The 121896-nt window shown below is 40.4% G+C and overlaps 5 protein-coding genes across 5 annotated transcripts; 2 read left to right on the plus strand and 3 right to left on the minus strand.

Moving 5' to 3' along the window:
- Positions 1 to 28323: 28323 nt before the first annotated feature.
- Positions 28324 to 42168, minus strand: CPO (carboxypeptidase O; the record flags this gene model as incomplete). Its single annotated transcript, XM_084264564.1, has 11 exons — positions 28324 to 28592; positions 29775 to 29859; positions 31182 to 31384; positions 31958 to 32048; positions 33220 to 33330; positions 33831 to 33935; positions 34696 to 34797; positions 35794 to 35908; positions 38332 to 38456; positions 38806 to 38881; positions 42089 to 42168. 11 exons carry the CDS (start codon positions 42166 to 42168, stop codon positions 28324 to 28326), a joined length of 1362 nt encoding a protein of 453 aa, XP_084120690.1.
- An 11512-nt stretch (positions 42169 to 53680) lies between these two features.
- FASTKD2 (FAST kinase domains 2) lies at positions 53681 to 64715 on the minus strand. The gene is made up of 12 exons (XM_084265100.1): positions 64696 to 64715; positions 63264 to 64051; positions 62758 to 62861; positions 61186 to 61294; positions 59521 to 59644; positions 58522 to 58661; positions 58057 to 58229; positions 57532 to 57695; positions 56447 to 56668; positions 55488 to 55572; positions 54331 to 54445; positions 53681 to 53933 (listed from the first exon to the last, which is right to left on the minus strand). The coding sequence occupies exons 2-12, from the start codon at positions 63954 to 63956 to the stop codon at positions 53814 to 53816; spliced, it is 2049 nt and encodes a 682-aa protein (XP_084121226.1). The 5' UTR covers positions 63957 to 64051; positions 64696 to 64715; the 3' UTR covers positions 53681 to 53813.
- On the plus strand, positions 64189 to 72168 carry MDH1B (malate dehydrogenase 1B; the record flags this gene model as incomplete). Its single annotated transcript, XM_084264565.1, has 9 exons — positions 64189 to 64873; positions 65294 to 65427; positions 66359 to 66493; positions 66652 to 66794; positions 67459 to 67961; positions 68980 to 69121; positions 69949 to 70112; positions 71220 to 71359; positions 72067 to 72168. The coding sequence occupies 9 exons, from the start codon at positions 64189 to 64191 to the stop codon at positions 72166 to 72168; spliced, it is 2148 nt and encodes a 715-aa protein (XP_084120691.1).
- Positions 72169 to 80884: 8716 nt separating this feature from the next.
- On the plus strand, positions 80885 to 100700 carry DYTN (dystrotelin). Its single transcript, XM_084265466.1, has 14 exons — positions 80885 to 80945; positions 82987 to 83061; positions 84607 to 84808; positions 86780 to 86865; positions 87736 to 87824; positions 88483 to 88554; positions 88885 to 89048; positions 89925 to 90036; positions 92600 to 92745; positions 94265 to 94433; positions 96100 to 96170; positions 98471 to 98630; positions 99864 to 100335; positions 100590 to 100700. The coding sequence occupies exons 1-14, from the start codon at positions 80900 to 80902 to the stop codon at positions 100691 to 100693; spliced, it is 1968 nt and encodes a 655-aa protein (XP_084121592.1). The 5' UTR covers positions 80885 to 80899; the 3' UTR covers positions 100694 to 100700.
- Positions 100701 to 105331: 4631 nt separating this feature from the next.
- Positions 105332 to 109468, minus strand: FAM237A (family with sequence similarity 237 member A; the record flags this gene model as incomplete). Its single annotated transcript, XM_084264566.1, has 2 exons — positions 105332 to 105474; positions 109060 to 109468. The coding sequence occupies 2 exons, from the start codon at positions 109466 to 109468 to the stop codon at positions 105332 to 105334; spliced, it is 552 nt and encodes a 183-aa protein (XP_084120692.1).
- Positions 109469 to 121896: the final 12428 nt, after the last annotated feature.

Consider the following 121896-nt stretch of genomic DNA (forward strand, 5'->3'; position numbering starts at 1 on the left):
CTGCATCTAGAAGCCAGCTGACCATTCTAACCTGCTCATTTATAATCCCTCTGTAGTTAATGAAGAGAGACATATCCAGAAGTGGCTCTCTCCAAGGGATGAGTTGAATGCAAAAGATGCTGAGGTGGTATCAGGCATTTCTGGGGAACAGTAAGTTGGAAGACAAAACTTCCAGTGATGTCCATGGCTGCTCCGGTCATTCAGGTCGTAGCAGATGTGTGATGAGGGATATAATTCATAGTGTGTGGGTGTATGTTAGTGAACAGCTTTTGAACACTGGAAAAGGGCTCAGAATGGGTCAAAGTTTTGGGCTTGTGCTCTGAATGTTCAAAGCTGCACAGTGTCACGATGACATCTTGACACAGTTTTTGGCATTCTACCATGAAAATACAATGCTGAGACAAATGGTCTCTTTGTTGTAGACAAGTATTTGTGCGATGTAGGTATGAATAGAGTTATGTACAACACTGAATTCTTTCTGCAAATAGAATTTTGACTGCATTTTTTTTTTTCTTGTAAAGACAAGGTCCAGGTTCCTTCACTTTCTCTCTTCCTTGAAAACCTCTGGAAGCTTTTAGCATCTCACCTATCTTGAGGTTTCTGATAGTTATAATGTCCGTATGTCCGGACAAAGATACTTCTAGTGTTAATTAGTCCTCTGCTTTCCAACTGTGAGAGGGACTTCCAGAAAGCTCTGGAGCAACATTATTGAAGGAAACTTTGGGGCACCACAGCCCAGGTTCTTCATCCTGTATTCAACTGGCATGAACTAGAGGGATGATTATCACTTACATGTAAATATGTAACTGATTTGTTTCACAGAAACTTTAAGAAAATACAGTGCTTTTCTATCATGTGCTTCCTCTTAGAAGCAAGTATGAGATATTGGGAAAGAACTCCTTCCCTCAGAAATTTTTCAGGTAAAATTGTTCAGGTAGCTGAGTCACATACCTTGGGCAACTCCCACTGTAGGGGTGCAGAGTTCTCAAAGGAAAGAAAAGAATTTATTCACTTCTTGGGTTAAACTATGTATGACTATCCTGTGGAACTCACCTGCTGCACAACTCACTGTGCACAAACTTTGCAGGACTTTACAGGCATGGCTCCTCTCCTTCAAATGCATCTCAGCTGAAAGACAGAGGGGCTGAAGAGTCCTTACGCCTTTCTCAGGCTGAAGGAGGCTGAGCAAGCTCAGCACTGCCTAGGCATGACTGTGCAATGTATGTCTGTCTGGCGGGCAGCTTAGCCTAGCAGAGCTGCCCGCCAGATGCATTTGGTTTCTCAAGTATCTTTTCCAAGCTTCTTGAGATGAAAAAAGAAAAAAAACACTTCCTGTGAAACCTAAAAATGTAGAGTTTTCTCCAACTCGACCCCTTGTAAAAAAATTTTTGGCTTTACCTCACCTTTTCCTGGTGAGAGTCAATAATTGACAGCAGAATTAAAAGGGAATGAAAGTGAGGGTTTGCCACCAGAAATGACGCAGTTTTAGTGTTTTTTAATTAATATTTGTAATAATCTAGGTTTAATTGTTTTTTACATATGTCAGTTTGTTTTTATATGAAATAAACAGGTTTTCATCAACAACTTCCAACTCCCTGGCTGGAAGTCTTTCCAGAAGCCAATTTGCAAGCTATGTCTGCTGAGTGATGCTCGTGTGCATCCTCACATACTTCTGTAGCGCTGAGAGCTGACAACAGCTATGGGAACTAATGTTTCTAGGGGCATTCTGTATCCTTTTCTTGTCCATTGACTTCAGTTTTCTGGAGATCTTTTGTCTGAAACCATAAGGGACACATCCTGTCTTCAGAAACCCTTCCTCATGGGTCCCTGCACATGGTTTCAGATTCATTGTCTGCTTATGTTCTGGCTGGTAAATGGTCAGAGATGGAGTGGCAATAAAACTGAGCAAGATGAAGCTGTGCTGTACCTAGTTAGTTTTAAATTCCTCAGGGCTTTGGAGGCTTTTCCAAACAGTCAAATTTACCTCTATTTGCTAGATGTAGATGTAGACTGAACAGAAGCATCTCAAACAGGTGAAATGGGATAGGTGTACCTCAAACTCAACTTGAATTCCCCAAAGAATGTGGAATGCGGACTAGAAGCCAGAGTCCTAATCCAGGCTAACACCACCTACTTCAAGGTCCCTATCTACTATTTTTAATTTACTGAGGTAAGCAGAAGGCAGTCCCCCCTCAGGATCCAATCTACTTGATGTTTGCAAAACTAGGACCAATACTAATCCCTTAAGTAAAAAGAAGTGTGCTTGATTGATTTTGAGATATTCAGGATGGATTTTTGAGAAACAGGAACTTTTTTAACCTTTCAACAGAAAGCTGCAAAATAAATACAATGACTCTGGGTCACTGTGCACCTCAGATAATATAACTATGTAGTCAAGAGTCAATGGTATGACACCAGAGGAGTATATGTACTTGTGAAGCATGATCTCCCCTTGCTCAGAGACATTATTCCTAAAAAGTTGTCTAGGAGCTTTGCCTGGCCTCCTCAGCACAGCACAGCCCCGGCCAGCTGTGCCTGAGGACTCAGGAGAGGGGTACAACAGGCTGTTCCCCACCTGCCAGAGGCCAGTCTACCGCCCTTCAGAGCAACAGGTACAGAGGTGTGGGGGCCTCTTGGGCTGCCACACAGTCTAGACCCTGAGGAGATGGGTGGGCGCCTCAAAATGGCGCTTCTCTCCCCTCAGGTCTCCCAGCAGCAGCCGGCCTGTCCCTTCAGGCAGCTTTTGGCATTGCCTGTAAATGGCAGCCCTGCTCAGCCCACACTGTCCAGCCATGGAGGAGCAAGGCAAGGGAAGTTAGGTATGTCTCTGAGCAACTGGAAATGGCGGCAGCAGAAGCTTTAAGGCTGAAGAGAAGTATAGAAGGAAATGTTCTTCTCCCATCAGGTAGGTCCTTTCCTGCAGGTGGAATCCATGCTGCCCTCTCTTTATACAGCAATTCTTTCACACAGTTTTGGGGTCTCTTTCACCTGAAAATCTGGCCAGGCTTTCTGCTGAGCCATTTTAAATGTTGGTCATGGTGGGGATTGCTATTAACCCCTTGTCTGCGCTTCTCTCAGCATTTCTGATGCTGGATGCTTGCCCTCCCAGGCCAGGGAACAGGTAAAAAACAGCCATCCAGGCATCCCCAGGTCTTATTTTCGCTAGTAAACCCAACAAGGCCATAGCCCAGTTGTCTGTATAGTTACATTTCTGGTACGGCCATGTTAGAGGCCTTCACAACACTGCCTGAGTGTGGCTTAGGGCTAGGACATGCCCAAGGGCAGCCCAGACATGGGCGCTATTTTGGGAGATCACGTAAGGAAAGGTAAGAGATTTTGGTGGTGTAAAACATGAGCCAGGCAGCCTCAGGGCCAGAGAAGGCCCCAGGTGCATTCACTTGTCCATATGAATGCTGCCAACACTCCCACACAGTGCTACTCCCTCCAGCAGCTGCAGCTAGGCTCTTTTGATAACCACAGCTGTGTGTGAGGGCTCATGGGAGCTGGGTTACCATGATTAGCAACACAGCTCCCAACACAGATCAACTGCTTGGTCTGTGGGGTGAGAAAGTAGCTGTGCCATTCTCAGAACACAAACCTCAGGCTGCTCTGGCTTGGTGCCTCAGATGTCCGCCATGGTGCAGAAGTTTCAAGATGTTGGCTGTGCCAGCAGTAGCCAGGATAGGTCCTGAGCTGGGCTAGTCTCCTCCTGCCATGGCATGTTCCTGATGGTACTGGGTAATAGAAGGTAAGGACATGCTCCAGAGGGAAGCTGGCCCACCACAGTGGGCAGAAGAAAACACCCATAGGCTTGAGCAATCTTGTTCAGCCCCTGAACAAAAGACCAGCCTCTGGGTAATTTCTCCCTGAAAAACTTAAATAGGGGAATTTTCCCTTTAATGTTAGTGGGGATTACACTGTGAGTGTATCAAGAGGAGAATGGGCTCCTAATTAATCGGAAGTAACTGGCAGCAAGTCACTATGTCAAAAGGGTTTTTGGCCACTCATCCCTCACTCCTCAGAAGGGTCCCGATTTCCACACAGGGAAGGACTTGTTTAGAAGTAGCTTGAACAGATGAAAACCAGTTAACAACTCCGAGCAAAATTGCCAGTATGTTTCTGTCAATTTAATAAATATATGCTCATATTTAAGTGCCTTCCTGACTTATTTTTTTACAGAAAAGGACGAAGAGGACACTGAAGGCAAAACATGCAAAGAAAATCTCAACTCAGAGGTTGGTTTTAAATAGACTGAGATGTTAGTGGAGTTGTATGGTGAGGAGCTGTACCATGATTTGGAACTGCCAGATTGTGCCACAGCAGACATTTTAGGTAAATTTAACTAAATATACTTACCTTGTATTGACTCAGTTTTAGTGATGTGCACCCCTTTTTGCTCTATTTGTTCCTATGTAGCACAAGTATAGCATGCCTGTGGAATTCACTTGGTCCATGGCTCAAGCAGACATAGAGACTCTGTGTAAGACACATGCCACTTACCTCACACCTGACCCAGAAGAACTATTTGAAATAGAGGACTAAAACACTCTCCACTGCTTAAATTCAAGGCTTATTGGTTCTAACTGCCTTCAGCTGTGCCAGCTGTGAAGGTGGACTTACATCTCTTAAGAACCAGGTTAACATCTATCTTGTGTGCTGTCAAGTGTCAGAGTGAGCAGGAAACCACCATCAGCATGACTTTGTGTGTTGCCCCCCCACATGTCTGTGTATTTATACATGTGTATACACACATGATATTCAAGGTCTTGTGTTCCCTTCTGACCTTTCTGTTCACAGTCCTTAGAAACATTCTCCTCGCCCTATTCTTTGGCCATGTTAGAGGAGGAGAGGGACAAAGCTTTTCTAAGTGTAACATTTGTATGGTGTTAAAAGGCCTTGTGTGCCAAACCAGATGCTCCTCTGGCACTACAAACCTGCTGCTTTGGTCCAGATTAACAGGTAGAATCCCGTGGCTAGATATCTTGATTGAATGATAGCATTCCTCTGCCAGACAGGAGTACCTGCATTCATGAGATTATAAAATCCCGAAGAGACAAAGGCCCCTGACTGACTTCTTGGTCTCGCCTGTCTGCTAATTTGTTTATAACACCATGATTTTCCTGGTTAATATTGCCTTCAGTCAAGTTGTAACCTGTTAAGCACCAACTTCTCCTTAGCTGGCTGCCAAACCATGGAGTGATAGCTTCAGTGGCAATACCATGATACTCAAATACAGTTCATGAAAGTCCTGTGTTACTGTGGTTCTCCTGCTTCCCTGCTTTGTGCTCTCTATTGTCCTCTTCATTGTATTTGTGTGGTGTTTCACACAGTGGCTGTGTGTAATCTGGGAAGGGCCAAGCACGTACTGGATGAGTTCTTCATCTCAGTAGGACATGTTTCTTCTCACACAAAGACATGTAAATCTAAGGGAGCATATGTACTGGGTCTTGGCTGAGGCCATACTGATGTATGCTGTGTGATACTGATAGGTATTTTCTGATGCCAGTACACCTTTACTCTCTCATCTGGAAACTGGAAACAATACTAAGAATTCCTTGTCCAAGGTGACTTGTGAGGATCAAATGGGTTTTTTGGGGGGGAGGAAGTAACTGCTAAGAAAATGATTTGTTTGGTAGTAAGCAGGTTGGTTGTGTGCAATACTAATTCCTTGTCAAAGATGACTGTGAGGATCAAATGGGGTTTTTGGGGGGAGGAAGTAACTGCTAAGAAAATAATTTGTTTGGTAGTAAGCAGGTTGGTTGTGTGCTGTTTGTTTGGTTGGGGTTTTTTGTTTTGCTGTATCCCTGAATCTCTACTGCCATAAAAGACAAAAATGTACCAGGGTTCTGTGAGAAACTCTGAGACCAGTGCTAATTCATCGTGACCTGCTTAGGGGGGGGAAAAATAGCTGTCAATGGAGGAGGTTGCGTACTATATATCCTTGGGAGTGCTTGAGAACATCATGCATATGCCAGTTTCTTCCTTTCTTAGAGAATTGTAGGGTGCAGGTGCTAAAGTTCATGTCAATAGATATATAGGAGAGGAAAAAGGAAATTAGTTTATTTAGGTAGCAATTATTCAAAATAATTGTTTTGCAAGTGAAATCATCTCCAAAGAGAGAAAGGCATTAAGTTCCAATGTGTCTGAGCTGGTAGCTATTCACAGATCACTCTTCAGGGCTGAATACAGAAAAAAATTCCTTTTTCAGAAAAGCTAACCCTAGCCTGATATCTGATCTAAAGGCAATTAAAGCTACTAGGCAGTTTTTTAACTTAAACAGAATTTCACTTTCACTCTTGGTCCTGTGTATTGAGATTTTTTGGATTCATGCCAATTATTTTTTTTAATTTAATAAATAGATTTTAAAACACACACCAGCAGAAGCGCTAAAAAGACAGCCAATCTAATTATAATACTTCTTTTGGCCCCAAAAGGAGCAGACCCCTACCATGGTTCTGCTCTTCCACATAGTTCTGATTTTAATAATAACAGGAGGAGGCGTATAGAGAGCGTAACACTTTCTGCAGGAGACCAGCCTGTGCCCCAGCATTCATAATGCAGCACGTTAGCAGCCTTCTCTAGGAGCTGCTCCTTTGTAAGATGACAGGCTGGCATACTGTGTTTCCTGCAAAACCCTACTTGGTGACAAATACACTGGTCAGATGTTACACATACATTTGTGTCGCAGACCATCAAATGGTGGCAACGATTGAGATATTTTCCAAGCTTTACACAGACATTTCCTTTCCATTTCTCTTTAAAAATAAAAAGTTAATTATCAGTCCACCTCAAGCACTTCTTTTTTTCTCATCTAACCACCCTCAGCCCCCTACCCACCCATCAAGCTGTGAGAAATCTTTCCAGCAAGACCTAAAACCATGTGATATCCTCTTGGATTCATGTTTCATGTGGGATCTCAAGCTGAGAGAGGCCTCAGGATAGTGCACTAACTGACAGGGGAACGGCAAGGCAGTCGGGATTGTGTAGGCGTGCAGAGCTGAGGAACCAGCTCTGCTCAATATGTTTTTAATGAAACCAATAAATACAGCCATTGAATGAATAGAGCTGATTGACATGGGGAGTTCCTAGTTCCCCCCTTCCATCTGCAGCCTTTTCAGTAGCAGAACAGAATAAAGAAATTTAAAAGGAAACTGGGACATATATTTTCAAAGAAATGTTAGACAAAATTGCAAGCAAAATGCAGGATAAAAGAAAAATTGTTCTTTTCCTACAAAAAGCCTAACAAGGTTTTCCCATGTTCTTTTCACAGAAAAGAATCAAACCCTCTCTCACAATTTCCAGCGAGCCAATGGAAAGATCAGTAATGAAACAGCTGGAAAAAAAAATGAAAGCAGAAATTGTATTTCATTATCATTTTCGTGACAGGGAAAAAATTGCTAGGAAAAATCAGCTGTCCCACTGCTTAAAAAAATAGAAAAGAAAAAATAAAGGGAGCTCTGAAATGGCTTGATGATAAAGAGGAAGCATTTCCAAGGGAAAATGCAGCCCTGATCTAATTACGGAAAGGGGTTTGCAGCCACACAGCACTGACCTCATCACACCATGCAGGATCAAGCTGTGCATTGTCTGTGCTGGGTAGGATGTGGGTAGTCGAGTCTTTGAGTAAAAGAGTGCCTGCATTCCTGTATACCTTATTGTTCCTCTATCAGCAGGTTGACTGTGTACCCACTTCCCAAAGATGGGAACAGTGATGAAGGATGACATTGAGGATAACTAACCTGAACTCCTGTTGGTGTATTCTGAAGTAGGGGGCTGGGCAGGGGAGTTGTTTAAAAATAGGTAGATCACCGAAATTAAATGCTATCAATGTCTACATACCACAAGCTTAAAAATAATAACAGGTGAAAGCAGAATGTATGACAGTGGAAGGAGAACTTGACGTAATAGGTATTTCTGAAGAATGAGGGAGTGTCAAAAATCAATGGGATATTGTAATACTTACTATAATCTCTAGAGCAAGGACAGGTTAGGTCACAGAGCAAGGGGGGGAAGGGGGCTCTGCAGTTGCAAAACACTTTTGTATCTATATGCATAAGAGTTTATTAGGTGAAGAAAAATAGTAAAATATGTATCTATTAATGGTTGACAAGAAGCAACTATATTTTGGAAGTAAATGAAAGGGACCACAGCATAACTGAGCAACCTCCTCTGGATAAGAAGCACACCGAAGAGTAGCTTGCCAATGTTAACATTTGGAAAGGATGAATTTTCTTATTAAAAATACAGAATCAAACAGAGAAGCTAGTGAACAAGACATAGAGCTGCGAGTAAGGATATTCAGAGCCACAGGCCAAGCAAGTAGCTTTTTCAGAGTAACTCACTGTGATTACAAAGCACATACTGTAGATTTTAAAGACTAGATCATCTAATGCCTGCTTCTCTGCCTTCCCACATCACATCCTCACATTACACTGAAATATTTTCCAAGATACTCTTCCTTCTGCTGTCCCCCCTTGTATCTCCTTCCCACAAAACTGTTACAGCAATAGTGCAGCTGTTTTCTTGATGCTCTGGATATATGCAGAAGACTCCCATGCCATTGTACAGATGATAGATCAGAATGACTCAAAGTATCCCTGAGCTGCTTAAACTTAAACCTTGCACATGCTGAAATCAAGGAATCTAATTAAAATTGGGGCATGGGAGGAAGGGGGTCAGCTATTCCACAGAGGTTTAGGTCACACCTATGCATAAATCTTTGTACAGACAGAGCCTGTGAATTTCACAGAAACCTAGGGAAAAAAAACCAAACCCAGAACCCAACCAAACTTGTATATTCATAGTTAGAACAAAGATTATGTGTATTTGAAAAATAATTTGTCCAGATCCTGAGTTGCAATGGCTAATATTCTTATTCTGTAACTAGGTTAGTCTTGCTGGTGCTCTACTGATCCCACAAATACGCAAATTAAAGTGAGTTCAGAACAGTTTTTGTGTAACTCTCACATCTCATGCTGGGTCCTCAATAAATAGGTGCTTGGTGTGCTCACACCAAGTGGGCAGCAAGGTTGACCTCTGACAAAGCAACTACAAATGCATATTTCTGGGTCAAATTCATTAGTATCAATGGAAGTCTTGTCTTAGCAGTGGAAGTGGATCAGAGCCCTCTCTGAGCTAATCTGTTGTGAATGCTTGTGCTATTGAGCCTGGGAGGCTGAGTGTTTTGGTTTTTTTTTTTTAAAGTACAGAAAAAGGAGTCAGGAAGAAAAGAAATAGTAGTAGCATGAAAAAATAATTAATTAACCCCTCCCCCCCCATTTTTCTTCTCTTTGTTCTAGGGAACACTTTATTTAATCAGGGAGTTTTAATAAGATGAGTCGATTTTGCAGATATGGGCAATTAGTACACTGCCTGTCACAAATTTGGCTATGAAGTGATATTATTCAAGATTTATGCCTCCTATGCATTATCAAGCTGGAAACCTTGTGATAGAATGAACCTTCGTGAATAACCCTTATAAACATATGAGATTATCTTTAAGGAAGTCATTAGACTCCTTTCAAGTATTTCAAGTGAAATAGACCCAAACTGACATGCTCCCATTCATGACTCATACCTCTAGAATTTAGTTCTCTGGAGCTCAGACACAAAATCATGACTGCAGCCAACCCTACGGCTTGGTCTTATTTCTGTGAAAATCAGAATTGTTACATTGGCTTTACAGGCTACAAATGCAGGCTCTGAAGTGCTCGATTAAAACAAGAGATCTCATTATTAAGGTATTTTAAAAGTTTTGGCGACATTTTCCCGCATTTGCAAGAGGTGGGAACCTTTTTGCCGTGGTCACAAGCACATAAAATTAGATGGGTATTCAAAAGATGTCCTGGAGATTTAGGAAGGATAAAGTTTTGCATGGCAGATTTATTTCTTCCTCTCTTCTTTTGTTTTACTTGCTATTTTTAAGGCCCCATGGTCCTATTTTATGGTTTTCAAAAACATAGTTATGTAGTTAATTTATAGAAGATAAACATCAATTAAAAAATCCAGGTTCAGCCTTATGTATACTCAGTCCTGAGGCTTTCAGAGAAATTGAAATTATTAAGTACAAACTCCTGTTAAAATGTTGGGAATGTACTACTATTTTTAGAACCTATCCCCCCACTTTATTATTTAAATAATTGCCTCCAACAGTCCTTCCCTCACCATATTTAGGATAGAGAACTCTGCAGTTTTATTATATATGGGGGGGGGGGGGGGGGGAGGGGGAAGCAGGGTTAATAGATTAAAAAAGGAAATAGGAGAAAGTGGAAGGGAAGGGAGTGGAGGGAAGAGAGAAGAAAGAAAACCAGAAAAAAAGGATGTTCTTCTACAGAGTTGCCTCCAGTTCAGGAAAGACTTCCTGTTCCCAAAGAGGTTATTAATGGTGTGCTTGAAGTGTGCCATTAGGTGCCTTGCAAAAGTGGCATACAGGAGGAAATTGTGTGCTGAGCAGAACATCCTGATTTTATTTCCCTAAATGTCGTCTTGTCTTTAAGATCTTGTCTGTTCTGTCTGGCTGATGAATTGATAATCACGGGTCAGAAATCAATGTAGGTTCTGGAGCAACTGGTTGCCAGCAGGTCAGCTGAAGCATATCCTGCACTGGGGACTGACTAATCGGTGGAGTTCTCCAGTTGTTAAGGAATCTGTTGGGGAAGACTGAAACCCAGCGTAGGCATTTCTGATTTTGCAGTACAGGGAGAGAAATTGGGAACAGATCTTCATTCTTTACATTCATCCTCACTTGCAAGTATCTGGGTGCTAGGAGAAGGCAAAAAAAAAAAAAAAAAAGAAAAGAAAAAAGATACATTCTTATTTATATTCTAGTACCTTTGTATAGCTGGGTAGAAGGGCCTTCATGTTAGAATATAAAAAAAAATAAATTGGACCCAATTACAAAGTGGTATAAATAGCTTTTCTATGAATGTGAATCTGACCTCGAGTATGAAGAGATCCAGAGTGAAAGAAGAGCATTGTTAAAAAATAAAGGGGCAGAGAGGCTTAAGTTCAGGCATGTAATTGCTTTGCAGACATTCATCATGCAAAAAGAGAAGGCAAAAACTCATTAGGAAAAGTATGGCTGTGGGATACATTAAGACATTTACCCCTAGGTAAATCAGAAGTAGTTCTCCTGAAATCAACAGATTGGTTTAAATTGGGCCTGGAGCAAGATAAGATAACATTTTGCTCAAGTTACCTCCGTTACTGGAAGGACTGTGTGCTGCAGCCAGGTCTATTTGGAGCTGCAGCACAAGAGGATAAAGGGAGAATGCTTGAGAACTAATTAACAAGCTGAGTGGATCTCATTATTTTGAAATGTAAATGCTTTTGTTGATTAAAGCTGGACCATTAGGTCTGCTTTGTGATAGAGGAAGTGAAAGAGGAAGCAAGGAGCTTTGTGGCAATAGTTGATTCATTGGGGAATGTCCCAAGAATGTACAGAGAGCTGGAAACACAGGTTCTTGTATTTGAACTTCTCCCCTGCAGCTGGAGCTGTGAGAGGCTCTTACTTTCTTCAGGTTATGCAGAAAGGAAAAACATGATTTACACTGACCAGCAGTTACCAAACAGTCAGATTAATGATAATTCCCTGTTCAGCAGGGTCTTGGCAATGTTTCATATAAATGTAAATTCTGGTGCAGAACAGGCAAAAGTTTCTTCTCAGATCCTTACTGTAGGTTTTTATCTACTCCAGATGCTTGGAGTCCTCTATTTATGAAACCAAATTTCTGCACATGTAGAAAGACACATGTAGAAAGACACACATAGTGGATTTAAACACCTTCCCAATTGACGTGCACAGAAATAATCTTCTAGTTTAAACACCCACTGAAAGGCACATTTTTTATATACAAGGTCAAAGTCTGTCCTGATTATAGAGTAGGATGAAGGAAAAACATTGAAGTTGGCAGAACAACCATGAGTAACAAAGCTGCCCTTTCAAAACTTCTGGTCCTGTGGTGTGGATTCCTAGATCTGAAATACGTAGTCAGCCTCCAACCAACCTCTTCTTAACCTGTGTCAGGCAGTCAAGACTATAGCATTTTGGTTTTGCAGGCCAGTTCTCTCTGCTTTCCAAACGTAGCAGGAAACTCCCCAAGCGTTTCATTACCCAAAATATTAGTGATCTTCCATCTACCTTGGGACAGTGTTGTATGAAATGCAGTTACCTATATATTGAATGACTGAAGGCTCAGTAGGATCATCTGCAGTATTACACCACAGCTGTGCGTCTCAGCCACCCTGTCAGAAGCAGCCTACTCTGTGTCCTGCGACTTTCATGGAAATGGTCAGCAGTATTTTTCACAAAGTCTGTGGGGAAGGCTTTGGCTAAGATGGCCAAATTTGCAATGATGTGGTTATCTCCACCTCCACTATGCTGATTATTGCTCAAGTTCTTGGGATACAGAAAAAAATCTATGCGATAGTTGAAGAGATGAGTCCTCATTATATATTGGTTAGAGGAGAAAAATAATTCCTCCTGCTCATTTAGCATGAAACCACCATCTACATTTCTCCTCATTCCATCAGATATGCAGTCAGACTTTATTTTACCCATTCAAGAAGTAGAACCTTCTCCTCTAACATGCAGACATAGCTTTGTCTCATGGTAGCACCAAGAACTAATAAGGAGCAGGGTGTTATTATGCTAGGTGCTGCACGAGTTTCTGAAGGAAGCTATCTGTGATGGATGTTGGCTTCTATTTTAAGGCACCAAGGGCAGAAGGAGGGTGGGGAGTTAAGGGATAGCATGGCTGTAGAGACCAGCTTTGAGAATGTAAAATGGGTAAAGATTTTGAATTCTCAACCATCTTGAACATAAGGCCCTAGTAATGGGATATCAGTAAGATGGGTAAAATTGTGTTCCTTGTCTTTTCTGGCTTTATCAACCGACCAGCAGTTGTTTTCCCTGCAACGTAAAACAAAAAGTGGAAAAAAAACCCCAAACCCAGAGTGGGGTTACCAGATTATTTTCATGTGTGTTTAATACAGCACTAGTAGAGCATTATCCCAAATGACTTATAGCCTCTCAAACAGTGATAGCTCTAGGAAAAAGCAAATATTGACACTCCAATAATGTTTGCCCAGCAATCAGTGAGCAATAGAGCACTCAGGGCATCCTTGTTACAGGAATCAATTAGGAAAATGGAGAATTGAGGTCTTCCAATTAAAAGTATATAATAAATGCTGATATTTTTAAAATGTCCAGTCTGTGAAACTTTTTGAAGCTATGCATTTATCTCCTCCTTGGTTGTTACCACTTGAAACTCCCACTCCAGTTGACTACCTCTCAGTATCCATACCTTCTGTTTTAATGTTACCTCCAATGTGTGAAAATAGATGTTTGTCACCCCTAGATCCACATAGCATCCACCTGTTCTGCCTCCAAAAATGACCAGTACCAGCTTTATCAGAGGACTTAATCCTGCTGCTGAGGGGATATTGAACAATACACTCCCAGGGAATGTATCCCATCAACTGCACGGTGTCCTAACATAGACTTACATGCTTTGATTCTATGACATCCCTTGTCTTCCTGTAAAGACTTGTTTCCTCCTCTCAGCTTGACTGCTGCTAAGGTTCCAAAACATTCAGATCTGAAAATAAAGACCTGGGATCTTGAGTAAGGTCCCCTTCACCACCACTGAGGCAAGGGAGTCAGTTGTCCCTCTTCACACAGCGAGGACTGGAGCTCCAGCTCTTCTGTGTTATCAGGGCACTCAAAGCTGCTAGGGGAGATCAGTGATGCACCCAAAAACAGTGAATGAAAGCTGGTTCCGTTTCTGTCTGTACCACATGGGACAGTACTTCTTACAGGAAGTAAGAAATACTCCAGCGGGGACAGATCGTTAGTCTGTTTCCTGTATGTGATGTTCTGATTCTGTTAGCAATCACAAATGTCTCAACATCTAGTGTTTTCCCATTACAGTCTGTATAATTTGTCACTGCATCTCCCAGGACAAATATTTGCTGTGGAGAGATGAATCTGATTTGCTTGGTTTTAGACTGTAACTTTTTCTTTTCCTTCTTTTCTGATAGCTTCATTATTGTTTGTGGCAGCTGAGTCACAAGAAGATGTTACACAAAGGGTATTTACAGTATAATGAGGTTCAATGGAGTTGAAAGCTAAAGTTCATTAGCCTCACATTTAAGACTATTAGAGCAGAGAGGCTGCAGTGAAGCATTGTGTTTGTCATTTGCACAGTGTTTCTGAAAGGCAAACAGCATAGATTCTCCAGACACTGGCTTCCTTTCTAGCCTCCCAGCTGATTTTCATTTGCAACAGAGTCCAATATTGCAAAATGGAGATTGATGGAACCATTCAGCACAGTGTCAGCAAGAGTACGTAACCTCTGCTCTGACCATCACCAAAGTTACCAGGAGAATGAATCAGAAAGGATTTGAGAAAAAGATGGTGTTGGTACCATAGTGACCATGCAGTTGCTAAGGATGTGATTAGCACTCGGATTGCAGGAACTGGAGAGTTAATTGCTATGTCCTCATTCCATTTCTCTAGGGGAAGACCTGTTTGCCAGTTCTACAAGACAAAAAAATCAAAACAACCCACCTCTTGATTTTACAGCTTCTGAAGCCAGCACCTGTTTGACCCTGACCATCTCTATTATGAAACTAGAATACATAACTTTTAACCACTAAGTGTAGCACATGCAATGCTAACAAATGCCTTTTTTTTTTTTCCCCTTTTTGTTATATTCCTCCTCCCATGCACAGCACACACTCATTTCACTCTGGAAGTTTGAGAACCTTTTTTTTTTCTTTTTTTTTTTCCTTCCTGTAAGTCTGAAATTCAGCTATTAAGTTGAAGAAGGCTCAGGGAAATGAACTGAAATGTCTAGTGAGAAGAAAAATGGCACTGTAAGGATGGGATAAAAAAAAAGCTCAGGGTAATAGAGATTGATCACTCAATCTGTCCATGGCCTCAAATAAAACTGAGTGAATTTAACACATTAGGTTACAGTTAAGAAGCTGAATTGTTTCTGTGGATCTAATACAGTTTCAGATTATCAGTGGGATCCATTTATTTATTTTTGCATTTGTGAGTCATTTAGGCAGTCCCTTTATGTGAGTGAAAATACGTTTATTTTCCCACTCCCTGCTGTTGTGTGTTCTATTAATATCACAGTAGTTGAAATAGATGGGCACACTAGAAACTATTTGGTGTTGAATTTGTTTTTCAGATTTCTTCTTCTCTTCTTTCTCCTCTTCAGGCAGCTATTTTTGTAAACCAGTTCAAAAGCCCCCAGGCACTTTTAATACAAGTTTTCATCCATTTTTTAAACACAGGGCTTATCCCTGAAGTAACAATCCACAGGCATGTAGGAGCTGCTGTAAGGTCTGTGATACCTTTTATCCCTTTCAGACAAGATGGAGGTGACAGTGTATTCCTCTCGCTTTCCAAAACAAAGCATCAGGCACTCAGAAGTTGTTTCCATTCTGATTACTTCTATTTGATTAAAGTACAAGGGGAAAAGCTAGAAGCTGGCAAAAGTGACTAGAAATGGAATGTTGCTGTGAGATGTATTGTTCCTGGTAGGTTACCAACAACCATAATTAACCATCTCCCCTCCCTCACTAAAGACATTCCTGGTAGCTGCTGCCACAGATGCACTTGCCCCTTTCCTCATGGCAGAAGTTAATGGGACACTGGTAAATTTTTTATGCTCCATTTTTATTCTCCCCATAGCCTTTTGGAGTTGTTTCTCTTTGCTCTGCCCTTCCTATGGTTCCATTTAGGTTTTAGTGAAGTATGGACACTCCAAGCAAGGTTCTGGTGCCATGTCATGCTTAGATGAAGTGTAACAGGTTTACAAAGGAAATCAGTGAAGAAAATGAATGTGAGGTGTTCGCAGCTGAGCTGAGCAGCTCCCAACTGAGAGACGTGACAGGCAAGACCTCAAAGTCCAGGAGCTGGACCCAGAAGACTAGACTTTCAAATCTTACTCAGGTGTTCTCACTCATGTTGAAATGATGGGGGATTAAAGCGCCCATATTTGATGGAGGGCGGGGATTGTGCTGGGGTCTGCAGAGTTTGTCTGCAAGCTCCCAAACTCAGATGGGCTGAACTGCACTATTACCACTGTCTGCAGCGGAAGCAGGATGGCACTGCCAATTAGCTCCTCTTTGCACCCTCAGCCAACGTGACCCAGTTAGCTTGCAGCAGCCATCAATCAGGGTGTTTGCCTCTGCCTGGGACTGAGCAGCAAACTGGCTCTAGTGCCTCTGGCTCGGCTCCTGCTTTGCCCCCCATTTGTCTTCCCATTATGTGTCACAGCTTTCTTGTGCTGTGTACTGCCTAGGTAGCAAGGTACGTGCGCTGTAAAAGAAGTGCTGTCTTTGTTTTAAATGTCACTATCATACCTTATCCAGCATGGCCCTGACCTCTTGGTATTGGTCTTAAGAGCTACAGAAATAGAAATTAATACATAAATCCTCCCACCTTAACAATAAAAGAAGGGTGGTCTGGTCATGAACTTGTGATGCATATTCCAACCCTTGCTAGGAATCTTCAAGCCTAGGTTGTCATCCCATGATGAAAACACGCATTGGCATCTTTTGAATGTAACCTGACCAGTTTTCTTCTTGTGGTAAAGTGCCTCTTTCTCTTTCTTCCTTCTTGATCATATATTTTGGTCCACATACAAGCCATCTCATTTCCATGCCTCTGCCAGTGTTAGGGCAGTAATTTTGAAAGGCATTAATGGTCTATCATTTTGTACATGCTTCAGATAGATCAATGAAAGTGCCAGCTCTTCCAACTATACTGCTGGACAGTAAGCAAATGTTGTGTAAAGGTGAAGAGTGACATAGACTGCTCCGCTGCCTTAGGCAAACAGATAAGAAGACTTAAAAAAGCTTTCTGGAGAGACACTCTACAAAGACCAGACACAGGGAACAAGGGATAGGAACAACAGATCAGAGGAGAAAGCAGAAATTAAGGACAGATGTATTGGTGTCAGTCCTACTTTCCTTGAAGTCCAAAGGAGATGTGTCAGTATCTACAAATAACAGGAAGATCAAGACATGAGAATTTAGCCTCTCCTTGTCTACCACTTGCATTGAATAGGCTGATATTATCCACTTTCTCAGTCACTGTGTTCAGTTGAGGAAACAAGCCTGTTAAACATGTAGTATGTCTACCTCAAGAACAAATCTGCAACATCTGAATGTTTTTGATCTAGGACATAATTTTCGTCTGGTGTTACTAGCAAAATTGGTGGTATCATCTTATGAGTCATCTTGTACAGCAGCAGTTTTTGAAGGTGTCCTGCTTTCTAATACCGCATATCTTTTAATAAGTCTTTTTCACAGGCCTTAGGAAGCCAATTTATATCACATCTCTTTTTAAATACGTGTGCCAGAAGCCCACACATTCAGCATGTCAGGCACAGGAGCCTGACATTAAGCTCTTAAACCTGTGGCTGAGATCCTAAAATAAGCACCAGAAATTCAAGAGGGATTAAATCTAAAGAACTTCAACCTCACATCAAGAAATGATGTATATGGTCCTTTTGAAAAGCCAGAAAATAACAAGAGACAAGGTCTGTAATGCAGGACTCATTTTCTAGCCTGTGTGAAGTGTTTTACAGCATTGTACACTGGTTTCTCTTTAGAGTCATGTCTCATCTATTAGCAGACCAGACCAGGAATTTTCAGTACTTCTTTTATTGACCTGTTCTTTTGGCTGCAGTTTCACCCTCCATACAATGAAAAGTGGGGAGGGAGGATAAAATTGTAAGGGGAAAAGAGGAAATTATGATGACCAGATTTATGAAGCAGATTGACATCTCCTGATGAAAGCAGGACAGAAGAGCCAGCAGTTATTATGGAGCACCATATTCATACTGGACTGCAGTGTGTACAATGGTCTTGGCAGAGCCTCCCTAGGAAAAGGAGTCCCTGAATCTGTTCCTACACAGGGATGTATGTATAATTATTGTACGACTGCACAGTCTTGATGTAATGAAAGGGAAATTCCTGCTCTGTTCTATGACACCGCCATGTAACCAACCTTCTGCCCCATAAATCACTGCCCAGTTACATTGTTCTGCTGGAGAAACTTCTTTTACTGCTCCAAAAACATAAAACCCAAGTCATTCTACAGCGGCTGTGCCACTCTTTATACCAAAAACGTATGTTCCTTCTGTGCGGGCAGATCCCAGGAGGCAAGATCAGTTAGCATTCCGTAACTTGGAATCACAGTGGCAGGGCTGAACCTTGGGTTTTTTTTTTGTTTTGTTTTGTTTGTGTGCGTTTTTTTCATGACTAGCAGTCTCCTAAGCAACAAAGTGGGTAGGAGGAAAAACAGCAACTAGGCTAATAACAAAACTAGGGGAAGCCCCAGCCTGAGTCATTGTAGGAAAGGGAATTAGCAGTCCCCCTGAGCCTTGTGACACTTACTCAACAGAAAGTGTTGTTCAAAATTATCATCCTGTCACCTGATGAAGATGTGGGGTATATGCTTAACGGGTCTTCCTAATTGTAGAGCAAAACTCCCACCTTGCCTTGCCTTTTGCTTGCTGTTAAACAGCAGGATTTTAACAATTGAAGAATGAGCTAGTCCTCTTTTCAGCAGGAGCTAAATTCACACAGAAAACAGATTTTGTTCCCAGATTGGCTTTAAAGGGGAAAATAACATGACATTTCTACAGGCTTGCTCTTGCTTTTCAAGCCACAAATGGGAGCAGAATCTGTCTCTTCAGTCACTTCCATAAAGGCAGCTCCTATATAGCTTGTAGCTTCCTCAGTTCTCTACGCAGGCCTCCTCTGAGATCTCTTCTATCTGAAAGATGTGGTTTTTTAAGGGCTGACATTTATGCTGATGCTCTAAGCATTTTCCTGCAAAGCAGAATGTTGTTCAGGTGTGGTTCTAGTGCAGTGGTCAGTTCTGAGTTAACGCTTCCACAGGAAGCTGCAGTGCAATAATTAGGTGGTTTGGTTTGTCCAGCTTCTCAAAGGATTAAAGAACTTTCAGAACAGCCTTTGGCTGAACTCAGGTATGTCTAAAAATACACACCAATTTATGTAGGTGCCAGCCTTGTTCTAAATGCCCTGCAGGTTCTTTCCTATTTTCAAGGGCTTTCAGCATGTACATTAAGTAATGTGCAGTCTAAGTCATATGTTGCTACTGGCTCTTATTGTCTATGACTATATATTACATGGCCTGTCAGCATTCAAGCGTCTGTTGTCATCATCCTCTTGTGGTTTGGTTCAGGCCTTTTCATGTTGGTAATGCAATTGAGTCAGCTACATCTAATAATTCTCATAATTTTCACAGAAAACAATAATACAACCAAGCAGCAGAATTAACGAAGTCTAGTTTCCTCTGAAATTATGTTCCCACCCACACACAGTCTGTAACCCACTTCTCAATTCCCATCATAAGTGTGCCAAGAAACACCCTCAATTTCCTCTGCTCTCTTGGAGAGCCCCCCCCTGCAGCTCTTTTCAAACAAGACCTAGCATCCCACTCCCCTTTCCCTCTTAAAAGCACTGATGTTAAAGGGTCTGTATTCCCCTGTATTCCACGCAGCCACTTCTTTACAGAGCTTGTAGGAACTTCTTACTGTCCTGACCTCTTTCACATTGCCAGTTTGGGGGAAGGCAGCCAGCTGGTTCATGAGTTATTAAGGACAGTCTGAGATACAGACATCGTGATCTCTCAGGCCTTGTTTCTTCAGGGAAAGAGGATAAAACCCACAAGGTGATTAGAGCCCAGGTCTTTATGTTTATGGAGTTGGGCTTTTAGAGGCGCCTTTATCCCAGAGATCTGGTGATTATATGGAGGAGTTACTGTGTATATTCCCGCATATTATCTAATCATTACATTTTACCATCATCCACTGAGGACAATAGAAATTTTTTAGTATAATGGTTGATTTGCCTAGTTGCCTATGAGAAACTGGGAACTGCATTTAACCAAGGCAACAATTCCCTTCTCTTTTAAACAGCTTGGAAGCTTCTAGGGACATTGTCTGATGCCTGTTTCACCTCATTTACTGTTCCCTGCCTTCTGAATTGGCACATGTTGCCAAAAGTGCCTGTTGTCCAAGGAGTGGATGGCATGGCTTCCTGTCGGGCTGTCAACATAGTTCTTCAAATCAGTCAGGGATTTGTTGCTGAATAAAAGAAATCCCCAGACATTTTTCAAGTGAATGGTCTCCACAGAATTCCCAACCCAAGTTGCCGTGGGAAACTGGGTAAAAAGGTTTTAGAAATCAAGCTCTGGTCTGAAGCATGTTAGGATTTACAGGGTCAGATCTAGCATTGCTAAAGCCAGGAGAAGTTTGACTATGGACTCAGTGAGTGCAGGATTAAGCCCATTGCCATTTAGCTACCATGGTGACAGAAACCTTAGAAATTTCTGAGGCATTGCTGGTGTGCTGGACTAATTTCAAGCTTCAATTTAGAATAATCTGTACAGCAAGTTTAACATTGCCATTTCAATTATAGTTAACTATATTTTATCCTAAAATGTGTTAATTAATGTGTGTGTATATATATATTTACATCTTGTGGTTTTGCAAATTCTTTTCATCTAGAAAAAAAAAACCAAAAAACAGCTCAACAAAGAGGATGATTTCCCTTTAAGCAGCTTCTGTTTCCACTGTTGTGTTTGGAAAACACTGCTGCTCTTTAGTGAAGAGCCCTCTGAGACACTGGCTTTCTGTGAGGTCAGAACTCCTCACCCACTCACTGCAGCCTGCTCCTGACACATTATCCTACTAATGTTCCTGGTGGGTTTCTCCAAAGTGTCTGTGTGTTTTGAAGCTGAGGAAGAGGTGGAGTCAGTAATTTCACAGAGTACTATAGCACCATGTCAACCTTTGGTTTTAGTCCTCTAAGTAAACCTGCTGCATCTCATGTAGAAATCTAAGGTGTCTCTCTCTCAAAAAAGTCACCTTTAAGCAGGTTGTATTTCACTTGAATACCTGTTAAACATGCTATGAAATGTTTATTGTAGCTTTTCTGTAGAAGAGCAAAAGGAGAATTTTGCACTAAATTATTAAAAATGCCACATAAGAGAAATGTGGTAAGTGAAAAATACTGATTAGCTCTAGGATGCTGTGTGTTTTTAAAGTGGACCTGTGCTTAGAAACAGTTTATTTTCTTTGCAGCCATTTTTCATTTTGAAGCCTTATGGCTCAGTTGGAGTGCTAGAGAGTCATGAGTGGGTCACTGACTGAGACTCCAAAGATCTGGGTCAAAAATGTAGAAGTCCAAAATAGTTCTGCAGTAGGTGTCATTGTATTTGATTGTACAAGAGGGTGAAATTAGTGTCTTTCCCTGAAAGTTTACAGCGTGGGAATGTGCCATTTTAGCCTTTTCAGAAAATAAGTAGCTTATTCTTTCCTGGTCAACATATCCCCTCTGAGAGGACCTTCACTGGGCAGAGAACTGAAGGATAACATAGGTCAGTGGAACTGTCCGTCAGCCTGATTTGGGTGATCCTGAGCACGGAGCAGATGTAGGTCTACAACAGGCTTTGTCTCAATGGCTATCTTAGGCTGGAGAACTCAGCTGGGGTTCCTCATTTCCCTTCAAACATAGCCAGAGAACCCAACCTTACAAAAAGAATATAGTAAATACAACATCAGATTCCTGGTAATCTGGACAAAACCCACATGTTAACAGCTCAAAAAAAGCTTCCTGATCATCTTATCCCTAGAGTGTAAAGGAAATGACAATTTCTGGAACTTACTCTTTTTCAGTCCCTGGGACATTATGGGTCACAAGATCTTCCATCACATCCACAGAAGTAACAAATAGGACTTGCTAAACAAAACAAATATATATATATAAATACATATATTTTGAATGCACATCTTTGACTATATATATTATATATATATGAAATATTTCCTATGCTGAATAGAGTCATGCATGTTGGCAAAGTCTGCAAAAGTACAACTTTACAGTGTGAAGGGAGACACAAAAGAGGAGAGCTTGAGACTTTAATGACTCAACTAGATAAGCACCCCCAGAAACGTACCCCTGAGAGCAATCCAAGGAGATAGATAGTCTTTTATTGGCCTTTTTTGTCATTTCTAACTCCTTTGTTTCTGCGCATTTCCATGCCCTTTAAATAGAACAAGGCTCCTATCAATCTCTTGATCTGTTCTTCTGGCACACACAATGACAGTCCTATGTGCATATGGAGCCAGGGGAGTTTTACTGCCTTTTTTTCTAAAAACCATGTCCAAACTGCTTTTGGATTCGCTACTTCTCCACCCCCATCATTCTGCTACCTCTTCCTATTTCTTTGCTGCTTACACTGCATGACTTTTCTCCCACTTGTAAGATATGCACTTTATTTTATAATGTTTCTCATGCACTAAAAAAAGTGCTAAGTCAAGCAGTTACCAGAGCTGGAAGAGCTAACTTTCCTCCAATAGGCACAGCTGTCATGTAATAGCCATCATGTTAACTTTAAGTATAGATTATTATTATTGAGCTTGTATTACCTTGGCTGTTTGCCCAGCATGTCCTTGATAACTCAGGGTCACAAAAAATGAGTAATACTCTGGTCCCACTCAATAAGACACAGGATAAGCATGATGAAAATGGCCTTAGCATTCAAGAATCCTTTAAATTTGACACTCCAAATTAAATTAAAAAATGGTTTAGATTGCTTTCCATGAATAATTGCTATTAACCCTTATTCCCTTTCTTGCCCCTTCCCAACACTATTATTGATTCCCAGTTGCTTGGTAGTTAAGAATATCCTTGGATAATGTTTTGGGGATTTAAAGCACTAAGAAGTTTATGAAATTAATGGAATTGTATAGGTAGCAGACAAAAGACAGTTGGATAGATTTCTCCTTGCACAGGTAGCTTGATACCTGCCTTGGAGATGGAAGCAATGCCAGGCAATGTATTTTAGCTGTGAAATTCTTGTGCAATGATTTCACCAATAGAATTGCATTCTCCTGGTGTGGGATGGTTTGTCACCCCTGAGAATGACCCTTTTATAATAATTCTTAGTCAGATGTTTGACACAGAGCTGCCTTTCCCAGATTTCTACCTCCGGGTAACGATCCCTTTAAGTGTTTTCAGAATCTCACTGCAATTGGTTCACACTAGTGTCATAGGTAACTGAAGCAAACAAAAGCAAATGCAGAGACAGTTACACCAGAAGTGTTCCACCACAAGGGACACTGCTTATCCCAAAGAAGAGTCATTTTTCAAATAGAAGCTAAAGCATAAGCCCCCCTCAAACAAACAAAAACCCCCTTAATTTGTATCTAGCTAGGTAGCTTAGGGGAAAAAAAGTACAACATGCAAACCTAAAGAATATGAAGAAACAATGACTGAAGAGAGAATTTGGAGTAAAGTGGCCTTTCTCATAGATTCACTGTGTTTCTCTTTTGTGTTTAGAAAGCAGGAACAGATATCAAATGCAGACTTCCTTTTTTGCACTAGGTGATGGCAGTGGGTAGGGGAACCTTGCTACCATCAGTTCAGTGACCTGCCCCGGGCACTAGTAGTAAATGATGTAAAAGCCAGTTCTGCAGTCTCAGGGTGGAAACTTTTGTTATGTGACTCTGACAAACAAAATTTTACACCTAATTATCACAGAGTGTGCTGCCTACTTGCGTATTCCTTGCTGCCTGGTTATGCTTGTGTTTGGTATCTCCCTCATTAGTTTTAGTCTTTCTTCCGCCCCATGCCTCGCTAATCATGGCTCAGTAACGTTTATTAGTAATCCTTTTCTTCCTCAGTCCTCTCCCAGGTAAAGCTGTATGGGTGTTTGGGAACAGGAAGAGCTTGTATTTTCAAAACAAGAGCTCTCTCTCAGACATGCCTGTAGAATAAGCTAAAGCTAGGAAAAATGGCATTATTAGTCCATCTGTAGCCTACCCATTTCCTCTTTCCCACTGCTAAAACCAGTATTACTTACATCTTTGTCAGCACAATATATTTCCATCATTTTTGCAAATGGTCTCCCTCCTCTAGGGATTTTCTGCTGCAGTTAGTACTGTGCAGGCCTAACTACCTCCTCCCAAACTACATTGCTGCCATTTGAGGCATCCCCACATCACAGAGCGCCGCTGTGATGGGATGTACCTTGGGTCAGTGTACCAAGTTGGATTAAAAGGTGTGAGTGTGATGCTGCATTTGCTCCTTCTGCTTCCCGTTGGCTGCCTTGTGAGTAGCACGCTCCTATTGTTTGCAAACCTGCAGGAGAGAAGCGGTTTTCTGAATGCCTACCGTGCACGTGAACAGACATGGTGAGATTTGGCAAACCAGAGCAAGTGATGGCAGGTTGTTGCCAAATTATTCCTTTATATTTTATACCCACAAAGATCATCTGGGTTTGTTGGAAGAGCTCAGGAAATATATAATGCACGTTAGACTAGATTTTCAGACTACCCAAAGTTGCTTATTCTAATGTCCAGTCATAACATCTGTTTATTTTTTCTTATTATTGGTTCCCCTCTCACTTGGTAATGAAAACAAGGCAGCCTTGGCCAGCCATTTATGTGGAAGGAAATTGTGAACACAGCATGTCTCCTCAAAGCAATGGGCTCTGCTGTGTTTTTTGTGTATTGTGGAACTGGACTTCCCATCTAGTCAAGAAAACTCAGCTCTGGTTGAAGCCAAAAGAAGATGGGGATTGAGATAAATCTTAACAGGATTATGAATACTTATAGGTTGTAGGCTGAAAGAACCCAAGACCAGCTCAAGATACTTTGATTTCCATTTAGACCCCGACCCTTCTATCTGAAGTAGGCCCCAAGCTATTTTGGAAAAAGGGGAGTTTTGCTGAGAGGGATTTGGAACACAAATGGCTAGGTCTTCTGCTGTCATAACCCAATACATTTCCATCTACAATAATGTCTTGAACACACTGAGAACATCTGTCTGTGTTTCTGAACAAGTTGAGACTGCATCATATTTTCATACATGGTGTAAGATGTTCAAGTCTCAGAGTTTTTTGCTTGGAAACGAACCTGCACAAAAGAATGTTTGAATGGATTTCTGGAACATAAGCAGTTTGTCAGGAAGTAACAACTTGCATTGCAAGTGTTTCCCAGAAAGGTCAACTGACAGGTATTTTCCACACTCCCCTCAAAATGTAGGTTTTTGCTCTTCCATCATGTGATGCTCTAAGAAATGAGGCTACACACATTCATTTAATATTATAGCTCCCTTGTGATATCTTCACTTTCCTTAATGAGGGCAGTGTTGCTAACTTGTTAGGAGCCTGAGGACTGTATCAAATTAACATAGCATGGAGGAGAAATTAGCAGAGAGGAGCTCCTTGCCTGAAATTGAATGAGATCACTGAGGGCTCTTTCTTCAATCTTTATTTTTCCATTACAGACAGAAAGTTAACCAGGATACTATAGAACACTGTTACGCAGAACTGGGATACCCTTGTTTTTACTCAATAATATGAATGACCCAAAATAATTAATCCCTCACGAAACTAATTATATAATAAAGCAATTATGATTTAGGTGTTTATGTGAGAAAGAAAGGGAAGGGGCGTGGATCTTGGTAAAATTACTGAGGCAAAACAACAATGAATAAAAGAATCTGGTAGTTTTGCATGATAACGTGTAGTTTCACGTGTGTTTGCACATGAATAATTGAAAGTCATAGTGCTGTATCAGTAAGAGAATGCTGTGCTTCTGCTGACATGCAAGAAATCAGAATGTGGCTCTTTCCATACCTCATCATAAAGGAAAACCAGGCAAGGGTCAGAGAAAACAACAAATGAGTACAGGAGAGAGAAACTCGGGCATGGGTTCATGAGGTAGTTTCAATAGAGACATCAATGCTGTGTTTTTCTTCAAAATTTTCCTTTGCAAAACACGGTTGATAAAATACACCCTCTCTGCAGTGATTTTTGTCATCCATACACATCACTTGCCTGCAAGCACAAAAGGTACAGAGAAAAGTCAGCAAACTGGCAGGGTGTGTGAAATATGGAGCCCGTATAATGTTTGTAAAGATCAATTCACTGCAGCCTTGGCCTTTTAGTGGTTGTGGTTTGCTTGTTCAATGATAGCTCCTAAGAGGGGCTGTAAGCATTCATTGCAGGACATCTGTTCTGCAGCAGCAGTGGGGGCAAGGTGCTGCTTCCACACAACCTTCATTTGTGGTTTCACTATGCAAAGTGAGTGAGTCATTGCTGACAGATCCAAGGGGCTGTAAGCTCAGGCACGATCAGTGTGCTGACAGCAGCAGACATTCTTCTAGATAATGATTATTGCAAAACATCTAACTTTTTTTTTGTGGTGAAGTGTTCCTCTCTGCTTCTATGATTCTTGAATGCTGGTAATGCTAGAGGCAAAATCTCCCCACACCCCCCTGCCTAGGTGCCATGTGCAGGGGCATTGTCCTCTGTTTGATGGTGGTTATTACAACAAGAGAAGCAAAGGAGGGACAGACCCAGTACCTCACAGACACCTTCTAATTAACTTTGGGACACTCCTGGTTGTATCTTGTACTGGTAAAATATTTTATCAGCAGATACTAGAGACCAGCAAAGCCAGCTCCCTCCTTTGGCTCTAGGCATTCAGGCTGTGTGATGTCTCAGGCCAGTAAAGGAGTCCTGGCTGGAAGCATTTTTGTACCATTGTAGTCATAGGTTAGTTTTGGATGGCGCTTGCCCAAGCATGTTTTGCTTTTGGCTAGGTGTGGGAGTGGGCATCGGTCCCCAGAGGGTACTGCCATCTGCTGCTGGTGGCACTGGGGAGCTTCACTGCTGTTTGCCAGCAAATGGCTGTGAAACACTTGTGGTCAAACCCCACTTGCTTAAAGAAACTCACAGTCATGGGCCAGACAGACTCGTTTTGTTTCTTACAGTTCCAATGACACAATATACAGGTACAAATGTAAAGACTTGTAAGTCACATATTGAACTAAACATAAGTTTGGGGAGTGATGCTCCTGTTGGGAGAAGTGCTAATTAGTGACACCTTCTGCTACAGAACCCAGCAACAGACGGGTCTTACTGTAAATGAGTGGTTGGTCTAGAAGGACTATGCTCTGGGGAACCTGCAGGAGTTAGACAGATTTAGCTACGCCCATTGGTAATAATCCGTGGACAATGAACACAAGAGCTATGATTTGTCAAGTGATGGTACAGACAAAATGGCAGTAGGATGCGTTTATGTGCTTCGGAAAAATGACTGCAAGGTGGCTTCTTTGTGGGTTTGGTTTTTAGTGAGGTTTCTGGCAGAAGCTCTTGCTCTGCGTTTGCCATCACTAGCCCTCTGGCAGTTGGGGGGGCGGGTAAAAAACACGGTCTCTTCCCTGACGTTGACAATATTTCGTTGGAAATCTCCAGTTAGAACACAATTTTCAAGTGGAATCTTGAAGTTTGCTAAGAAAATCAGACATTTCATATAAAATCTATTTTTTTCTCTCTTTCTTTCATTTTCTATCAGAAAAAAAATTAATCTATCTGTAATAGTCAAGACTGGTGGATGTATTTTTGGGATGTAGAGCTCCTGAATTCAAAAGCACGGAGTACAGGTTAAAATAGGTCCTCTGTATTTCAGTGATTGCCCTGCACCCTCTGGTGTTGGCTATAACAATACCAAAACTCTTTCTTTGGTGTTTCCTTTTGAGTCGCTAAGGCAGACGGTGTTTGCTCAATGGGCTGAAATGTTTCCTTTCCTTTGGCACTTCACTGACCTTCCATCTTTTCCCTTTCCATTTACATTTTTTAAGGATTTGGGCAGTTTCTATCTTCACCAATCCAACTGCATCTAAGTGGTGAGGTCACATCTCTTGTCTGTCCCCACACACTTGTACCACCTCGACTCTTGTTTCAGGCTGCTGTTGATGGTTGCCTGATCTTGACCTTCCACCAGAACCTTTTAAGGTTTTGTATTTTCTGGTAAATCCTGATGTACCAGTTTAAGGAAGGAAGGTGGATGTGTAATGGGAACTAGGGAATGGTCACAGGCATCCTGCTAATGCCAGCAAGACCCAGGAGTCAGGTGGCAGTGAGAATTGTGGTGGGACAGGACTGTGGTTGACAGAGTGGGTACAGAGGCCCAGATGGGCTCCTGAAAACATGCTCAAGAACCAGGGAGTACTAGTTCTCTGTACCTGTGTGTACTCAAACTGGCTTCTTGCAGAGCCAGCAAGTGAAGCTTGGGAAATCACCACAGTTCTTTATCCTTTCCTCCTTCCCTAAAACACAGATATCAAAACCACAAGTGGATGCTTGTATTTTGTTGGATGAGTCTTTATTGAAATATTTGACGTGTAGTTCTTCTGCTCATGTAATTTTGTCTTTTCAAAGTGACGTTATGCTTTGCATTGGAGTCTTGGTTCTTTTTAAGAAAGAGTCCATATAAGCACAACACTAAGGCAAAGGCTCAGGCCCAGGCTGCTGAAGGTCGGCATCACAGCCCCATTAGGGAAATACTTCTGGTCAACGTAGTCTATGATAGTTGTCACAGCCAACATAGTCTCCTCACATGTAGGTTGGATCTGCTCAGGGGGTAGAATAAATCCATGAGTACCCTGGTCTCGCAGTTCAAATGTGTAGGAGAAAGGAATGCCAATCATGTGAGCCCAGTCCCGTGAGGAGCCTGAGTTACTGTCTGTGAATTTAAAAAGAAAGGGAGATACATGTATTAGGCACAGTTCTTTGAAATATACTTCTTGCTATAGTTAGTGCAAGGCTCTGTGAGAATCCCTGAACTAAGCAATAACCATAGATCACTGTGACATGGAGAGCAGAATTTCTAAGTGCTGCAATTCAAAGTCTTCCATGGAGTTTCTTAAGTGAAACAATCCTCCATGAGATGGTATTGTACCATAGCAGGAGATGAGTTCTATGGATTCTGTTTTTAGCATTTTACTGTGATTAGTGTGGGGTAGAAGATGGATTGGCTGTTTGTCTGTCCTGGTATTTCATTTTCTATGTTGACACTGCCAGGAATTACTTTGTATATTTGGTTTAAAGCATAATTTTGGTGAAGTCTGAGAAAATTCAGGTTGGTCGCTATATCACTGTTCATCTGTCTTATGGATCTTTTTTCTTACCTATTCAGTATATGTACAAACCCTGGCAAAATGAAGTCTTAGGCATGGACAAGCTACCTTATATCTACACCTCATTGCTTATGTAGTAGGTGACTTGTGTGATTCAGGGAGATCAGATGCTGTGAATAATGCAAAACTGTGTGGGTACTGGAGCTAACTACTTACTGTTCTGAATGACTAGTGTTTTTCTGCATACTGGGAAAAGTTTGGGTTTACCTGACAGACTCCAGGTCCTTTGGTCCTCTACGTAAAGGCTGTCATTGTGGTGTGTTCATGATGTAGCTATCCAGTCTCTTAGGAATGAGGCTGAAAGCAACATATTTCACACCGAGCTGCAAGCAGCTGCCATGTGATGGTGTCTGATGGAGTAACTATAGACCTGATTGGGATTTTAATTTTTGCTTGATTCCGGTGAAGACAAATAGGAGTTTTGCTGCTGACTTCAGCTGGGTCAGGATGATCTATTAGCAGTCTCCTTCTGTCCCCTGTGATGTATCTGTGAGGAATTCATGTAGGAGCTAGCTTCTGAAAAATGTTTCCTTCCTTCCCACAGCCAGCTGTATAATGTGCTGTGTTACCTTGTATTCAAATGACTGCTACAGATGTTACACCGAACCAGCCCGTTAAATAGTGCTCAAAGAGGAATCTCAGCAAAACAGTACTTACTGATGTCTGTGACACAAGAATGACACTCTTTGAAAAACAGAGCAATCAAAGGGAAACATGAAGAAACTTACATAAAATTAAGGAGGTTGATCCTACTTTGTAACTGGTCCCATACTTTCCCTGTAGGGCAGCAGCTGCTTTCTTTGCAACATCCATCTGTAAGTTTAAAATAGGAACACTATTGTCACCCAGACCAATACGTTTGGCAATTGAGTGGACCAAGCCTTTTGTCTCTTTCAGCTTTGCATTTATATGTATGATCAGCTTTGAGCTTTGATATGATTACTCCAGGACTTTCAGGAAACCCATTAAAAACATTTGGGCAAATTGTTCTTGATTTTTAAATAAAAAGTCTGTTAAAATTTTTAAAACTACTCTGCCTATAGGTAGAGAAGGTGTTTGCTTTGCTGTAAAGCTAGAAGGCTGTGATTTGGAGAATTTGAGTCTGTGCTGTATAGCACACTGGTACTTACTGCAGCAGTGACTGATCTCTTACACTTGTTATGTTGCCATAGACTCTACATTCCACCATCTTTAGAAACTGAGCCATAGACAGACTAAATGACATCTCCAAAGATGCAAACGAAGCCTGAACCCAAGTCCCTCATGCTCTTTACAAGCTCTCCAGCTACTGGAATGTTCATAAGTACACATGTTGATAAGCTCAAATTAGAACACTCAGAAACTGCGGGGAGAAATAACCAAGAAGTAGGTGCCTACTTTTCTCCTGCTCTCCTAGTGAACACATTTGGAACACCCTTTCTGGACACAGCCGTGACAACCATGTGTGTATAACGCGCCGGCATCTCGAGGTGCAAATGCACTCTCGTATGCAGCAAGAATGGCGGTCTTGGTGCTCTTCTCCACTTCACCTTGCGTTGCAGTAACCCTGTTCAATTTTCTTCATTTAAGATGAAGGTTTACGATTAGTTCTGAGGCAAATAAACCTTGCTGATACTGTGTACATACAACAGGCAACCAAGAAAGACACCACAGCCTTACATTAGGGAAACGAGCAGCTAAAGCCCTGGAAACCTTCCTGAAAGGAAGCTTTCTTTAACAAAAAGTTACCAGCAACTTGTTTTCTTTGTTATAATTCAACTTTCCTCCATAGAAACACTAAATCACTGTCACAAAAGGTTCTGTTTGGAGGACAGGAAAGCAATGTCTTGAACATATTATTACATAGACGTGAGAATAACTGTAAACCCACAGAAGATATTTTACATAGCTAATGCAGGTATTGAACTCTGCACAGGATGGTTCCAGTTCCCTTGGCTGAGCAGGGGAGGGAGCCAATGTCAGCCCATAACTTGTCCTCACTGTGTGGGCAATGTGAGGAGCAGCAGTTACTCTGGGAGCCAAGCCCAGTTTTTCTGAAGGACAGGCAAGAGGGCAAATAGAGAAATAGAGTTATGCCACATACTACTGTATGTACTTGCTCCCTACAAGTGTAGGAGATTAATGTTTTGCCCTACCAGTTCTTCACTGTTACTTGGCGGTTCAGTTGTGGAACCATATGGAGTGAGGATGTACTGTCCATAGGAGTGAATTGTTAAGTAGCACAAAATGTCACTCTTCTTCTTTTCAATAAGCTGAACCACAGCTCTTGTCTCAGGCTCTGATTCTGGTCCAGATCCACAGAAGATTTCACTGCTGCAGTCATAAGAAACACCGATACCTAGAGAGGGATACAAAAAGTGAACCAAAGGAGAGACATAGAAACACCAGTTCAGAGGGAACAGGGAAATTCACCTTGTAGTGTTAAGGCATGTCTTTGTGTGGGAAGGGAGACCAGACAGCTCAGTGGGACTTTAGCATTTTACTCTCCAACTAAAATTTGCTATAAGACTGAAATATTTAACACGCGTTTACAGGCTGGCTACAACAAAAACACTCTGACATCACCACAGTGTACCACCTGGCAGGGAAGTTATGGAGGCTCCTTGAAATTCATGGCAGATGCAAATACTGGCTGTTAAGTGACTAACTCCTAACATTGCTGTCTAGAGCTGGTGCGTGCTCCTGCAGTGAATGAGAGGTATAGTTATATAGGCAGCAACTTTCTGCTTGCAAAAGTAAACACCAGTTGAAAGTCAATGACTATTTTTACAAACCTGGGGTTTATTTTTACATATGTCTTGATGACAACAATATGAGTATTCCTTTCTTATAGGACTTTATTTTATTCCAGAAATTAATTATTATTCTTGCACCACATTTGTGTTGCTGAACTGAAGTACTTGGAACTTACTGCCCCAGGAGGAATTGAAGTTTCGGTTCAGATCTGTCCCGTAGCAGGTGCCATTCATATGTGGAGAACGGTTTTTCCTCCACAAACGATCCTAAACAAAAGTAACTTCAGTTACATAATGACAACTCAATGATCTGTAGGGGTCTTGTGATAATACAATGTAAAGACTCCTTTATTTTAGACCTCTGCATCTTGAGCAACTCTTGCATTGTGAGAGGGAAACTCTGCAAGGGTGGCAAAGCTTAGTGATTGAACATTTTATCCAGTAGAGCCAGGCTGTTATCTTCCAGAAGCCTGGATGCATCTAGAAATCACCTTCCTGAGTTGTTTTTTTTTTTTTAAGTATGCCATTTCTGTAGTACTCAACTGCTTCCATGCAGTGTTGCACTCCTAAGAAAGCTTTGGCATTGTGAGGGATAAGTCTGTGTCCAAGAGATGATAGCTGAACTTATGTTTGTTTCAAATTCAAGATGAAGAATGCTTTTTTTTTTTTCAGATAATCTTGCTGTTGCTGCTTGGCTCCTTGTTATACCCACTGCTATACTTGATTATCTGCAGGCCTCACTGCAGTCTGTATGACTTTCCTGGCTGAATTAACTGTGTATCCAGCTACAATGGGTAGTATGCCCCAGACCTGCTGGGGAGCAAGCTGGGACGCAGCAGGATCCACATGGCAGTAGACTGAACCTGTTGAGGCTGTGCTGAGGTCCTGCATTTAAAGGTGTTTCTACTGGGCTCAGGAGCCTAGAAGCGTGGTGAGAGTTGCTGAAGACCAACATTTTTCATTATCCTTCATATCAGAAGAGGAAGACAACTTGGGAGGGCAAACCTCTTTCAAAAACAAATAGCCTAATACTTGTCCAGTTCCTGTCTTGTGCTGCAAAGGTGCTTACTCATCTGCTAGTTAAGATCTCTTGCAAAGAATGACTGATTCCTCCAGTGCTTAATTCCATCAACCACACCTTGAGCTGTTAGCTGGAAGTAAGTCCATCCCCAGAAACCCAAAGGCAAGTGATTGTGTGGTTTTGTCCTTCTCTCTTCCCGCCTCATGACATTTGCTAGGAATTTTTAGCCCTGTAATCTCAAGCGACTGCTGATTTACCAGAAGAAACAAAACCTCTCTGCTATGAGCAGATTTATGTGAGTAATGATTCTGTCACTATTCCCTGTTTAAATATAATTGCTATGACTGTATCTAAAATTAACAAAACATGCTGCGCACATCTAATTTTCAATCCAGTTCCTGAATATTCACTACGTACATTTTCCCAGGAATAGATGTAGCCATCAATATTGAGGACTGGCAAGACATAGAGGTCCAAATTCTGCAGAAATCTGCTTATCTTTGGGTCAGATTTGTAATTTTGAAGAATCTGAAAAGAAAAAATATGGAGAACTGAGCAGAGTATCTAATGGTAATCTCTGGAAGGAGCTAGTTTGGAACTCACTTCTGGATACTACCATGTTATCCAAGACCTACTTATCTCAGATATGTTAACTGCCTTTTGCCATTAACAAGGTGACAGTGTATCCTGTTATAATTTACTTCATGTCGATGCAGTCTTCCAGATATGAAAGCTGCATGATGGTGAACAGGTGCGCCAAGTGGAACGTTTCTATACCATATTTTAGGGTTTCTTTATTCCAGGGGGACTGGTTTTGGCAGAGATGCTTGATCCAAATGCCACTGTGGGAAATGGTGAGATTGCTGTGAAGTTCAGTGGCTTTGGAATCAGTTCAGGTGGAGGAAGCAAGTATTGTCCCATATTTTATCAGAAATATTGTAATGTGTGGTACCACAACAGAGAGGAGAATTGAAGTACCCAAAGTGATAAGGGTTTTTTATTATCTAGGTGGAAAAGTGAGGACTCACTTCTTTCACAAACCACTGGCAGAAGGCTGGAGAGATCCATTCTCTGGCATGAATCCCACAGTCCATCCAAATGATCTTTTTTGCTTTATCTGATGGTTGACTGATCTGAGAGAGTATAAAATGAGCGTTAGGAAAACTTGAACATTACAGTAAAATAGTCTAACCAAATACAGGAAGAAAATTGTGTCCTGATATGAGCCATGTGAGATGATTATTAGCAGTATTACAGACATCATTATGACAAACTCTCCTTCCTAATGGCCCCATCTCTGTAGAATCTCAGGGCAAGAGTCTTAAAGTGTCTGTTGCGCAGGAATGTTAATAAAACAGTTTATTTTTTGTTTATATTACTCATTCACAGGACTAGTTGTTCTTACTTTGAGATATATTTTTTTAAGGTGAAGCACAAAAAGGCAGGGAATCTAATTTTATTCAGGAATAGATTAGACAATAAATAACCCAGTTATTAAGACTATGCTTTTTCTAGAATGTCCAATAAAAAAAATATCATGGAATACTCCTTGCAGAAACATTATATACTGTAAAAAGTAATAAAACCAACAAACCAAAACTCTTGATCCTCACATACAGCTGTTGCCAAGCTAGTTTCAGCTTGATTTGTATTTCTAAACAAGAATTCAGTTAAATTTGTTGGGTTTACTACATAACAGCAATAGCAAGGTTATGGTGATAGTGTATATGAAAGTTGGCAGATCTTACTGTGCTGTAAAGGAGTAAACTCATCTCCTGTTATTTCAGTGAATTGGGATGAGCATTGTCTTAGGGAATATGTGAATCCTGTCTTTTCCTGTGTACATTTTTGTGAAGATACCTGTCATTCATTTCAAGAATGTTCCTCCCTTACCTGCAGATAATACATTGTTCGATTCTCGATTGTAGTCCCCAGGTAGTGCTGAGTCACCAGCTCACTGTTGCTCTTCTGGATCTGAGTCATCCATTGATAAATCTGAAATAGTCACGGAGAATTCTTGGACCAAAGTTGGAGTTTTCTTCTTTTTCCCACCTCCGCTGCCAGATTAAAGTATTTTATTTTGCTTAGACAAGCAATGTTTTCTCAGAGCTTATTTCAATCTGCGATGTCACTCATGGAAGGCCTTTCACTTGCCTCAGAGCAATGCCATGGTCATATCTCACTGTGTTATAAAAGATAACATCATTGCAATACAACACTGATGTCATTCAACATACCTGTCCTTTTGGGCATCTTTCTGTTGACTTTACCAGACAGGGAACCACACCATCGTATCTTGCAAACAGTACTAAAGTCTCTTCCCTGTCAGTACTGATTTTCCACATCTGAGTTCAGCAGCAGTCATTCCCAGTGAACATATGCATGAGGATTGACTCTGCTCTCTCACTTTTAATATGTGACTAGGAGGAGAAATATACCACCGTGCTCTGCCTTCGTCCAGCTTTACCCACTGGTCTGTGAAACAAGGCACTAAGAAGTCTTCACTGTCTAACCTCATGGCATTCTTCTCTCCTGAAGTGTCAAAAACCTGTCTTTAAATTGCTTCTTTTTACAGGTCTCCCACTGTTCACCTCTTCTTCCTCACTGAGATTCCAGAGACTGCAATAGTCATGACACTTTACATGTGACTCAGTATCAGACATACCAGGGTTTACATGAATTACTACTGGAGAAAATGACAGAGCATGACAGGGTAGAAAGGTAGAAAAACAATCAACTGGACTCCAGAATATTATTTGCAAAACAATATGGCTGTTTCATGCAAAGCATGTAGGTTTTGGTCAGGGAGGAATTGAGGATTAAATCAGTGGCAAATTAATGTTCAACCAGGCCAAGATCCCTAGACTAAGGGGCAGCCAGAAGGAGCTCTACTGACTTTAGCTGAGATTTCTGCAACCACAGAGTTGCTTGCTGTGGCATTAACAAAATAGCAACAACAAAGAAAGTAAGCAAATGTGGGTTCCTCTTTACCTCTTCCATTGGGTGATACTGGGTGTAGTTATAACCTTCTGGGACCTGCCTGTGGGTGCTCCTCTCCTTTGGCTCCATCTGATCCACAAGTTCCTGCACATCCGGTATTAGGACTCTGAGGGGAGGAGTAGAGTTACTGCAGAACTGTCATGGGGGATATATCAACAAATGAAAGGACATAGCCTCTTCTGTTGTGGACTGCCTGCCAATTCATTGCCATCAGTACAATGGTTATTTTAATGTAGGAGAAGGTTCAAAGAACTGAGATTTTCACTGGGTTTTAACAATAAAGGACTAATTTGATTTATTTTTTTTTTAAAGATTGATAATTTACAAAAAAAAAAAAAACCAATACCTCAATATCTTTGTTTTCTATACCACTTCTATTGTTGGGCAAAACTCTAAAATACCACCTTTTGGGAAAAGAAGGAAGAAGTAAAAGATTTCAGATTACTGTTTTGTTGTACTTATGGAGACATTTTCCATTTGCAAAGACTTCACAAAAATACTCATTGCAATTTGCAAAAAATCAGAACAAACTCTCTCTCTCCTTCAAAAAGCTCTTCTTGTTTTTTAGCTACAGATTAGTTCAGTTTAGAACAGGCATGATTCGATGATCAAGGGAGTAAATAAAACCTTTTCTTTGGCTTCAGAGGACTTTGGATCACACACTGGGCTTTCTCATTGCAGTCAGCCCCTTTTAACACTGTGATAAATTTGTGTTCATTGTAAATGCTCATGATAAGACAATTGCTAAGGTAGCTTAAATACTGTTGATTTCATACGCTAAGTCTGAACAGGCTATTCTGCTGACATTAGCACTCCAGCACTTCTGGAAGCTGCACATAAGGAACTTTTAAGAGTAGTTGCAGCTGACTTTCACTCTCAGCTTTGATGTTTATTCACATCTGAACTTCAAACTAAAATTTAGGCAGTGCAAATTCCCATGAACTGAAACCACACACGCAAAATGCCTTATTAGAGCTCTGGAGAATTGAAATCCCAGAGTTTGACACAGTCAGAATATTGATGTCCTGATTATAATTTGTCATTTATGTCTCTATCATTACATATCTAACTGTCATGTTACCTTCCTTGCATGTCAACTGTCTTCTAAAAGGTGGTTCCTGCTTTGAATCTGTTATAGGAACTTTAACATCGCTGTACTGATCTTAACCCCTTTGCAATACAAGCCAAAATTTCAGTTTGACTATTAAATTACCACCTCTTTCTTTAGGACCCTACTCAAAGTGGGTACAGTTCTGGCATCAATCCAAGGGGAAAAAGCAAAACCTGCTAACTTAAGTTTAGTCTTTAAAATTCCACTAGAATCAGTTGAAACCATTAGAAAATGAAGAGCCTTGATATAAATAACAGGTTAAGTATCTTCTGGAACATTTTCTAAGACCTGAATACCTGATGCTAGATCATTCATACTGGCTCCCACCTCATCTCTCTCCATCTCTGGTTGTCAGGGCATCACACTTACTAAAAAGAATTTGTCAGGCAAGATGCGGGATGTCAAGATCAGCTTTAACTCTGAGCAGCTTTGAAGTGGCACCAATCTTCCTTTTAACTTATCTTTGATTGGTAAATGTCAGTATATGTCCATAGGCCATTTGTCACCAGCCTTGAATTACTACAGGATTGTCTATATGAAATATAGCAAGCTACTGGTTACCTGAAAAAGTCAGGTCCAAATGGGAATGGGACATTGTGAGGAATAGATCTTGTTTGTATCTGGATTGTATCTCCTGGTTGGGAGTAGACCTGAGGCAGTTAGTGAAGATAGGTGTCTGGGTAGGTGTGTAAAGCATCATGTCCCACTTGCAGCTCGTGGCCCCAAATTGTGCATTTGTGGGGACCTGCCACAGAGACCTTTGTCCCAGGCTGGGATGTCTCTGCTTGGCTGGATTCTCACCTGCCTGGTGTGGGGGGAGGGATAAGGGGTAGGAAACTGCAGCTTTGAAGGAACTGGCTGAATATTCACTTTGAAAAGGCTCTTCTTCAAACCAGAGGAGCAACAAAAGACGGGGAAAGAAAGAGGAGAATTGCAGAGACTGCTCTGCAGTGACACTGATTAACCCTTTGGGCTTTCCAAAATAGGGAGATTCCTGTGTTCAAGTATCCATACTTTCCAAGAGTAAAGCATGCTCACGTGAGTAGTGGTTGTACCATGCTGGTCTTTCTGATTTGATTCAAAAGCTGAGTCATACATCTGAGCACCATCCTCTTAACATTGAGTAGGCAACTGCAGGAAACTAGCAGATTAGGCTGTCCCAGATCCAAGCTCCAAATTTACAATCCAGGCTAGTTGGAAAATGAATAAACAGGGCATAGGGGAATGTGCTCTTAAAACATAAAGATGTATATAGCACCTGTGCATTGGACAGGTCAAGGTAATTGGAGGAACTTGGAACAAAGGTTGGGTCCTATCATCAGTACTTGCTGTCTGCTCATTGGAATAGGCTAGATCCTTTTGTGATAGCAAGGAAGATTGTTAGTCATCCTTTTCTGTCAGGAAATTAGAGGTCGTACTTGTAAGAGATCATATGCTGATCTAAGCTGTCTTTCACCTCCTGCACCAAAGGGGCTGGAACCCTTATGTGTAGGTCTCCTCCAGCCCAGATGTCTTCAGGCAGCTGTGGCTTCCACAAATCCAGCTGTGCAGAGGAGAAGGAAGAAATGCACAAATCAAGCTCTGTTTTTGGAATGAGAAAATATATTTAAGATAGAATAGCTTTTCTTCAAATTGTCCCCTTAACTGTTCTCCAACCATCTGTTCCTAGAGCATGCAGCATGGTTTTAGTGTTTCCATTGACTCAGGCACCTTCAGAGAGCCATGCAAGGAAACTAACTTCTTCCCATGAATTCCATAAGTGCCATTCCACTCTACACTAAGAAAAAAAAAGAAGTTTTTTCAACTTTAGCCTTTATTCTCGCCCAAAGTTATGGGAAAATCTGCCCAAGACCCTACTTTGCTTTTGGGCACATGTGGACATTCTTACTCACCAGTAAAGTGCTGCAAAGATGCTGAAGATGCTGGACTTGCTGAAATGTTTCTGGCACAACATGGAAAACCTGATCCCTGGAAATTCAGCAGAGAAACAAAGCCAGTTTTAACGTCTGTTAAAGTATCTGTGATTTCATAAGTGAAAAGGAGCTATTCTGTTATGTAGAAGGAAGACGGAGCATGTAACTGAATGCTGTTCCAACAAAAGCAGGTCTGAGTGATGAATTCCTGCAACGTTTTAGCTACAAATAGAACTAAGTGTTGTGGGGTTTCTGTTGCTAGAGGTTATCTCTGCTTCCTTGCCAGTGCTGATTCTTTATTCACCATAACAGCTTAACTGAAGCAAACTGCTCCTATGAGCCCTGGTGTGTGTTTCTACCCTTGCAGGACCTGGGCCAAACCGAGATAATTTATAATATATAATAAACTATTTGATAAGATGTCACTATTTCTTTTCTCCTGTTTGGGAATTATTCAGTTATTACAGAGAGACGTGGTGCTTTGATGATATACTTCAGCATGCAAAAACTTCAGATCACCATGATAAATGAACATTTCCAAGAGCTTGAGATATTCACAAAGTACTTGCCAGGAGAAAAGCCAATTTGTTCCACATATAGTGAAGAGTGTAGTCTTTACTACACTTAGTTAAGAATTGCACATTCTTAATCAATTTGCAGGAAACAAACATTTCTAATAAGGCTCTTGTCATTTTATATTTCTAGAAAAAACACATAGACCAGTTTCTGAGTATGTGTTTTCATGATGCCCCACAAAACTTTCATTTACTGCAAGCTTAATCTGAAAAAAAATACTGAAAGTTTAGAAAGAACAATTAAAATGTTTGGAAATGCAGAAAAAGCAAATCCATATGTTCTATTAAAAAGCCCTCTGTAATTATTTCTCTAATTTTTTTCAGTGTTCATTCAGATCAGCTTTACAGGACTGATAACAAGTGTGACACCCCTAATGAAAGGGCTTCATGATCAGGAGTGGATTTTGACAACTACATTACATTATTTGAAGGTAAGACAGCAGTTATTCACTACTGATACAATAGGAAGGGGAACTCAAAATTGTGCTCATATTAGTAACCAATGCTTCAGTCTCCTTCAGTGAGGCCCTGGAGTCTTTACGGGACCGGTACAAAAGAAAAAGAGAACGTTTTACATTTTAAAGCTTTTGTAACAGAAATTCTTGTTGGAAAAGCCTTACATGGTGAATCATGATGGTCATCGATATAATACGCTCTCATCGTCTGAACAGCAACTGCTACCATTTGTGCTTCCATACACAAATGTACAATTATCAGCTTAATGTACATGCAAATAGAATTTGCTATTCATTCATATTGTCCACTGAAAAAATTGGGGATTGTGATTTTTTTTTTTACATCTCTTGAAAATATCACCTTTGCTCATAGAGAAATGTAGAACTTGATAGTTAAAATGGGCTGTTTGCTACTGTTTTGGGAGATGCTGTTAGCATATAGTACCCTTATCTGTGGGGCAAAATGATTACATTTGCATTGCTAACAATTTGGTGCAACAGCCATGATATCTTTGTAATAGAACCTTGTACATGCAGGATAAACATCTTTACTAGGAGAATAAACATCTCAGCTGCAGTTCAGAGTTTATTCTCTCTAAATGCCTGGGCTTGCTTTGCTCTTTGTCTATCAGGAAGGGAAACAATATCCTGTAATATCTTTCTATCCTCACTGACATTATGTCTTAATTACACCAAATGAAAGAAATGCCAGACAGTCAGATTGCTGCCAGATGGCCAGCTCTTATTTACTGATAAACCTTTTACAATAGCCAGTGTGGAGACAAATCATTTTTAATAGTAAACTAAGATTAGAAAGCACACAGTCATTTATGATTATGGACTGGGGTTCTCAGAGAAGTGCAAAGTCAGCCCACGTGACCACATGAGAAAGTTTTCAAAATACTACAGTTAAGCTTTCTTACCAAATTAAAGGACTTTTTCAGCATGTTTCCTTGGATGCTTATAGGTCAGATATTTCATTTAAGTTGTTGAACAGAGCAAATGCCAACAGAAATGGGCTTTATTAGTCATTTCATCTTTGTACAGGTGTTACCCACACCAAGTCAAATTGGCCATTCTGTTAAGTGTGGTTTTAAATCCCACGCACGTACTCAACAGGTTCTGCCCTGGACAGCAATTAGCCACAAGAACCAACACACCATTACCAAGGGTCTGTTGAATTCTGTCCAGTGACTTTGACAGGCTCTGACTGCATACCTGATACGGATCCAAAGACTAAATATTATCCAGGGCAAACAGCACATTTTAAAGAGAGAAGTGGTGACCCTGTATGTTCTCCCAGAAGCTTTGCCAGGAGAATTGTTGAACAGGAACTTGCAGTAGGTAATCCTTGGTTTTCTCTCCTTTTTAAAACTCTATTCAGGGGATATAATTAGTCTAGAGTCATTTGGTACTGGGCTACTTTTCTCTGTTTACTTCAGAAAATTCCATGTATAAAATTATATGTGGATAGCTGGCCTCCACACTCTATTTGTGCCCCTCCTGCAAATCCTAGCTGTTGTAGAGGCTGAGTGACCAATCCTTCCTGGTAATTGAAGGTGAATGAAACAAAATAGTTTAGATAGACAAACAGAATAATTTTATATCACTCAATTTCTTTCAAAGCAGAACCAAGAATAGAGAATACAGCAAAACTGTACTTTCCATACTTTTCAGAAACACTGATCAGTAATAAAAAATGTGATAGTCTCATTCTCTGAACACCTTGGGGTGATGATTGTCTGAAGCAACTCCTTTAGCTTTTTTTTGTTATTGTTAGAGATTTCCAACAGCAGTTCAGTATCTGAACTGCTTTTGAGATGTCATGTTTTTCACATAACCTTAGCAGCTGTCTTTTATTAATGGATATCATTTTGCTCAGTCACCCCACCCCACCCTTTATACTCAGAAAATGAATTTTATTCCTAAGCATCTGATTTCAAAGTTCATTATGAAAGAGGCTAAGCCAAATGAATTTCAGCTAATGGAAGCAGAGCATCCTGAGGTCCATTTGAGGGGGATTCTGTGTCTCCTGTGGCTGCACCCAGATCATTGTTGACTTGGATTATTTCACTCTTTCTTCATTTCCCATTTTTATGTTTTCTTTAAAAAATCTTACAAATCTTAGTAACCCTATCTCCATGTTTTCAGTTTGTAATTATTGTTATTCTTACATGGTTCCTGGGAATATCACTACATGCACAATTCTTCATAATACCCAGTCATACTCACCCATCATATTGCAATTTCAAGCTGTGTTTCCCAGGAATTAGCATCCCCAAAGAAAAGGTGATCCCAAGAAAAAGCCACATCTTTGTGCATGGAAGCCAGTTCAGACAGTGCAGGATTAGAGGGGATAGATCTGGATTGAATGCTTCATTTGTGCAATTATAATATATAACCTGACTTATCCTGGAAGGGAACCTGCCCTTGTTGAATCATTAACTTCACATTTAAATAGTTATACTTTTCCTTATCTCTGTTCTACACCCCAAAACACAAACACAAATATCAACTTCTCACGGAAGCACTTCTAAAAAATAAGATTTTTCTATATGACACCTTCAAATCTTTGAAAATAGTATGTGATAAAGTTGGTAGTCATTGTAGAAAACGTTACCTGCAAGGTCCATGGCAACTATTGGAGATAAGCTTATCAAAATCACAGGGGTGGGAAGAACAAGAGAACACTGGAATAACAAGCTCTATCCTTGCTCTCTTCTTCCCTATGTTTGTGTCTTTGTGGAGCACTTTGTCCTCTTAACTGCAGTTCTATCAGTTGCCTAGCCAAAAAGAGGACATGAAAGAAACAACCAACATTCCTGTAAAAGGGAAAGTTGAGGACATTAGAGTCGCATCAGATCAGTCTCTGGATACAGACTATCAACTTTATACTGTCATAAACAGTGTTTTTGTTATATAGTCAAAACAGTGGGCTGGTTACTCTGAAATATTTAATTTATTGCCTCGTACATATATCAAGAGTAAACAGTGGAATTCCTTCTTGAATAGACTACAGCTAGACACGTAGCACAGTTCTACAGAAAGAAATTGTTTACCTCAGCTTCTCTCTTGGATTAAAGCTATCCCATAGTGATTAAATCACAAAACCTGCATGGATTTGGGTGAAGAGACTCCAGTAAGTCAGTTCTGTAGTGTACACACGCAATGGACATTCACTGTAATTATGGTATCTTTGTAAATATTTCCCAGCAAAGTAGGAAGCCCTCGTACGTTACAACCAGAGCTGTCATCAAGGACCCAGGCAGCAGAACTGTGCCAGTATAAAAGAGCATCATCTTAACTCAAAAGTGTTGTCACAAAACCAGGCTGCATGCAAGAGAGGACTATGTTCTTCTTCGTAAGTCACATCAGACCCTTCTAATCTTAATGCCTCACATTATAATCTGCTGAGCAGCCTGTGTAGAGATATCCAGCCCACAGTGACTTCCGGAAGAGCTGAAGGAAATTCAGTTTACAGGATTAGAGCATTTGTGAGAAAAACAAATTCATGTTGGAAGACCATATTCCATATTGACAGTCTGGACATCTCAGATAACCTTTGTATTTTTTTCATATCCACCACTGCTATGAGGTGGATTAATGTTTTGAAGTCTTCTGCATGGTTGTGTGTGCCCTTTTACCAGAGATTACTTCGAACTGAAGTTCCTTGGCAGGGACTCAGAATCTAGAAACAAGAAAAATGGAGGCTTAGAAGAAAAAACAAAAGACTTGATCTTTTTTGGGTTTTTTTTTTTCCTCTTGTAAAAAAGATATCCACAAATGGAGCAAATCATGATTTGTGCTCAAGTTCAGTTCCTGCCCAAAGCTTACAACTCCACACCAAAAGCAGTAACTATTCCATGATGAAAACATTACTCCTATGATGCCAAATAGTTATGAAGATAGATAGGGTCATTTTGCTTAATGACTGTAGGATTCAGCAGAAATGACAGTTGCTTGCTAGGTCTTTGATTCAAATTCCTTTGAAGTCTAGTTGATTTTAATGGGCTTTAGATTAAAGTCCTGCGAAAATAACCATGGACATTTCTCACTGATTTAAAAAATGGACTTATTTGGGGACTCCAGCAGAAGATTTCTTCATAAAAGACAATACTTAAGTATGTACTTAGCATTCAGCTTGCAAGCAGCGTGGCTGATTTCGGAGTAAAAACCATTAGAGAGATTATTGTGCCACCAATGCAAAAATACCTTGGGACAAACAGTTAACTTCAACAAGCCCATTGCCCTCTTGGGCACAAATAATGTCTCAGTAATAAAGTATGTTCTCTGGTCAGGCTTTTACTGGCAGCTGCTTATCTTTCTAGCAAATGTGGAAGGCAGCTTAATCCATTTATTTCCTCCTTGAAAACTGTGTGCAGGCACGGGACATTCTGGGGAGAGGAAAGGTCATAAACATATGGCACAAACATGCCATATGAAACCATGTGGTGTACTTTCTTCCAAACAAGTTTACTTTGCAGTTCTTCCATTCGTTCTTCTTAGAGCTTCAGAGGATTTTTTCAGCCTCTTGATTGCCCTGTGAGACAAGCAAATATTATTTCCACTACTTAAAAGATTAAGAAAAAGGGGGAAAAAAGTGACTCCCCAAGGTGACATAGGAACACTGCTGCAGAGCCAGGAATAGAATTCAGATCTCCTGACTCTCTGTCTGGTGCTTCCTTAAATATATGACCATCTGCTCTCCTGCTGGAAGTATAGATACTATATGCTGACTCCAACAAGCTGGCTGCTAAGCCTGTTAGTTTATCCTCTTTTTATCCCATACTGATATCATCTCAAGCTAAGCTTTTGGCCTGAAGTCAAAGTGATTTCCAGTGTTTGAATGATTTGACCTGCTTGTTACTGTTTTAACCTTGCACCACACATATGCTCAGTTATTTGTGACTTATCTGCATACAGCCTGTGTAGCAACAGCCACAAGCTAGAACCGTTTTGTTTAAAGATTCCATACTGAAGCACATCATGTTTTAAACAGCTATCATATAGCGGTGAGTTTGATCCTGGTAGCTGCCTGCACCCGGATTTCCTACTGAGCTGCATGTAACTTTCAAGGACAAAGAGCTTATTAAAAAGACAAAAAACAGACACACTTGTGTGTCTCCACAAACATCAGTTCACCATGTTAAGCTTTCCCAGTTCCACAGCTAAATCCTGCACTGACTCCATCTGAACGAAAAACCAAACTCGAACTAGGTGGAACTCAGTATGATCAGCATTTTTTTTTGAAATCATCACCTTGATTCTGAGAAAATCCTTCTCTGGTAAATCTCCTTCTCTCATTGCTGCAGAAAAGTCATGGTATGTGTCCAAGACAGAGTCATCACTCAGTGGAGTCAATACAGTAGCCTGCTGACTAATGTACCTGAAATCTTAGTCTTCTGCTCCAGCAAAGAAAGGGGGATGGATAATTCAGCTGTTTTACTGAATATCCTCTGGTTATCACAGTAGCTTTACTTGGAGGAAGCACATGATGAACTGACGTTCTCTTTCCCCTTGAGTTGTCATAGGAGATGGCTTATTCTATTGGTATTGTCTTTTTCTGTGAGTATTAAAAGGTATTTCTTTCTGAGCAATTTCAAAATATTCCAATTCATTCTACAATATTGAGTATATGGTTTTAATTCTGTAGCATACAACTAGTCAGTGACACGTTTTGTGGTCTGCAATGTGAATCATTCTTCCTCTCAGTTTGCCAAATCTTCAGCTTTCACAGCTTTGTTAGAGAAATGTTTTTCTGAAATTTTCTGGACTCCATTGTGATTTGACAATGCTAACTGTTCTCAAGCCTCCTTAGCTCCAGCAATAATCCTAGCCTAAGTGGGAATATACTGGAAGTTGTGCTGAGTTACAACAATTCTTTTCTACAGTCATCTTGCTAAGTTTTCCCTCTCTCTCCCTTTCTTCAAGATGACACTCAAAACACCTCACTCACCTTACATTTGGGATTTTAAAATAATCTTAAACCTGAAAGAATTCCAGCCAACATACACTAGATTATAATGGCATTACTAGCAAACCCTAAAATTAGTTGCAGTAAGTCAGCCTTAAGTGTCCTGCTGATCATCAAGTGATGTGGGATCCCTAAGCTTTAGCTTAGCAAAACAGATTTGATGATTGGTCCATGATCTAAGAATTTCAAGGGATATACATTTACCCATACTTTCAAAGATTTCTCCATTGTTTTTACAGCATTTATACATATGCATATGCACATATTTTGAGTTCAAACTGAAAATATAAGTGTGTTGTGTCAGCGTGGGAAGGAACACCTGCCTTTTCTCCAGAAGTCCCTTGATGCAGTTTTTAGGCAGCTTTGGTGTCAAAGAAGACCTGATAGCTCGAACCCATTCAGAAAGCAGTTCTTTGTGGGAGGGGACTGAAGCAGGCTGGCAGAATTTGTAATGGTTTGATTAGACTGGCAGAGTAGCTTCTTCAGACTGTTTTCTTAAACCAGGAGAATGTTATTGGTCAATTGTCATTCCTTAAAAACAGGTGACCTGGGTGGTTATTTTCCCCTCATCCTGCATTTTTTAGACTGCAAAATGTCACTGCTAAGGAATCTCGAGGTGCTCCTTTAATGTACAATCTGAATTCAAGATGGTGTTTACCACCTGTTACTAAAAGGTCACAAACACTATTGGATCAGTTCTAGGAGTTAAGGGTGATGGCCTTTATGGGGAGTTCTGCACAAAACCCCACGGTCCTTATGTAAACACGGTTCCTACAGGAAAGCTGTCTGGATAAAAGTTGTGCAATTTAACTTATAAAAAACACTACTAGTATATTTCAGGTGCAGTGGTAAATTGCTGAATCCAAACCCCACACATACAAGGTGGCTGCAAAGTATTGCCATTGTAGTTTGATCAAAGGAAATATTCAATTTGCAGACAGTTTTTAATGTGCCTGAATCCACTGTCAGAAAGACCGGTTCGATTTTCTCATTCACCTTCTCCAGTCCTGAAAACTTTCCCTCATAAGAATACCTTTTGATGACATGATTAGAACTTATGATTTCAAAGGTATTGCTCTGGGGGAAATGGATTTTCAGAAGTGTTTGATCCTATATTGATGTTCTGAGTGGGCAAGAATTAGACAAGAATACTTGATTTTGTGAAGCAACAAAACTTATTGTAGACCTTTAGCTGTCAAAGCAATATGTTGTTTGCTTTAATTAGGCCTTTTTAAAGAAGATGTCAAATTACATAAAAAAGCCTATCTTGTGTTTTAAAATAAAATAATTACATATGTAAGTAAATAAACTAGTATTATTGCTGCTGGCAGAACTGTAAAGGATGGCACATGAGCCTCTATTATTGCTTAGTGGTTAAAAAACAAGCTTACTGCACTGTATTCTAGAATAACCAACATTATTTTTTATGAGTTCTATTACAAGCACTAAAATGCGTTATGATAAGATGCAAATATGCTTGTATACGATTTCTTAGGCTCAAACAATATACACTGTATTCATGTTAACTTAAGTAATTAGCTTTTGCAGCTATAAAACATGTTCATATTAACCTTCGGCCTCCATTCAATTGACACATGGTTAAATTTCTGTTTAACAGCAGCTCCAGTAAGCAGAACAGTATTGCTTGTGCACATGAAATTACGCGTGTACATCCATGCAGAGTGAGTAATACTCCAAACCCCTCAACCAGCATGAGGATCTGTTAAAAATTATTATGATGTCCTTGAGGAATCTTGGTGATTATTAATGAAACCGGTAGTACCTAACAAAAGATCTCAAAGTGGATCTCATCTGAGCCAAACAAGCCCATTCTACGTAACTTGCAACTGAGCCTTAAAAAGTTTTTAAGCCAGATGTCAAGTGTGCTGTGTATGTATGGCTGTGACGTGCAGTAGGAACAGTTTGTATTTTGGTGTCTGATTTTTTATAAAAATTGTTGCTGCTAATAGTGTCTGGGGAAGAGACTGGGTAGTGTAGCTTTGAAGTGCTTGTGACAGGGCTGGGTAGGTTTGCAGTAAGGCTGTTGATGTGATAGTCACAAGTTTTAGGGTTCTCAAGTGAAGGAAACTATTTCTTTTACAACTAGCCAAGACTTCCTCCACTCTCCATGGCTGAACTGTTACTACTCTTTGTGCAAGGAGTGGATCTGAAACATCATCCATCTCTGCCTGAGGGAGATGATAAATCCAAGCAACTCCATATGAGGATGTCCCCAATATACAGATGGGGAACACAGACACCTGGCTGCACTGGGACTGTTCCTCTGCTACCAAGCAGGGCATTTCACAGAATCAAGATGGGTGCCAACACCAGGACTCTAGGTGTGCCACAGGGACCTCCTGAGTGATGTGCTCATGAGCAGATAGATAAATGGTGGCAAGCCAAGAGCTGAACTCAGATTCCCCATGTCTCCATTTAATGCCTTAGTGTCAGATCATAACATCCTCAGTTCAGAGAGAGTGGTTTTGATATCTTCATTGTTCTCTTTTTTTCCCTCCCCTTCACATACTGAGTTTTTAGATACAACAAATGTGTACCAAACCTAACGCTAACAGTAGAAAGTCTGGAAACATCTCTTTTTATTCTGCTTTGGCATAAATCAAACCAAACTTCAGCCCCCTCAGTACTACCTCATGGGGGGAGTATTGACTGCTGGGAATGAAGTATTCTTGCTGACACACATTCACAGAATGGTTTGGGTTGTGAAGGGACCTTAAAGTTCCTATCCCCTGCTACTAGACCAAGCTGCCCAAAGCCCCATCCAACCTGGCCTTGAATGCTTCCAGAGAGCAGCCATCCACAGCTTCTTTGGGTAACGTGTGCCAGTGCCTCACCACCCTCATAGTGAAAGAATCCTTCCTAACACCTAATCTAAACCTACCCTCCTTCATCTTAAAGCCATTGCCTGTTGTCTTGTCACTACATGTCCTTGTAACCAGTCCCTCTCCAGCTTTTCTGTAGGCCCCTTTAGGTACTGGAAGCCTGTTACAAGGTCTCACTGCAGCCTTCTCCTCTGCACACTGAACAAACCCAACTCTCTCAGCCTGTGTTCAGACGAGAGGTGTTCCAGCCTTCTGATCATCTTCATGGCCCTTCTATGGACTTAGTCCAACAGGTCCAGGTCTTTCTGGGGAAACAGCATTCCAGGTGGGGTCTCAAAAGAGCAGAGTAGAGAGGATGAATCACCTCTCCTGACCTGCCGGTCATGATTGTCTTCTGCTGCAGCTATTTTAACTGCTGAGCCAGCACGAGTGGCAAGTTACAACCTTGTATTGGTCTTTACTATGTATGTTTTAGCAGGACCTGTAGCAATTGGACAATGAGTAATGGCTTTAATCTGTAAAAAAAAAGGTAAAAGCAAGACATTTTTTACAATCAGGGTGGTGAAACAATGGAACAGGCTGTGCTGGGAGGTGGTGGATGCCCCATCCCTGGAAACATTCAAGGTCAGGTTGAATGGGACTCTGAGCAACCTGATCTAGTTGAAGATGTACCTGCTCACTGCAGGGGGGTTAGACTAGATGACCTTTAAATGTCCCTTCCAACCCAAACTATTCTATAAATCCATTATTTTAAAAGATTAAATAGTCTTTCATTACATGACTGACGTTATTTCAAATGTGGGCTCCCTCCTTGTTCTCTTCTTCCTTCCTAGCTATTGTGTGCAATAATGTCTTAACATACAGGTATATAATCTCCTCCAGAACAAGCCGTTGTGTATTTCCTGAATCTCATCTCACCTGTGTCAGTACACATCAAGACTTCAGTGATAATCCCATCTACACCAGCCTCTGCATGGTCAAGAGTCCGATTCACCAGCTGTTCTTGTTACAGAAGGAGAAAACTCAACTTGCATAACAGTTCAAGTTTTCCCCTTTGAAGTTGTAGAGCCACAACTTCAGCTGGTGTAAGTTGCTGTAGTGCCCTGACTTTAATTTAAATGGGCTGATGAGCTGCTCCTCCTTTCCTCACTCTCCACACACAATCCCCCACCTGTGGGGCGGTCGAGTACAGATGGTATCTCGCGTGCAGCAGAATCGTACCATAAAAATCAAACAAACAAATACAGCATATGTAGCAATGTGTTAAGAGTAAACCATGGTACATCCTCAGGAATGACAAAGATCGGTCAGGAAATTGCCTCTGTCTGCAGGCATGGATAGAATCCCTTACCTATCTCAGTGAAAAGAAATTCTCCTGTTTGTAAAAATTTGCATCTTGCTACATAAAGCAAGAGCGTATCTGGCTTTTGATGGGTGCCATGGCAACAATGTTACTGGAGTATAGCATAGGAGCATTTTCAGAGAGGGAACAGGATGAAACAAAAAAGCTCACCGGTTATCTGTGGACACAAAGATTCTCCTTCTTCTTGTTCCTGGGTGGCTATTTGAGGTTGACACCACATTCATTCTTTCACCTTATACTGTGATTGCCCAGAAATAATGAAAGCAGGGGGAAATCTGCTACAACTAGAAGGATGGATCTTAAAAATAGTTCAAAGATACATTTTATTTGAGTCACTTAGAAGAGATGAACAGTGCAGAACTACTAAACCCACTATGGTTATTAGCAAAGAACAAAAGCATGGGATTGCCCGTTCAGTAAAACCTATGCTTAAGTATCATAATTGCTTTAAAAGTACGTGTGTAGAGGAAAAACATAATCATGGCTCTGGTTTTGTTCTGAAATAACTGATTTCACCACATTTCACCTGGGGCTGAATGCTCCACCTTTGTTGAGAACTACAAAACACCTGCAATTCTTTTTTTATTCAGATATTTTTGTGTCAGCAAAGAGGTATTGAAACTGGAACCTCATTCATGCAAACTTGCGTGCTCTGAGATTTATGTGCAAAGAGAGTATCTTAACATGAACAAATAGCCATAGAAAAGAATACCTACTGCAATGGCCGAGAAAAGCATTAATATTTCCTACACAATTAACCAGACATCTTTAGGTATTTGCATGCAGAGCATTATCCAGCCTCTTGCCTAAGCAGGAACAGTTGCAATACCTGAGAAGTGGAATTTCATTCTCTAATTCCCAGCTCCCATTTATTTAGATTCTGATTTCTTAACAAAAAAAAAAAATCAAACTCTTGCAATGATCTTTGAGTCCCTCTTTTTGCATCACTTTTGGACATCTTGGTCAATTTGGGAGCAAGGAGGAAGTTTTAAAGAGAGTTCAGGAGTTCTTGGATGTTTGTTTTGAATGTCTGGAATATTTCATATTCCAAGAAGGCTGGAGTTAGGGCTCAAAAGTGGTTTTTTGGCAAAGCAAATGTAAGCAGGAGAGAACTACAGGTTATCAGGGTCTACTAATTCAGCTGCTTATGGAAACAAATTGTGTTCCCAAACCCTCACCGTTGTCATTCTGTATTACTTCACAAACTTTGTTTTGGTTTTGCTCAGATGGTACTGGTTTATTTTCTGTTCACGCAAGAGCCTTCTTGACCCTTGCAGCTCACATCTTCTGCCTTCATGTTTCTTGCTCTCCTTTTAGATTTGTTCACACATCCTTGGGCCAGTGAGCTTTCCAATATAACTTACATTTGTAAATCCTTCTCACAATGTGTTCTTTTTGATTGTCTGATACGTGACAATGATCTGAGTGTATCCACATACACCCTTTTGTATGTGGATATCCTTCAGATGACCTGGAGAATTCAAATGATGAATAGTACATGCATTATTCTCAAGAAAAAATTTACCAGGTGAGCCAACTTTATCTTGGCACTTTACTGTTATTTCATAAGTTTTATGAAATCAGGAAAAGTCCAACAGCAAACAGCATGTAAAAAACAGGAATCACAAAAGGCAGTATCTCTTTCTTTGAGATTAGCTGGACAGTATTTCATAGCTTAGACTGAAGGAAAGATTTACATGTATCTACTTTTCAGACTTCTTAGTGGCCCAGGAATAAAAGATACTGCCGCCTTCTAAGAATCTGGCCACATATTTGATTGATCTGTGCAGATGAGTCCACTGTTTTTAAGCCATAGCTACCTAATTACTCTTCAGCCCTTGCTTTGTCTTAACAAGCCTTCAACTCACTGAAGATCCTCCCTTCCCTTGGCAATTTAGTTTACTTAATAAATTACCTATTTTCACTTTACATGGGGTTGATAACCTTGGCCTTGCTACAGATTAGATACACCCTTGAATACCTTTAGAGAGTCAAAAACCACAGTAAACATCGGTTCCATCCATTAATAAGGTATACCTAGGGGCTGTATGAAATAAAGCCATATTCACCTCTGGTTCCTCACTCCTTATTCAGAAAAAAATTCCAGTCACTGTACCTACAGATAGTTGCAATTGTGAATAAAGGTTAGAAGCACATGTTCCAGAGTCTGCAGGCAGACTGTGGAAATGGTAGAGAAAGGTGCAGCTTGCATCCCATTAGCCTCACTAGCAGGTCAGCTAAAAGCATCTATTTGGTATCTGCTTCACTTCAGAAAAACGGATTTTGCACCTTTCACGCCAAGCAGTTCATGCAGTGAGAAAACCCACAATTACAGGAGCAAAATAAGTATTGTTGATCTTCATTGCAAGTCTCCCACTAATGCTAATAAGCATGATTCAGGAGAGTGAGGAGAATGGTATTCTAAATACACATTGTAAGGCTCAAAACAGGGATTAGATCTCCTTTACTACATGAATTTGACACCTGAGAAACCTAGGTTTACTTCATACATAGCAGCAGAATAGCTTTTTAGCAGATGTAAGGATTCAAGAAACACAAAGCTCTGAAGTCTCTCTGGCAGCAGCTCCATACTGCTTGGAAGTATGAGTCAGTGTAGGTGACATAGTAATGACTTAAATTATTGAAGTAGCATAATGCAAGATCCTGAAATGCTGAACAGCTCATGCTGCTTTTTATGCCAGGCTGCTGTGGCAGTACATCTCTGGTTGCAGTTTCCCTCGGAAAGAGGCACCATATTCCAGGTACCTGTTCTGCAAGAAGTTGGGCAGTGAGGTTTTTTTTAAGTGTATTGTTTCTTTTCACCTCATCACTGTGATACCTTTGTATCTCATCCTTGTAATACCTTATCCACGTGTCCACGCTACTTCAGAAAGACAAAGAACATCGTTCTTGTGGCTTAGCACGTGAAGCAAGAGCACCACCGTTAGGTAGCACGCGGTCACTGTAGGAAGTATTGCTGTTGCTATTTGTGCCAATCGGACTGTGGCTATGCTACAGCAAAACTGTGACTGAAGATCCGATTACACCACAGAAACAAGCTCTTGCTGGCAAACGTATGAATTTTGAGCATTCTGATGCTCTTACTAAGTATTTCAGCAACTCTAGCACAAATGGTTTTCACCACTAAATCTTAAACCAGTAACAGAAAAGATGTACCAGTTCTCTTTGTTCCTTCTGTTCAGACACTTTGAACTTTTAGGACTCTCTCAAGATAATCAATTCCACCACTATGGAACAAGCCAGCGGAGGTGCATCACCTTATGTAGAGTATTGCAGCATCTCTTTACGTATGCTAATGTGTTGTGGACACATTAGCATCAGAAACAGTAATTTAGAAGGACATGCCAGACTTGTGTTCTTGTAGCCAGAAGTTTCAGGATCTATTACAGTAACAGTGAAGCAAAAGGTTCAAAAGAAAAAGCATACAGCCAACAGAACCGTTATTGGCCTGGCACTTGAGACAGTCACCTTCCCTGACTCAGTTCAGGACAAGAGAAAAAATTTGACTTGGGGGAAGATAAGCAAAGTCAAGAGTAAGTCAAGACGTTTCAACGATGCTGGGATCCTTTTTGGATTAAGTAAGTAGTTTCTTCCACTAAAGAAAATCCCCACTATCAGCAGACATTGTTCACTTTATTCTCAATATGTAAGACTATGGAGTAGGCAGTTGTGTATAAAATTGCTTATCTCTTCCATTAAAACCTTACTCTAATTACACAGCAAAAAGATCAGGAGACCCAAAATTGTTGTTTTATTTCAATTACTGTCCTGCACAGCCAAGTCAGAAGGAGGGAAATAAGTTTTTGAATAAATTTTTCCTTTCAAAAATTCAACTGCATCTTCATCTGTCATTTCCTGAAACTTCTTGTTCGGGACCTGCAAGAAATGAAAAGGAAAGGGTACTTTAGTTCTACTGTCTTTAGCAAATTACTCTGTCCCATAAACCAAGTGCTCAGAGATGGGAAGAGTGTAGGGAGTCACTGCATTTTGAAAACAAGTTGACTTGAATCACTCATTCTATAAAGATCAGGGAAGTAAGGCAGTTACCTAGGTTTTTAGATACAAAGCAATTTAGTGGCTTGATTTCAACCCCCCCCCGAAGTATGACTACACTTATTTCACTGATAATAGTGGCAGCTTGTCTTTTAGAGTTCCTCTGTCCTTTCCCTGCCAACTTCTAAGTAGAGCAATCACCACCCTGGAGAGGGCTCACCACTCCTTGCAAAGCCTGTTCTACCAAAGGTACTAATTGTGCTGGTAACAGGACTCTTACCAGAATCACGTGATAGCCCAGTTTATTTAGATGCCGCTTCTTCATTGCCATCTTCCCTTGGGGGTGTGTTGTACCCACACAGAAGGCAGAGACAGGAACAAAGAGAAAAGCCAATCTGCAACCAAGAAGAGGAGGGAACACCTCACTGTACAAATGCAGAGTAAGCATTTTAAAGACAATGATACCCTTTAACACTGCAGAATACATAGCTGTCTTTCTGGTAGGCAAAAGTATCAAGACTGCACAAATTTCATTTCCTTTTTCCTTAATTCAGACTTCTTCTTCTATGAGCTTCACACAAGTCTGAGCATCTACCCAAACTACAGCAAAGTAGTAAGTCCTTAGATCTCCACTTCTCCCACAATGAGAAAGAAACAGTTCATTCAAAATTCTACATTATTTTAACTGCTTCTGCATTAGCTGTGATCCTTTACTAATATTCAGAAATCAGTTACTTCCTGCGATAAAAGCCTACCAGGAAAGCTGAGGAAAGCTCAATACCTTGGAAGCCTGTCAGTGAGTTTGTGTTATACAAGTCACTACATCTCTTTTTCCCAAAAAGCGAACTATACAAAATGCATTGCTGTGCAGTGTCCCAGCACCCAAACGTTAAGTATTACTCAATTCTACTTAAGCCTTATTTAAATGATATATGACCCACTTCAGTTACTGAGAGGTTATTTTTCTACACAAGATTAAATTAATCACCTAAAATGTGGATACAATGATCCTTTTTATTCAAATTATATTTCAGTAGCTGAATTAATTGCCCTAAAATACCACTGAAATGCACATTTTAAAGACTCACAATCTAGACACACAAAGACTTGGAATATTAAAACCATAATGCAGCAGTTTTTGGAAGGGATTTCAGTCATACTTCAAAACCTGCATCCATTTTAAAAGTATCAGATTACTGTGATGCTTCCCTGCCTCCTTCTCTGAAATGTGAAGTTTTAGCCTCTGTTAGAAGAAGGTAGTGAGCTGGAGGAGTTGTTGCTCTGACCTGCCATGGCAGATCTGGTATATTTCAGTGAGCACAAATACCAAGTTAGTTGTTTCTGTAGATTAGTGGACGAACGAAGTAACATGGAATACGTAAGAGATAAAACTAGTCTTCTAATAAAAAAAAACACAGTCAAAAAAAAAAAAGGCACCTTTGAACACTTGAGTCAGCATGATCATCTGCTGCAGTTACTGGGAGAACTTTCTTTCTGTCTGAATCCATTCTGATTTCAAAATCTGAAAACAAAACAAAATATTTTAACACCACAAGACGTTACAATTAGTGTTCTCACTTGAACATTAATTATTCACATTGTTTTCAAATGAATAGTTCATTTGAAAAAGAACACACACTGTCACTGCTGTGTTTTTAATTGCTGTTCTCTAATGATTTACGTATTACTGATGGCTTTTTGCTCCCTGTGACCAGTATAAACAACCACAGTTTGCACATCTCCAGAAAAAAACACTTGGTTTTGGAGACTGTAGATGTAACTTTACGGGAATTAAATAATAGTTTCAAGAAACTAGTCTTCATCACAATCTGTCATAGTACTCAAGAGTTTCCTGTAATCCAATTCCTCATTAGAAATATTTAGGAAGAAAATCATACAGAAAGACTGGCCAGAAAATAAGCAGTACCAAAATATAAAAGTAGCCAAATGTTATGAAATGATCACCTGGTAGAGAAGGTCATACCTCATTTAATAAGTGAAAGCAGAACCCAAACCTTAGCAGGAGCTTCAGATATCAAAAGCCAGCTGCTGTTTGGCTTTGTTTCTGATCTGACTTAGTACTAACATGTCAACTCTCTGAAACAGCCATATTGCATTTATGTACAATTAACATCTGCTTCCTGATGCTTAACAAAAAGTCCAAAGCACTTTTGTAAATAAAAGCAAACATCAAGTTTTAGTAAATTGACTTAAACTACTTTTAAGTGAAGCATCCTAGAAAGATTTGCCAATCATGGACATAATTTGTTAAAAGACTGTCTTCAAAGTGTGATGCTTTTAATGACTTGCACCCTTTGCATATTTGTTACCAACTTATTATTCTGGAGATTAGAAATCTACATTGAACAGAATATGATGGTAATTGGGCTTCATACCAATACAGTATTGATAGGGCAGCTGAACATTTTGCCGAAACATGTTCTCATCTCCCAGAAGGTCTATCAGTGTCTGCCGAGCCTTTCTCAGATTAAGAGGTACTACTGAAGAGAAACTCTCAGTCTGCACAAATGCAGGCTTTGTGAAGGAAGGGCTATCAAGTTCCACACATGTTTTCACACTGTGAAGCATCATTTCCTTTTGTTCTCTGTAAACATCATCTGAAAAACAATACAAGAAATATCACATCCCACCTATCATCTCACAGAATTTTTCATTTTATTAACATTTATGGTCTGTTCTGGTGGAGCAAATTAACTTCAATACCAGAACCAACACCCAACTGGCGTTTTGCTGAATATTATTGAGTATCTTCAATATATTGTTAGATATACGCAATCAATTTACTAATTATACTATTAAAGTCAACAGCTAGGACCTGTCCATTTATCCTGTGCTGTACACAGTTCTGTGCATGCTACCAGTTATTACAGGAGATGTACGGAGAACATCGAACGAGAAAGCATGCCTAAAAACCATTTATAAAATCCAGACAACTATAAGGCTGTTTATAAAACAAAGATGGAATATCAGACTTGGCCATAATTTTGGAACTGTACTTTAAGAGTACTAAGCTGTTAACTCTACATAGTTTCAGCCTTACAGCTTTCAGGTTCAGTTACACTGAATTTCTACTCCACTGAATTGCTCTATTGGCTGTAGAGAATTCTAATTTGGAAACCAAATTCTACTACAAGCCATTTTGAGTTCCTCATGGCAGCAGTCAAAAAACTCTTTTACTCATGATTCCAGGTACTAAAGTTTGTTTACAAAGGTTAAGACTTCCTGTGCTTTTAAAAATGCCTGCACACCTGTCAAAGTAGAACCCCGGGCTCTTACACATTTCTACCATTTCCACAAATCTCAGAGGCAGTCTCTCCATGTGCACAATTAAAACTTTGAGATTTAAATTTTAGTATCACATTTGCAATCTTTAATTTCTAAATTCTGAATACAACTACAATAAATTATGTACAGAGGTACTATGCCTTTTAAAACAAGAAAATGACAAGCAAGGCCTGACCTGACAGTAGAAGTTCATCCCTGCTGTCCTTCTGCAACAGCTCATCAAGTGCACGATGAGGAAGATATCCTAAGATGCTAAGTGAATGCACTGCCTTCAGCAGTTCTGTGCTGGAAATCTGAGGGAGGTACTTATTCAAGCAGCTATTAAGAGTCTCAAAAAACCTGCTCCAAAAGTAGAAGAAAAGTAAATACACAAATAAGGCTATAAAAAATACAGCCTGCAAACAAACATGCAAGTTAGAAATCTCTATTATCTTGTCAGGTAATGTAACATTAGCTTTTGACTATTCTTTGAGGTGATGGCTACCTATCAACAGGTTTAGCAGACTCGTCAGTCTAGAAACAAGGACTCCATTTTCAATTATACAGAAAAATGTCTATGTAGACACAGCGTATTTACCTTACAAATTAATAAAACAGGATGATGAACTCTTTCACAACTATAATCAAATACTAGTTGCCATACGTTACTTTGTAATGACTACATAATATATATTATTAGGTATTCTAAATGAAAACCTACTGATCCTTTTGGCCTTTGGGAACATAGTTGAGTCGTGAATACACTCGGAGAACAATCAAAAGGTTTTTCAAGTTGAGGAATTCAGGGTCTTCTGTCACCTTCTCAGCAAAAATACCCAACAGCTCAGTAGGCTGAAAGGCAAGTGTCTCAAAGGCAGAAAGAAAAAGAATGATCTAAAAGAAAAGAAAGTTTTAGAAGGTCAAGAAAGGTAGTAAAGTGGATCCTACCTGTTGATTTCATAAAAGACATTTTTAACAAAACCAACTTTTTCAAACCATAACACCCCCTTTATTTTTTACTTCTTTATTCATCAATAAATAAGAACACTTTAAAAACGTAACTGTTTCAACTTTGTAAGATTGTTCTCCAAAGATGAAGCACAATCATGAGGAAAGGTAAGATGGAAAGCAGCAAAACTGACTTATTTTACTAGTATCACTATAAATTATTTGGTGGCAAACTCACCTGTCTTTTGTCCCAGAGACAGGCAGTAGAATTAATGTAGTCTGCTAATGCTGAAAGCAGTTTTACATTACGGTACTGGAGACTGTAACAACCTTCCAGAATGAGAATTAACTGCCGAAATGGAGCATCATGGATGTTCTCTGTAACAGCAGAGCAAAAAAGGACAAATGGTAGAAAGCAGTGAGAGCTACAGGTTTGAGACATTGTGGAAAGCTTGGCTAAGAGATGGAGGAGGGGGGAAAAAAAAATCAAGTAAGGAACTGTGGAACACATCGAGACTAGCTAGGCAGTCAACTGAGCTAAAACACATGGAAGAAACTGAGAAGCAGAAAAAAAACAAACAATCAGGATCAAGCTAGAGGGGATAAATCAGCAGAAGGGGACGAATTAACAAAAGAAGCAAGAAGACTGTGTTCCCAAAATGTGTTGCTCCAGGAGTCTTGATTTTTCAGTTCCTCCCTGCACTCTGTATGGAAACTCTCAGACTAGCTCCTTTGGTACTGAGCCATTGGGCTGTCCACCATGTCCGCTGAAGGAGTAACAGAGCAGGATCTAGAACTGCTATTCATCAGGTATTAGCCCATTTTTTTTCCCAATTTGGTTTTACAAAACTGCAAGAACCCACAGACATGACTCTATGTCTGAAAGGCACCAATGGCTGTCAAGCACTAAAGCATTTAGTGTACGCCAAACTGGAAAACACAGAACCCTAACGTAACCTCCTGGCGTATGACAACACAGATTGAGTGCCACATGACAAAAGACTTCTGCACTAGACTGCTGCTTTATTTGTCACACAAGATGGACCCACCTACTTTTGAGATTAAAAAGATTAAGTGCTGATGATCAATGCTCTCTTACTATGCTCTATTACTATAATATCCTGTAAAACAAAGATGTTTCCTGAGTTTTAAAGGAAATCAGAAAAGGGAGATGAGACAATAATTAGGAAGAATTTGGTATAAGGAAGGGAAATTTAATAAACATTTTTTTCCTTACCCTGTATCTTTTTACTACAAGCATTCAGGATTGGAATGGAACAATAATTCATTGCAACAAGAGCCAAAAACACACGCAGAGAGTTCGGGAAAGTCAGATGGTCAATCTCTTTCAAAACCGCCATCTAAAAGTAATTAGAAATTATTAAATTCTTAATATATATTATCACTGTTTTCTGGTGAAGGCACTTTCACCAAAACTTTCCCAAATTCCTTAGGCAGTTCAAGACTTAAATGAAAGAAAAAGGAGCAACAAACAGCAAAAGCATGAAGTCACCACTCTCAATTTCTTCATGCAGTTTAGCAGACAGAGCATTCCGCAGCCATGTCGCTATGCAAGTTCTCAGCAATTTGCCTTTACATGGATTTTTTTAGAAGAACAAAGTCTCAGGAAAGCTTGTTTCCAAATACTGCAAATATATATATATCTTCTGCCAGCCCTTTAAAACGTAGCAGAAATTTAACTGGCACAGTTGATTTATTTAATAGTACTGCACTTACTGTTTTGGATGTATGTGAAAGCTGTAAGCCTTCAAAACAATCCAACAGCACACCGAATGGTGTATCTTAAGACAAACACCCAGCTACAAATGTAGACTGTGGCACAGGACAGCTCTGGTGCCACCAGAGACTTCCATCTATTGAAGCAGTAATTGGATTGATACAAATGACACTAAAAATGAGACTACAAAGCGTATTAGCTATTAAAATACAAAAGTTAAATACAAAATGCATCTACAATATATATTACACAGTATTAAAAATAGCACTCTGTAAGCTCAGAAAATTATGATCTCCCTTCAGTTAACGAATTGAAAGGTTACATTCCTCTCAGTTCCATATTCCACTACACCTTTAGCCAGTTTCTCACCATCTTGTAAAAAGTGGTATATTGTCCACCGTTTATGGTTTCCTTATGACTAATACACTGCGTGAGCTCCCTGCATCACCCTGCTTCTTGCCCATTTTCCTATCAGTTTTCTCTCTCCTCACTTCCTCATGAATGCTATTCCAGACTCTGATCTCAGAACCCTTCAGCTATGTGATAAAAACACTAGTAGGTCCTGTTTGAAATATTTCAAAGTATTTCAAATAAGGGGATGAAGCCCAGTACTCCTTGCCATAAAACCTAGAGCATGCTCCCAACTACTCTATTTACTGGGCCAGGGGAAAGGGGGGCAGGGCTGGGGGGGAGCAGGGCTTTCAGATACAGAGAAAAATAAGGCCATGTGCTAGGTGAGTTGTCCTGGCATCTCACTCCCATCACTCCTCTAGCTCTGTACCAGACAGCCCCATTACTGACTAGCTTTCTGTCTTCTGGTCTTCCAGCCACCAGCTGGGCAAGGGAGTCAGGAAACAGCCTGTAAATGCGTCAGGGAATATCATGTGGCCAACCCAATCGAGATTAGGGCACTGCTATTTTACTGCCTCAATTCCTTTTGTACTATCTCCACTGCTTTCTGCCCCCTTTTATGGTGGGGTATTCCCAGCCTCCACATTTATGTTCCTCGTGTGGATATAGCTGGAGTAGGACTCATACAGCAAATGCAGTTAACCTTACTATTATATTTTCTCTTTGAGTGTCTGGAAAGAACCACGCACAATATATAAACAAGCAAGAGTATAGGTTTTGTGTAAGTAAAAATGAACCTCCAAGTAAAGTTACCTCTAATTTCTTTTTCAGAAAGACTGGAGCATCTTTTCCCATGCATTTCATCAGGTTTTGCAGTATAAATATGTCTCTGATAGTTGGAAGGCGCTGCTCTGCTAGTAATCTGATGAAGAAATAAACACAAGGCCTTGTGCTAGAGTTAATGTTCAATACAGCTTCCCTAATTTCAGCAGGAACAGGTAGGTACCTCATTCTCCCTCACTGATACACTCCCAAGTAATTCCCTGCTCTTCTCCAACCTCCATTTTTGCAACACTGGCATAACTCTAAATGGTGTAGATGCAGCACAGATATTTTCTCACGTGAAAATAATTATATATGCTTTCTTAATGTTATCCTAATACATGGATATTGTCACTAATACATTAACAGGGCATCTCCCCAGACTGCACGTGTCATTGTACAGACTTGAGTGCTGTTAAGCCTCAACACTCTTCCTCAAAAAAAAGCCAAAACAACAAAACCAACCATGTTTTTATCATAGAATCATCTATGTGCAGACAAGTTCTGAAACAGCCAGGAAATTCAGGGGTGGACACCAACAACAGCTTGGTGCAAGTGAGGGATAAAATGCAAACAAGCAGCACTGTGGGCTGCAGGAAGAAAGCATAGAACACCACAGAAGGATCATAATCACATGGAGTGTGCTTGCATGAAGGAGTTCTGCTTTCCCAGAACCTCCTTTTCTGGCTCTTTGGGAGGTATTGTAATTGTTATATCTGAATTGCCTTTAAATATACCTGCACAGCTACAAAAAAATGAGGCATCACTCTGTAAAACAGTGCACTGCTCTGATACTCATCCCTGCAGATGTGGCTTCCTGCAGGAGCTCCAAACACCAAGACACAAATATGTAGATGGATCTCCAACTGTGTACCTGAGCTTCCAGAAGAACCTATTTTTTGCCTATCACTAACTCATCCACCTTCTCAAAGCAGAACCTAACACAGGACCCAAAGTTCTAATCCATGCCAAGTTTTGTTGACAGCCTTAGTAACAACAGTATCATAGGAGTGAGCAGATTGGTTGCCCACCTAAATCTCATCCACCCAGCAAAAACTCACCACAGCCAAAGTTATTCTGATAAAAGGCTACACAGAAGGCTTTGCTGGATGCACAGATAGTTTAACCTTGTCTTCATCCTGATTTTTACTTGCTAAATGAAAACATTCCCTGGCTGCTTAAACAGCATTTTTCATCCTGGCAAATCAAAATACTTGACAAAGTAAGCAAGTCTCATTACCTCTTCTCTACATGCAGGTAAAACAGAGGCATAGATATGTGATGTGACTTGACCAACACCACAATAAATTCACACTGGGGGGCGGGGCTTGCAGTCAGAGTATGAATCCCCTGCAGAGCAGTCTAGCACCCTATGTCATTGGAAGCCTTTCTGCCTAAAACTGCAAAGACAATGCCAAAAAATACTGTCCTTGGCAGCTGCTATCTCCTGTGATCAAATAAGTCCTAAAACCATAATATGTGCAGACATTCCCTCCATCATTTCTACAAAATATATACTAAAACATGTAAATATGAAGAACATGTGAAAGATATTTTTCTCACTGTAATCCAGCTTGAAGAGCGCTCACATTCTTGTCTTTCTCCAGCACCGCTAAAGTAGTTGCCAAAACTGAGATACATCGGTTATCAAGTTGATTGAGCCTCTCCTGTTAAAGAGTTTTCACAATGTCAGATTACTATTTTAGACTAGGAAGTTTCAGAAAAGAAAAACTAATGACTCTTACAATCTGTACCTGTCATCTTCTCTTCCCCACCAAAGTCAGTTCGTAAACTTTAATTCTGCAGTGACCTGCAAGGCCTCACAACCATCAAATGTAGCTGTTTTGAAAAAGCTAATGATTTTGAGACTGCCTGTTAAATCTGTCTGAAATCAAGCAGTCGTTTCCAAAATGAAGTAAATTAGAAGTACACACAAATTACCTATGAGGGCCCTGTTTCCATAGACCATGACACCAAAACAGGGGTGTAACCCAGCTCTGATGTTGCACAGCCTCCCAGAGTGAGCCCAAAGGTTTCAGCCCAAATTTAGAAGAGATTCTCATACTTACCTGGCACACCCTCAGCAAAGTCTGAACTAGGAGAGTGTTCTGAGGAATGCCTATGTGCAACGCAGCATGCAGACCAAACACCAGATCACCCCGCGTCATCCTTCTGGCGTCCTGCAACAGCTGCTGACAAAGCTTGGCAAAAGCTGGGTGCTCAAAAATCAGTTGCTTCTCGTAACGCTGCTGGTCTTCAGACAGGTTTTTCAGGAGCCTCCACACCGTAGTTAAACAGTTTGTTAACTGCTTAATGGAAGAAGCAGACTTTGAAGCCAAGTCCAGTACATCGCAAGGGCAGGTACATTTCTGGAGACTATCAAAAAACAGTTCATCATCATCCACTACATGCTTCGCTTTAACGCTCCCAGAATCATCCAGTTTCTCAAGTTCCAAGTAGCTGTGGGTAGCCTGGTCACTCATCAATGCCTCTGTACTCTTCTCTGCTTGTATTTCAGCACCTGTGCTAAAAACATCTGTCCTTTGAGATAGAAATCGATGAGATGATCCATGCAGAGATGGAAAAATACTTAAGAAACATTTCCTGAAGTTATTTTCCAGGGGATCCCTGTATCTACTAGTCCATAAAATGTGTTTTCTTGCCGTGGCGGATGATTTGAAACTGAGCGCAGAACTGTACCTATACATGTATCTAGCGGTACTTAGCAAGTAATTTATTTTGTTATTCATTTTTGCTAACATCTCATGAACAGATCTGAAAGGCCAACTCAAAGTAAGGATCCAGTGCAATTTTACAAGTGGAAACAGTCCTCGAGAAACTGTGTAAGATCACTTATCTGTAAAGATAATTGAAAATTGTGTAATTAGTTACCAGACTTTCAATTCCTAAAGTAAACCACCAAATCTATGCACATCTTTTGCACGGAAAAAGACCTGGGAAAAGAACCCTGGAAAATTATTTGCAGATATTTTTATGGAGTTTCCACGTTTCGGTCAAACATTGAACACAAGGCTAACTCATCCTGGGCGCCTACTTGTTCCTCTTCGCCGTTTTAACCAACAACCGCGCCGAGACGGAGCATCTTTTCCTAACGGACAGTCCTCCAAGCAGACGCGACTCCTGGCTGGGCGCGGGTGGGTCACCGCCAACCTTCTGCTCCGGGGAACAGAACCCCGCGCGGCTGCAGCCGCCAGCAGCCTGTGCCAGCCTCCCTGCGGCGGCGGCACGCCCGCGGCCAGGCTCCCGGGGCCGGGGCCGCGGGGCGAGGCAACGGCTCTGGGCTTTGGGCTCGTTTTCTGCAGGGGCTGGGAACGCGACCCAGGGGATACGGTATCAGCCCGCGGCCCGGCACCAAGGGCACGAAGGCCTTTCGGCGGCTTCGCAACGGCGGGGGATCCCGCCGGGCCGGGCCGCCCGCCTCAGCCGCGCCGGGAAGGGACGGACGGGCGGCACAGCAGGCCCCCGCCGGGAGACTATTACCTTGCACGCGAGGACGCCATGACACCCCAACCGCCCTCTCCGCGCTCTCTCGACGAGTCTCGCGAGAGGGACGGCGCGGGCCGAGGGACAAACCGCCGTGGCGCGCGGCGCGTTGCTGTGCAACGCCGAAGTGACCGTTGGAGGGTGCCGCGCGCCATGGCCAGGCTGGTGCTAGCAGGTGAGGCGCTGAGGCGGCCCCGGGGCGGCGAGCAGCAGCCTGCCTGTGCTTGCCGCGGCCGCCGTCTGCTGGCTTGGTGACCAAGCCGTTCTTCTCGTCTCTCCCGAGAGCGGTGCCTGCCGTACGGCACCCTGCCTCCGTGCCCGAGCCAGTGTTCTCACCCTTTTAGGCTCCTGCCGCCCTCTTCTGCTGCACCTCCCTCCCGGGGGTGCCCTTCTCAGCCCCTTAAACGCTGGACTGCTGAAGGCACTGTTTCACTTCCAAAGTCATCCTTTCTTTGCTGGCTCATATGCTTGTCGTGTAACTTTCTGGGAGCTCACGGGATGTGGGTTACCTCAGACTCTTTTAATTGGAACAATTAAAAATAAGTTGGTCTGTAAAGTCCTTATCAGTTAATGTCACAGAATCTTGCATTTCTAGTGGTGTCATCACTGTTCACAGGTAAGGCAAACTGCCCTTACTATGCTAAAGCTGAACTCCTGGCTGACTATCTCCAGGCTAATTTGCCAGACTTCAGGGTTCACAAGATCACTCAGCATCCTGACAAATGGGAGGTAAGGGATTGTAAATTAAGTTGTTGATAGACACAAAGCAGGGAATGTGTTTATTTGTAGTATAGTTCTCATTGTCCTGTATTAGTATTTTGATGTGTGGGTAGAGGTGCTGCAGAAGCAGCTTTGGCTATGAATGTCAGCCAGAGGAGAAGGTTTGAATGTTCTGAGAGACTGGTGTTCTTGTCTTACCACACAAAATGGCCACAAAATGAGAGCCAGCTTAAAGCTACACTATGTCAGTAAGAAATTCAAGTTTATTGGGTTTTTATTAGGTATAAATGGCTACTCAGCCTGTAAATCTTTCACACACTGTGATTGTTTATGCTTTCAAAGTTTTTGCTTGTCAAGAACATCTCTGACATTCAAGGGCTTTGAATTACAATCAGAGTATGAAATTAAATCTCGCATATTTATTTACAATATGCACAGGCTTTTCTGAGAACTTCTGCTATAGATATGTTGCCATGTCTACACTATAGTTCATATAAGGAACTGAAAAAAATCACATTGTTACTTCATGAGATAGGCAGCATTATGATATTTATTCGTTATCTTTTGCTTGACACATCAGGCAAGTAACTCACATGAATAGCAATTAACCTCTGCATCTTGCTCACCTTCTGCAACTAAATAGCAACCCTCAGATTACTTGCTTCTTCACAACATTGCTATCTTTAGTACTGTTAAGGTAATTGAGCAAAATTACAGCAGTAAAATCAAGCAGAAGTGAGACCTTTCATTTGCTGAGGTATCACAGTGTATCAGTGTGCATTGCTTTATGTTATTCCCACATTTTGCACACACTGGTTCATGAGCAAGTAAGAAGCTAGAAACTGTGAATGGAGAAGAAGTAATGTTTATAGCTGTAACATTTAAGTGTTATCAAATGTGAAAAAGTATTAAAATCTTTTGGTGGTGATGTTTACACTAGCAGTGGCTTCATGACATTTGTGAAATGAATGGATGGGACCACAGACAATCTCCTATCATTTGGAGAGAACTGTTGGACCGTGGAGGGAAAGGTCTGCTTCTGGGAGGAATTAATGATTTTCTGGAATATGCTGAGGTAATGAGCTGCCTTTAATACTGTAAACCCAGTTATATGTCTTATAACATTGTTTTTCTTTATTTCTTGTTCACATGTAAAATAAAGCTATCCATTCTAAGGTTAGCTTGCTGTGTTTGGGTTGTCATTTGATTAGACATCACCCTTTTTGTTCTCAGCACTATTATGGCATCACCTCGATGACGTTGAGTGAGGAAATGTTAGGCATTGCTGAGGAGAACCTGCAGGCGCATATTGAAATTGAAAAAGAGGAGGAAGAGATTAGAAGTCATATCAAGCCTTTGCAGATCTGGATCACCAGGTGAGAGTACAAAGAATGTCTATGAAGTTTCACTCAGCTTCAGAAGAATGCCGTTTTTCCCATCACATATAACAAGTGTAACCATCTGAAGTTATATATGAATCCTTGTAAATTGCTATTTGATTTTCATTCAGTGCCCCTCGCTATGAGTATTCAGCGTATAATCTAGATTTTATTTCTACTTTTGTTACATTTTGCACCAGTTTAAGTGAGGGATGTGAACGGGCAACATTTAAAGCCCAGATCACCTAAGGGAAAAACAAGTATTTACAAAGTAATCTAGGAATTTTGTAGTTCAATTATCTTGCATTAAATGCTTTTGGGAATATTTAGGTAAGTAGTATCTTGCAGTTCTAGCTCTAGAAATTTCTGTGTTTCTGGTAACAGACCACACTAAAAAAAATTGTGATTCTTTAAAGGCGCTAATTTTTATGTGACAGTATTACCTGAGGTGTAAAGGATGGAAAACCCTCAAATTAAAGGAGGACCCAATTATTTTAATTTTTAACCTGTTAAAATGATAGAAAGGGCAATAAAAGATCTGAGGTAATGGTCTATATAAATGTAAACAAACACAAAATCTTTGTGTTCGTGTATGTAATACTCCTAAACAAGCAGTGGTTAGTGGTAAACTATAGTTTTTTCTATATCCTTCTCTTATCAGTGCATCAGTTCCAATCTGTTATCAGCTGATCCCTCTGTTGGCAAATGGAGAGGTGTTTGGGATGACCACAGAAATCAGTATCCATTTGCTTGACACTGACAAGTTTAAGGAAGTTCTTTGCGGTATTGTAATGGAAGCTGAAGACATGGCATTTCCACTCCTCCGCAGTATTTCAGAGCACACTGAACTAGATGAGGCTTTTATTCACGCCGATATTATCATTGTGCTTGATGATGTCCTCTTAAACCAGGAAGTCCAATCCCTTGAGAATGACATCAGAAAAGTGAGTGAGATCTGCCAAGTGTATGCTCCCCTGATTGAGAAGAATGCCAAGAGCGGAGTCAGAGTAATTTCATCAGGAAAAACCTTTGTAAACCTTAAGGCGATGATGATTATGACATATGGCCCATCCATTAAGCCTGAAAATGTCATTGCCGTTGCAACATCCTGGGAAAGCGCCGCTAAAGCCATGCTGGCCAAGAAGCTAAATATGAATGCATCAGGTGAATATTTATGTGTTCTGGTAGCATTTGGGGAATGCAGTGGCTGGACACCTTTGAGAGTACATATTTCACTGCAGAACATTGTTGATGTGTATGAGGAAACAGTGAATTGCATAGCTCTGTGGGATTCCAGGGTGTGACTGGCAGGTGTTGCCATTTTCTGTGCTTACCACTATCTGGATCTGTGGCTGGTCCCATGAATGTCAGTTCTCTGGCTAGCTCTTGGCCATTCTGGCATGTATTTCATGCTGGTAACGTACTAAGAAGGACTGACCTGTGGTGTGGATCAGGACTGCAAGATCACATTTTCACTTTGCAGCGCATTTATTTTAGAGACATGCAAGCTAGCTGTGAATAAATATTACAACATACTGCTGTGCAGATAATGAGAGTATAGTATTATTTCTGGTTTAATTAGCTTTCTTTCTCAGATCAGTTGTGCCTCGGTTATATTTGCACTGCATAGCCAGGTATGCTCCAACAGCTGGCTCAGCATCAGGATTCTTTCACTGTTGCAGGGGGAGGAACTGGTCATCAATGACAAGTCTAGATATTCCGGAGCCTAATAAAATAGAAAAGTAAGTTAGTAGACTGAATAGCCTTTCAACTAGGCTAGAGAAATTACTTTTGTACCAAAACAGGTAGAGATTTTTTTTTTAAATTTTTTCCTGTTCGGCAGTTTATATTTGTGAGTACGGGATTTCAGAAAGAAAACTGCTGTATATTTGCAATATGATTTGTTTTGGTTTTAATAGCTACACATTTACTACATTTTGTCTGTTATATACAATAACATGATTTAAATCAAAGTTCCTTTTTCAGCTTGTGATGAGTTTTCATATGTTTTGTAGAACCTTGTTGCATTTTTCAGATCAAATAATCTCAGCTACCAAGGCAGGACACTGAATGGAAGAATAATTAATCTTGAAAGGGACTTCTGATGGTCATCTAGTCCAGTGTACCTTGTGAAAGTATTTACCTGCCTCAGCATTAATTTATGTATTTTTTCCTGTTACAGGAGTTAAAGATGTGATTGTTTGGGGCAATATAACTGGCTGTAACTACATTGATTTGTCACATGCAAAACTTTATGGATATGACTGTGCTGTTTGGAGCCCAGCTACTTTTCCACATCCTTTGCTGAATAAGATTTACGACAGGTACAGTACAGATATGTTTTTTAAATTAAAACTAAATAACCACTTCTAATCCGTGTTTATCAGAACTGCTTAGTAAACATCAAGAAAAGGTTTGTTTTCAAGATTTGTCCTTAGCAACTAGCACTGTACCTAAGGGAAAACTCAAGTCAAAGTACTTAGTCTGCAAAAGCAGTACCAAGTGCTGTACGTAGTTCTGACTCTCCAGTCAGCTTTGTTTATAACTGTATTTTCCTACGTATCAAGTGGGTGTCTTACAGGCTGCTTATTACTTCTCTTATATAATAGAAGTCCAGATAGTGACTTAGGTGTCTGGTCTGCATTGGGCCCCGATGTTGTCAGTTTCCCAAAACAAACAATTTGCTAACATATATAAAAAGGATACCTGGTGTCTAGATAGCTTCTTGTGGAAAGGTAAGTAGCAGAGAAAGGATGAATGGAGTGAAGGGGCAGCAGATGTGACATGCACTCAGACCCAGACATATGGACCTCCCACTCTGGTCTACACCAGCATTTCCTGGACAGCAAACATTTCTTTTGCGCTCTCTGCCTACTGCAGGGTGTGGTTCATGGCTGGGTTCTTGCATAAGATGGTGGTGGTGATTATTATTATTATTATTACAACAACTTGAGTAAATTACTTCACTTTCATAGATAAATAGTTCTTGTTGCTACCTTTTGAGCCACTTTTTGCTAGACCCTAGTGCCAGGCCTTCAGCAGTTTTAATTAGTTTTGACTATTTACTCTCAGGTTTAGTTCTTTATTCTTGTAGAAAATTACACTTCTGCAGTCATCTTAGGTTTTTTCTTCCTCCTTTTTTTATTGGTAGCGAATGGATCCATTCAGAATTTCTGTCTGCACGGAGTTCACTGAGTTCCCGGGTCTGTCATTCTATGGGAATGTTACCTGCTCATGCAGTAGCCAATGTACTGAAATACTGGTATCATGGCTCTCCTCCTGGGGAGATCGTTTCTGTGGGAATACTGACTAAAGGTAAATCTAGTTTTGCTTCACATATTCTGTTGTAGCTTTCCCCAGTGTGTTTAATGTTCTTTTTTTTAAATAAAGATTTTTTAATTTAATAAAAACTTGAAAAAATATATGATGTATTGGGAGGTTGAGAGTTTGTTTCAGTATAAGAACCTCCAAATCCAGGCAGTTTTGTTCTCCAGAGCTTGTGATTTGGTAATCACTTCTTATAAGCCTCTCTTAGGCGAATACTATCTTGTTGCAGATTGACTCTTGGTCTTGTAGTTTAAATGTTTTCCTGGTGTATGTTTTGTGCAAGGACTCTATAGTTCCTAGAGCCTAAGCTATAAAAGCATGTTCTTGTGTAGTTTTGTGGACCAATAAATGGAATGTTTCATAACAGCCATTTAACTCTTGTATGAAATATATCTCCCCCCCGTAAGATGTAAAATTATTACAGCAGTTGTATTACAGCACAGCAAAGACATGGACCTCTTGAAGCAGGTCCAGAGCAGAGCCACAAAAATGGTCAGAGGGATAAAACACATCTGGTATGAGGACAGGTCAAGAGAGTTGGGATTGTTCAGCCTGGAGGAGAAAAGGTTCTGGAGAGACCTTATAGCAGCCTCCCAGTACCTAAAGGGGGCTTATAAGAAAGATGGGGACAGACTTTTTAGTAGGACCTATTGCGATAGGACAAGGGGTGATGGTTTTAAACTAAAAAAGGACAGATTTAGACTAGATATAAGGAAGACATTTTTGTACAATTAAGGTGTTGAAACACTGGAAGTGGTGCCCTGGGAGGTGGTGGATGCCCCATCCCTGGAAATATCTAAGGTCAGATGGATCTAGTTGAAGATGTCCTTGCTCATTGCAGGGTGGGTGGACTAGCTGACCTCTAAAGATCCCTTCCAATGCAAACTATCCTATGATTCTTTGTTTCATGTACATCTAACTAAAATACAAAGTTACAGTAAAAGGAGTACTCAAAGACTAAAGTCTTTGAACTGGGAAAGGTAGTCTCTGTTTATACCAAGATCTCAAAGTTGCAGACTTGCAAGTCTGTAGAACTTAATCTTGACACTGGTGAGAATGTGAAATACTATGTTTGGGTCACTTTTTCTTCATCAGGTCAATTTCACCTTCCTGAAGGAATTGTCTTCTCTATGCCAGTGAGGTTCCAGGATGGTAACTGGGAAGTCATGACAGAATTAGAAATTAATGAAACGACCCAAGAAGTTTTGGGACGCTTAGCTGATGAGCTGATTCAGGTGATGATTTCTTGTCTCTGATTGCATGCCCATTCTGCCACGTATGGGTACATTGCAATATAAGTTTGAATAGTAAGACCTTTACTCCAATTGTTAGACATATAAACTGGACACATGCATTTATCCATGATAAATACCAGGTATTTATGAGTGTAAGGTAGCATTTATATATTGAAATGGAACAGGTGAGTGTTCTGTTGCCCAAAAAAGGAGGTGATTCTATTTACCTATGTAAGTACAGAATCGGTACCCCCAAATTCTGCAGGCTTTTTGCAAAACAGAAATATTAACTTTAGAGTTTCTATGTTCTGTGCTGCTGATACTGATTTGCTTGTGTGGTGTTCAGAGTAGCTCTATACCAGGATACATCTCTTTTGGGATCCTTATGGCTGTGACTCTGCATGAATGAAGGCCAGATTTTACAAGAATTAGTGATTTTTCAAAAAATACGAAGTCAGTGAGCAATAATTGCATCATTCCTGTCACTTTATAAGACAAGAAGAATTTAATTCAGCTAAATATTAAAATAGTAAGAAGACTGATCCCAAACTCTACACTCTAGCTTCAATCAGATTTTGTGATCTTCAGTCATACCAGTAACATGTAAGAATTATTTTAGTTTGAGATTTTAACTTTGAGCTAGGAATTACAGGGGATTAAAAGGATGAATGAAGCTAACCTTGGATTATTTGTTTGTTTCTAATCAGGAAAAACTCATTGCACTAAAGGAAATAAAAGAACTGCATCCATATGGAGCTGATGAAATCACTAGTAAAAACATGCATCAAGGTGGGCTTTTCTCCCCATAAAAGATAAGATCAAGTTTTAAGAGAGAATTTAAGTAATGGATTCTTATTTTATGTCTCTTTCATTTAAAGTGGAAATAAAATCCTTCAGGAAGGAATATGAAAACAGGTGCTTGTCGATCTACCCTGACCATGCGTGGGTCATGATGATAGGAAGGGCAAGCATGCATGGTAGCAGCCTTGTTTTGATAAGTTTCTACTGTGTCATTCACAAATCATGAATCTAAAAGCTGGGCATAGATAATGCATTTAACATGACACATTTTGTGTTATGTTGTTAGTAAATATAACATCTCTGTAACCCAAGTAACTATTATTAGAAAAGCCCTTTCACCGTATGTCCTAATATATATTTTTGAAGTTTTTCTTTATTATGTTATTTTTTACTATCTAGAAATATTGAGATGAATTTCTAACAGAGAAACAAATACTGTAAGCTGGAATTCAAACTTTTAATTTTTCTCTTTGCTACTGTACCGAACAGTTTGTTCAGTATCTTTAGTCTATAAGCCATGGCAAAACGCCCCTGAATCCACAGTCTACTTTTCCCATGCAGAATAAACCCCCACTTCTTCTCCCAAGTCTTTTCATGCTGCTTTTCCTACCTGTTTTGCTTTTCAAATTCTCTCTCCTCTTAAGATTATATAAAGGAAAGAAAAATTGTTCATCAAAATAAGAACAGATGAACTTTAAAGCGTTTTATTTTTGATTTCTCACTTTTTGTCTATTCTCAGGTTACCAAATCCCTGCACTTTACCGATTTCCTAGTCTTTTCTTTCTGCTTTTAGGTCCTACAGCCCTTTTCCCTAGTTAGTCTTCTTTCTCATTGCTTCAAGTTTTCTTGTACTCTCAATACAAAAAGTACTTTCCAGTACTTTCCTACTTTCATACTCTTCTGCATTAAGGGCTGGCTGAAGAATGGGTAAACTATTTGGACCTTGATGTCCAGGGCCTTTAGTTAGCCCATAAGCTTTTTGGTTCTTTCTCTGGACTACAGACACAATAAGATTTTCTTGATAAAAGCAGAGTTTAATTATTTCACTAATCATGACTTTGATTAATCCAGACAAGAGATTCCCAGTTAGACATGAGCGTCCTTCCCTGTCTGCTGTCTACTTGTATGGCACTGCTTCTCTATAGAGTTATTACATTCTTCTTGTGGCTGCTTTAAACACTAAGCAGAAGGCCTTTCCGCTGCTAGCAGCTAGCTGCTGGGTTGTGGTATAATCTTGTGACATAGTATCAAGTGCTGTACTGTTCTAGGATTACCTAAGTGCCCTACTAATCTCCTTGCACATATTAAGTATTTTAGGAGGCTGGCAAAATGTACCATTTTTGCTTTTTTTACAGAGATGGAAATCTTGCCTAATGGCTCGCTTTAGCGAGAGCTGTCTGGAAGAGAAAATGCTGAAAATTCCCCATGCCAGAACAATGTTTCTGTTGTTCAAATGGCAAACTGCAAAGAAAGCCTAAATATTGTGATAACCTTTAGAGTATCTTCCTCATAAAAAAAACCAACCTGGAAATCTGTAGGCAGAAAACTATTTTAAAAGTAGCATTAATATAACATTCTTAATCTGGAGACCAAAGCAAAATTCCTACTGAGTTCGGTGAGTCTAAGATTTTGTTTACATCCAATAACTATTTCTTCAGACAAACAAACTGTTTCAAAAATGTCATTTAATGTATAAAGCATTTATATTAAGAGCATTTTGACCAAGATTGTTACACACACAGTAGCAATTTTATAACTCCAGATTCTTGGTTCAGACATCTACAACATGGTAGTTGTGTAAAATTGTATATTGCCAGACAAAATTGATTTTTAACACAAAAAATAGCTGCATACATCTTCTTAGTGACAAGATCATTTTGTCTCTGTGCTTTTTATTTAAGGAATTTCATAGGTACCACTCATGTTTTAAGTCCAATATGAAATTTATTAAGTCCTTGACTAACCAGGACTTTCACTTGTATATCTTTAGTCTCTTAAAAGGTGGAGACTGTGTTATATTAAATATTACTGTATTTGCTAATTTTTTATCAGATATGAGTGTTTAAAGCAAAATAAAATGTCTTCTGTTCTTTGAATGAGATATACATAGTTGGAATAAATTCATTATTTCTATTCAAGAGGAGGCTGAACTCTGCACAGGCATAGACTTCTTACTTGAAACCAAGAGGAGTTTATCTGTTATTTGTCATCTGATAGAGACAGAATGAGGAGGGATGCCTCACGGAGCTTAGAAAGAGGAGCTGAGAAAGATGTGTATCACAATGGTGTTCGAAGAATCTAGTTTCTTATGTGAGATGTATATGGGAGAAGGAAGAACATTTACAGGAACTGAGATATCATTGTTACAAGTATCTTCATGGAAGAGTTCACATGGGAGTTGGTGAGGCAGACATAACAAGTCCCGAAGAAAGTGGTTAGGAATCATTAATTTCATGAGGAAGTGGTCTCCGGGGAATCAGTTTCTAGTAGTGTATGCACAGAAAATTGGCTGAGTCTCTGAGGAGGATCTGGAGGCAGATGTCTCAGGAGAGCATTGCAGGGAAGGATATTACCAGTAGTCTTTTTAAACTACCTGGTTTGTTCTATAATTCCTTGTGCAAGACAGGAGAGGAAAAGTTAGCTTCTCTAATGTGTGTTTACATTTGTTGTATTTTTTCTACGTGGAATATGATTTGGTGGTCTTTTTGAATTCTTTTATTCTAACTGTGGAGATAGTAGTTGAAACAGACTGCAATTCAGGCACCAATGCAGCACAGAGGTTAGTGAGCAGGAAATGAACTCTTTCTGCAGTGTATGAACAGGCTTACCAGCCTTCTGAGTCACTACCTGAAAACCACAGGCAAAGAATTGCTTCTCAAAGAGAGAGAGGAGAAAGTCAAAACAAATTTCTTACACATTTCTTGTATCCTAAATGATTCTAATTATATTTGCCTAGTGGCCTGCAGGTCTCTCCTCATGGAAGCATAATATAACCTAGGTTTTACTTAGGAGAGAAAGAAAGAATAGAAATAGTAAGGAAGTTAAAATATGGTAACATATTCAAAGTTGGTTACAGTTGTAATACAGTGATAGACTTGGTCATCACTAGTTTGGTTATTCTGTAAGTAAGAATTTCTGGTACACATTTTGTCAGAAGTTACTGAGCAATGCTGTGTATGCAGGATATTCAGAGCACTGATGAATCCCACTACCTGGGTGTTAGAGTAACTGGAAAAATTTATGGAAAAGGGCTTTTAGGTAGATATATGTGTCTTACAAATGTTATATATATTCTGTATAAATCCTAGCATTTGGGTGTAGACAAGAGTGTGTAAGCTTTCTAGTTGGTCCGAACAACTCTTATTCTAGGACATTACCACTAGGATTTACTATTTTCCTTCTTTGTGTAGTTGTACTGTTTGTTACAGCACACTATGTTTTCTGCAGTACTGTGCCAGCTTCTGCCTCGTTTTCAGTCTCTATAGTAACACTGTTTCTCAGCAACTGGGAGATGCTTAGTGAAGGCCCCTCAATTTAGAAATATTGCACTCCAACCATCAGAAAAAATTGCTTTGAAACAAAGATCAAAGAAGTTTTATCTTTAATAATTCAGGATATTTATTACTAATTAATTAGTGTTCTCTGTTTTGACTGCTTAGACAATTACCTGATACTTTGATCTGGGCCTTTGCCAGGCATTTGTTTTGAACAGCGTTCATTTAAAAGCAAAACCTTTAGAACTGTGTCTTGAAGTCAACTTTTAAGTGCTATAAAACTATTGGACTTCTCTGTCAGTGTCGTCTGACTTCTGGGCCTTTAGTAAGTAGCTGAGAGAAAGGTAAGCAACACTACTGTACTTAAGAGGAGAGAATAATTTCAGCCTTTGAACACAACATACAATGTTTTTGCCCTTCACAGGAAACAAAAGTAATTGTAGTTTATTTTATGCATATTTAAAATGTTGATCATATGTTGTCTGATTTCAAAAGAAAGGCCTCTGTGATCAAGTCACTTGCTGTATTGGGAGATTTCTGTCTAACTTGGTCTGGTTTGTCATTCTCTGTATTTTAGCTTAATTATGTAGCATGTTTAAGAATGCATTCTGTTTGCTAAAGTACATATTCTGAGAATCTGCCTAGGCAAATGGAATACATATAAGTAATCAAACATGTTATTCTATGATTCTATGTTACTTTTGTTGCACATTCCAGTGGGATTCAAGAGTAAGGCACATAAGAGTATTGTGTTAATGAGATTGGGGTTTATAATTGTAAAAAAAAATCCTGTACATTTGTAATTATTTTTTTTAAATGTTTTTAATTACTAATAAAGGGCACATGTAGCTGAAATGCAACACACTGAATTAAATACTGTAGCAATGAGCAGTTAGTTCAGATTTGATGTTTTGTCTGGCAGATGCCACTTCTATTTTCATATGATGTACCTGTTCTAACACCGAAGTAGATCCTGTTCATTACATTCAAGCAGTACTGCTGCAGTCAAGATCTGGACTCTCCATGTAGTTTTGTATGTAAGCATGTAGACTGTACTTATGTTAATAATGCCTTTCATAACTTTTTAGAGGGGAGGATTCATGGGTATGATGTTATGATGTTGCACAATGCCAGCCACTTTGGTAAAACATAAACACTTCACTTTGGGACTGCATATGCCCTAGTACAAAAGCATAGTGTGTTTATCTATATAAGTATTTTAAAGGTTAGACATTGCACTGTACTGATGGAGAGCTTGTCATCTTACAGTAACTATCAAGTGCTAATAGATTATGTATGCTGCATAATTCAGTGACGTCAGTGGATCTGTTGTTATTTGAGTGAGAAAATTCTGTGGGTAAGTTCTAATTTAAGTGAGTTTAACCTGTGTCTTTTTACATTCATCTTCTTGCTCTATTTTCTGTACCTTTGGCGGAGAGAAAAAAAGAACAAAAACATGAGACAAGCTGTGTGTTTGTAAGTCTGTCTTTTAGGTTGCTATGTGCAGCTTTCACCAAACATTTATGATTAATTCATTGCTTAGAATCTTCTGATTTCATTGATTTCCCTACATTGACTTTTCTGCTAAGCCATGCGGAGGCATATACTGATGCACCCATTTTGGAAGTAACTGTATAAGCAAAGTTACGTGTCTATGTAAATGTGGGACAGAACTGTACTCTTGCAGAACCCAGGGTTCTAAGCTCTAAACCTTAATTAGAAAGAAAATAGAAGAATAGTGAAAAAGAAACATTATGATTTTTCTTTCAAAGAAAGGCTTCAATAAAAACTGTGGCATTGTAGTCTTTAATGAAGTCATTGAAACAAATGTGCATTCCATAATTTTAAGCATTTATTGGCTATTTAGAACTGAAGCACAAAGTCATAGCTTTCACCAGTTACCATAGTGAGAAGCATATTTACAGTAGACTCAATAATTATAGATCCTTGAATATTTATGCTTCATAAGTGGCCTATATTCTATCATGTTTATGACAAATGATCAATGTCTCTTACTGGGAAAATGTAATAAAGTGAAATTTTGCATAAGTTCATATTTAATACTAAATTTGTTAAGCTTTGTATAGTTTCTAATAATTTAATTTTTATTTATTCTAAAAAAATTCATTTTTCCCCACTAAAAGCCATATATGTGTCCTTTGGACTCTCATGTAACTTAGATCTGTTATACCTTGTGTTTGTCAACTGTAATATCATCAGAGGCGATGCATTGCTGGACCTGGTGCTCACCAATGTGGGGGAGATCATTTAAGGTGTTAAGGTTGGAGACAGCCTGGGCTGCAGTGACCATGCCCTAGTAGAGTTTGCGATCTCAAGGAATGTGGGCCTGGCGAAGAGTGGGATCAGGACACTGAACTTTAAGAGTGCAAACTTTAGGCTGTTTAAGGACTTGTTGGCCAAAATCTCCTGGGAGGTGGTCCTTAGAGACAGAAATGTTGAGGACAGCTGGCTACTCTTTAAAGATGCCTTTCTGAGAGCTCAAGGACTCTCTGTCCCTCTGAATAAGAAAGTGGGCAGGAGGGGCAGGAGGCCAGCATGGCTAAACAAGGAGCTGCTGGTCAAACTGAGGGAAAAGAAAGGCAAAGACAAGCTCTGGAAGCAATGGTGTGTAGCCTGGAAAGAATACAGGGATGCTGTTTGGACTTGCAGAGATGGGATCAGGAAAGCCAAGGGGCAGATGGAACTGAACTTGGCGAGGGATGTTAAAAACAACAAGAAGGGATTTTACAGGTACATTAGCCAGAAGAGACAGGCCAAAGAGAACGTACCCCCCTTGGTAAACGAGAAAGGAGAATTGGTTGCAACTGATGAGGAGAAGGCTGAGGTACTGAATGAGTTCTTTGCCTTGGTCTTCTCTGGCAGCCAGGATTCTCATAATTCTCAAATCCCAGAACCTTGCATCCCTAGAACTCTAGGTGGGAACTGGGGGAGCAAATCCCCCCTCACTGTAAGAGCAGAGCAAGTCCGTGACCGCTTCATGAGACTGAATGTCTCATGAAAGTCTATGGGGCTGGATGACATGCATCCCAGGGTCCTGAAGGAGCTGCTGATGTGGTTGCTGAGCTGCTCTCCATCATATTTGAAAAGTCGTGGCTGTCAGGAGAAGTCCCTGGGGACTGGAAAAACGGTCACATCGCTCCCATTTGTAAGAAAGGGAGCAAGGAAGACCCAGGGAATTACAGGCTGGTGAACCTCACCTCTGTGCCTGCGAAGATCATGGAAAAGATCCTCCTGGATGACGTTGGAGCACATGAAGGAAGAGCATGTGATCTGGGACAGCCTGCACGGCTTCACCGAGGGAAGGTTGTACCTTACCAATCTGGTGACCTTCTATGATGGAGTGACAGCATCGGTAGATAAAGGGAAGGCGACCGATGTCATCTACCTGGACTTGTGCAAGGCCTTTGACACAGTCCCCCATCACATCCTTATCTCTAAATTGGAGAGATGTGGATTTGATGGGTGGATCATCCAGTGGATAAGAAACTGGTTAATAGACCATAGCCAAAGGGTAGTGGTCAATGGGTCTATGTCCAGGTGGAGGCCGGTGACAAGCGGAGTCCCGCAGGGGTCTGTGTTGGGACCGGTTTTCTTTAACATCTTTATCAATGACATCGATGATGGAATCAAGTGCACCCTCAGCAAGTTTGGGGATGACACCAAGCTGAGTGGTGTGGTCGACACCCCAGAAGGAAAGGAAGCCATCCAGAGGGATCTTGACAGGCTGGAACGATGGGCCTGGGTAAACCTAATGAGGTTCAACACTGCCGAGTGTCAGGTGTTGCACTTGGGCCGGAAGAATCCCAGACACAGATACAGACTGGGAGAAGAGCTTCTTGAGAGTAGCCCTGCTGAGAAGGACTTGGGGGTTGTGGTGGATGAGAAACTTAACATGAGCCAGCAGTGTGCTCTTGCAGCTCGCAAGGCCAATGGTATCCTGGGCTCCATTAGAAGAGGGGTGGCCAGCAGGGGCAGGGAGGTGATTGTCCCTCTCTACTCTGCCCTCGTGAGGCCCGATCTGTTGTACTGTGTCCAGATCTGGGGCCCCCAATACAAGAAAGATGTGGAACTGTTGGAGAGGGTTCAGAGGAGGACACGAAGATGATTAGAGGGCTGGAGCACCTGCCCTACGAAGAGAGGCTGAGGGAGCTGGGCTTGTTCAGCCTGGAGAAGAGAAGGCCACGGAGGGGACCTCATTACAGCCTTCCAGTACCTGAAGGGAGCTTATAGGCAGGAGAAGATTCAACTTTTTAAAAGGATAGACAATGGCAGGACAAGGGGGAATGGATTAAAACTGAAGGAAGGTTTAGATTAGATATTAGGGGGAAGATTTTACAGAAAGAGTGGTGAGGTGCTGGAACAGGCTGCCCAGAGAAGTAGTGGATGCCCTGTCCCTGGAAGTGTTCCAGGCCAGGTTGGATGGGGCCCTGGGCGACCTTGTGTAGATCCAGGCCTGAGGTTGGTGGCCCTGCCTGTGGCAGGGGGGTTGGAGCTCTATGATCCTTGGGGTCCTTTCCAACCCATGCCATTCTATGATTCTGTGGTTAACTGAAAGATAGTTACTATACTGAATTCATATTTATATTTTTATGTTTAAAAATATAATGTAAATTAGAGCACTAATGAAATAAATCCTGAGGGGAGACATTCAGTTTCTATTATTATCAAGGACATAATTACATTTGCTTTCAGGGTTGTTTATAGAAGTAGATTCATGGTTATGCTGCTTCTTTCCCTTCTCAGCTGAAAAATAAATAATACCAGCCCAGCTGAAAATGTTAGTTCAGTTTGACAAGTTCAGAAAATAAGCCTGTGAGCAATTGCAATCAATGGATTTTGGAAAGAGTCTAGTGTAAAAGTATGCCCACTCTGACCTGGAATTATACCCTGTGGGCTCTGTAGTAATTCTGTATGTAAACACCAGACTCTTCAATAGTGAAATGTCCCATTTCATGTACTGGAAACTGGTTTGGGGACTGGTTTCACTGTGATATGGTTTTGGAGTTACTAGAGTTACTCCGGCTTTATCATGAGCAAAGAGCATGATATTTCCTGGAGTTTCTCTGCAATTGGTACCAAAACTATGTTGTTTTATGCGATTCTGTTTAATTCATCTCTGAAATGCATCCAGTAAATTGTTCAGATTAAAAAGTTTGATTTGAATGGTTCGATATGTCTCAGTCTAGAATGTGTGGTTTTACACTTTCATTTGTTTCGTTATAGAATGCCTAATGCCATCTGTTCATTTCAAATGGATCCAGACTTGCAGGGTAAGGATTTTTCTCATTCCCCCCCCCCCCAGCTTTTCTCAAGAGACACTTCTGTGTCTGTTTGAACAGAAGCTAATGAATTCTAGTGAAGTCATGCCACTTTCAGAATCTTTGTGCCATAACAGATAAATGACAAATTACACAGCTATACTGTCCTACCTTTACTTTTGGATCTGTCCTGGCACCTTTCCTGCCATTATCATGTTGGCTCATGGGAGGTCAGGCACACAGGGGCCGTGTTTCCTAATTTATAATATAGGATAATTTTTTTCTTGTAATTTAGAATAGACATGAAGGATGGCCATACACTCCCTTTTTGAGTGCAAGATCTTAGCAGATACTTTGTCTGCTACATACCAAGTGGTGCAAAATGCAGAACTAGCAGGTAACCTGCTGGAGATGTCAGGAAACAGTGTACTTTCCTGGATGTGTAGGAATTCCTTTGTCAGCTTCTCAACAAAGGGCATTTATGAGTGTTGAGGTGAGATTTGACCCACTGCAGAATGATGACTTCCTGGTTTTCTGTCTGAAGGGGAAGCTCCATCCCCCAAATAGACCCTCATAAATAATAACCCTAAAATAGTTTGCATTTTATTTGAGCTTTTTTTTTTCTTTTTCTGCTGTTTTACTTGTAAGCTATTGCAACTTAATTCAGGAACTATGTCTTGACAGGCACAGAATGTCCTACTTTGACGCCATATTTTGTCTGTAAGAATGGACTTGAAGGGAGTAGCAGATGGCTACTAAAACAGATTCCCTCCACTTACAAAGTCATCTTGCACATGGAAGGTGTTTTGAGTTGGATCATGTGTATGTTTCTAACATTGGTATTCGAAAATAAGCATTTGGAATTTAATCCATAGCCTACTGAAAACTGTGGGAGTTTCTGTTACTTTCAAAAGAGGTTTGGATCGGTTTGCTGAAGAAAGAGAACTGATGATGCATGGAAGTCAAAACTATTTCTTCACATTGTATGACATGCTACACTACATCTCCAAATAATATCACAAAACATAGGATGACAAGAGCAGGACTAAACAGATGGTATAGCAGATATTGGCTTATTTCTATATCTTAGGCAGCATCTGGGAACCAGCAGAGCCCGTAATTTGCTGACTATTAACATTAGTCCGGTACATTTGTGGGAAACCATTGCACAGACTGGCTCATTTCCAGACTAAACAGGTAGAGAGTTTCATGAGTTATTTCTATTCAGTTTCAGATATTTCTTGCTTAGCTTTGATCTTAATCAACTGTGAGTCATTCTTCCTCTCTGAAGTACAGACAGAAAGAGTCTCTGGAGACAGGAGAACTGCTAAATTCCTTTCATTCCTTCATTCCTTTCTAGTTTCTAAAGCTACTGTGAACAAGTTTGGGTTTTGTTTGGTTTAGGGTTTTGTTTTTTTTTTACCTGAAGTTCTAGGTATGTGTGTAAAGTATCAGATATAGGTCATGTTCAGACCTACCACTCTGGAAAACATCCTTTATTGATGTCAAAGGAATGAGCTGAAATCATGTGTGGATATGGGATTTAGTTGAGTGGGATTACTAAGAAGAGATATCAAAAGCCATTTGCTCCAGTAAATTACTTCTGAGGGACTTCCAGAGGTTGGTCTTCACAGAAAATGTTTGATGCGTGAAGCGATATGCATCCAAAACAATAACTCTGCTGCGCAGGCTGACAAACTGTTCCATGTAGAAGAGCATCTCTGATCGAGAAGCTTTTGCCAGAATACATTTCATTATGATCTTGGCTAAAAGTAGGCCCAGTGCATACCCTTGATTCCCAAAGAAGCAGGTGCACTTTCTGTTACATACTATTCTTAAGACTCGTGTCACTGGTCATAAGGTGACCATTTTCCCCACAATACTATTGGGAAAAAAAGAAATTTTTCTTTATTTCCTTCAAAGTATTGTGGGTTTTGATAAAGTCCAAATTTGGTTGTTTTCATTTTTAATTAAACAGGTTGTTTTGGGTTTTTTGTTTTGTGGGTTTTTTTTAAATGAACCACTCAATTGTAATGTTTGTTTTCTTTCACAGAGGCTTTCAGTGATGTTCAGAGCTCCGTCTACAGAACAGCCCTAAAACTACGCTCAGTACAAAGTCGGTGCCAATGTTAGTAAATGAAGCGAGTCCTGTGCTTTGACAGGGAGAAGAATCTGTAACAAAATTGTGTTGCTGTCACCATGAGTTATTATGCTACTTTGCTCTCTCATTTTTGACATAAGAATAGCAGAATGCATTATGAACACTTAAGAGCTAGATAGTACTTCATATACAAATTGATTTTTTTTCCCTCTTTTGAGTGCCAGTGGAAATACATTAGTAAACTTTTAAAGGCATGGGAGAATAAATTTATTATTACATTCTGAAGCACTGCTGTGTAGACATCACTGGCAATTATGATTCTTTATCTGTATGTTGTTATTCTCATTAAATGTCAAATTTTCATGTGTTTATTAGGAACTAATTTATTGGAAGTAATTGTGTATCATCAAAAATGCATTGGCAGGGATTATTAATTCTCTAAGTATTGATGAGAACAAAAAAAGATATGATAGAGCAGGAAACCCCTGGATAGCACTCATTCTCCCTGTCTTTGAAGTGAGTGAGTATTCTGTACAAGCAAAGTATTATGGAACAAAGCCCTGGTCACCTAGCTCACTTTGAAATTACTGTAAATTCCATATTGAGCTAAAATGGATGGAAATCTCGACTTTTTCATCTGAAACAGTCTGTTTCTGAAAATGCTTAGCATTACAAGTGAAGGCTTCATGGTAGCACAGAAAAGATGACTAATTTGTTGGCCTTGGCCATATTTATTCACTTGGGCATGCTCTTCTATGAACAAGTTTAGTTTCATCTGTGCCTTGATATGGTAAATCTGCCTATTACTATGTGTCACAGCATGGAAGAACCAATTCACCCCAGTTGCGCTGGTCTTCCTTGAGCACTGGTGACCAGAATTGCAAATGGGTTTCCAGATTGCGATTCACCAGCGTCTGTGCTGGTATTTTCCTATTTCCACTGGAAAGACCATACATGTTACCCTTTAAATTCTCTGCTTCTTCAGCAATCTACAAACCTTCAGTCTACTAGTCTTTCTCTTCTGTTGTTAATTCTAATTGATTATTCCTCTGCAGTACTGAATGTAACCATTAAGAAGTCATATCTCTCTTCCCACCAGATACTAGTTATTCCATGCCACGTTTATAACATAGCCTGTCTGCCCCTTTCTTGGCCTTAGCACCCTCTTATCTTTGTATTTATGTATGAGGAGAAAGCCTACAAATTGTTTCTACAGTCCCAGGTGAGCTTTAATTTGAAATACTGAATAGTGCTGAGTATACCTAGAGTGAAAATGAGATCTGTAATTTGGATGCAGTTAATCATGTAATTTTCCTTCCCTTCTTATCTATCCCCAAATCACATCTAGGGACTTTTAGTTGAGCTGTTCTATCTTTGTAGCCTCACAAGTTTTGCTACATCCATAAACTCAGGAAGATCTTTCCCAGATTACTTCCTTTTTATGCTGCATGATGTTTTAGAATTCATTTTACAGACTTGTCTCAGCTAGACACTTCTAATTAAAAAAATCCTGGGCTTCCATTCATGAAAAGGCAGGGATCCTCATTCATTTCTCCTTTAATTTTTTCACAGTGGATTTGATTGATGTTTCTCTGATTCAACACATGCTATCAAGTGAACAGAGCCAGAAGGAAAAACAGATTTCTCTGAAAGTGCAGCAGATCTCCAGAATGCTGACAGAACTGTTCCAAAGGGCAAGATTAGAAAAGCCAGGCCAGGTAGATCCAAGAGCTGCTGAGTTCACGTTAAGCCTGTTAGCTGCCATGTACGACAGGTGAGAGGAAGCGTAGATGTAGATCTATTGTGGAGTACTGCTAGACCAAGTCTGTTTCTACTGCTCTGTATGAAACCATATGTTTCTACCATTTATGTATGAAACTCTCCCATTTTGATAGTATTTTCCTCAATACCACAATGGGAGGAGTTCAGCTATAGGAATATGAGGCATAAAACTTTATCAGAGGAACAGTGGTGAAATGTTTCCAAAATTATCTGTAAGTCTAGATGTCTCCAGTCCATGCTAACTTTTTCTGCAGACAGCTTTGGAGAGTAGCTCTTCTTTGGCTACCAAGATACTCCTGAAAAAGAATCAGTATTTGCCTTTGAATGACCAGGCACAGGTCAAGAATTTGCCAGTCATTGTTCATTATTAATTTTTCTTCAACTTAAAATGTTCATCAACTAATTATGAAACAAAATTACTGTGTCATAACTAAGCTGATCAGCTGGCTTCTGTGAACAGCAAAAAGTTTCTGTGTTATAGTAAGGAAGCAGCTCGCTGAGTGTACATTTGCCAAGTGTAGTTTGCAAATAATGAATTAATTTGCTAAAGGTAGGACTGGTTTGTGATTGTGTCAGGTTTAAATTCATTCTAGAATTCATTCACCACAGGTGAAATTAATTCCCTTCTACATCAGAAATAAGTTTTTATTGAAAGTGAGTGAGATATAAGTGGTCTGCAGGACTTTTCTTGAGTCACAGTTAACATGATCACTACTGCTTAAGGTCCCGTGTTATGAATTATTTTCTACTTAAAAAAATCCCAACAATTAAAGCGAAGAACAAATCGATGCATTACAAAACAAGGCTAGAAACATCAGGAGTGTTTTGTAATTGTGTATGTACTGTAGGGAAGTAATTTAGAAGAACCTTCTTAACAGGACTGTTGGTTTTGTTTCTCTTTTCTTAGGACAGTGTACCATTTCCTGTTTTTTTACAAGTTTCTTGCCATGTATATAGGATAGAAAAAGGTTCTTATAATTTTCTTCTAATAATGTTTTCTCTATAAAATGCTGTGCTCCACTATCAACTTAGGAAAGTATTTCATGGCAAGAGCACAAAAGGGCTTTTCCATGTTTATGTAGTAGCTTACTTAGTAAGTTTACATAAGCCATTATAAAGGTTTTGATACTATAAATTTAATCTTGGGCCTTTTTTTCTATGAAAGTTCTGGAAAATCTAAATATATAAATTCAAAATCTAGAAACTTTTGACCAAGAATTTTCCATACAGCTCATACTTTAGAGACTGGATTGCAGCTTTATGCAGTGTGCCCTGTAAAAATGCAATTTGTCTCAAGATTCTTGAAGATAGCTTTATGTAATGATATTCTAAAGTGCAATAGTGCTTTGCAAATGGGGTATTTTGAATATAGAATTCCAAGATTTCATGATTTATGGTTTCCAATCCATGTGTGCTTTGTTTTTACATAAATAAACATTTTTTTCATTAGGGACCTATGTTGCAAACTTGGGTTCTAAATAAAGTTACATTCTTCGTGATCTAACAGTCAAAACTAAAGTCATCCTCCTACGTATATCCTTTTGGTTAAATCAAGTTGCAGTGAAATTAAAGGGAATCTGTCCAAGAGGAGCTCAGTACAGATCTGGGGCCATAGTGAAGCTGTCTGATGATATAGTGCAAAAACTAGATTGTAATAACACTTTCTCTTCCGTATTTTTAGGACATGTATTGTAAATGTAACATTATATTTTAGTCAGAATACAAGTAAAGGAGATGCAGTCATTTTGGTTTTTATGGTGTCTTGAGCTGTTAACTCCATAGTTATGTTGAATGACAAAGAATCCTAGACATAAAATATCACTACAATGAGACATTACCTATATACATATAAAAGGATATGACTTTTGAAGTTGTCTTCCAACATAGTAATTTATTTTTTTCTTTAGAGGTTTCAGTTTTTACATTCTTGGTGACTGTAGTGTAACTTATTTTATTTTCCTAGGTCAGGAACAGGTTATATCAAAACTAGACCTGCTGCCGCTGCCCTGATTGCCCTTTCTGGGGACACTCTACTGGCTAAATACAGAGGTGGGAAATGTATGATTTTATACACTGCTTAAAATACTGAGCATTGAGAAAAATGTCCATTGTAATTTTTTTTCCTTTAAAAGAGAATACAGTTCTGCAATGTAAAAAGTATATAATTATATAAAAATTATATAAAAGTATATAATTATATTGACTGCTTAGTTGTGGAGAGGGCTGATGCAGAAGAGTACTTTTCCATCAGTTTGCATAAAGCATCTCAGGACAAGCCATACAACAGTTTAAGATAAGTAGAGCCTAAAAATGAAGGCCAAGCTCTAGCTACCTAACAGAAAAGACCAGAAAATCCCCAGTTTTAAATTTTGTTGGATAACTATTTTATATATTTCATCCAGGAAGCTTTTAAAGCCATTGTAATGTTAGGCTTAAGCAAATATAAAAAACAGATAAAGGTAGCCCAGTGCAGTGTGCAGCACAACGATTTCTGCCTGAATTAAAAGCTCAAAATGGAGAACAAATGGACCATGTGTAGCATATTGGCCTCATATCCCCCTATTACATACTGTGTATTTCCTTCCAAATTACAATTTGGAATTAACAATTCCCATATTAAATAGGACATATCTTGTATAAATATGTTTTTAAAAATTTCTTATATCCTTATGCGTCTTAACTGCCAGAAATAGGGAATTGCCATAATTTCCTTGCTTTCCTTCTCTCTTCCATGCCTGTAGGAAGAAAGTATTGTCACAGCAGTCACAGAATACCTGTTGGATAGACAATAATGGGGAACATTCTTGAGGTGTTTATTTGGTAGGCTGCAATGATCATGTAGATTGTTTGAGAATAAGAAGCTAGAAGACACTTCAGCCTCTGACAGGATTCCAGTTTCTTTCTTCTGGTTGTTTTCAGCTTTCTTCCAGTTTTATGCTGTCCCTGATGGGAAGGTGACCTCAATTACCCGTAGTGCCCTGAGAAGCCTACTAACAGACTTAAATCAGGTAATGACACTTCGGTGTTGCTACATATTAGGAATGCATATAGGAGAAAAAAATACATGTTTGATACATTTGATGTTTGATTACATTATATGACTAAAGTCGGTAGGGCGTTCTGTGGACATAGGGAACTACGATGCAAAGTAGATAAAAGAATTACATTTTATAGCTTTTCTCAGAGTAACCACTCACATCAGTGTCTCCACGTATTGATTTTGCCGGAACTTACAGGTCCTGGGAATGGCTGCATACAGCTTTTGCTATGGACACCCAAAACTTCAGATGTCTGTACTCACTAGAACAGCTTGCAGTTGCAGGAAAGTACCTTGGCATGCAGGTATTTCCAGCTGAACTAGTGCTGAAAATGGGATCTGAAAATGACCCCTGAGGCTCCACGTCGAGTCCTTTGGTATTCTAGTATCGCAACGTAGTATGTTGTTCTATTTCAGTAAGTGAGCTGGAAGCAAATCATTCTGACACATACTGAACTATGAAATTGCATACTGGTGGTATGAATATGAACGGGTTTTCTTCAGAACAGTATGTAAAATGGTATTTCTATAGAAGCTTCACCATCTGTGTGCTGTCACCATCTCAGCAGAGCATGACAGGAACATCTGGTTTTTATTGAGGTGTTTTCGAGCTTTTCTTCTTGATGCAGATCCCAGCCATTGTGGGAGAAAGCTGTCCTCTATCTTGTGTGGAAATTGCAACACGCAGCTGTTTCCATGGGGTGAGTGAAATTCTGATGTCCTGGAAATTGACTTTGAATGTTGCTGGTTGATTAAAATTGCTAGTGTACCACCATATAACATCCACCAATATGTACTTCTAAGAAGGAAGACTGTTTGACAGTCTCACAGTATAGGAGGATTTATATCTATACAAAAGATGCTCAGTGAGATACTACTGAAGACTCAAAACCTTTGGAACCCAGTAACTTCTTACATGAATGGAAAATCTATGCTAGCAGAGTCCCATATCAAAGTTTTTATTAGGAAGCATAAATGAGACTCCAGTTCTCTTCAAGTAAACAGCTAAACTTGAGACATATTTTTTTCAGGTTCTGAATTCAGCAATTGTTGAAGAAAAATTCCTGTCTTGGCTGGGATCAGAGCCTGCTGTTCTCTTGTGGCTACCTACATGTTACAGGTTGTCAGTCACAGAAATGGTTTCTCACCAAGCTAGATGTAGAGTCTGCAAAGTTTTCCCTATTACAGGCCTCAGGTGTGTCAGTAATTACTGTATTCTATAGCATCAATTGTTTGCATACACTACAGGCTGTATTAAGCAGGCTGCATACCCTACTGCTGTATTAAACAACAAACTTCAGGTAGAATCTTATTTAACAAGTAAGATAGGGAAGGAGAGAACTGTCACAGGCTGATGCTCAAGCCTACATCCTGTTTCTTTTTAGTTCACTAGCACAGACATGATAATGGAGACCTACTGAAAGTGAACTGGCAGTTTGGTGGAAAAGCCAATTAAACCTGTGTATCTTAGTTCTTTGTCCCATAACCAGGTGTATTAACTGGCTAGTTAAGTTATCCACCCTAGCATCTTCTTCATGGAAGAAATGGTATTAAATGGCATAATGGTATAAAAAGAATACTATCTGCTGTCTACTGACCAGAACGCTCAGAAAAGCATTTTACCCTTACTATCTTCTCACTAATAGTAAGCCTGCAAGTTTAGTTTCTTGCATTTTAGACTTAGCAAAGTTAGAAATTCTACATCAATAATGCAATGATATAATATTTTCATGAGAACAGCAAATAAAGATAACTTGGTGGATAGGAAGCATATGAAGATGTAACTGCATTTACAAAAATGGTACTAGAACAACTGTTTCTTGCTTGGACTGAATTTCAATGCAGTAAATAAATAATATCCAAATCATTAATACTCTGGAGAACAGTTCTCTGTCATTTGGACAAAATAACTCTTGGCATTCAGAGAATTGCTGAGGAAAGTCATTATTCTAACAAAGGTGTTTCTGTGCATTTCAGAACCCAGGGATCTGGATTTCCCAGTAATCAAGCTCACTTAGACCAACTGCTTACTTATGGGGAAGTAACTTAATCCTTCTGGTTTTTCTCACAGGTATCGCTGTCTTAAGTGCTTCAATTTTGACCTTTGCCAAGTTTGCTTTTTCATTGGCCATCTCAGCAAACCACATAAGAGGTCACATCCTGTTGTGGAACACTGTGTGCAGGTAAGTGTCCCATTATACTGATTAATTTCCCTGTTCAGGTTCTTCATGTAGGCAGGAGACTCTTCAAGTATGTTGATTATGAAATTACATGTGTATTAGCCATAATGGCCATGACATACTAGCATTATTTATCTGGGAACAGTGAGTCAGGGAAAGAGAAAAACGAAGATTCTAACTTTTGAAGGACTGGTTTGTGCTGAAATAACTGAATAGGGGCATGAAATGTCATAGTGCAAGTCCTCTTCCCAAGGAGTTTTATTGCAAATTTGACGTTTGCTGATCAACCTAAAACCTGTGTCCCAGCACTCCTTCCTCCCAATCCCAATAAAGACTCATCCAGAAATTAATTCATCCTAAAGCTGAACAATCTCCTGCGCAACATTTCCTTTATTACAGAACTTTTCCACTTTACTGTAAACCTTTTGGACTCGCTTGTCTCTGTCACTTGGGGAAGGAGTACAAAGAGGCATCATGTTACCTAAGCAGTAAGCTTACCTGCTTGAGCTCCATTGCAGGGGCAACTTGTGCTTTCATCACACTAGTGGTGAAGTTCAACAATGGGAATTTCTGTTTGAAAGATCAGTTACACCTTTAAGCAGCAGATTCCAGATCTTGTACACAGGAGCAGACAGGGTTGGTTGTTTTGGGGGGTTTTTGTTCATAGAACTGTACAACAGTATCTTCTGTTCCAGTAAACGAGGTATAAAGCACCCATGAAAGTTTCCCTAGTAAGCTCTACTTCATGGTCTCCTTCCTGAAACCCTGCACTTAATGCAAAGGATATCTGGGTAGCCAGTGCCTGCAACAAAACTAAGGAATGTCAGTTACACTGTTCTTGCAGTCACCCTTTGTCTGGGGAAACACTAAACTCTGGGATAATTCATTGCTTGCTTTCTGAAAACCAAATCCTATTGGTAACACTGTGAGAAACTGTATCTGTATGTTTAATATCTGCATTAAAAATAACGTGTTTATTCCTCCAAATATTCTTTCTCATCCTCCATCTATGCAAAAGTAGGAGAATCAAGTGGCAGCTGATCTCTTCATGCAGAAATTTTTAACAGAAAAATTAAAATCAGTGTGAATGGAGAGTGAATTGGGAGCATGTGGATGTGGAAGCATCAGGAGGGAGGGCCAGAGGGATATTACAAAGTAAAAAATTATGCAAACTAGTATAGCTGGTCAGCAAGGTCACAGCACTTCCACACACAGCTTCTCAGGACAATAAAATCAGGGAAACAAAAGGCATTTGAAGATGGCATCACAAGATGTATTCCTATAAGACACTCAAATAATGAGACAAAAGATCATAATCACTTCCAGCTCCTAAAGGAGCTAAAGGCACATCCAAAAACCAGCACCTGGTCACACTAAAGAGGAACCCAGAAGGCTTCAGAACTGGTATCTCTCGTCCTCCATACTGCTGTAAGTCATCATGGCCATGCCATGTGTATACATACACACAGGTGTGTGAATGCTGAAAAGGCTACATGAACACATTTATGTTAGTGCTTGTGAGAAAGTATGGGTGAGCGAAACCAGTTTGTTTTAAAATGAAGTCCCCTCCCTCTCTTATACTGTCCAACACTGAACTTTCCCACACTGTTGCTGCAATATTGCAATTGGATCACTGAACTTAGGTTTTCTTTATGAAGCCCTACTCTAACATAAACCTTGGAAATATTAACTTTCATGGCCACACTCTATACCAACATTAAAAAGATAAGCTATTTACCATGAGAGATATACCATTTTTATACCCTTTGTGTGGGACAAACGAATCAGTAGTAAGCCACTTTTCCCATAGCTACCACTCTTAGCGAGTGCTTGGCTGGGTAAGTTTTCACATTGTCTTTATCAGGGAGTATTCTGTCGAGTGGGGATTTGAAATACCAGCACTGCTCTTTCTTTCCGTGCTGACACCTTGTGGTAATGTTATTACCACGTTGAGAAATGACTAGGAGACTTGCTGTATGTTTTCTAGGTGTTTTCCTTTCCAGTCTGTCAGGGTTCACCCCGTGCTCTGCAGCAGTCCCTTCCTGGGGCAGAATTGGTTTGTGTCCTCCTGTAACACAGCTACTGAGCTTAGTTGTTTTGCCTGAGCCTGGCACTGCTGTGACAAGTGGAAATGTGTTTACTGTTTTGTGCAAGAGGAGGACACAAGGCAGAGAAGGCTGAATGTATTCATGCTTCATACAAATATAAAAGTACTTCTTTCCATTGATCAAGAGGGAAATGATGATGCTAGTCAGGCAAAATTATCTGACTAGTATCTGACTGTGAGCCTAATCATTGTAGTATCAAAATCCTGTGTTAGGCATTTCCAGGCTGCCCGAATTTGGACCAGGCAGACTGTTTTGCTTACAGAATTGGAGCAAATCTTGTCTGTGGCTCTGCATCTACCTCAGCTCCCCTCTAGGGCTCAGATGGCAGCCATGAGCCTCTTCGACTGTTGAAGAGGAGGGACCTTTTTTTTCATATGTCTTGCCTTGAAATGTGCCTACTTCTGGGCAGCATCTGTTTGAAAATTCACTCCATTCTTTATTATCCCTTATTCCAATAGATGTCAGCAAAGGCGAATGCAAAGCACTTTCTCTGCACTGTCAGGAACAACCTGTTTCAAGCGCGCTGCAGGAGAAAGGAGGCTCAAAGAAGGAGGGGTCTGGAGATAGTGGAGGAGAGGCACTTCCCTATTCACAAGAAGACTTTGTGAGTTTCTGTTTCCAATGAGTTTATAATCTCTGAATAATATGTCAGGCTGTGGGATATTGCTTGATTACGTCCTTTGAGTAAGTGATTTTGTTATGACAGACACTATGTCATGATTTTCCATTTAAAAGGGAAAGCATAAATGGGAAGTTGCTGCACATTGTTCTGTAGCATAACCATTATTACCATGCTGACAATCTAATGACCAGTTGTCTTATAAAATAAAATATGCTTGTGTCTTCCTTCCCTCCTTCCTTATGTCATCTCTTTCTCTCCATGTCATTTCTTATGCTCAGTCTAGGGTCAAGCATTGCAAATATTTAGTACCTGTCACAATTTCGTGGCATTTTAGGTACATCCTTTGTGACAAAGTCATTGGAAATTAACTATGAATACTTTCCACATGTGACCCACAGTGCCTTCACTGACAGGCATTCTACCCAAGACCCACTGAACTGCAGTCCTGTGGGGTTACTTACAATAGAGCGTAGATGATCTCACCATTCCTGTTTTTTCAGGTCAGATTTGGTTTGTTTGGATTTAGTTAATGTGTAAATTCATTACTGTATTTCCACTGATCACAGTGGTTAATAATGAGCATTGGAGGTTGTGTTGTGGTTTTCCTATAGTTTCTCTTCCCTTGCTCTGAGATTTTGGCTGATATTAATGTGTAGAAACTGAAGGGAATGATCATACAAGATAAGCACTACCAATGTACGGAGGGTCTGATTCCTTTCTAGCTTTGTAAAGACTTAGCAACTCTCTTCCATCCGACATGTTCTCCAAATGAAGCTCCACTGAGGCTGAAATAGGGAAAAAATGGTCACTTCTCTTTAAATAATTTCATCCTGGTGTGAAGGAGGAGAAAAATCTGTTTATAAATCTTGATTGTGCTACACTGCTAGGTAAGTAGCATAGGATGGGAACAGTTGGACTTGATGATCTTAAAGGTCTTTTCCAACCTTGTGATTCTGTGAAGTACATTGCTATTAGAAATAAATGTTTTATATACAGTAAGACCAATGGATGATCAGTGATGCTCACAGAGAATATTATTTCAGTGTTTGTTTGGAATGTGTTGAAATGCAAAACATTTCCCATTGCTAATGTTTCCCCATTGGTATTCAGCAATAAAAATACTAATTTTCAATGATGTCATTTAATCTTTCTGTGAGCAATCTGTAATTCTACGAGGTTTTGCTTACCTAATGTTTGGGTAGAGTGATTTGTAGTTGAATTTCTCAATATATTTAGCTCTTGGTTAAGGAAGCAAAAAAGAGAAGCAGCAAGTTGCACTCTGTGGGAAGAACCTGTTGTTGAGATTCTGTTGAATGAGTCAAATTTCTTGCACAAATTTCATTCTTTCACTGAAAATATGCTAGCAGGCATAGCTAAACCATGTTTCTTGCTTAGTAAATAGCACAGCACAATGGAGTAGTTTTATTTCAATCTTTCTGGATATCAAAACCATATAAGGCTTTATCCTTTCTCTACTCACTATTTGTCTGTTGATAAATAGCCCTCCTGCAGAACTCAGTGCTTCACCACCACCCAACCCTGAAAACCTGTCTTTCCCAGTGAACAGACCTGTCTTGGATTCACCCAATTTTGTATCTGAAAATAGAACTGTAAAGCAGAGGAGCGAGAATATCAGCAAGACACCAGAGCAAGGCAACAAAAAAGCTCAGGTGAGCAAAACATGAAGCTATGAAGAAAACCTACCAAGTTAACTATCTAATAGTCCTCAAATTACCAATGAAAAAGAAATTTAATGGGTAGAATCACCTTTCTGTTAATTTCTCACTTGGGGAAAAAATGTGTAATCTGAAGACATAGTGAGGCTTAAATCAGATACCCTCCCAAGATTAATGACTAACTCCTTGACTTCCATGACTTCAGAAGCATTTTTAATAACATTTGTTCTGTTACTTTTTTTTTCCCCAAGTTGTCTTAGAGCAGCACATTATAAAACTAGCTAAGAATGGAGTCCTTTCTCTATTCTGACAACAAAAAATGCCATCATGTCCTCTTACTGCAAGCAAATGTCAGGGAAGGACACCTTAATTCTTATTAAGCTTAGGGCATTTTTGTCACCATGGCAATAGCAAGAGGATAGAATGGGCCCTTCTTAAGGAGAAACTCAGAGTAGTGTCCACTCCAACTAAAATAGCTCACACATAAAAGCTCTCCACTAATCCATTTCCAGGTTCCCGGCATAGAAACACTGCTAGAGGAGTGGGTAGGACAGTTGAAATAAATATATGTACATAGCAGTTTTCTTCTATATTTATTTGAGAGGTCGGTAGCTCTGAACATACTTGGAATATAGGGAACACTGGGTTGTGTTCAAACCATTTTGTGTCATCCACTTGTCTTGCTCTTCCCAGAAGCCAAGGGTGCAGTAACCAAGAACTAGCCTGTGTCTATCAGGTCACTCCTTTGGCTGCTACTGCTGTGCTACCTTTTGGAAGATCTATCTTTTAGGACTTTGCTGCCCAGCTGAAGGAATAGAGGCAGCCAGCACATATTTGCAGAAGTTATAGGCACACATTGCTTAAGCATATAATTTCAATGGCTGGCATTTGTTATTTTAGAAAACAGTGAGACAGGGCTTGCATCCCTGTTGTGGGTTCTGTCACAAGCATTGCTTGCTTTTTCATTTTTTCTTTGGCTGAGAATTCTTTTTTCATTTGAATTAAATCATACAGTTTTCCAGCATCTTATGTTGCAGATTATTTCAATGTTGCTTAAATTTCAATGCAGATCTTAAGACAAGTGATAGATTTTAATAGAATCCAATTGTTTTAGAGGTCCTGGCTACCCATCTCTTAATCTCATCATTTCCTGGAAGCCCTAATTCCAGCCCAGTTTATACCATGCCTCTAATGCAGTTTACCTGGAAAATGTTTGTGTCCCTGACTTCTGGGCTACTGTCCTCTGCATGGCCCAAACTGCTGCTTTCTTACAAAGATGAGTTTCTCTTATCTCTTCTACATCCAGCCTGTCTCCTTCCATCGCCTTGTGCCAAAGCAGTTCTGTCACTTGGGAGAGACTGTTCCCAAATCAAACTATTCAATTTTGCAGAGATTCCAGGGCACAATGTTTTTGTTCTAATTTAAAGCAAAACAAATTCTTATGCACTTAGAATTTGTTATAGGACAAAGAATTTGTTCTATTGAGCAAATTTTCCAGACCATTCTAATAGCCATTAGAAATACTTTAATAAAAATAAAAGCCATAATTCATAAATCGGTAAAACAGACCAAATCTTGCCCTCTTATAGCAAAATTAGCTTAGAAAAGGAAATGTTATTGCTGTTAAAAGTTATGAACAGATACTTTTTTCTTATTACAGGCAATAGCCTCTTTTGAAGCAGATGTGTTAAAAATGCACGAATCGATCAGAAGTATTCACAATGAGAGCAGGTAGGTAAATGCAGTAGTACAGTGACTGAAGTGTGGTGGGCAATGCTGCTCGAATGAAAAGCTTGAAGACAAATTGTTTTTATATAATTTAGAGATTTTGAGATTTAAAGAAAATTCCTGTCAGATGGGGATGAATGATAAAAATTCAGCAACAAAAATTGTAAATGGAAAATACTGAGAAAATCAATTTATTGTAAAGCAAAACAATTTCTTTTGATTTCATCGACATTTTTACAATTGTTAGTTTGCATTTCTAAAAGTAATTTTTAAGGTTAAGAATGTTCATTCACATAAAAATACCAGAATAGCACACTTCTTCAATTTTTTCTCTGAATACTGAGGCCAGGTTGGATAGAGCTTTGGGCAACCTGGTCTCCTGGAAGGTGTCCCGGCCCATGGCAGGGGGCTTGGAACTACATGATCTTTGAAGTCCCATTCCAAAGCAAACCATTCTGTGATTCTATGATAGTAAGGCTTAATCAAAACAAATTTCATAATTCTTATGCAGTTTTTAAATCAAGGTGGGTTATCTTTCTAAACAATACCCTGTAAGTCAAATAGACAATACAGGCTTAATACAGTAACTAGTGGTAAAAATTCTACAACTTAGATTATCATAGAAATCCCTTCTGATATCCAAACTTTTGATACAATAAAATATTAATTCCTAAACTACAAATTTCTTGGGTAGTTCGTTTGTTTGGGGTGGTGAGGAGTGTGTTGGTATGGGCAACCATGCTTACCTTTTTCTTTCATTTTTGCTTTCCCCTCCTTCATTTTTGTAGTTCTGTATGAATATGCTGTAGATAGATTCATATCTGTGACCACAGAAACAATTCACTGAATTACAGTGGCATGTTGAATTTGATCCCGAACGTACTCTCTTTATTTCCTTCAGTATGTTCTGCTCCCTCTGTTCCTGCTTTGTCTTATTCCAGTAAGTCAATTGCTGTTCCAAATTCACACAAGGGCACTCCAAGACTAGAGCCAAGTTATTGCAGTTTCATTGTAAGTTTGTGCCCCTACCTAATTCTCTGTTCTCAAGCATGAAAATAAGTGATACAACAAAGATCTTTAACTTTTGTTTACAATAGCAATAGTTGAGTGGATATCTGGGAAGCCTGCTCCTGAACCATTGTATAATCCTCTGACCCAGAGCTTACAATATACTAGGTAGATGAATTGCATTTATCATGGGAAGCTCTTTGTTCTTATTTGTGGACCATCTTCTAGCACTGTGCCTGTTCACAGAACTGGGCTCTGAGCTAGTTGAAGGTAGTCAGCATTTTACAGTAAAAACCCATTGTTATAAGGGACCCCTGTAATATTAATTTTAAATGGTCTGACTTACTTTCCCATTCACAAATGTTGCATAATTCCAGTGGAATTAATGGGATTCTTGTCTGTCAGCCAATGCATACCCAAAAGGAAATGCATCAGGTGAACTTCTGGATGTAAGTAAGGAAGGGAGATCCCTATTTCAACTGTGTGATATGAAGCAGTTTGTTTATTACTGTAGTGGGAATAAGCTTTTCTGTCTCCACCTCAGCTGTGGAGAAGACATAACTGTACTTGTACCCTGACTTCTTAGAGAAATCCCAATTCTAGACAGATATGGATGGCTTTTTTTTCATACTGTGCTCTGAGTAGGAAATCTCTAAATCTTCTCTGCTGTGCATGGAAGGGTAACACTTCTCACTGTGAAAATCATAGTATCTTTTCAAGAACTACTGGCCTTTACAAAAACTATTAGTATCATCAAACAAGGTACATAGAATACAAGGAACAAGAAGGAACAAAGGGATAGAGGCTGCTTTTATTCCTTTGTTGCCCAGAGGGAAACAATGGGAATCTTTTGCAGTCAGAGAGTTGCTGTAAGAAGTTTGCTTCTAGACAGAGGGACCGCTATAATGTCTTTCCTCTTGCAACCACCTTTGTGGGAAAGGTAAAACCCCAAGATGCAAGTCTCAGTCCTGGCTACAGTTCCACTCAGCTCACATCTTTCCTCACCTAGAACATTCCTGTTCTTGCTAATTCCATTAATACAGCCCAGTTCCTGAAATACTGGGCTCTAACCCCAAAGCTGACAAAAAATTCCTGAACTGAGGAAGAGAAAGTTTGTGCTACAGTGTTTGCTCTTTCCCATGTCTGCATAGAGTTGGGGTATGGTTTAGCATAGGACAGGAATGGTTGGATTTGATGATCTTAAGTGTCTTTTCCAACCTCATAATTCTGTGATTCTGTGATTCTCTGTGTGTGTGATTGATCCAGCAAAATTCCCACCCTTGTGTCCCTGGCAGGTACATGAAGAAGCAGTTCAACAAATGGATGGACAAAATGCAATTTCTTTACAACTGCCAGGAAGACAAAAGCTGCAAAATAGAGGCAAAGCTCCAGAGCCTGAGAGCAAGCCATGAAAACCTGCAAATGAAGCTACAGCAACTGAAGCAAGAAGTAAAGGTATAGTGATAAACATATCAGGAATCTTCACAGTGAAGGGCAATTACTCAAGACTAACTACTTTTCCTGCAGGCCAGCACTCTTGATGCTATTTCATGAGCCTTCTGCTTGTCTGCTCAGTCATCTTAACTTCTCTTCAGGGAAAGCAGATAGGCTCTCTGCAGCAGGGATTTCCTTGTTATTCTCTTGTCTTTCTGTATCTAGTGCAGCTATCCATGTCTGGGATGTTTAGATACTACTGCAATTAAAACAATGAGAGGATATTCCAATGAAGTAAGAAAAGGTTTTTCATCAGTAGTGTTAGATACTTCATTGCAGTCTTTTCTTCAGAGAAGAATTCTGTGTTGGCATTGAATAAAGAAAGTACTCTTTTGTCATTCCTAATTGCTGCCTTGTACTGGGATGTAATACAAACATTTGACATAAAATAGTCTGTTTCTTTTCAATTGTTTTTGACTTTTGTTGATTTAATGTATCTCTGAGATTCTAAAAATGCCCAGAGAATGTACTCCTATTTGCCACCTACAGCATTTTGGTAGCATTTTCTGCGATGCTGTTTTTAGACTGTTTTTCAAGGATGGTCAAACACAGAGAAAAGCCAGACACATCTGAGAGCAGACTTGGTCAGCTTTATATCACTTGCACATGGAGTCCAATAGTCCATCCCATCCCATCCTGTGTGTATGTGCTGTGTGTATGCTGTGAACCTGGCTTGCCCACAACATGCAGGACTGGCTGCACATACACTTAAGTGTCCAGTGTGTATGAAGTCAGCTCAGTGCATGCCAGTTACATCATACCCAACGTTCATGCAGTGGATGGTATTTGTCTTCTCTAGAAAACTGCAAGTATAACTGGGGCACTCACAAGCAACTTAATTTTGGAATTTCAAAGGTGTGAGGTGTTTGATATGTGTTTAACATACACATATATTTTTTCCTTAATTATTTTAAAAGTATTTTACTTAAAAATTACTCTTGGAATATTATTTTCCCCTCTTTTCAATGCCATTAAAGAATATCACATCTTCAGATTGGAGTTGTGGAAATTATGGCCAAGTACATGTGTCCAGACTCATGCACAAGGTTTTATTTTATTGCAGGAAAATATTTTATTTGTTCAAAGAATTGGTTTAGATAACCAGAAATTGAAAAAAAAATATTTTCTTACCTATGTTAGTACTACCAGCAAATCAAAATCTTGTTTTCACAATGTAGTTTTTATGTTTTGTAGACAAAGTTACAGTCATCAGAGCATCCTGTGATACACTGTCAGAATATGATGCCAAGAAATCCAAATCTCCTGATGGAAAGGAGAATGCAGGGTGAATTAAAACCTGCCCAAATAAGGCCTACTTCTGAAATGTGTGCAGACTGGAAATCTTTGAATCCTCCCAACTCTACAAAGAGAATGCAACTTTTAGAGCCACCTGCTGCAGTGGACTTTATGTTCTCTGAAGGCCGACTGGAGTCAGTGTCTTTGGGGAGCAACAGACCTTTTATGGCACAGCATAAAAACGCGAAAGAGACTCAACTGTATCTGCCTGAATTGGCAGAAAACTCCCTTGGTGGCATCATGAGGAACGCAGTTCTTACTCCCACTGCAGTGCAGATACCACCTGATGAGAAGGAAGTCAGTGAGGAAATAGAACTACAGCAGCTAGTGATGAAACTTAAGGATGCATTGTCTCTCCAAGCCCAACCAGGTATAAGTTCTTCCAGTTAGCTTGGCACTATCTTCTCACCTACATCCAGCTTACTCTATAATATTTTTCATAATCCTTTAACCCTCAGAGGACACTCAGATTCTTGTCTTTGCCATTGTAGAAGTACACAATAAGAAGTACATGGGAAAAGCTGCTGTTTCTACAATTACCTGAGAGATTGATTTATAGAGTTTTTCAGGTATCTAGCAGCATCCATATGCTCTGAAAGACTTAAAATCTGTTCTGCTTTTCAGCTCACCAGTCTGCTTTGCAGCAGGAGTTCTTCACTACAGCTGAACTTGTTTGCAGATTCTTTTCTGACCTCATCAACCAAGTAACTTCATCAGCTTGTAAGTGATGGAAACTAGCATTTTTACAGCTTCACTGAACTATTGAAGGTAATTAATGCCATGTCAGATTCCTTAAAGTGTCTCAGATGTTACATTGTAATAACCCAGCGTAACAGATTTTTGCATTTACTGACTTCACCAGGAACTATAAATAGTGTTAGAGGACATTGTTCCTTTTCCATTGGTGGTTTCCAGCTCCTGTGGGTAGAGGTTGGCGCAGCTAATAAAAATCAACATGTCTTCGTTAATGTTATGCTGGTTTTCATAATGGTCTTGCCCTGTCCTCTCATCTTACTGCTATAGAATCAGTATTGGCTCATGTTTCAGGAACATTTTTATATGAGAGTTGGCTTGAGTCATCTGTTCCCAGTGATATATCTTCTATCAGATCATTGTTTCTTCAACTAAAGGAAGGAATAAGTTCTTAATTGTCAGACTTCTCAATACTTGATATTTACATATTAATTTTTTTCTGACCTACTGAATTCATATTTACAGGAAAAGATGCTTTGAACGTTTAATGGAATTTTATTGCTTTAGAAGAGCCTTTCCACTATTAACTTATACCTTAGAATCATAGAATGTGTTAGGTTGGAAGGGGCCTTTAAGGGTCATCTAGTCCAACCCCTGTGCAGTAAGCAGGGACATCTTCTCTAGATCAGGTTGCTCAGAGCCCCATCAAGCCTAACCTTGAATATCTCCAGGGAAGGGGCCTCCACTACCTCTCTGGCAACCTGTTCCAGTGATCTACTACCCTCATGTTGAAGAATTTTCCCTATATCCAACCTAAATCTACCTTTTTCTAGTTTAAAGCCATTACCCCTCATCCTATTGCTACATGCCCTTGTGAATAGTCCTTCCCCAGCTTTCTTATAGGCACCTTTCAGGTGCTGGAAGGCTACTATAAGGTTCCCCTGGAGCCTTCTTTTCTCCAAGCTGAACAAGCCCAGCCTCTTCACAGGAGAGGCTGCTACAGCCCTTTGATCATTTTTGTGGCCCTCTGGATGCGCTCCAACCTATCACTATAAAAGAGTTAATAAGAATGTTATGTTTAGTGTGAAAGGGCTAATAAGAATGTAATTTTACCTACAGCATCTGAAATGCAGGGAAAATGTATTTTTCCTTGGTCACTAGTGCTTTGTATTTGGTGGAATATATCTAAAACTTCAGAGTAATTACAAATACTTGTCAAGCCTATACACACATATACAGGTATATATATGCATATAAGTAAACATATAAGCTGCAAAGAAGTTTGCAAACAGATAGGTGATTAGCAGACATTACTTGCTGGGATTTGAAGATACCACACAAAAGAAACATTGCATACTTCTTTGACCCATTCATACTACAGTCTAGCTTCATTTCTTATAATGGTGGGTGACTGAAGACTTTAGAAAGAATATAGATCATTCTTAGAAGAAAAATAACAGATGCTCACTGCTTTCCTTTCACTGCTTCTTGTTTGCTACATGTTTCTTACAGCAGTACAGTTTAGTGAGATACCTTGATAAAGTCTGTGATGTTAGTGTCATCAAATGCACATTGTTTTGACAAAAGTTCTGAGGGTTGATATAAAAGCTTAAGGTATGTCATGTTAATGATTTGAATGTTACTATCAATTCTTGTGCTACTTTGGATGGTTAACTATTTGTTAAGTAACAACATAAACTAACCACAAATTTATGATGTGTGATTCCTCAGCAGTGCAAATGACTGCCCATTTCTCTTTCTTTGATATGCCATGGTTGAGTTACTTCCTTGGAATCGTGCTGTATCTCTTGTTGACCATATCAACAAGGAAAACACTTTTTTTAAAGATCTGAGAAACTGAAATTATTCAGTACTACTTCAGAGAGAAAAATTATAGTTTCAGCCACTTACTATCACTATTCTGCAGGAGGTGCTTAAAAATAGTGAATGTGTATTTTCATGTGGGCTCAAAACTGATTATGGTTCAAGAAACTGTGCACATGTCTAAGGATTTTGGTTCAATTATAGGAACTATAACAGCTTTCCAAGAGAGAAAATGCTCCCAGTTTTTCAGAAATTTTTTGTGATTACTAAGAAAATAAACTTGGTTTGTGTGAAAGCAAAATATTTTTGGAAACATTGGGAGAAAAGTCAGGTAAATTACATATTCCAAAGCTTTGTTTCTTGTATGATCAAACAGGGTTTAGACTGATGTCACTGACAAGGCCCATGAAAAGTGTAGTGCTTAAGAAAAGCTGCTTAACAGAACACTTAATTTTCCACATAGATTTTCCTGGTTTTAGATTTTTCAGAATGAGTAATAATCACCAAGATAAAGGGACTGACTCATTAAAATGGCTATAAACTTTGTTTTCTGTTGGTAGCACCTCAGCCACCTTCTTGTAAGACCTTACACTGTGCTAATGATAGTAATGAACATTCTAGTTCTTTCTGCTAGTTTTGGTCACAGAAGCTGTTAACTGCACATACTGCAAACACTCAAGAGGTACAGCATCAGCAATGGTATGCAACTGGAAGCTAACAAGCAGTTGTCTCTAGCAAAGGAAGGGTAAAGAGCATGATAGGTCAAGAAACTAATTGAGGCAGTAGGACCCTAGCAAACAGTGATGAGATCACTAGAAAGTGGGTACACCCATACTGCCATGTAAACAGAATATAGTGTGAGATAAAAGCTTGATAGCTTTTGCAATATACCAGTGCTAAGAGATACAACAGTCTGGGGAACTTAGCCGTTGATGATGGGAAGATATCCATCAGCTTCTGATGAGGCTTTACATCTCATTCAGAGTGAGTGCACGTGAAATAAAACAAGTGCTAGTTTGGTCTGATGCAATATAGAACATGTCTGGAGCACAAACTCTTACAAATATCTATTCCTGAACCACTGTGAGCTTTTGCTTTATGCATAAAGACTCAAGGAAGTGTTGTCCCATGCTAACAGCAGTTGTTTAGCTGCCAGGTCCCTATAAGATGAAAGGGACAAAATCCCGGGGCCTTTATTTTGTTGGTATTCAGTTCAGTTGACAAAGAAACAGCTTCAGACAGACATGTTCACACCGTCCCTTCTAACACACTCAGAGTGACAAACAGTAAGCCAGGAACAGTATCTGCAAAATCAATCCACAGAGACATTTTGAATTATTCCTGTACAGCAAATCTTTTTGCATCTCATACTCACAGCACTTGCTTTTACTTAAAACACCCATCCTAGAAGGCCCAAATTTATAGTGAGTGAATCAATATCAGACATGAGCATTATCTGATTGTGTTTTCATGCCATATTGTTGAGGCCTGGATAAATGCAACACCTAAGTTATAAAATAGAGTTGACTTCTGAGTTCTTCAGAGAGAAGAAATTGCCTGAGGTAGGAGTTCCCTTAGCAACTTTATCACTTGCACTTTTATGTGTAATAATTGCATCCTCTTTTTTATTTCAGCACAATAACACAGAGTGTCTCCTTCACTTCAGCAGTTTCCAAATGTTCTCCATAGTATGACCTATGTTAGAGATCCATCTGTTTTCTCAGGTGTTTTTCCACATACCTTTTCTGCCCATTTCCTCAAGGGCCAAATGATGCCTGTTAATGAAGAAGCTCGCTGAAGCAGAGAAGTACCATAGAACCACAGAATATTTTGTTCAGGACCAGTAACCATTTTAAGATTTCATTTACACATTTTGCTACTTGAACCTATTTCAGCAAAGATTTTTCTTTGGGCATTTGAAGAAAATAAAAATAAAAAGTAGCCAAAGATTGCCATGTGCTCAAGGAGAAAGCCGTTGAATGAGAACCAAACGTAGTTGCCCTGAAAAGCTGAATTTCATGGTTGCATTCAGCCAACCAGATGACTGAAATATTTCATCAAAATGTCAAATGTTACCTGCCCAAAGTTATGTTGCACTGGTTTACCCTCATATTGCCTATTAGAACAGTCAGAGAAAACTGATTTGTCTACAGAGAACTTGCAAAGCGAAAAAGAAGCAAATTAAAGTTATATATGAGAATTCTTTTGATTAAACACTTCAAGTGAGAATGTGGCATTTTTTAATAACTAGATATTAAGGGAAGATACCATGAAAGCAAACAGAGAAGGTAATAAAACCTGTTAACCCTTTTACTTTTGCTGGAAAACTGAAAATGTTTTTAAGGTATTTTTGATATAAAAATATGCACTACTTTTGATGTCTTTCAGCAGCTGTTGCTTTGTAGAGCGTACACCATGCACACAATACACATCACCATCTCAACTCTATCCTATCTTGGAGCAAGTGGAGGTTTTTGGCAGCTTCCTGCTCAGCTTGTCTGTGTCTTCTTGAAAGATCAGTTGTTTCCTGTTTCAGCACCCAAAAGACAATAGTTTGAATAGGTCACATGCATTATAAAAAAATCTGATATACGCATAGATTAATGTAGGCAACTGCTTATAAATCATGCAGTTTATTAAGGAGACTGAATTCATAGATAATTAAAAAACCCCACAAGTCCAAGTTAATCAGATACAGTATTCATAGTTATAGGCCTTCTGTGTAAATTAACACCAATGAGGATTTAAATGCAAAAATTAAAGAGAAGTAGTTAAAAAAAAAAATCTATAAATCAAGATCTTGGACTAGATGTGTCATTTCTAAAGGGTCCCTTCCAACCAGGACAATTCTATGGTTTCCTCTTTTTCTCAAGCTCTCCAATGATTTTTCCAAGTAACGTAGATCTACTCTTATGCATGTGGATACTTGTTAAATCTTCAAATGAGCCTTTCTTCTTCAGACCTTGCAACCTCTGAATATGAGAAAACAGCCCTGAAAAGTGAATTGAAAATGCATATAAGTAATTGATTTCCAAACAGCAATAAGCGGCTGAACACTTAGTTTCCACTATCTATACCTCCTGCATCTTTAGCTGCTATTCATCCCCATTTTATCAGCATTGCTCCCTACATTTGCAAGCTGCCTTTTGATGACAAACTACTCTGATCTTTTCCCCCCAAATGGGCTTTTCCCTTCAATTTTCCTATATAACTCTCGCACTTGTGATTAGCAGAGTTGAAGCACTTGAGTCTGCTCAGTCTTACTGACTCACCAGCTTGTCATCAACCTCCTTGCATGGTGGAGATGATCTCACACCGTTAAGTAGCACATTTGTTATTTCCTTGAGGAACTACAGGGCATTTTGTTGCAATGATCTCCAAAATCCCACAGATTTAGACACATTTGAAAAAGTAACTAGTTAAGACAGTATCTGTTTATTTACCAAACCTCAAATACAAAGCGTGGCAACCTTTGTCCTACTACCCTCCTTGGCACCAGTTGGGCCAGGAGCAAGGGCTCATCTGAGCTTAGGTACCTGCAGCTGTGAAGGAGGTTTGTACAGCTGTGGCCACTTAGTACTGAGGCAGCCTGGGGGGCTGCTGGGTGTGGAGAAAAGAGGCTCTTGTGTGTGTTTTCTTCAAATGTTAATATGTGGCAGCTGGAGGAGTGTCTGCTGTGAGTATAGAAGGTGTTTTTTTTTTATGGTTCTTAAGTCTTACCTTGTTTTGTTGAGAGTTGTTACAAGTGTAAGGTATCTAACTTCAGTGTTATAACGTATTGGAAATGTTTTTATGTGCCTTGCTTTTTCAGTGTTTGGCTTTTGTTAAGGGAAAGGAATGAGCTACCTAAAGATACCTTGGCAAAGTAACTGTAAAGGGCTTTTCCAACTTGTCTCAGTTTAAAGCTGGTTGATGCTTCTCTTTGGAATATCTATGGAGGTTGTGATGCTCCTGGATAAAGTAATATGTTAGTTGTATGGAGACAGTTTGTCAGTTAGCTCATATATAGCTGTTCGGGTTTTGCTCTGTTTTCCATGGATGGTGTAGACTTTAGAGAGTATTATCAGACTTGTTAGTAACTATAGTTGTGAGCCTGGCAGGACTAGATTGGTTTGGAAAATGTGTTTTAAAACTGAGTCTAAGTTTTGCTCAGTACTAGCGAGAAGCTTTATCAAGGGCTTCACTAGTTTTTATGGCTTAGAGAACTCTTTTGGGTTGCTTTTTCTTGCTCAAATTCTGACACCATATTTTCACAATGGCTTTATGGAATTTATCCTTTAGTTATGAAATCTGACAGTATATTATTAACAACATCAGTGTCTCTGTGCTAAGTTCAGATCTTGCTCTTCCAATTCAGTAATGTGTTTTTACTTCTAAATCAAGCCTGCTGAAAGCTATTCATCCCTGCTCATGTACACGTGAAGTAGGCAAGGTGATTCCAAAGCTGTTAGTGCTTCTCTTGGAGATTAAAAAAAAAAAGGCTTGTACCTATCTTTATGCATAAGAAATGGTATTTCTATTTCTCCTAATTTGCTAGGATGTGATTTCTATCTGCAGTTACTAATAATTGGTTTCTGCTGTTGCTATTGAAATGAGGCTGTAGGGTTAAAAAGATTAAACCCCTGGCTTTGTTAAGAAACTGTGAGACTTGGATAAGAGGCTAGATAAGGCCTCCCAAAATAAAAGTTTGGCTGCCACTTCTGTAAGCTGCCTGCTACTGACTGATGTTGATTGTACAGAGAAACCAGATTAACTGATTACAGTTCACAAAACAAAGAGTAGAGCAAGGGAGAAAGCCTTGTTTTTCTTAAAGTGTGAGTATTTAGTAGTGTCTTTAAAATCGCTCTGTACAGAGGTAAAGTCAGTATTAACCATGAGACCCATAATCTGATTCTTCAAAGTACATCAGAGTGTTTCTCAATCTTGACTGGAACAAAACCTCTTTGTTTAGGAAAATCACAGTGTGATAACAACATAAAGACCCAGATGTAAACAAAAGGAAAAGCTATAACTGGGGAGGGATTTAGATAGTGGCAATACTGAAAACAAAAATTTATCTGATGCTTTATCCTGGTGGATATTTTGGCTTTTGATAGTACTGCTGCTTCATGTGTCTAAAGCTGCTTTCCAGTTGCACCCAAAAGAGCATCAGTCTGGTCAGGACTGAGTAACAGGTTGCTACCTGCCATCAGCATATCTCAACACAGCAATATTTCAGAGCTATGTGACAGCTCGGCCTTTGCAGAGCAGGATAGGATCCACTTCTTGCTTTTAAAATGCAGGTAGGAGTTGCTAGTCTCAGAGTTTGGATGCTGGCCCTGCGTATAAGGAGTTATTCAGTCTTGGTTCAAAAAACTTCTCCTAGCTTAATGGCCAAGACATTCCCTGTAGGTAATGGGTGTGAGGACCTCTCTGTTCTTTCTGTCTCAAATTCTGTATTTCAATACACAAAACACTTTAAGGCTTGTAGGCTAGACTGTCCAGTGATACAGTGTCCCTGGAGTGGAAGAATCCTGGGCTCAAATCCCTCTTATAGAGTCACTCCAATGGATAACTGCCCAGAGAGGTTCTTCATTATTCCCCCGAAACATGTTAACTAAGACACTGATCTAGGAGGTGGAGATAGAGGTCTGAATCCATTCAAGTGGAAAGGCAGTTCTGCCTTCTCCCTGTGAGCCTTATGTGCAATGTTGTTGGTGACAGCAGCAGCTCTTCTACCCTTCCATCAAACTATAGCATCCTTTCTGACAATGGGTGTTCTCAAAAGAAGGATGCATCTATTGATAGCAGGATGAGAGCTAAAGCCTTGGAAGGGATGAGACTTACACAAAGCTATGTTGTATAGTCCTGCTGGGAATGAGAAAGCTAAGTCACATGCTACCTTTTGCAGATCCTGCTGAGAGGTGCAAATGATCACCTCACTGCATGTGGAGATGCTTCAAGCTTGGAGATTCTGCTCTGGGGCTGGAAACCCCGAGGCTAGGAATTGCAGGGTTAGGGTTAGGGTTAGTGTTCTTTCTCCTAAAGCTGTAGCTGAAAGATGGCATGAATTGGAATTCTAGGTCTGTTATGTGCTGGGCAAAGTTACCAGTATGGAAATAAGTAGTACCCAGTGTTTGACTATTATATATAAGTAAACATCCTTACTCTTCTGCTGAAAGACTGCTGCTCTCCTAAGAGGCACCAGTTTTATGTGCTCTTGGGGTTGTGCCCTAGGAATTCAGAACTAGCTGGTCTATGGTACAGTTGCAGTAAAGATGTTGGTGAAGAATATCTTTGTATGCTCAGATACTGAGCTGCCTTCATTGTTTGGATCCTAGGCTTCGCTTTCTGTGTCTGCTCCCCCCTCCCCCCCAACAAAACTTAAAAGCTGTCATTAAGAATGCAGGTTATTTGGAGGTCAATTTTTTACTGAAATCAGTTTGAACATAAATGACCCCACTGGTTTGGGGCAGGGGAGGTTGTGCAGCATTGTCTTGTTTCTGTGCTATTGCCACATGAGGTAAGCCTGTATGTCTCTTCTTTCCTACTACACTATAGTTATTCCCCATCAGATATGTATTAAAGCAGTAGTAACCTTGGTTTCTCCCTGTGAACTGAGAATGTAGAGTAGAGATCTTCTGTTCAACTTCTGCTAGCTGCCGTTTCCCTAGGCCATGGGTTCTGGAGAGCACACAGTCCACATAGATATCCCAGAAGAGCTGAGCCAGGTCCCAGAACAGAGCCCCATGCTTCAAGTTCTCTGATGATTTCAGGAAGATCATGAAGTCCCAAAAACCACTGACAGAGTCAGAAATGCGAGGCTTCCTCATCTCCAATAGAACAGCTGAGGAGGATTCCCAACACTGGGGGTCTGCTCGCCCAAGAGCTAGTGGATCAATCTGGCTATGGCAGAGGAAAGGTGCCATGCAGAATGCTCCCATGATTAGCAAAGACCAGGTGAGTCTCATGTTGCAGATGATTCTTCCTCTGCTCCCAAGGTCCATCGTGTCACTGAAATGTAACAAAACTAAAAGAAGCTGAAAAACTTATCACTGTTAGAGGCAGGAATAAAGCCCTGGTACCTTACGTGATATGGAAGGCACTTCAGATGTTGATAATTGTTTCTCTGCTCTTTAAAAATTGTGTATGTTTTTTTTGTATGTATGAATATATATGCTACTAGAGTTGCATTACTCTGTGCAGCAGAGTAATGTGTTGTTTAATAATCTTCAAATCTGTAAGATTAACTTTCTTATCTAGAACTTATTCATATTGAAAGGTTTTGGCCTTTCTTGATTTACATTTCCCTAACCTTTTCCAGTAGAAATCTGCTATTTTTTATAGAGAATTTAAGCCTTTAGGGAGTCTTGCTTTACACAAAAACTTACTAGCCCTTTAAATAGCCTACAGACTTGCAGGGATCTGTGGAGAGGAGGTGGAAAACTTTGTTGAAAGTGTGCTCTAATGAATTAATGTTAGGTTGCAAAATCATCCATTGAACAGGAGTGTTTTACCTGCTAAAATGCACAACAGTTCTGAAAACAGGTTATAGCAAAGCCACAGCATAGCAGCTGTATTGCACAGCATGTATGCATGCATGTAGAATCATAGAATGGTTTCAGTTGGAAAGGACCTTCAAAGGATGTCTAGTCCAACCTCCTTCAGTGAGCAGGTACATCTTCAACTAGATCAGGTTTGTCAGAGCCCCATCCAACCTGACCCTGAATGTTCCCAGGGACGAGGCATCCACCACCTCCCAGGGCAGCCTGTTCCAATGTTTCAACACCCTTATTGTAAAATATTTCTTCCTTAAATCTAATCTAAATCTGCCCTTTTAGTTTAAATCCTCACCTCTTGTTCTATTGCAACAGGTCCTACTAAAAAGTCTGTCTCTGTCTTTCTTAGAAACTCCCTTTAGGTACTGGAAGGCTGCTATAAGGTCTCCCCAGAACCTTCTCTTCTCCAGGCTGAACAATGCCAACTCTCTTGGCCTGTCTTCATACCGGATGTACTCTATCCCTCTGACCATTTTTGTGGCACTGCTCTGGACCTGCTTCAAGAGGTCCATGTCTTTCCTGTGCTGAGATTTATTGTGTTACATTAAAATCATGGAACTTAATAAGTAGCAGCTATAGTGGGAGAAATCCTGAGAATTGTAACCTTTTGGGGACAGAAGGGTTGAGCTGTCTCCATCAGATTTCATGTCTAGTATGTGCTTCTATTGTTTGTTTTCTAATGTTTCCTGTATTAGAAACGTAATACTACAAATACAGACTTCTAATGTATAATAGGTTTGGGGGTGTTCATAGTGTACTTCATGACATATGGAGAACCTCTCATTTGTGGTTCTGAAATCAGATTTTAGGACAAAAAAAAAAAATCTGTTTAATGAGTGTTCTGATCTGTTGAATATTCATGCTTTTATATTTTCAATTTTACTGTTGGATGGTGTTGAGGGCATCAACTGGCTTTTTGTGTAGAAAGTCTTTCCAGGTGTGATTGCATGAGCAATGTCTCTGCCATGTGAACAAAAATGTCAAAGGCAGGAAAAGTGTGTACAGACAGCTTGTGTGTGAAAGGTGGGCTACACACAGCCAGTGTGCAAGACCCAGGAAGGGTAGGCTGTTTTGTGGAACAAATTTCATTGTGGAGCTAAAGGACACTTCAGAGACTTCAGTCCTGGCAGTCATGTCCTTACCTAATCTACTATGTGACTACCTGGCCAGGTTCTGGGAGCATAGTGGAGGCATTCAGACTCCTGCTGCTTACCTTTTAATCTGAGTTGGGATCTCATGACTTGACAGCCTTGGATTTGAATCTGGCATTTAATGGCTTGAAGAGGGACAGCACTCCCTTCCCATGCTGCTTTACTTAGTGGGATGTCACACTGACAGTGCTGTCAGTAATGGTGGTATCCTTATGCTGCTCCCAGGATCTCCAGAAGCATAATTCTTCTGTACCCTTCTGCACAAGGCAGGTTTTGATTGCTTTCTCAGAAGCAAATCTGAAGATATCCTATGAGTCACTACTCCATTCTTACCTGTTTGTGCATCAGACTTTTCATTGGGCAGCAGGTACCTCTGCATATATACTGTGCAATATCTTTACCGAGATTTTTTTTCAAGGGACATAATTAACTTTGTTTATTAAGTTTCTAGTTCTCAAAACGACTTGACAATTTTAGATACAACCATGTGGAGACATAAACCCACAAAGTGCTCACCACCAAGTGATAGTGCAACCAAAGGAGTAACACTGAGACTGGCTTTTAAGGATGGTTCTGTCAGTTGGACAGCAGCCATCTGGTTTACACTGCCTAAGCCCTGAACTGGTTGCTTTGCTTTCTCTGCCCTCCAGCCCCTCTGGAAACTTTCTAAGTTAAAGTACTGAGTAAGACTAGCACAAGGAGTCTGGATTTGTCAGAGGTGTGAGCAGTGCCTGCTGTGGGCAGGGAGCTGGTAGGGCATTAAGTATGGGGGTGGGTGCTTTTAAGGTGGGGTTTGAATGGCATCTTTATGGTCTGGTCAAACTCAGCCAGCGTTTTGCTGTTACCCTTCTTACAAAGTTCAGGATATTTTGAATGGTTTTTTAGATGGCTGAGAGGATGTTCAGGAACTGCCAGTTTTCATTCATGTCTTACCTGTGCCTGTAGTGAATAGTTCCATCTAATTCTTTCCCTTGCCCTCTAGTCTTCATGTCTTTCTGTCCAAAAATTGAAGTTTGCGTGTGCCTGCTATTTACAGCTCGCCCTGACCTCTCCCCCCGCGTCGTCCCCCCCTTTCTAGTAATTCAGTACACACAGAAACCAGCCCACCCCCATTGCCCTCGCTGCCATGAACAGTGCCTTTACAAAAACAGTCATAAAGTTAACCAGCTCATTCGTTATCACTGCTTTAATTGACTGGAGCTATCGGTTATGACTGGTCACTCGACCCCAGACCTTGAAGGTGCCCGAGCCGGTCCCACGGAGCAGGGGCGGGTGTCTGCGAGTGGTGTTCGCGAAGCCTCTGCCGAGAGGCGCGTCAGTGGGAGCTCCGAGTTCCGCGCCTTCGCCCCGAGAGCCGGGCAGCGCCGCCGCTCCGCCGCGGACTCCCCGCCCACCCGACCGCGCTCCCGTCCCGTCCGCTCCGCTCCGGCGCCCCTGGCCCCACCGCCGCCGACCGCAGCCCTTACCTCAGCGCTCCGGCGTGCAGGGCGGGCCGGGCAGGGCAGGGCTCTCCGCGCCCGCTGCCGCCGCGCTCCTTAAGAAGCCGGAGCGGGCAGCCCCGCTTAGTTTTTACGTCAGGGCTCTGGGAGAAGCCCCCACCCCCGGGGCTCCGCCGCTGCTCCCGGGCATTCGGCGTTCCCTCCTTCCCTTTACGGAGGTGTCCCTGCTGCAAGGCGTGCTCCGCTCGTCTGCTCCGCCTGTCTTCCTCTCCATACAGACCCCGGCCCTCCTGGGGACCAGCCTGGCAGCGGTATTGCCTCTGGCCAGGGGAAGCTGTGTGGAGAGGCGGTGGAAAAGTCATGTACACAGGCACTTGGAAAAGCCCCAGCCCTCCCTTTGCTCCCTCTCCCAGAGCAGTGCTACCGCAGGAGGGTCAAGAGTTAAAAGGAAGTCCACACCTTGGAGATCAAGTTGTCCAGACTCAGCCCCCAGGGATCTTGACTGGTGGATTCCCCTACTCCAGGGCAGGAGCCTTCATAGCACAACTAGAGCTATTTGCTGGCTCTGGGCTCAGCTCATACAGCAGCAGGTCCAGCCCTCCTGGGAACTGAAGCAAAGAGCAGAGTCCCAGAAGAAAGCCAGTAAAGGCATATAAACTGCAGCAATGGGGATGAGCTGCTCACTGCAGCTCAGTTCGCACACCTTTAGGTAAAATAACACTGTCTTGGATGGCTGTACACCCTTAAAAAATGGAGGATCCTGGCTACGTTTTCCCAAAGGAAGAAATGCAATAATGTTGGGCATAACTCTGACTACCTAAAGCAATAGGGTGTGTGAGGCCATTATTTTTGCACAACGCTGTGCAGTCCACGGGACAAATCACGTAAGCACTCTGGCTGTCTGAAGTCACTGCAACCACAGCAGTCTGTACCCTCTGGGCTTTAGTCAATTTTTCTCAACTCTCCCTGGCACCTCCCTCTGTCCTTGTACTTCAAACCACAGTCCTTTTTCCACGAAGCACTTGTGCTTCAATAGCACCAGGCTTATCTTTGAAGTCAGTGGGACTACAACAGCTTGTACCAGCTGGAAAGTTGGCTTGAAACACTGATTGGTCTGTTGGTCATCTGTAGCCTTCTAATCTTTATCTTTCTGCGCATCCCGTCCATGTAAATGGAGATGTATGCACCTTTCCTAACCCCTGATCTTATAATGTGCCTAATGAACACTATTGTTCCTTTCTCCTGATGCTTTATTTTCTGTTCCCCACGAACAATCCACATGAAAGTCTGGTTTTGCTCAAGTAATGTTACTTTTTAACAAAAAAGTGAGAGGTCCGTCCAGAGCCAATGTATGTAACTAGATTGGAGGACTTTGGCAAATTTGCTAATACTCTATTTCTCAAGAAGTGTGGGGAAGTAAATGGTGGAATAGTAAGCACTGGCTGCTGAAACTGATTTTGGGAAGAACTGAAGAGCACGGTGCCTTGCAAGGAGCCTTTCAACATAGCAAGGGAAGACTCTCGCTGCATGTAGGATCTCCTACGTTTCTTCTCAGTGGTGTCTATTGCAATAGCCTTCCTTCTTCCTGGTTTTAGGGCTAAAATGATCCTTAAGCATTTTTGGTTTAAAGCCTACTCAGTAGGAGCTGATTCTGAGCCTGTGTGCTATCTGGTGTTCCCTTGGCAAGTGAGTAACCAGAACGCTGCTTCTGGCCTCTGTTTGAGGGTTGAACTGGTTTGAGGGAGAAGAGAGTGCTCCTGTAAGACATGAGTGTTGTGATATAACCTAAGGGCAGCTTCCTGGGTAAAAAAGGCTCTGAGGCTGCCTGGCCTGGGGTGTAGGAGGCCAGATCAAAGCAGAGCTAAGATGCTGTAGGAGTGGTTTTGCTGATGTTGCTGGGTCTGTGGTGCGTTGCTCAAAAGGCTCTGCCCCATGCTGTCAAGGATGAAGCAAAAGGCTGCAACTGGAAAGGTCCAAATGTTTCTTGTAAGTTGATAAATTTCTTCCAAGCTGGAGCCTTTCTGGATTCATTGTTAAGAAGTGAGTTTATTTAATTGAGTCCCCTTCTGGGGAGCACTTTGGCTGATTTTTGGATCAAGAACAGTATTGGTTTTGTTCCACTCAGAATCTTTCTGGTAGACCCAAGGGTGCTGAACCAGGGGTTCTCGGGGAAGTGAGAGTTGCTGCTCAAGGGAAAACCTGCTACGGATAAAATACTCGGCTCCACAAATACTTCCTGAGTCTACAACACTCTGTTCCCTCTGAACCAAAGCACTCACATTCTATTTCTGGGAAAGAGGTTTTTCATAATTGGATTCATCACCCCAACCTCCTAGTGGAGAAGAAACATAGAAGGATTGGCCATCTCATTCAGTGCCACATGCTCTCCCTCAGTAAAGCTTTCTGTGCCCTTTTTAGGCTATCAATAACCTTTCTTTCATTGCAGTGCATGATGTATTCCCCTGACAGCCAGTGTCCACATCTTCAGTGGGTCTCCATATCTTATGAATTAATTTGAGATGGGCTGTAGGTTGTATCCAGAGTCATTTATAAAGGAGATTTTTATCCAAAAAAAGTTGATTCTCTAACTCATAAGAGACAGATTTCAATTCATGTAATGTTACAGAAATCATGTTATTTCTACCAGAAAAATATCAAAAGTAAGTATAAGCAAATGTTAAAATAATCAGGCTATTGGAGTAGGGGGTGGGAAGATAGCCTCCTGGTTTTCTATCTCATTGGTATTTGTATTTTGAGTAAAGGCAGAAACAACTATGTGCAGAGCTGCTTCCTTCCTGCATTTGCTCCCTGCAAGCCCTCCAGTGTGTTTTAACATAACAGTTAATAGGCAATGGCTTAGGGTTGCTTAAGCTAAGTAAGTATTTACAAATTTAATAAAAAAATATCTTCAGCACTGAGACTGGGAGACAGTGATGTGTGATGGTATGGACTGCATAAGCAGCTACACCTGGAGCCAGTATCAAGCATTGTAAAATTATCTGTGTGATGAGACCTGTTTAAGCCTTAATACAAAAAATGCTTTGAAGACATTAGCTGACAGTTTGTGTTTTGCTGAATTGGGTTTCAAATTATCCCAGTTTGAATGAAACCTGGCTAAGAACTGCAGAAGCAAAACTTGTGATTCTCAGAGAGGGGAAACACCAAAGGTCCCCTGGTTTGTGAATTCACAGTACACGGCAGAGACTTGATTTTTCTTCAAAATCCACAACGGCAAAGTGGGAATCTAACTTCCATGTATACCTCTGCAATTCTTTTTTAAGGACAAGATTAAACTGTGCTTAAAATTGGCTCCCTGACAAATATACCTAAGAGCTTCTTGGAAGTCAAATGCTTGATACAAAGCCTGTTTGTGGATATTTTTTATTAATTTTTAAAATGATATTTAAAGGGCTTTGAGACAGGGCACTGTACACTACTGCCTAGTAAAGAACAGTGAAAGCCTCTGGATGCATACGTTGCTTGACAAGTGGAGTATGTGTTTCAAAAAAAAAAATTTAGCTTCGAAATCATGTAGGATAATGAGCTGTCAGTATCCTATTAGCAGGAGACTGATGTTTTGTAAGTAGGAATTATTTGGCCACACCCATCTCCCCATCCAGGATGGCTTGTGTAACTCTTGCTAAGTAATCTGTATCAAAGTACTGGTATCAAAACATGGGGTTTGCACTTTTAATGTCAAGTCTTCCAATTTTATTTCTTTCTGGTATATTGAATCTGCAGTAACAAAATGTTTCACTTCACACTGCTCTAAACAATCCTCTGGATCTCTTCTCTGCTGAAATAGCCAGTAGGAATGTCAGTGGATGTGACAACCAGTTCTAACTGGTGGAGAGATAGTTACTTAAAGAAGTTTTTAGTGCTATACAGTATTGGTGATGATCTGAAACATCTCCATGGAGCTAGCAGACAAGACATGGGGAGGCAGGAGGCAGGTGTATTTCTGGGCTGGGAGCTGGTGCCATGTGGAACACACTGGTATGTCTTTGGTCTATACCTGGGAAGTGAACTCAAGGCTCCTGCCAGGATATACTTCTGTGCTCTGTTAGTCTTCTTGGAGCTCAGGAAGCGTCGGTGAAAACAGTCTGTAGTTCAAACCTGTGCTCGAAGCAACGCTAGATCATGTTGTCAGCTGTGGCTGGACTCCTGGTGCCAATGCCTTTCCTATGATCTAGCTTGCACTTTCTAGTTTGTGGCTCTTGGCCCCTGCATGTCTCTACCAAGAAGAATTTGCCTCTCACCTTTCAGTTGTTTGAGGGGAAGTTGCAGGTGTTTAGGTCCTTCCTTAGCTCCCTCTTTACCAGACCCAACAATCCAGGTTACCTCAGACTGTCATTTTGAGGTAGAGGGAGCCTGTCTTCGTTGCCTCTGTGAGAACATATATACCACCACCATTGTCAAAAGGCTTTAGTACCTCACCTAGCAGCTTGTTAGTGCCTGACTTGTCACCTTCTCTGGCTAAACTTCAGGCAGTTATAAATTGGGATATGCTGGTATGTGTTTCCTGAGGCAGGCTACACCTACCTGTTCTTTAAAAGGCCATTTTCTCGTTGCTGTTAAGCCTGATCTTTAAACTGCCCTTGAATGTAAGGTCTATTCCCTTGTTTAATTTCTAGACAATATGAATGCATGGGTCTACCTTTATCAAATAAAGAAGTTTTCTTATCTCTCCCTGTCTACTAGCTGCTATATGTGAGCAGTTCTGTCACCAGAGGCGTATTTAGAGTGTTTTCCCAAGAGAAATTTAGGTGCCATTAGTCAGAAGTTTGAAGTGGCTTAATCACAGACACTGATATAAGTTAGTTTGTGAAGGAGGTAGCATTTCTTGTGGCAAGTGTATTTAACACAACCACTGGAAAGACATTTGGAGCAGGTATTTTACAAGTGCAAACTAAGCAATGTTGGTTAGAAGACAAATGTATGTATTTTAAATGTAATTTGGTGACATGTGACAGTATAAATGCAAATGACCCCTGTAAAGAATGTAACTAAGAACCTCCTGTATTTCTGTTTAAACTGGAAATTTCCAAGAAAATAATTAAAACCCCTCAAACTGACAATTCTTCTGGGGAAGAAACACACTTTCACAGTGAGTTCTCTCTTGAAGGTGAATAGGATTGCAGTGTGGCCTCTCCTACCTCTTCTTGCTCTAGGGAGGTTTCTTCCCTGCAGCCGCTGGGAGAAAAGGGTGTTTGAGCACCCTTGCCCTAGGGTAGCTTCTGTGCCGTGCCAGCAGGCAGCCAGGGAAGCATGCCAGCCCTGCCACGCTCGCCCTGTGGCACCTGTGCTTCCCCAGCAGCCAGGACTTGATTCTGGGAGCCAGCACATTCAGATCCAGAGGTGTTTGGGGACAGTCTACAAGAAGAAATCAGAGGAGGGTGGAGCAAATTATTTAGGGCCAAGAAATGGGTCATGGGAGGCTCTGGAGAGTAACAAGGATATTCTGTCTCCTGTGAAAGGGATGGACGTGGGGGATCCCCAGCTTTTGTTGGTAACCTGCTGATTCTCAGTCTAGCAAATGATCTGCTTTATTCTGTGTTCTGCTACTAGTTCTGGCTTAGGGCTTCTTGACACTCATAAAGTACTTGTGTCTCACTAAACCAAATGTGTGATGCCTTTTACATACACTAATGCTACTGCTGTTGGATAAGGAAGGTGGTTGTTTCCATGCAAAATCTGATTGGAAGTGTTGATGTGTTGTTACCTATAACCTAGTGGCAGGGAAATCTGCCTCCTTGAATGATTTTTCCAAGTGGAGCAGTACAAGCTCAGTTGTTGAATGTACCTAGACCAGAAAAAAAGCCCATACCTGTACATTTTCAATAAGGAACAACATGATAGAAGCAGATAAAGCACTGATTAATTTATTTATTTTTAACAGCTTAGATCACTCAGCCTTTGAAAGCCACTTTTTTTTTTTTCTTTTTCTACAAATGTACCCTTTGAAACTTACTCTCACAGGAGATGCTACAAAGGTGATACTGGAGTAGAAATGCCATGTAGCAAGCTTATCTCTAAATCTGGGCTTCTGGAGAGACTGTAGTTGAATTAAACAAAGTCTGTCCTTTGCTGTTCTAATTCTTAATTAGGTAAGCCCTAAGAACAGAAAACTTAACAAAGTGTAACTTTTTTTTAAAGCCTGTGTGTTGGGTTGTTCTAAACATATCAGCCAACCAGCTCAGCTCCTTGGGCTAGGTGCTAAAGGTCACTTTTGAGTAAGACAGTTCCTGTCCTTGAGATCCTATGTTTGAAGTGAAAAGTACCCAACCAAATCAGAGGAAGGAAAACTGAATGAAAATATAGTGGTCCCTCGAATATTTTACCCAGACGTAAATCTTTTATCCAGCCCTCTCATCCAACAGCACACAGTCAGGATCCTGCTATGTAAGGAATTGTTTCTTTCATCCTGTGAATGAGGCAGTTTTTAGTGTGGAGTTCAGGGTCTCTTCATGAAACAAGGGAGAACTTAAAATATTTAATTTCCTGCAGCTTTTTAGTGAATGCTGGAGGACACTCTCGCAGTTTCTTGGAACTGCTTTCTCATTACACAGAAAGCCTAGTCAAGCATGCATTGTCTGCAAACTATGTTATTGTTAACAATATCAGTAAGAGTAACTTCATAATGGAGCAAGTCTAACTATAGCAATAGAGTTCAGATGTGCCAAGGAAGGAAATACAGCGAAACAACTGACTCCAAAGCAAACCGGGTTGCTCGTGCACTTCGCATCTGTCTGATTTCATTGTTGTGCTGCTCTAAGTAAGGCTGGGGTATGTTGACAGAGGAATTATGTCTGGGGAGGAAATGGATGGTCAGAATATGTCAAATGCCTACATAAATATATGAATGGACTACAGAGCCTGAGGCTGTGGTCTTTGTATTTTATGTGTAACTTGAGCTCTCTTTTGAAAGCACTGAGACTGCTTAACATGACCATGGGCACTGCTACAGCACGTTCTGTATTCTGTAAATGTATACGTTCTCTAATCATATAGTTATTGGTGTGTTTTGGAGCAAACTACACTACTATAAATTGTGTTTTGGGAAGAGGTCCTTGTTAGGAGGATAGATATCTCTGTTTACGTGAGCTGAAGAGATGGGTGGAAGGATACTTCATGTGCCTGCACTAAGGCTGGTGTTCAGGCTTTGCCAAACTTAGGTGCCATAGGTAGTGGGAGCTTTCAGTGTCCGTGATGCCGCTGCCATGCTGACCAGTGGAAAGCAGGGTGGGTGTTGTACCACTGTGACCTGAGCTTTGCTGTCATCTTGACAGTGGAAGGTGCCATTCAGCACTGCTCCTGTCACCTTTGTGCTGGGGTCATAAGGACACTGCCCCTGGTGAGTCAAAGCTGAAGCATCACAGGAAAATCAGTTGCTACTCTTTGTTTTCTTCTATAAGCACACGTGTGAAGGGACTTGTGCTTGAGCCAGCTGGGTAGTGAGCTGGGAGGAGAAGAGGGGCTTGTTTCTCTTGGGTAAGAAAATGCCTTAAACACATCCAAGTGACCTGTTGCCTGTTCAGGTTTCTGGAATACTAAATGCACCTTTCCTGTGTTAATTAGAAGTGATTCCCTGGTCTGTGAATCTATAGCTTCTAAAGTAATGTCATATTGAAGAGCCTCCTTGAGAGGGGATACATAGTAGGTAATCTAAAACCTCAACCTTTACAGTCCAGAGATCCAATCTATGGAAAACTGTCCTGAATTAATAAGGTCAGTGGTTATTCTTTTCCAAGGCACATTGTCAAATTTATACCTAGGATCTAATGTCTGAATGCAACATGCAGAAGGATACCATTTCTTGTTTTCATATAGCCATGAATATGCACAAAATGCTTTCACATGAGTCAAATGGGGGAACTCAGGGCTATTAGTTGTTAGCCTGGTGCTTCTTGCAATTGATATGGAAGCAAATTTGGCACAGCTGCCATTAAGTTACTGGTTTTTAAATTTCTCTTAAAGTTTATGGTGCATCCAAATGCTTTTCATTCTGGAGAAGAAACCGGTTGTCATCTTAACCAGAGATGGGGAACTAGTCAGTACTGTTTGCTTGTGCCAGCTATTTAGCTGGGCACTGTCCAGGTCAGACTGCAAACAGTGTGTTTGTGTGTGAGGACACTTCCTAGCCACAGAAGAGGCAAAGCCGATGCTAGGGATTCACAGCATGTTCCCAGTCTGTAATGTGATGCATGTGTCGCCTTGCTCATCAGCAAGGCACAGCTTTGGGGACTTGTACTACTGCTGAACTTCTCTGTATGTCTGCAGGACTTGAAGCACTAGATAAAGCCACAGGTAGTGCAGATGAAAAACCTATGGCTTCACAGTTCCAAAAAGCAATTCAAAGCTTTAATACTTGGTTTGATGGCTCAGGGCATCTGTCAATGTATGATAAATGAACAGGTAGAGAATTGTTTTGAAGTGGTCCATGAGGTTTATAAAGTCTGAGAACTGGACTTGGACCATTGAGACTTGGAGATTTGTTTTAGTTTCTGCCTCTCCACAGCTGAGTGTCACATAACTGTGTAGCTGAAAGAGGCCCGAGGCCTGAGGCCCGGGTCAGCACTTCAGACTGAACCCAGCATTTGCAGGGGGGCTATGGGGAGACAGAGGCATGTGTGAGGTCAGTGCTGAGAGCAGCAGGTTCATCTGGGCAGTACAATGGGTGCTGGGCACAGATATGTCCCACATGCAGAAGCAGGTAAAACACAGTTAGCTCCTTCGTGCTTTGAGTTACCAGCTTTGGTGGGGAAACTCTTGTACTGGCTCAGAAAGTTCCACAATAAAGCATGGCCTATTTATGCTATTAGGGGTAAAGATAAGGGGTCTCTTGTCACAAGAAGCCAGGTTCTTTTTTAAAATAAAGTTTTATCAGTCTGTTCTTGTTGCTTACTTTCAAGGTTTCTACAAATGGGAGCATTCTGAATTACATGGCCTTCAGCAGTCTGTGGCTGCTTAGCAATAGTACGTGTTGGATGGATGTCTGTGCTGGTCTGACGTAGAGCCCTTGTTCTTACCTCCAGGCCAAACATCCTCTTGCATTACACGCTTCCACTAAGTAACTTATTCAACAACCCTACAACAATGTGAGGATGTGCTGCTGTGCTTGCTGAGTTCTGAACAATAAATTGCTGAACTGAACTGTAGTATGTGCAGCTTTAAGATAAAGCTTTTATGACCTTTTGCTTTCAATAGTATTGGTTTTAGCATCACTAATACTAAAATTCCTTGTTATTTCCCTTATTTTGTTCAGGCTTTCTGAGGGCACTTACAC

This window comes from Gallinula chloropus, assembly GCF_964237585.1.
Source record: "Gallinula chloropus genome assembly, chromosome: 5".
In the NCBI taxonomy this organism is placed as follows: Eukaryota; Metazoa; Chordata; class Aves; order Gruiformes; family Rallidae; genus Gallinula; species Gallinula chloropus.

Excerpts from the sequence above, each read along its gene's own strand:
- FASTKD2 (XM_084265100.1), bottom strand. The coding sequence starts at position 63,956 with ATGTTAGCAAAAATGAATAACAAAATAAATTACTTGCTAAGTACCGCT. Across the intron at positions 59,645-61,185 it reads TTCTGAAAAAGAAATTAGAG|ATGGCGGTTTTGAAAGAGAT; the intron begins GTAACTTTACTT and ends AATTACTTTTAG. Across the intron at positions 53,934-54,330 it reads TGGGCTATCACGTGATTCTG|GTCCCGAACAAGAAGTTTCA; the intron begins GTAAGAGTCCTG and ends CATTTCTTGCAG.
- DYTN (XM_084265466.1), top strand. The coding sequence starts at position 80,900 with ATGCCTAATGCCATCTGTTCATTTCAAATGGATCCAGACTTGCAGG. Across the intron at positions 88,555-88,884 it reads CACGCAGCTGTTTCCATGGG|GTTCTGAATTCAGCAATTGT; the intron begins GTGAGTGAAATT and ends TATTTTTTTCAG. Across the intron at positions 89,049-89,924 it reads TTCCCTATTACAGGCCTCAG|GTATCGCTGTCTTAAGTGCT; the intron begins GTGTGTCAGTAA and ends TTTTTCTCACAG.